Source organism: Colletes latitarsis, chromosome 11 (genome assembly GCF_051014445.1).
Source record: "Colletes latitarsis isolate SP2378_abdomen chromosome 11, iyColLati1, whole genome shotgun sequence".
Taxonomy (NCBI): Eukaryota; Metazoa; Arthropoda; class Insecta; order Hymenoptera; family Colletidae; genus Colletes; species Colletes latitarsis.
This window is the reverse complement of record NC_135144.1, coordinates 27,589,941-27,734,119: the sequence shown is the minus strand read 5'-3', so window position 1 is coordinate 27,734,119 and position 144,179 is coordinate 27,589,941. Positions and strand designations below refer to the sequence as shown.

The following is a 144,179-nucleotide window of genomic DNA, read 5'->3' as shown; positions in this document are numbered from 1 at the left end:
ATTTTACAATGCAGTTTTATTCGGTTCTTCGAGAAATGTTCAGACCTTCTGACGACACGCTATGATTGCGAATTTTTCGTTCAAGATGGTGGCCGTAAATGTTTTATGACAGTGGTCGTCAACCCGTCGCTCGCTCTCAGCAATGAACTTAGTCGCCTGTGTTAATTCAAAGCGACGGAAAGAGAATCCAACCGTATTATATGTTTCATTTCTTTTCATAGACTTCGATATTAAATATCTATCCAGTGAAAGATGGTCCATTTTCAGAAAACTCTTCGGCCCCTTACGTTGAGAATTGATGCACTTCTTCCTAAAAATATGTTCCACCTATCCAAGTCGTTATTTACTACTATGAAAATAGAGGAAAAAACAAATGAAGAGTCAAGCTCACAGAATATAACAAAATTCGCTGATAGTTGAGTCCTCCTCACATCTAAGAATATGATCTATGCTTTTGTATCAGTATAATGTTCATATTTTCTATCTAAATCCCTCCAAAGTCTGGGCGTTTGCCAGCTCTCCATCTTTCACTCAGTATCTCGGTCGATTCACTTCTTTTTATCGTGAAAATTCATTTTTCAAAAATAAAAATTGATCCATCTTGGATGTTTTGATCTCCCGCGTTGCCGTGCTCTGCCATTTTACGATTTTCTTGTTTACGGTGTTTCGTATTCACCTCGTCCTGGCATTTTCATCCCCCTCTAAACGCATACCTTCTCGATTCTCGGTTCTTTTCTCGATCATCGTGACGTGGTTTACGATTCCTGTCGTTCTTTTCGACCAGTTTACTTTGTCCCCGCAAATCCAAAACTCGTGTCCTCATTATCCTGAATGTTCCCGTAAATTCGACCACCATTACTCCGCGTTCTGGCTGGCTGAATACGCGACAGAGTTTCCTCGTCTTCGCCGCCTTGTTTACAGGGATCTCCCAACAAAATCTCCCGGTTTAACCGTTCAATTTATTCCCCTAGGATCTATCTACGCGTACCAATGATGCTTTTATTAGGTTCTAAATCGTTCCATACTCTCCCATTGCGATATTAAATTTCAAGATTCCGTTTACCAGGCGTCTGTCTACCGTTTTAACTATCTCCCAATCGATATACGTATAAGATAATAGTGTGATTTGTTTTATGTTTAGAATCGTGCTGTTTAATTCCATTCGTATCGGATTTTAATCCATTTTGCAGTAGTTTTCGAGTAGTGGTGGCAAGGTTCGTGTCTTTCGCGGATCGAAGCCCTCGCTGCAGCTGAATTTGCGTCAAAGCTGCTGCCGCTTTCTGTTTCATCGTCTCAGCGGATTCGAAACACGTCCCCTTGAGCAAAGATTTCACTTTGGAGAACAGACAGGTCTCGAAGGTAGCTAAATTTTGCACTGTTGCGCGATAGTCGGCCAAGAACTGCTTCACCGTGAACGCACTTTGAGCTGGTGCATTGTCTAAATTGCGAAACAAACCGATTCTATCCCAATTTCGACTTCGTTCCTCCTTTATTTTGCTATATTTTTCACCTGCTTCGATTTCCTTGCAAAAAGAATTCTACGATTCTATTATCCAGAATTATAGAATTTAGTGTACCTTAAGAAATCATTCTATTAAGACCAAGGTGTGCATCAATTTCCACAGAAAAAGATTCAGGAGTCTTTGTTTCATCTTATAAGAAATTCTAGATAAATTCTACGATTCTATTATCTAGTATTATAGAATTTAGTGTACCTTAAGAAATCATTCTATTAAGACCAAGGTGTGCATCAATTTCCACAGAAAAAGATTCAGGAGTCTTTGTTTCATCTTATAAGAAATTCTAGATAAATTCTACGATTCTATTATCCAGAATTGTAGAATTTAGTGTACCTTAAGAAATCATTCTATTAAGGCCAAGGTGTGCTACAATTTCCACATAAAAAGATTTAGGAGTCTTTGCTTCATCTTACGAGAAATTCTAGATAAATTCTACGATTCTATTATCTAGTATTATACAATTTAGTGTACCTTAAGAAATCATTCTATTAAGACCAAGGTGTGCATCAATTTCCACAGAAAAAGATTCAGGAGTCTTTGCTTCATCTTACGAGAAATTCTAGATAAATTCTACGATTCTATTATCTAGTATTATACAATTTAGTGTACCTTAAGAAATCATTCTATTAAGACCAAGGTGTGCATCAATTTCCACAGAAAAAGATTCAGGAGTCTTTGTTTCATCTTACGAGAAATTCTAGATAAATTCTACGATTCTATTATCCAGAATTGTAGAATTTAGTGTACCTTAAGAAATCATTCTATTAAGACCAAGGTGTGAGACAATTTTCACGTAAAAAGATTTAGGAGTCTTTGTTTCATCTTATAAGAAATTCTAGATAAATTCTACGATTCTATTATCTAGTATTATACAATTTAGTGTACCTTAACAAATTATTCTATTAAGACCAAGATGTGCTTCAATTTCCACAGAAAAAGATTCAGGAGTCTTTGTTTCATCTTATAAGAAATTCTAGATAAATTCTACGATTCTATTATCCAGAATTGTAGAATTTAGTGTACCTTAAGAAATCATTCTATTAAGACCAAGGTGTGCATCAATTTCCACAGAAAAAGATTCAGGAGTCTTTGTTTCATCTTATAAGAAATTCTAGATAAATTCTACGATTCTATTATCTAGTATTATACAATTTAATGTACCTTAAGAAATCATTCTATTAAGACCAAGGTGTGCTTCAATTTCCACAGAAAAAGATTTAGGAGTCTTTGTTTCATCTTATAAGAAATTCTAGATAAATTCTACGATTCTATTATCCAGAATTATACAATTTAGTGTACTTTAAGAAATCATTCTATTAAGACCAAGGTGTGCATCAATTTCCACGTAAAAAGATTTAGGAGTCTTTGTTTCATCTTACAAGAAATTCTAGATAAATTCTACGATTCTATTATCTAGTATTATACAATTTAGTGTACCTTAAGAAATCATACTATTAAGACCAAGATGTGCATCAATTTCCACAGAAAAAGATTCAGGAGTCTTTGTTTCATCTTATAAGAAATTCTAGATAAATTCTACGATTCTATTATCCAGAATTATAGAATTTAGTGTACCTTAAGAAATCATTCTATTAAGACCAAGATGTGCATCAATTTCCACGTAAAAAGATTTAGGAGTCTTTGTTTCATCTTATAAGAAATTCTAGATAAATTCTACGATTCTATTATCTAGTATTATACAATTTAGTGTACTTTAACAAATTATTCTATTAAGACCAAGATGACATTCGTCGTCAATGAATATTTTTAAATAAACATGTAGGAACAAAGAGCTTGGGATCAAGGATCTATGCAATGGGACAATCTTCTAAATTTTAAATAAATTCGTACAAGTTCTTAATATTATCCGCATTATTTTCCAATCATCGTTTCCAAGTTTTAAATTATACAAAACAATAAATTCCTTCATACAGACTATCATTTAACTTGTGTGAAATTTCAATGATACTAAATTTTAACAGTAATAAACTGTTTCACAGTTGTAGAAAAATTAAATCTACGGTAAAACTGTCTACAAGATCTCAATCAATAACAATAATATATGCATATGGATCATACAAAGTATTACAATGTGTTCCATGGTAAAATAAACCTGGTTAGTAAAAAAATTTGATGTTTTTAAATGGAATGGTAAATAAAGAATGATTGTTTGAAATCCAACGAATCAAAGTTACGTTTAAAAGTCGAACTATCTTACGTAAGTTACTGTTTAAAAAAATATTCTTTCGACATTTTGTGCCTTTGTAACGTTTATTACACCCTTAATGGATTATCTAAATTATCTATGGCTAACGTGTATCGAGTTGCAGAGCCTTTATTCGTTATATACAAACATTCTGTTTCCATAAAGGCAAATTTGAATAGAATTTTTTAATTCCTATTTATCGAACCTTGAATCGACTCTGGATTCTCTGGCATAGCTATGCAAGCGGAAGGAAGGTCTTTGCAACTTTCCACGAACGAATTCCCGTTTTCGTTGGTGTCCCTTTCGAATGCATTGTCGGCGATCCCATCGACTGCTTTGCCATTTTTCACTGGATTATTGGTGGCGAGGCGAGTAGCGTCCGTTCTGTCGGAATTTATGGTTCCCGCCACGGCTGACTCTCGTGGTAAATTTACAACGATATTAGGCTGTTGCAAAAAATACGAAAATAAAAAAAAATTCTAAACGATTCGCCAGCATTCGATCAGCGGATTCGTAATTTCGCGATAGAGAAACTACGAATTCCGTAAATAAAAGGGAACGCGTGTGTTATAATTTAATAGCTAGCAGCTGTGAATCACGCGAGAGTACTATAAATCATGCATATTTTAATCGATACCGGTTATCATTAGCAACATTAATCCTGCAGCGCCCTGTTGCACCGAATTCTATAATACATATAAATCTATTATGAGAATTTACGAAAGTGTGTCCAATTTGCATTTCGAGATTCTCAATATTCGAATACGTTTCTTATTTATTGATAATTCAATTATATTTGGAAAAATAAAAAATTCAATGTTAATTCAAAATTTTAAAAAATCGATGTCAATTATATTTGATGAAATGCAGAATATTTCATTGTTCAAAACTTTAATTTATCTTTCTTTTTATCGATGACTACGAATTACATCCGAAAACTTGTATTCAATAATCATAGATCACACTTTATAATTCTGAGGTTCAATAAGTCTGAATTAACCCTTAAGTGGATTATTGGGACCTCAAGTTTAAACTAATAATTATTTGATATATAACAATGCAATTATTTGAAATCTCACGTAATCTTCTATTAGTTCATTATTTTTTTATTTCCATTCACCAAAATCACCATTAAGTGAAATAATTCAGTTGAGATTGAGAGTCCACTTGGGGATTAAACAGATCATTTTTGTAACTACAGTGAATTAGAACGAAATTTCCAATTGTACCTGTAATTGTAGGACATTTTCGAATCCTATGGTGGCTGGCCTCGGTGTCAGCTGTCTGGTTGAATTATTGGTAACGAGTTGACGCTGAATGTCGCTTTGAATCTGATAGATCGACCTCGATCGTTTTGGGACTTCCGCCGGAAGCACCCTCCGTCTTTGCTTCGGCAGTTTGCTACGGGCCTGCAATTTTTTTCGGGTTACCCTGAGATCGTCGACCACTCAGTTCATCGACACGATTTGACCGACATTAACCTCTTCCCGTACTTTAACGAGTCTGGCTCGTGACGAAGATTTTGACCCAAACATAAATATCACGAGCCAGGCTCGCGAACAACCAATCGCAATCGCGATCGAGTTTTAGTTCCTATCGGTACGCCGCAAGAGTTGGTCACGGTTCTTATAATCTCCGTTACGAAGCAGTTTAGCATCAGTCTGGGCCCGGATTTCGTCGAGCTAAATAGCACGGGAAGTCGTCAACAAATATTTCCATCGACTGTCCGTATTTACCAACGGGTTTGAGCTCATTCGTTTCCACGAACAGATAGCTACGTAAGAAATAGTTATTATACTTCCCAATTTGTGTCAGACTGACACTGTCAGTACGTTTTCTGCTTTGGTAATTCAGACCTATTCTAATCATATTCTAGATCTAGATAATGGCCTAAAAAGTATACAAAAATATGACATCCCCTTTTCCATGGCAGACCACCGAGCATAGACAGTAGTTTTCAAGTTGAACACTTATTTTCCCGGTAGTGGAGGGGCGTCATCCCCCAAGCTCACACCCTGCTTGAGAATTTGAAGTTAAACATTTTTTAAACCACGACTTATGTCATTTGAAATGCATCAAATGAACTTAACCCTATCGCTAAATATGGACAATCGATGAAAACAGTGTCGGTGAAAACAGTGTTGGTGAAATGGGCTGTCGACGATCTCAAGGTAACCTATTTTTTAAAAATTCTACATTTATTTTCGATTGCACAGAATCGTTTAGAAACGTCGATGAAAGATTAAAACGATCCACTTTTCTCAGTGTCGCATTAATTATCCTTTTCTCGAGGCTCGAACGCAATATCAAAGTATCGAGGGAGGATCCGAACGCGGCACACGCATTCCAGTCTTTAATTTCCACGTTGTTTTCCAAAGAACTTTCCAGAAGTGCTCTCAGGGAACTTCTAAACTGCTTGGGAGCTCGCGAGCACCGAATTCCGTTTCAAAGTGACTCTTGGTCAAGGTTCTCGCGTTAGCGATGCGAAGGTAAAGCAAAACAAACAGAAAATTCCCAACGAACGTTTCCCAAACTTTCGACGATCTTCTTCGGAGCTCGAATAAAAATTCTACCGAGTTGAAATTATAGAGAATTACTGATAAAATCAAATAAATTCAGAAATACAAAACTCAAAACTATCTTAAATTCAGAGCAATAAATTTCTCAAGGAATAAGAAAACAAATATTAATCAAATATTGTTGGCGTTAATATAATTGGATGAAAATGAACAATTGTAGCAGTAAAGAACAATTGTACAGGAAAGTGGAATCGTTTTTAGAAAATGGCAGAAATACAAAAATCAAAATTATCTTAAATTTAGAGAAATCTCGAGGAACAAGAAAACAGTTCTTTATTAATGAAATATTGTTAGAGTTAATATAATTGCACGAAAATGAACAGTTATTGCAGCAGTAAAGAGTTACAGGAAAGTGGAATCGATTTAGAAAATGGCAGAAATACAGAAATCAAAATTACCTTAAATTCAGTTTTTAGAAAATGGCAGAAATACAAAAATCAAAATTATCTTAAATTTAGAGAAATCTCGAGGAACAAGAAAACAGTTCTTTATTAATGAAATATTGTTAGAGTTAATATAATTGCACGAAAATGAACAATTATTGCAGCAGTAAAGAGTTACAGGAAAGTGGAATCGTTTTTAGAAAATGACAGAAATACAGAAATCAAAATTACCTTAAATTCAGAGAAATCTCGAGGAACAAGAAAACAGTTCTCTATTAATTAAATATTGTTAGAGTTAATACAATTGCATGAAAATGAACAATTATTGTAGCAGTAAATAATTACAGTCGTTTTTAGAAAATGGTGGTAGCAACAGTAGTGTGAAATCTCGAACAGTTAAATTTTATTTATGTTATTTACGTATACGATAAGAGGACGTGGAATGTTCTGTGTCGATTAATTGGATATCAACGCGGAACTATAATAGTTTCGAATGCGCGGCCGGCCATTTCGAAGTTCGTATATAAAATTGTCACGGGCGAAACTTCTTCCCGGGCAAAGTTTCAAATTGGTTACTGAAGAGAGGAAAGTTTACATGTTGCGTCGGAATGAACTTCCGCTTCCGTATCCTCGGTGGGCACATATTCATTGTATACAATCCCGGGGAGTCCTAACAACTTAATCCGATAAAAAAAAGAAAATCTTAACGCCGTGGGAAACTTTTTCAACGTGATAAAACTTCAACAGCCACCGTACAATGGCGACGCCATTTACGGAATATTAAAAATAGCCGAGGAATCGACGCTCGATAATTGCGCGGGAAAAATCGTTATTTTCAAACGCGTATCACAAAAGTGCCAAATATATTTATTATATTATTAGTTCTTTAAATCGATGACACGAGTGAATTTTAGAAATAATATTCTTGTAATAAATATTAATTACATTTATATAAAATCTTTGGAAATACAAACAATGAGAGACAATATTACTATTTCTTGAAGTATACTTTCAGTAAATGATAATAGAAGTTTTTAATTAAAATTTTCATCGCGAGCCTCCACTTTGTGGACGTTTGCATTAAAATACCTGTGTTTTATTTCCAAAATTAAATTCCTTCGTGCTCGCGAGTATACTTGGATTTATTAAAATATTATACGTTTGCAAACGCGTCATGCTTGGTCGTAATCGTCCGACAACGCACGATATTCGAGACAGTAAATATTAACAGACAGTTTAGTCTTCTTGTACAGTCCGCGTGGGCGGAACAAAGTTACCGTGGCTATTTATTTCTGTTTGATCGAGTGGTTCTTGAGGCCATTTCGTTTGTGAGTGCTCGACGTGGCTGCTCTCACCGTGAGGGCTTTACAAACATTACTCCGGTACATTTCAGATACACCCAATCAACGCGTTCGCACACTGTTCAAACTACCAGTATGATATCCACGCTGGTCGAAACGTTTCTAAAACCGCGAGTCACGCGATGTGGGGCTAACTGACGCCATTATGGTCCCATCTTAGAAGTCGAATTAGAGGAAATTCGATCATCCAATAATTATGGGACTTGGGCAAATTGACACTGACGATGTCTTCGTTGTGTTTATGGAACTCTATTTTGGACGTAATACTTTTTACAAAAGGGCCATTTCTGGGACGTTATGTCATACAAAAATAATTCTAACAATAACTTGATTACTAGTTGAATCGTGTCTTTAAATGGGGGCTTGAAAATCGTTATAATATAGGTTTTAGGTTTTCGAAAGAGTTACGAAGAATTTGTACGTTTTTCTCGTTCAAAATGTAAAAATTTTGTAGCATCTGTCTCCGGCAAAATTTCCTAAGCTTCCCAAAGAGACTTCTAAATGACTGTTAATTAGTTTCTTTTCTACGTAACGAAGGAATTATGGAACTGTCTGAAAAATGAGAATGGGGGATCTGAGTTAAAACAGAAAGTCCATTGCCCGAACGATGTCTTCTAATGGGAAATTAACATTTTGAAATCTGTGAGATTACGTTTTATAGAAACGATTTTACATTTCTAAAAAAACTTGTTTGACGATATACAAACCTGAGTGTGGGAGTAAAACATGGAGAAGTTACTGACAATGACGGGGACCGGAAGTGCGATGGCCAGGACCCCCGTGATGGCGCAGAGCCCTCCGATGAACATTCCCGGGAAAGTTTTTGGCGTCATATCTCCGTAGCCAACAGTCGTCATGGTAACCAACGCCCACCAGAGACCACGCGGTATACTGTCGAAGTCATTATGCGGGTTATCCTATAGCCAAAGACAAGATAACACAGTGTGGATAACAAAAGTGAACGATATCGGTGAATAAGGGTTGAAAGCAACGAGGCACCCCCTCCTATCCGATTAATAATCATCAGCCACTCATTCGAGGTATCGAGATTGGAACAAAATTGGAAAAAATTGTTTTGCTCTGTTCTTAATCATTAGTTAATTAATCATTATGTAATTAATTCTCTCTGAAGTTTAGACACGTATACAGGGTGTTCAGCCACTCCTGGGAAAAATTTTAATGGGGGATTCTAGAGGCCACAATAAGACGAAAATCAAGAATATCAATCTGTTGACGGAGGCTTTGTTAAAAAGTTATTAACAATTAAATACAAAAACTTCAAATCGTTCTGGAAAAATTATTTTTAGTTGCAGGGGTCAATTACAATCATTTTTGGTGAATACACATACCCCCGAAATCCTATCCACTTTCGAGAAAAAAAATCGGGAAGGTGCAAAAATTTTTCGGCGAAAAAAAATTTGTCAAATCGTTATGAAAAAATTATTTTTAGTTGTGGGGGTTAATTACAATCAATTTTGGTCAATACACATATCCCCGAATTCCTACGCACTTTCGAGAAAAAAATTCCTTAGTGAAAATCTAATATGAGGCCAGAAATGGTTCTGCGAAATTTCACGCGTATCTTTAAAACGTCATAATTTCTGAACGGATTAGAGGATTTTAATGTTTCAAACGGCAAACAACGCGTATTTTGGTGAAGAATATGTAAAAATTCTAACAACATTGAAAAAGTTGTTCCTTGACTCCGTAAAATGAGAAATCCCCCATAAAAATGTTCCAAATTTGAAAGTACCGTAACTCCTATAATAGTGAATATATTTCAATGAAACTTTTTTCTGAAGTAGAGCTCATGGGTACCTACGTATAGCGCCAAACAAAATGACTAAAAATGAGAATCGATTTTTTAAGAAAAATCGACAGGGGGTAGGTGCTTAAATTTTTCGACGAAAAAAAAAAATTTCAAATCGTTCTGAAAAAATTATTTCCGGTTGCGGAGGTCAATTGCAATTATTTTTGATGAATAGACATACCCCCGAAATCCTACCCAGTTTCGAGAAAAAAATTCGAGAACGTGTGAAATTTTTCGACAAAATTAAAAAATTTTAAATTGTTCTGGAAAAATTATTTTCGGTTGCAGGGGTCAATTACAATCATTTTTGGTGAATACACATAACCCCGAAATCCTATCCACTTTCGAGAAAAAAAATCGGGAAGGTGCTGAAATTTTTCGGCGAAAAAAAATTTGTCAAATCGTTATGAAAAAATTATTTTTAGTTGTGGGGGTCAATTACAATCATTTTTGGTGAATAGACATACCCCCAAAATCCTACGTACTTTTGAGAAAAAAATTCTTTACCAAAAACATAATGTCTGAAATGTTTCCCCGATCTTCCGATACAAACGCCATAGAGAAACTATGCAATCGTTTAGGTGAATGAGGTCTGGAAACATTTATGGAGACTCCTACAAACATCAGATCCTAAATTGTAGTTATTACATACTTTTCTTATTTTTAAATCTGTATTTTATTTGATATTTTATTGTATTACTTCGACGAACATCTTACGAGTGGAAAATGCTCTTCGAAAACCGCGTTAATTATTAATTCACCCAATCAGTCAACAACAGGTTTCGAAATTGGTCTTATTTCTAACGAAACGTCGGATCTAATTCCTAGTTATTACTTATTTTCCCGTTTGGGCGAATTAATTTGAAAGGATTCCGTCGCAAAGGCGAAACTAGCAAAAGCAGATCAAACTTCTGGATGCAGAAATCTCTTGCACGCGATTAAAGTACTGTGCCCTGCGTCAATTTAATACGGAAACGACGGACCGTAAAGCACCGAGTAACACGTATTTACAAAGTTACGTACACAGAAAGGAGCGAATAGCAATTACTTTAAATTGCAATTAAATTTAATGCTCGACGCGTTAAACAATACCTCGATCCCCCGAGGACCGTAAACGGCGAAGAAAATCGAGAACGCGAAACAAAAATTGCTCGTAGGAGACTTCGTTTTACGGAATAACGTCTGCAAATATTTGTCGAGTGTTCCTGTATTCTCGATGGAAAGTTTCTCGATTTTTATGCACGAGGTTGTACAGAGTCGGTTGTTTGTTCGGAAGATACCGGAAGTGTCGGGCAAATGGAGCAGGGAACCGTTTCACCGGTTGTAAAATAAAAATGTCGAAACGCTGACGATTCCTGTAAACATTACGCAAACAAAAAAAAAGAAACAGTTTCGAGCATGGAAAAAACGCGAAAAAAATGTTTTTCGAAACGGAATTTCTTTGATGCAGGATCGTAGACAGAGGTTGGGACATGTTTTTATTAAAATATTCAAATCTAGGGTTAAATACGAGTGTTGTATGACTCAATAAATACCGAAACCATTGGTAAGCTGATAATTTGCGTTTAATAGCTTTTGTTGAAAAATAATAAAGGAAGTAGTGTATAAAATTACGTTGCATCCAGTGCACAGTGTTTGCAAATCAAGTGGTTTGGTGACGCTGATCCAATTGGAAAATGAATGTCAACAGTTTTCTGTACATTCTGAATTATCTAATTTCACTATTTATCAAATCCTCGGATACCACTGGGGGAAAAAGGGTTGAAAGAACGAGGGAACAACGTTATTGCAACGACGTGGAAAATATTAGAAGCCTGATTATTCTGGAGATCAGCACGTCCGTTCATAAATATTTGGACACTTAATGGAACCTGATCCAGAACCTTTTATCATCATTATGATGTAAATATCTTCAGATAGAATTAACGTCCATCGCTGTTATTGACCCCAAGGAAGAACTAAGGTGCATTACACGTTATCCTCCCGGAGCACGAATTATTTTCCAAAGGAAAATCAATTTTTTCAAGATGGCGTTGAAAGGCTATTGAAAAGCCACGGAGAAATAAAATAAATGACCGCTCTGAGCGCGATAAAATCGATGCATAAAGCAACGTGTGGCCTCCGGGTACGAGTATCCAAACATTTACCAGACCGTCCATCTATTTTACAACTAGTTTCCTCCAAAAATAAACTTACTTGAAGCCGTTCGGCGTAGAAGATGAGACTGGCGAAGACAACGATGCCCAGCACGAGGAAGAAAACCAGCAACGCGAGCTCCTTGGCGGATGCTTTGAAGGTGTGAATCAGTATCCTAAGCCCCGGAGAGTGCCTCGTCAGCTTGAACAGCCGCAGGACTCTGGCTATCGACAGGACCTCCAGGTAGAGGCTAGACTCCGTCAAGAACTCGGTGTAGAAGCTCAGAGTCGCTGTTAAGTCGATCGCGTTCACGGGTGACACCGCGAATCTCTTCAGACTTGGACTCACCTGCAATCGACATCCCTCAGATGGTTAAAAGACGTCGAAAAAAATATAAAAAACATCCGTGCAGGGTGGCAATGGCGAACCAAAGGCGGAACGAAATTATTTTTGGGAGTAGCAATCGAGTTGACAAAATCATTTACCTAATTGGGAGAAATATCCCCTATGTTTGGGTGCTTAAAAAATAAAAAAGAAAATGACAATTTTTTAAAAGTTTTGGCTAATAAGAAGAATGTGCAAAATTGCAGCAGCTACCTCCTGTCGATTTTTCTTGAAGTTCGTTTCTGATTATTAATAAATTTGATTGACGTTGTACGGAAATGTTGTCTAATACATTTTTGTAGATATCCACGAGCTCTACTATCAAAATAAATTTCAATTAAATACATTCACTATTGTAGAAGTTATGGGCGTTTGAAAATTGGACCACTCGTTTCTCTGGCGTCTGAGTCTCCCAAAAGGAAAATAGTAGCAATCGAGTTAACAAAAACATTTACCTAATTGTGAGAAATGTTCCCTCTGCTTTCTATTTTGTATTGACTGTGACAGAGAATAAATTCCCCGGACCTTGACTCGGTTAATTGAGATTCGTTTCGTCGACGTCCGTTAATTTCTAACGCGACGAACCGACCAACCTCGACACAGTGAAGTGCCTTTATAATCATCATCGATTGGTGATTGTCGAAAGTGGGCACACATACGGATTTGCGCTGTGAATTATTCGTTACGCTGCATTTGCAAGTGGCTGTTATCCGATATACATTATACACAGTCCGCGAGTTCATTAAACAGCTTCGATGCGTTTCGCTTTCGATATTCATGATCAAGATATTTGGTAACTGGTTAATTCGAAACCTATCGCTAAAAGGTGATTACGATTAGCACTGCTCACGATCGATAAACATTAAAATTTCCACCTTCATTTCACGTTTCGTGCAGACGCAAAGAGCAGTTTCGCGTTTCGTCGATGTACTTTGAATTTTTTGCGCCATTCCAGGCGAAAAATCAATACACGAAATCAGCACGACCCCCGAAACTGCCACGCGAAATATAAATTACGCGATCTTGCAGAAATCGCGTGCAATGTCAGTGTACTTTATTTTAAATAATGGTGCACCGCAGAAAAAGAAAACCAACCTGATGCATTTTTTAACACCAGAAATGGTACGTAATTCCTAATAAAAATCGTAGAAAATTTACTCGTCCGGATTTTAAAAAATTTATCAGTCTTCTGACGAGAGAACGAGTAAACTTTTATACATTTTATTGTTTAATATCGGTTTAATTTCTTTGGTGCAAATAAATACACCATGAGTGTTGGTAGTTCCACTGTTAAATCAATGTTAAAATTGATTAAAATTTCTATACTACTATAGCGTGCGAGACTTTCTACCGTGAGACGTTTGAACGACTATTCCAGCATTGTAGTTTCATTAGAATATTAGACGACACAGTTCCATTGTTATATGTCTTGCAATTATCATCTACATATTTAAGCTACAGTTGGAATCTCCAGAGAACTGTCCTTAGAGGTTCCATAAGCGATATTACATATGGAATTCGTCTGTGGATTACCAAATCAGAGATCAGAGATCAAATTTTGATCAAAATTTGTACAATAGACGCACAACGATCAAATCGGTATTTTAATTCGAACAGTTTTCGATTTACTCGTTTCGAAATATTTCTAAAATTGTAACCGTTATCGTTTTAAATATTAAAATTTTGAAATATTGCAAATGCTTCGTAACACAGACTTCGTCGACGTTGTAACGTGGTTTGATGGAATAAAATTATCCTTCAAAGAGAACGTAGACTTCTCTTGCTCGCTGAATATCTGCAAAATAATGACAGACATTGTAAGCTCGTGAAGCTTCGACAAAAGCTTTTATTTTCGTATATATAAAATTGCAAACCTGCAGGCACCAAGATATCCGTGCTTTGCAAGTTGTTATCGTTTTAGAGATATTCTACAGAACGGAAAAATATTTTCCTTCCCGGTTGTTATCGAATACAGGAAACTTGTTATTGGTTAAAATCTGCGTCCTCGGTTTTTCTCGGTGTTTTGATGTGTCTTGAGTCAATAAATTTAAAAAATGGTTGCAAGATTCTATACACGCGTCTGTAGGGTGGTTAAATTGGGTCGCCCAAATAATCTCTGTTATTTATGGTCGTACGAAAACGCAAGGAAGTTGTAACTCCCACAATTTTTAATATTTTTTTATGAAAAGAATCTGCAAAATCTCTGTACAAAGAGATGGCCGAAAAAATGACAGTCTGGAGAGTAGTACTCCCTTAAATCGAATTTCTATGTGTCCATTGTGAAATATTTCACTCCACAATTCAACCATTTCATTTTTAATAATATGAAATTTATTAAATATCTTAATTAAAAAATTTCCTTTATTTTTTCTCTGACTCTAGTGAGTCGTTGTCATACGAGTAATTGTGAGGCACTAATTCCATAATTCAAACGATTATTTTTATTTTCTCTGACTCTATTGAGACTGTGAAATTTTTAAGAGTAATTTGAGGCACTAATTCCACAATTCAAACGATTATTTTTATTTCCTCTGACTCCGGTCTCCCGTTGAAATTTCTACGTGTAATTCGAGGCACTAATTCCATCGGTCGAACGCGTAATGTAAGCAGTACTAATGCGTTACCCGCTGTAGCCTACATTTAAATTAGCCTATTGAGAAATTGCCCTGGTCGCCACGGTGGGCCAATTTCCCTTTGTTAACAACTTGGCTCGAAACGAGTTATGCAGTTCGCTAACTCGACGTACGAGCAAAAACGTATTTTATCGCGATGTTATGGTATTACGTTCCTCGGTAGAACGACTCCCCATATTTGTGATATCGTTACTTGCTTCGTACGTACTGGTGAAACTTCTTAATCGAGTAAAATCTTGCATCGTGTATTTCTGGTACTGTTGCAATCGAAATAGAGATCACTTTATCGACTAAAATTTTTCCAGTCACGAACGACGATTACAAGCGACTCACTCGAGTTGTTTATGATAATTATTCTACGAGTTTGGTGTTTCGAATCAAAGGTACACCATCGAACTGCAACTGTAAAAGTTTGATTTATTTGCTAGCTTCGTTAAACTGGGAACTAACTTTTGGACATCCGTCAAAGTCGAGTTCGCTAGTGGGTTGGTCAGACTGGCCTGCAGGTATTGCAGTAAATGTAGTGTGCGAGGATAACTGGAATCGGAGATCTGACAGCAGAGATCCCAGCTAATCGAACCTAATCCCTGACCGTCTGTCATTTTTTGCAGGGGTTAGGGGTCTGCGAACCCTCTTCACCATTATGGGATAAGTACAATCCTCGTACTTTATCTAAATCTTATTCGTCATACGAATCAGAATACGAGATCTCTATCTATTCCAAAACTTGAGAGACCTTTGTTCTCTCAAACGCACTGTGATCAAAGATATCTTTCGAAACTTCCCATTTTTAATTTATATAATTCATCGAAAAATAACGTGTCCAATAAATGACAATTTCTAAACGTTTTGGTTAATAAGAAAAATATGGTAATTTTTTTTTTAATATTCTACGTTAAAATACGCGTTGTTTGCCTCTTCAAACATTAAAATCCACCAATCGGTTCAGAAGTTATGATTTTTTAAACATACGCATGAAATTTCAGTAGAATATTTCATATATGGTCAGACATATTTTCGGTGAAGAATTTTTTTTCTCGAAAACGCGTAGGATTCCGGGGGTATGTCTATTCACCGAAAATGATTGTAATTGACCCCCACAACCAAAAATAATTTTTCCAGAACGATTTAAAACTTTTTAATTTTGTCGAAAAATTTCACACGTTCTCGAATTTTTTTCTCGAAACTGGGTAGGATTTCGGGGGTATGTCTATTCATTAAAAATAATTGTAATTGACCTCCGCAACCGGAAATAATTTTTTCAGAACGATTTGAAATTTTTTTTTTTCGTCGAAAAATTTAGGCACCTACCCCCTGTCGATTTTTCTTAAAAAATCGATTTTCATTTTTAGTCATTTTGTTTGGCGCTATACGTAGGTACCCATGAGCTCTACTTCAGAAAAAAGTTTCATTTAAATATATTCACTATTATAGGAGTTACGGTACTTTCAAATTTGGAACATTTTTATGGGGGATTTCTCATTTTACGGAGTCAAGGAACAACTTTTTCAATGTTGTTAGAATTTTTACATATTCTTCACCAAAATACGCGTTGTTTGCCGTTTGAAACATTAAAATCCTCTAATCCGTTCAGAAGTTATGACGTTTTAAAGATACGCGTGAAATTTCGCAGAACCATTTCTGGCCTCATATTAGATTTTCACTAAGGAATTTTTTTCTCGAAAGTACGTAGGAATTTGGGGCTATGTGTATTGACCAAAATTGATTGTAATTATCCCCTACAACTAAAAATAATTTTTTCATAACGATTTGACAAATTTTTTTTCGCCGAAAAATTTTTGCACCTTCCCGATTTTTTTTCTCGAAAGTGGATAGGATTTCGGGGGTATGTGTATTCACCAAAAATGATTGTAATTGACCCCCATAACCGAAAATAATTTTTCCAGAACGATTTAAAACTTTTTAATTTTGTCGAAAAATTTCACACGTTCTCGAATTTTTTTCTCGAAACTGGGTAGGATTTCGGGGGTATGTCTATTCATTAAAAATAATTGTAATTGACCTCCGCAACCGGAAATAATTTTTTCAGAACGATTTGAAATTTTTTTTTTCGTCGAAAAATTTAGGCACCTACCCCCTGTCGATTTTTCTTAAAAAATCGATTTTCATTTTTAGTCATTTTGTTTGGCGTTATACGTAGGTACCCATGAGCTCTACTCCAGAAAAAAGTTTCATCGAAATATATTCACTATTATAGGAGTTATAGTACTTTCAAATTTGGAACATTTTTATGGGGGATTTCTCATTTTACGGAGTCAAGGAACAACTTTTTCAATGTTGTTAGAATTTTTACATATTCTTCATCAAAATACGCGTTGTTTGCCGTTTGCAACATTAAAATTCTCTAATCCGTTCAGAAGTTATGACGTTTTAAAGATACGCGTGAAATTTCGCAGAACCATTTCTGGCCTCATATTAGATTTTCACTAAGGAATTTTTTTCTCGAAAATGCGTAGGATTTCGAGGATATGTCTATTCACCAAAAATAATTGTAATTGACCCCCACAACCAAAAATAATTTTTCCAGAACGATCTGAAATTTTTTAATTTCGCCAAAAAAATTCAAACCTACCCCCTGTCGATTTTTCTTAAAAATTCGTTTTTGATTTCGGATAATCGGACCTCTACCGTATCTGAACGCGAATATAATTTTAAATAATACAAAAGAAATATCAAACAATAACAGTTTCAATGGCACTTTTGTCGACCCTTTCTTTCGAAGCAATTTATTTCTTCTTCCACGTGAATTTTCTAGTTACCTTTCCAGTTACGATTTAAACATATTTTTGCATCGTCGAGTTACGCAACCTCTACCGAAAAACAGTTTCACCGCGCGAAGTGGGACGTAAATTACTTGTGATAAGGTCTGGTGAAATAAGGAGCGCGTGCAACAGATTCTCGTTTGTAACTATTCTTGAAGCTTCCCGAGCGAAATTTCATCAGAAACTTTTGGAACCTCTGTTCAGGCTTCCTGAGCTCCCTCGGATAATTGATAAATAGGTAAGAGAACGATGAGACGGCGGGTCCGTGAATGAGAACTTTCGAAGCAGAAGCAGACTAACAAAACCACGAATAATCCTTCGAATAGAATTCGACCATCTCGTGGCAATTACTATATTGGTCTCTTAATTATACCGGCAACGCAGATTAATTCTTCAGGGTTTTGAAGTCGAGTACCAGGCAACTGTTTAACACTAGACCTACCAGAGCAGTCAAAATGATCCATTCCTAATCTATATAAAATGAAAGGCCTGGGGGGTGGAAAGGGGTTGCAACCTTTGTATGAGGAATACTTTATTTGTGGTCAGATTTGCTTAAAATTTGGTCTTAATGCTCTTTTATATAATTAATAAAACTCATATTTCGACATTTTAAAAAATTCAGCCTCTGAAGGGGTGAAAAGGGGTTGCAACGTTTATATGGGACATATTTTGTTCGTGGCCTAAATATCACAGTACAGGTGTCGTTAAGGAGATTTTTTGGAACGTTAATTATGAAAATGGTATCAATTTTGAAATCTAAGATGGCGACATGACATAAAATTGAAACTCCATAGAGGTAAATAGGGGCTTAAAAAGGGAAAAGCTAGTTTCCAATAAAAATTGTTACAGATTTAGGAAAGTATTCTATAAGAGAATGAATAAACGCTTATTTCGATTGCATCATACATTTTGTCACGTATCTATCGTTTTACTGTCTTTGGTACAAATAAATACACTACAACTGTCGGTAGTTCTAGTGTTAAAAAGTACCTAATGATAAATTCTGTTCTGCATGGTCTTGAGTATCCATTATTTATACAGTCTAGACATTTATTTAAATATTCCTGGGGATGGAACGAAGTGTGTATCTTACTTTAATTGCTACATCGTGAAACTTGTTGAAACAAACGTGACTCAACTTCGACGCGTTTTATCCCCAGATGCTTACGATGCTACTCTGTTGTGTAAACTGTGTATCGAACAAATATTGTTTCGGGCGATGGCGGAGCAAACGAACATGAACGAGGACCCAAGTGTCCTCGTGTATCATACCGTTAAAAAACTTCTGTATCATAAACAACGACGAAATTACTTAATAGATTAGTCTCCGAATTTTGCCTTCGTTCCAGTTTTAAAATATATTTGGGCGAATGTTAGAAGTTTGTAGCTTTTCCAAATGAACATTTTCAGGAATTAAATTCGTCGTTGTACGTGCGTCTTTTATGTTTCAACAGAATTTTGCGTCGCGTTACGTAGCCAAGAGTTCACGTTAGTGAAATAATTTATTTTTCAGCTAAACGTCGGATGAAACTTCCCAGAATATACATCAGCTCCAACCTCTTTGTGCGCGCGAGCTAGTTTTTTTAGTCGACCTCGGGATCCGCCCGCGCGAGCAAAAATATAAAATTAGAATTTGATATTCGCGTTTATTAAACATATGAAAAGCGACAATGCCGGTGCAAAAGTATTCGCGAATCGATTCGGAGCGAAACGTGCAACAGAACTTGTAATTTACATTTTGTAATACAATCTGGATAAAGTAAACGTTAAAATGGCGACGCACACTAATATACTTAATCAAAATACAGAAATAATTTGGAGCGTTCATACATAAAGTTAATCATTTCACAAATTTTTCAAGCATCTCAGTTATTACTTTACTGATTTTCTTCGATTCTCTTCTGGGTTGATACTACTTAATAAATAGAACAAATTTTCTGCAAACATAGCCTCTAAACTATAGATAACAGCAAGATGCAATCATTTAACAAATTTTTCAAGTGTCTTAGTTATTATTTTACTGATTTCCTTTGATTCTCTTCTGTATTATTACTTGGTAAATAGTCAAGCAAATTTTCTGTAAACGTAGAGAAAGATACAAGAAAATTCTCGAATCGATGTTAGAAATACCAACGAAACGTCAGCCATCTTGTTCCCCATCGAGGAATCCCAATAGACGCGTCAATAATCATTAAATATTAGTTATTAGACAATCATAGGAAGAGAAATGAAATATGATACGTACTACTTAATAAAAGATCAAGAAAATTTTCTGTAGACATAGAGAAAGATACAACAAAATCCTCGATTCAATGTTAGAAACGTCAGCCATCTTGTGCCCCATCGAGGAATCCCAATACACGCGTTAATAATCATTAAATATTAGTTATTAGACAATCATAGTTAGAGAAATGAAATATGATACGTACTACTTAATAAAAGATCAAGAAAATTTTCTGTAGACATAGAGAAAGATACAACAAAATCCTCGATTCGATGTTAGAAACGTCAGCCATGTTGTGCCCCATCGAGAAATCCCAATAGACGCGTCAATAATCATTAAATATTAGTTATTAGACAATCATAGGAAGAGAAATGAAATATGATACGTACTACTTAATAAAAGATCAAGAAAATTTTCTGTAGACATAGAGAAAGATACAACAAAATCCTCGAATCGATGTTAGAAACGTCAGCCATGTTGTGCCCCATCGAGGAATCCCAATAGACGCGTTAATAATCATTAAATATTAGTTATTAGACAATCATAGGAAGAGAAATGAAATATGATACGTACTACTTAATAAAAGATCAAGAAAATTTTCTGTAGACATAGAGAAAGATACAACAAAATCCTCGAATCGATGTTAGAAACGTCAGCCATGTTGTGCCCCATCGAGGAATCCCAATAGACGCGTTAATAATCATTAAATATTAGTTATTAGACAATCATAGGAAGAGAAATGAAATATGATACGTACTACTTAATAACAGATCAAGAAAATTTTCTGTAGACATAGAGAAAGATACAACAAAATCCTCGATTCGATGTTAGAAACGTCAGCCATGTTGTGCCCCATCGAGGAATCCCAATAGACGCGTTAATAATCATTAAATATTAGTTATTAGATTATCATAGGAAGAGAAATGAAATATGATACGTACTACTTAATAAATGATCAAGAAAATTTTCTGTAGACATAGAGAAAGATACAAGAAAATCCTCGATTCGATGTTAGAAACGTCAGCCATGTTGTGCCCCATGGAGGAATCCCAATAGACGCGTTAATAATCATTAAATATCAGTTATTAGACAATCATAGGAAGAGAAATGAAATATGATACGTACTACTTAATAAAAGATCAAGAAAATTTTCTGTAGACATAGAGAAAGATACAACAAAATCCTCGAATCGATGTTAGAAACGTCAACCATGTTGTGCCCCATCGAAGAATCCCAATAGACGCGTTAATAATCATTAAATATCAGTTATTAGACAATCATAGGAAGAGAAATGAAATATGATACGTACTACTTAATAAAAGATCAAGAAAATTTTCTGTAGACATAGAAAAAGATACAACAAAATCCTCGAATCGATGTTAGAAACGTCAGCCATGTTGTGCCCCATCGAGGAATCCCAATACACGCGTTAATAATCATTAAATGTTAGTTATTAGACAATCATAGGAAGAGAAATGAAATATGATACGTACTACTTAATAAAAGATCAAGAAAATTTTCTGTAGACATAGAGAAAGATACAACAAAATCCTCGATTCAATGTTAGAAACGTCAGCCATGTTGTGCCCCATCGAGGAATCCCAATACACGCGTTAATAATCATTAAATATTAGTTATTAGACAATCATATGAAGAGAAATGAAATATGATACGTACTACTTAATAAAAGATCAAGAAAATTTTCTGTAGACATATAGAAAGATACAACAAAATCCTCGATTCGATGTTAGAAACGTCAGCCATCTTGTGCCCCATCGAGAATTCCCAATACACGCGTTAATAATCATTAAATATCAGTTATTAGACAATCATAGTTAGAGAAATGAAGTACTACGATACGTACCAAGCAACGAAGAGTAATTTCCAGAGTGAACCACGCGTTGCACGCGTGTTCGAGGTAAAATAGCACCGGATAAGAGTGGTGGCAATCCGCTTCCGACTGCAACAGTTCCCTGAACTGTTGATCGTTCCGCGATCGTTTCAGCGTTGTGTGGCTCTTCAAGCAGAAGCAGAGGACCGAGAGGCAGATGAAGAGTATCGATACGCAGGCTATGCATTTCGCCGTGACGGAGGAATATGGCTCGTCGAACAGAGCCCAGATCCTCGGCCGTAGCTTCTGCCATTTTGACAAGATCCCTCTGTTGTACGCCTCCTCGAGGCCGTAGAGTCGCGCGATTTCCTCCTCGCTCAGCTTCTCCCCTTCCACGTCCAGCTTATCGAGGATTGCCAGCGTCGCCTGAGTGTCTCTGTGAATGCTATAAGTACTCCAACAGCACGGCTCCACCTGCAACCGTTCACGTTTTTATTGAAAATGTCAGCAAATATCGTAAGCAATCTCTCATCCTTTAGATAAACGCTCGGAATCGCGGCGATATTTCCCATTCAAACTTTCTTCCAACCCTTCAATGGTGCTTTCTATAGACTTTAAAGCAGATCGATATTTCTTTTATATCAATTAAAATATTTCATTCGACTCTTTGCACTGTAATTATTTTTTCAGCTACCTCTGAATTAATTTGCAAATTTTTATCAATATAAATTAGTGAAATGGGAGCTTCGTGGAGGTTTCAATCTCTAAATATCACAATTCTAGCAGGCTTTAACGCAGACACAGACTGTCGGTCGAGCGCTTGCGAGAGAGACGAGAGCGCGGCCCTCTGGTGGCCATGCTATTTCTCATATTTTCGCGTATTAAGTGCATTGTGTAGCTCTTTTCAGAATTAAAATTTCCCTTAAAAGCGCGACGTTGACAGCTTGATCCTCGAAGATGTCGCAAATATTAACAAGAATAATTCTCGGGTGTTTACGTAATCCTCGTAACGAAAATTCATGCTCCGCGGTGAACTAATAAACGTAGTCCTCTCCATTAAAATTCCGGAAGGTCTTGTATAATGAATTACGATTCGCAACGGATGAATCCGTGAATTTATCATCGGGGCTGTTTCATTATGCGAACATTCCCCGGGGATCTCGTTATTTTTGTCAACGTCGATACCTTTTCTGAACAAAAAAACACCCAGCCAAGCCGCGGTTCCCTGCAATCGTTAAGACGCCAATGCAATTTCATCGGTTATTAGCGAACGATTACCGACCATAACGCTACCGTAATTAGAACAAGAACACTTGGGATTTGCTATAAAATATAGAGGAAGAAAGGAGCTGGAAGACGCTGATTAATATTGATTAAAGTTAATTAATCGAGCACGAGAATTTAATGACGAAGGGTGGAAAATAAGTTTCAATTTTTCGTTCGATAAAGTCACTCGTGAAAAATTATGAAACACATATGTAAATATAAAAGTACGAGTATTTAATTTAAGGTAAAGTCTTTATTATTTTTATTTCGAGTAATAGTATTATTTTAATTAACATCGAAGCGTGGAAAATAAGTTTCAATGTTCCTCCGTGTCCGGAATTTTTTATTCGATAAAACGATGAAGCACGTATGTAAATATAAAAGTACGAGTATTTGTATTTAAGGTAAAGTCTTTGTTATTTTTATCTCGAGTAACGGTATTCTTTAAATACGAATTTCGACGCGCAGAAAATCCCAACGTACAATTAGTTAAACCGAAAATTAACGAAAGGGCCGAAGATGCGTAATTCCCTGCAACTGACGCCCGCTGGAAACATAAAGTCCATCCGAATTCGAAATCAAAGGCAACAATATGACTTTGTGTAACCGGACCTGTCGTCGAACAAACATTCCTAACCAGTTGGTTCAGCGGCGGTCGTATGGTTTGTGCATTCCAAATCAGACATTTTCCGCGGGATCAAAGCACAATCGCGCTCGCGATTCTAGTCAGAAAATTGACAAACAAACAACCGTTAGTTGGGCGATATTGTTAACGCCGTCGCGAAATAATTCAGTAACGTTCGAAATTGACGGAGAAACGATGTTTCGCGATAATTGTGATCGATGAAACGTACCGTGAATATATATATTTGATCGCGTAATAATATCTTGAAAAGACTCTGCTCATCGATCAGTGTTACACGCGCGATAACGAGGCTCGTGTTTTCTTCAATTTCTAGCGATCTTTACTTTAGCAACGTTTCATTTATAGTAGATTTATTTTAATACTCGATGTTGCCTCGATTCCTATTCTTATTTATTTTTAAAATTGTGTGTCGTGAAGAATCGAAAGATTAATGGAATAGAAATTCGATCGGAGCTTTTATTTGTTTCAAATTAAATTTAAACAAATTTTTAGCGTGTCAATGAAATTAAATCCCGAGGTTTCTACTCTGTGCTATTAATTTATCAACAATTTTCAATGTTTTTTTATTTTTAAAATCGTCTAAAACTTCTATTACAAATAATCGAAAAATTAATAAAATAAAAATTCGATCGAAGTTGTCCTTCTTTTCAAATAGAATTTTTAAAAATTGTTAGTATCAATGAAATTGAATCACACGGTTTTTGCCTATTTTATTAATTTACCAACGGTGTTATAAATTTGCAAAGGTAAGGATCGCTATAAGAGGTAAACATAAGGTTGTAAAAATGTAATTGCGAGACCTGATTGGAGTCCAAGCCCCAAAAGTCGAGCTCCTCCTCGAATAGGGGTCCGCAGACGTCCGTGGGATAGTGAAGCTTCCCCGTGCGATAGTAATTCAACACTTGGGCAAAGACACCTGGATGGCGGTCGTAAAAGTACTCGTTTAAAACTGGGTCGTAATTGACCAGGGCTTCCGTCAAACGCGACAGTCTCGTGGCTGGTATTTTCTTGAGGGTCGACTTGTACGTTTCATGGCGTACGCCGCCAACGTTTAGGATCACTCTGTCCTTCCATCTGCCATCATCCATTCTCCTCATCCTTCTGGATTCCTTTGGATCGCATGGTAGAGGGAAACGTTCGATGTGCAACAAAAATTTCCTGGTTTTTACGCGAGAAAACTGTAAAGTAAAAGAGAACGAGTTTTCTCTAAAAAAAAAGAAAGTCAAACACAGGAAAGATCGAGCGCTTGCGAGAGAAACGGCCCTCTGGTGGCAAGTACGGGAAGCGATGGACCCCAGAATATCAAAGAACACACTTTCCAATTTATATTTAAGAAATTATATAAGCGAAACGATCACCTGGGGAGTATTGTTTGTTTAAATTTGTAGAAAAGGAGAGTTTGGAAACTCGAACTCTCGTAAACTGTCGAGTATCCGTGCAAACGGGTCAAATATCGTTCGGTTTTTTATCCACCTGCAGGGCTTCGTTAAATTCTGTGCGTAATACACCGTGTGGTTGCCAGGTTGGTGCTTGGAAACTTTCGATCGTTGATAGTTTTTCGTCGGAAAGTAAGTTTATGCGCTATAATCTGACACGTAGGTGCATTGATAAAATTTGATACCTTCGCGAAGCTGTTTTTTTTATCGATGATTACGCGTAAATTTAGTTTTCATGGTCGACGTTACGCCTGAAGATACGGGCCGACCAGAACCGAGCTTTTTACGATGTTTTCGAACAACTCGCCTGGAGTTACGAGTTTGGTAACACGGAGACGTTCTGAACAACGGTGATTGGATAGAAATTAGTATCGTGAGCATTGTGAGGGCTTCAAAGTAACAATTTTTCTGTCCAAAATGCTTTTCTTTCTGTGCAGTGGCTGGTAAATAGCCTTTAAAAAATTAAATGGAGATATATGGATGCTCAAAAGTAAATCCACTTTGGATATTACAATATCATATTTTTTTCTTTTTTTTTAAATTCGTGGTAACGCGTGCAACTGATTACGAGTTACGGCTGAATGGATTTCGGATGTAGACCAGCGCTTTCGTTCGTTTTCATTTACGAACACGTGTAAGATCGTAAAATACATGTGTTCTCCATACGTTTATTTATAATATTTCGTATTTACACGCATTAGTTCTGCTCAATGGTCCGTTGGAAATGTTTTTTCCCAGCAGACACTATGGACCAAAATATTTTTTAAACAATCGTCCTCTAAATGTAGATGAAGTTTTTGAATCCAATTTCGAATATAAAAAAATATTCCAAAACAGCCATTTATAAGTTATACATACTGCAGAGGAAATCATTCGATTTAATCGTACGTAACGACCGGAATTTTAGGCAAGCCTAATTGATGGATCCAACGATCCGGAACGGAACGCCATGTTTAGGAAATGTAGTGTTTCCAGTATTAATAGAGTTAGGATTCTCAAGTTTACAGACGATCTAATATAGCTACGAAGGATATTAATACCAGCACTTGGTTAGTATTGAAGTAAGATGATCGTTTAAACGTGTCAGTGATGTTTACTACTCAGAAATCACCAATACGCGCAAAGTTCTATTCATTTTATCAGATCGAACGAGCCAACGTAACTGTACAGTCGCTCGAACGCCCACGCGATTATCTTTTTTTAACAACAATGGACCTACAGAATCGTACGCGTAAACCATTCTCTTAATGAACCCCTATAAATCACTGGAAATAGGTGTCTGTATCGATCCCTTTATTCGCTGTTCGAGGCGGCTTTTTAAAATTAGCCTTCTCGTGAGCCCGAATCAGTGAATTTTTAGATTTTTAGATCGACGAACCTTTTAAAAATTGCCTTTCTAAAAGGAAAAATTTACGAGGATGAGCTATGGGGAATGAATAAAACTGAAATTTGCATTAATGATAAAATTATACTCGGTTAATATTTGAATATTTTTCAAATATCAAATGCAAGAATTCGTAGAACAGTTAGACAGCTTCGATCAGGCTGAAACTCACGCGAGAATCGCCAGAGGCTGGCAACGATCTTTGATACGAAACATGCGGTCATCAAAGTGTTAAGACAGTGTTATCAGGATAAACTTATTCCAATATAGACATGGTAGATGCATATTCTAGTTGCTAAAATAATACGGACACTGACCAAAAGGGAAGCTTTCGTACTTCTTGCAGATTTTTTTATTCGAGGAACAGGTACTTAGTCGAAGAAAATCTCGAACTCGTAGCGCAGATTGCATTAGAAATGCAGAATGTTCCTCGCGAAGCCGCGGGAAGAATTTTACGCGAGAATCGTTGTGACCCTTGTCACGTACAGAGCAAGAACTTCTGCCCAGCGGATGGTCAAAGAAAAGCAATCGTTACAATTATCGAACCACATTTTCCAATTATTTTCACGATCATCCTGTCGCTAAATCCCTCTAATCTCTATGTAAAATGAAAAAAAATAGTTTCCGTATTCGTGTTTCGAATAATAAAAGAATTTCTACACCCTTCGTTCTATAAAAATGCACATTTCCATCCGAATATCCGCAATCTAGATAGGACTCACCAACTGTGCATTGAACTCGTCAACAACGTCCCCCTCGATTTCGATCAATTTCACTATCGTAACAGTTTCCACGAAACCTGGCGTGGAGGAAACGATTCGAACGTTCACTTCGCGCCCGGGAATCCACGAGGGGATTCACTATCGAAGAGAAAATGGTTCCTCGCGGTTGCTCGAAGACGATAGCTCTGCCTCGAGGGGGAATGAGACCGTTACGCGTACGGCGGTTTCCAGTTCTATAAATTCGACGATGTTTATTTGCGCGGCGCGCCGCGAACGTTCAAGTTAACACAGAGTCGCGGAAAGACGCGCTAAAGCGTTTTCATTTGGGAAACGAGCTCGGAAATATTTGCTTTTTCGCCGTGAGTCGTTCACCGGCTGCGTTAAAATTAGTCGAGCCTTAATGAGATCCTCCGCGCGCCACGATTTCATCGATAACGATTCGTTAGGGGAGCCCCGGAGTACATAAAGGGGCCTGCCTGATTTAGAAAGTAAGAAAATTGCTTTTTTTTAAACGATCTTTTAAGTTCCAAGTCTTGAAAGTTTTGCAGCGGTGTAGAATCTTTTAGTTTAGACCTTCCACCCACGAGATCAATTTCTGGATGGAAACGTAGGAGTAAAGGAGCATTTAAAAAGCAATGATTCAGTGGAGAAAAACCTGGCAATAGTTTAATGTTTTTTGACTTTGTGTATTTCACTGTTTCTGAGAACTGGGGAACGTAAATTTCAGCGATTTTGCTACGAAAACGTTTTCACTCGCGAATTGTACTAATAATCTAGTGAATTTATTGGACTATCTCTTCCTATCGATATTTAACAGTGCAATTCTCGATCGAGGCTATTAATTCATTATCATTGCTTTTCGCAAGTTACGATTTAATGTCTGGTTGTTTTCTACGATTCAAATTTGCCGCCTTCGTGACGCGTCTTATGACTTCGCAGATGGCGCCGCAGTCGTTCTGTTTGAAACACGCGCCACGCCGTAAATAAGCGTGCATAACTACGTTTACGTTTTAAAAGCCAACTTTTCCAAGAATTTACGTTTCCCTGTTCGAGAAATAGCAAAGAGGACTCTGATACTAACTTTTCTGATGATTCTCTTTCTTTCATACTGTAAATAATTGTATATATTGCACGAAAAACTTCGCAAAAACTTGTACTAGTTTATAGGCGTGATTGCTTTACGATGATCTTCGTTAGAAAAAGCAATTTGGTTAGAAAGTAGATAAAAAGTTCTTTAACAAAATGTAGATAGAGACCTTCTTTGTAAATAGGTTTAAAAATACCGCTGAAATATACCGTGGACCTCGGTGGTGCACTTTAAAATCTCCTACTTGAAAAAAGTCGTCGATAATAACATCACCCTAAGTCGGTACACCAGAACCATACTCGGAGTCGCAGAGTGACTGACCTCTGTGCAGGAAATTCCGTACTACGAACGTTATCGATAGAAATTTAAAAATGGAACGATCGTTAGAGTCGTGCCTCTGTTCGAAGAAAAACAATAAATTCTCCAAACCATAAAAGAAACCTTAGGAGTCTAAGAAACTAATTTACCTAAATTTTGCGCGAAAACTGAAAGCCACAACAAATAAAAAATGTACGATCGAATATACACCACTGGGTAATACAGAGCTAACAAAATGGAGTCATTGTCTGATAAGTCGCTTAAAAAAAACACACACACATAGAATCCACGATGCTACAAATTTGCAGAAATCATAAGTTTGAGACGAAATAACTTTCTCGTGAAATTGGGTACCGAATTGCAATCAGCTGGTAATTGAATCGGATGATAAATGGCTACTCCAGGCTCCAAGTATCAATACTATTGGACACCCATTACAATTTACTTCGAACAAAAATCTATAATATTAAATTTTTTTTTATTAAACGTCCTACCACGCTATTAATAGTAACCCTAACTTAAAAAAACGCGGTGCTCGATCTCTCTTGACTCTCTTTTCCACTATTTACTTTCAACGCCAAGACATTTTAGTTTCTTTTCAAGACATAGTTAATTTCACGAGTGTTGCAAGATGGATCGAATGTCAGATTATAGAAGCTTCTCGAATCGCCCTATTCATCAGAATAAACCAAAAATCGATATCTCTTTTTTACTGATCTTCTTGTTCCCGGGTTTCATAACAATTAAGCTATTAATAGATTGGTAAAAAGGAGTAGAACGATCGTGTTCGTCGGTGGTAATCTTTCGTTGCGCCAATTAGGGCAGTTTGAGTTGGCGTCTGGTTCAGATATATCACGCGACGTTTTTCCTCGGTAGGCGTGCACGTCTGGTTCTCGTGTAGGCGTCGATGCTTCAACAGCCACCGCTGGTTGATGACGTAGAACACGGTCTTTTCTACCCTATAGCGATATCCCAGCGACCAATACTCTCTTTTTAGATTGTCGGACCACCAGCTCGTTTGTAGGCGGCGTGTAATGCTTTCTGTACCTTTTGTTAAGCGCGGTGACGTCCATTGATTGCTGGCGGTGCAAATGTCTTTCTTTCGCGAAGGTTGGATCAATTACGCCGCGGTAAGCCCGCACTGTTCTTGTCGCGAGTTTTTCTAGTCGTCATCGATGAAAATCGAGGCTATTTCTGAGCGTGTACTATCGCGAGATATTAATCGTTTCGCCAAAAACGAATAATTGAATGTGTCGATCGGGGGCGACTACGAATTCTTCTGCGGTTATCGATGAAAATCCGGGGGTAGTTTATAGCGTCACTGGTATCGAAAGTGTCGATTTTAATCGCTCTGTCGAGAGCACACGTATAATTCGATACGAGCAATGAAAAATTTGTCGGATTGAAGTTTCGACTTTGCCAAAATACGGAGTTTCTTCGATCTTCGATATATTTTCTATTTACTGAAATAGAAGGGTAAACGAAGAATCGCTGAGAAAATTTAGTTTTCGCATGAATTTTGGTGGGGTATTAGAACCGTGTGGTCGTTGAAAAAGTTCGCTGGAATCGTTAACGAGTGCGGTATAAACAAAGGGGGAAAATGTTTTGACGATTGTTGAACAATTGAAGAATAAAGGGGACCGTCTGAAATTCAGTTAACAGGATTTTCTTTTTCGGTGCAGGAGGCTTAAGCTCCGCGAGTCCTCCCTCCCTTGCATCCCTTTTAGCGCAGCCATAGTTTAGACTTTGTCCCGTTTGACTATCACGTTTTTCGATCAATGGCGCGTTCCTTGAGCGCGGGGATCGTTTAACAATGACGGCGACATCAAACGCGAGCGCAGTTCTTCTCGATCGAACGCAAACAGTGCCAAAAGATCGTGTTTGACGTTATTTTTAGGCACGGTTGCTTAATAAATTAAAGATTCGAAATGCACACTATTTTGCTGTGACATTCTAATATCATAAGTAATAGAAATAGATAAAAGAGGGAAACCTAAATAGAAGTTTGTTTCATCGCTAGAGGTCTATTTCAGTCTACTAATTTTTAATATTCTAGTTATGGTTGGGGGGGGCGGAGACGTTCTGAGTGGCCATTAAATTTTCCGTGAGTGTAATACGTACCATGAATGTACCTTCTCGTGTATAATAGCTAAAATAATGATCGTGGATAATGGAAGACGTGAAAAAAATGAAGACTTTCATTCTTACGATTACTCCGTCGAATTCAACCGTAAAAAATCAAATCTTGCTACTGTATTAGGTCCTCGAAGTTATACGGCATTTTTAAGCAACAGCTTTCCTCATTATTTAAAACAGCCGAGATATTAACGTAGTCTGTTACCAAAGTCACGGAATTTCCTCAGAAATCAGCGCACAGAAAATGCTCGGAGTTGAGGGCGTAACGTGTTGACGTTTCTGGAGAATCATCCCTGTCGATATTCAAGAATTACTTCATCGTTAATAATTATAGCACGTTAGAGACAGGCCAGGGTATCGATGGGAACGACCGTAATCATATTTCGTAGCATAACATCGTTCCTCGTGGTTCCCATCCCCTCCCGCCACCACCCCCCGGCGCAGCTACGTCGTCGATGGAACGCAAATACTTTTAGACAGCGAATCGAATTCCCCCGGACAACGTGTGTTGCTTAAAAGACTACCGAAATATTGGCAAACGATCCAGGAGCGCAAACAGAGACTGTCTGGCCCCCTTCATCTTTCACCCCTCATGATTCCCTTGGTGGTAACGGCCGCTACGATCGCTTGTCTCAATTTCCTCCACGCATCCACCATCGCCACCATCAATTCATCCCTTCCCTAATCCGAAAATCTCTCCGACGTACGGCGTTTCACCCTCGTTGCAGCGATCAGCCTTCGAGCACCTTTCGTCCCCTTTTTCCACCCTTCGACCTTCCACGAGAACACTTGGAACGGCCAGTCGCGTCGCTACCCCGGGGCTTGGAGACGATACACATTGAAATTTTTCTAAGGGGGAGTCGCCACAGTTGAGACTGTGCTCGACGCTTGGAGATAGTTTGACAGTCATTTTGGAAACTATCGTGGAATCGATTTGTTTCATACGTTGGGACACCAGGTGTCGCATATTTTAGGATATAATGTAAGAACTGTTCGAATAATATACTCAGGTGGTCTGCTAAATATGTTTTATTTGCAGGATAGTATCCACACGTTGGATATGTTCGTATTTAACCCCCTGACGTACGATTTAATGTAATTTTATTTAAATTTGTTCGTACAAGGAATGTAAAACCTTTCATAACCTCGTGAATGTAAAAATGTGTTGATTTTAATAGTAGACTTGATGACCAGTGGGTAGCCTCATGATTCTGTAAACTTACCATCAGGAACTTGTAACGAGTCAGACTCGTAATTGTATGTCAAAGGGTTAAGTAATATATTCAGTTGGTTTGTTGAACATTTTCAATTTGTAGATAGTTGCAAGCATACACTGTATTCGAGAATTTTTTAACCGAGCGATTGTAGAAAACATGTTAACACTTTAACCACGGAACTAAAACAATTAATTCTGAAGTTGAAATGTAAACAAAAATAAATTTGAATGAATGAGCTTTGTAAATTTTAGTTACGGAAGTAAGTACTACGACAGGTTTTAAGTTATATAGTTTACAATTGTCCAAAATCGAAGTTTTGGTCTCGTAAACAATTTTAGGATTTTAGGTTGGCAGTCAACGTGTTAATCAGTATCGTACTTCAGGGTTTCGTCGTCACATCCCCTGAAACTTATTTGGCGTTGAAATTCGACGAACGCCTCCTCGTAAACACGAGAACGTCCGATACTGGCGTTTACAATCAATGGGCACACGTCCTCAGAGTATTAAACCGTAATTCAGGAAACGAGTGTTATCGACTGTTTATTAAAATTAGATCCGAGGCGACCTGAATATTATACGCCATAGATTCGTCCGTGCAGAAACTGAAACCCCAGTTAACGAAAAATGTTCCATTAGGAATGGTACACTAGCCACCCAACATTCTCCCACGTTAACCAACCTTTGGCTTACGATTTAATTTCACATAATTTTTACAACGTATGCTATTTAATTTTGTTTAAATCGCAAGAAGTGGCTACTTTAACCTCGCATTTTTATTTATACAGCGTGTTCAGTCACACCAGGGAAAAATTTTAATGGGGGATTCTAGAGGCCAAAATAAGACGAAAATTAAGAGTATCAATTTGTTGATGGAGGCTTCGTTAAAAAGTTATTAACAATTAAATTCATAAATTTCAAATCGTTCTGGAAAAATTATTTTCGATTGCGGGGGTTAAGTATAATCATTTTTGGTGAATACACATACCCTCGAAATCCTATCCACTTTCGAGAAAAAAAATCGGGAAGGTGCTGAAATTTTTCGGCGAAAAAAAATTTGTCAAATCGTTATGAAAAAATTATTTTTAGTTGTGGGTGTTAATTACAATCAATTTTGGTCAATACACATAGCCCCGAATTCCTACGCACTTTCGAGAAAAAAATTCCTTAGTGAAAATCTAATATGAGGCCAGAAATGGTTCTGCGAAATTTCACGCGTATCTTTAAAACGTCATAACTTCTGAACGGATTAGAGGATTTTAATGTTTCAAACGGCAAACAACGCGTATTTTGGTGAAGAATATGTAAAAATTCTAACAACATTGAAGAAGTTGTTCCTTGACTCCGTAAAATGAGAAATCCCCCATAAAAATGTTCCAAATTTGAAAGTACCGTAACTCCTATAATATTGAATACATTTCAATGAAACTTTTTTCTGAAGTAGAGCTCATGGGTACCTACGTATAGCGCCAAACAAAATGACTAAAAATGAAAATCGATTTTTTAAGAAAAATCGACAGGGGGTAGGTGCCTAAATTTTTCGACGAAAAAAAAAAATTTCAAATCGTTCTGAAAAAATTATTTCCGGTTGCGGAGGTCAATTACAATTATTTTTGATGAATAGACATACCCCCGAAATCCTACCCAGTTTCGAGAAAAAAATTCGAGAACGTGTGAAATTTTTCGTCAAAATTAAAAAGTTTTAAATTGTTCTGGAAAAATTATTTTCGGTTGCGGGGGTCAATTACAATCATTTTTGGTGAATACACATACCCTCGAAATCCTATCCACTTTCGAGAAAAAAAATCGGGAAGGTGTTGAAATTTTTCGGTGAAAAAAAATTTGTCAAATCGTTATGAAAAAATTATTTTTAGTTTTGATGGTTAATTACAATCAATTTTGGTCAATACACATAGCCCCGAATTCCTACGCACTTTCGAGAAAAAAATTCCTTAGTGAAAATCTAATATGAGGCCAGAAATGGTTCTGCGAAATTTCACGCGTATCTTTAAAACGTCATAACTTCTGAACAGATTAGAGGATTTTAATGTTTCAAACGGCAAACAACGCGTATTTTGGTGAAGAATATGTAAAAATTCTAACAACATTGAAAAAGTTGTTCCTTGACTCCGTAAAATGAGAAATCCCCCATAAAAATGTTCCAAATTTGAAAGTACCGTAACTCCTATAATAGTGAATACATTTCAATGAAACTTTTTTCTGAAGTAGAGCTCATGGGTACCTACGTATAGCGCCAAACAAAATGACTAAAAATGAAAATCGATTTTTTAAGAAAAATCGACAGGGGGTAGGTGCCTAAATTTTTCGACGAAAAAAAAAAATTTCAAATCGTTCTGGAAAAATTATTTTCGTTTGCGGGGGTCAATTACAATCATTTTTGGTCATTAGACATACCCCCGAAATCCTAACCACTTTCGAGAAAAAAATTCAGTACAGTCGGAACTTTAAACGTTAATAACTTTTTAACAAAGGCTCCACCAACAAATTGGTATTCTTGATTTTCGTCTTATTTTGGCCTCCAGAATCCCCCATTAAAATTTTTCCCAGGGGTGGTCGAACACCCTGTATAATTCGTCGAAAAGTAACGTGTCTAGAAAATGACAGTTTTTAAAAATTTTAAGAAAAGAAAATTCAGTAATACAAATATTCCCAGCAAACTCTTTTAAAAAAATTAGTGCTCTTGTCACGCCAAATCAGGAGCGCAACAACCCAACGGAACAACGAAGAACAAGGAAACGAGTAGAGGGGAATGGTTTATTAAATTTCTCGCTCGAGCAGCGAAATTACTCGCGTAACCTTTCGTTTACGCACCCGGGTGCCCCGTTCCCCCTCCTCTGTCCACGAGGGGGGGGGGGACGGGATTAATGAAAACATTCACGCATCGTACATTAGCGGGATGAGATTGTCCCCGGGGTGGCGTGCAGCCTCGTGATCGCCGCGACTTCGGCCGAAGTTCTGGTCGGCGAGACCTCTCTCTCCTCGCGAGTGAATCTCGCGTCGTTGGTAGCCGTTCGATCCGTCGGCGGCGCTACGGTCGGCCGTCCAACGAGGGTCGGGGGTGGGTCGAGGGAACGAGACGACGTACGTTCGTGGGAGGGAACGGAGCGTGGAGATAGTCGACGAGGACGCAGGGTGGTGAGTGGCCACCTTTGTCGTAGGTCCTCTAAGGTCCTGCCGTGTAGGACCAGGACCAGTTTTTGTTACCTCCGTTTCTCGCGTTCCTCGAGGGAGAACGAGAGAAGGACAGATCGATAGACCGGCGGCCAGTGTGCTCGCTCGGCTGCTGCGTAAGGGTGCGTGAACGGTGCGTGTTTAGCGTGCCAAAAGGACGCGGGACGCGGGGATCGTGACGGGGTGCGGCCGAGGATGGTCAAGGCCCCGATCATGGGACCCCCAGCTGGCAGCCAGGGGAACAGGAAGATCCACCCGGGGCCCGAGATCGCGATGAATCCGCGTAATCTGCCGACGGCGAACGCTCCTACACCCCCGGGCATCAGAACAGATGGCAATTCCTTTGGCAAGGCCACCTCGATCTTCAGTCCCCAGGTACATATACAGGAACTAGAAGACACGGGCTGCTCCACACAGTAGCGACCGTTTCGACCCCGTTCGCGAGCGTTCCCCTAATTTATTCGGGTCCGTTGACCCCTTTGTCCGCGTACTTTGTTTTGGTAGTCGACGTTTTTCGATCCACACGCCGCCAATTACTTAGACACCCCCGCCACGGGGTCCTGAAAGTTTCTCACACGGGGACACACCGGTTCTGGGGACCAAAGAATCTCCATTGGCGGACTCCGTTGTTGTTTATACGCGGTGATTTCGAGGTATCGTTACGCGACCTCTGCCACTCGTTAGGGAAATATTGCGACAGTCGTTGATGGTAAATTCAATTTTTACGTTTCGAATCGTGACACGTTGGTTCGTTCGGTAGCTTTTTCTCATTATCGTTTGCCGGATTTCGTTGTTTCGATAAACATCGCGATCCTTTTTAAAGTTTGGCGCTACGGTGTTACCAGCAATCTGCTCTTTTATCGTAGCGCGAAATCCAAGAGTTTATCGTCGACTGTTTCTCACGGTATTATTCGATAAACATCGAAGGGGCTTTGGGATCTTTCATTTTTATTATTTAATCCTGCATCCTTTTGTGAAACTTCACCGCTAACATACTCGTTTCTCTTACTTTCATTTACGAATCTAATTTGGCGATAGTCGAAGATACGTTGAACTTGTTTTCTTTTGGACTCGTTTCGTGCGTGCAAAGTACAATCGAGTGAAAGCAAAGGGTAACTATTTCAGTAATATCGAGCAGTACGATTGAGTAATTACTTAATTAATCGACGTTTCTGTTACAAGGTTGCATGACCCTCTTCAGCAATATATATACGTAACCTTGAATAACACAGATGCGTGTCGAAACGAGGGATGACTTACAATGGAATGAATTATATAGGAACATTAACAATTTATATATAGGTATTCTATTTTATTACTATTTGCATTTTGTGTCACGAAATTGACTGATAATTCACTACTTTCTACATTTTCTAACTTTAGTATCAATCGAGAATACATTACATTCATTATTAGATTGTGAGTGTTTATGCATTTATGGGAAATTTTAATTTTCAAGAAACCACGTACTGCACTTAATATGCAAATATATGAGAAATACTTCAAATAAGATACGAATTATTATATTTAGGGACAACCCTTGAGGCAACCCCCTAGAAAGCTCCCATTTCATTAATTCTGATAATAAAAATATGAATTTGCATAAAGATCCGCTATCTACTTGTTATATTTTAGTTGTTTCAACATTGTCATTGCGTTTTTATCACGAAGTTGAATGAAAATTTACTAATTTCTAATATCACTATTTTCTAAATTATCTAACTTGATACCTTATCAAGAAAACATTGAACTTATTATATTTATTTCACCATTATCATTGCTTTCTAATATCACTATTTTCGAAATTTTCTAACTGGTACCTTATCGAGAAAATATTGAATTTATTATATTTATTCCACAGTTATCATAGCTTTTTATCACAAAATTGAATGAAATGTCACTTCTATCTAACATCTCCATTTTCCAAATTTTCTACCTTGAAACCCAATCTAGAAAGCATTGAGCTCATTACATCTACATTGTTCCTCCGTAATCAGTGCTCGTTACGATTAAAATAAAAACGTTTCTTTATCGTCCATATTCCCAAAGTCTCCCCTTTTTCCCCCATTACGTTTTAACCTTTCGAATTTCGTTTTAGCGTTTCCTCGTTAGCGCTAATTAACGGGAGTCGTTTCCGATCAAACATTTTCCATAACTGCACAATTATCGGGGGCCCCCTCCGTAGTTCGAAGCTCTAACGATCCTCGGCGCGATTCCGGAAGTCCCGCGATTTATTTTTCTTTTTCCATCGATCCCATTGTTTGCGTTACAGTGCCCCGTAAGAAATTACTCGCTAAACCGGGAGATAAAATTCGAAAGTCGCTCCAATTTGTCGAATCGTCTATGTTCGTTTGGTCTCCCCGTCGTTCCTTCTGATATCTCGTTTCCTGGCGGTCTGCATCGTTTCAAAATTATCTGATCCACGGCTACTTCCCCGGGATCCTTCCTTCCTCATTTCTTGGACGAGCTTCCTTTGATCGTTACGCGACAGTTTTTGCTCGTTGCTCTTCGTCCCGCCTTTGTCGCCATACGTTTGCAATTCAATGATTACGGGGCTCTCGCAGTCGCAAATAAATTATCGGTAAACTCGAACCAGCACAGGCCAACGGTTCGAAAAACGTGGGAGGGGGGGATTCATGAATGAATGGATACACCGATCCTTTCTAAGGAACTCGTAATCTTTTAAATCCCCATTGATTTATTCCGGGCTCCCCTTCCTTTCGGGCGAATATTATTGCAAAAAGGCACGGCGAACGAATTGATCTAGATTCCTAATCCTGCAACGTCTGCTTCGTAATCGGCTCCGTCAGGTACCGCTCGTTGTATTAAAATCCTTCCTTCCGCGTCTTGGCTCGAGTGGTCGCGAGAAAAAAAGAACCACCAAGGATCCCAGGAAACGTTACGCACGAAGGAGGAACTAAATCGCTTCTTTTAGCGCAACCTTTACGCGATGGGAGCGGAAGATGCCGATCAAAGAGCGTTTCTACGCTGTGGAAATTTATGATATCCCTTTGTGGAACGATCGCGAATTAAATTTACTTTCAGACGTGTCTAAAATTGCGTTCGAAATGCGTACGATTCTCGATCTGATCAAATTTTTGTGATTAATGTTGCTTATTGTGAAGAGTTACCGATCCATGGGTCGAGAAAGACACGTCGATTCGAGTTCTATTACTCGATTTTAACTGTTAAGTAGACTCTCAATTTTTACTAAATTGATAAATCAACTTTCCTTTGATATATTAAATAATTGTTAGTTTAACACGTTCACTGTCGGATCAAGACTGTATAACCTTGTTAAAATTCGTAAATTCTATCCAAATTTATTTTTTTCAACGTCTTAATTTGAGAATTCATTTTTCTGGTATCATAATGGTAAAATGCGAAGTGAAAGAGTGAAACTTGCAGAGGGCTGCAATGACCCCAATCCACTTAGGGGTTAAATTTAATTGCACATTTTTTACACTGCTTTGTAAATGATCAATGATATAACAATACTAACTATTACGAAGCTTATTTTAAGCGACAATTTTTTTTATTTTGTTTTGTATTGACCCTCAAGTTGTCACAGTCTTTGTCTTTCAAGTTGTCTCAAAGCCCCCAACGCTTGAACCCGTATTTGGCTTTCATAGCGTTTCCTTTGCGCCCCTGATCTACGGGGGAGTGAAAAATGCATACCAGAGCACTCAGTGTCTGGAAGATTTATCTGTTCTTCAAGTTGTCGCGGTTGGTTTCCCAGCCACCACCGTGACAACTACCAATTTATTAACACACACACAGGTTACAGCGCATAGTTTAAAGACTTAAACGAACGAGCAGTTAGACGGTACAAACCTGTTATTATTTATAACAGCGTCTAGCTGGATAGGAAACAACGCTTAAACGCACAGTGCGCAGTTTACTGCGCATACGAGACACAACTTGCATTTTCTAGTGAATTACCTGAGGCACATCCCTAGCTGTTCCGCAATCTTTTCTTATAAACAAAAGTGTACCGTAACTTTGGAAACACTGAGGGAATAAAGAACTAAAGCGCAGAATCGACGATGGAGCGTTTCTGCAAATTTAAACGAGACCCTCGAAACACGAAATTAAAAAGACAAGAGCATCGAATGAACAAATGGAAAAATTCACTTGTAAGGAAATTTAAAGGTACGAAACTGTATTAGAGAATTCTTAGGTGGGAAGAGTTGCTATGGAATAAGTCGTGAAGTAAATGTTAAGCTGTATTCCCATAACTTAATGGTTTTACCGCTTAATGGAATCTATGTTTAAGCAGAGTGTTATGGGAAGAACAAGATACGAAGAAAGTTTTAATTTCCAGCAGCAGAAACCAAGGAATAAAGTTTACTAAGTTATAGGGACGTTGGTTCGACTTCTTTTTCTTTTAATCTTCAGAGTGTAGAGGAATTTCTTTCTTGTTATTATATCGCAAATTCTTTTCGAATTTTTATTGTTACATATCAATTCTGTTGACTTGGTCTTCTAGAGTGTAATAATTCCAGTATTTTCCAGTTTTTTCTTTTAGTCTTCAGAGTGCAATTTAATGAACTTTTTTATTATCATATTGTAAATTTTTTTAAAATTTGTATTGTTAAAAATTAATTCTGTTAACTTGGTCTTCTATAGTGTAATAATTCCAGTATTTTCCAGTTTTTTCTTTTAGTCTTCAGAGTGCAATTTAATGAACTTCTTTATTATCATATTGTAAATTTTTTTAAAATTTAGTATTGTTAAAAATTAATTCTGTTAACTTGGTCTTCTATAGTGTAATAATTCCAGTATTTTCCAGTTTTTTCTTTTAGTCTTCAGAGTGCAATTTAATGAACTTCTTTATTATCATATTGTAAATTTTTTTTAAATTTAGTATTGTTAAAAATTAATTCTGTTAACTTAGTCTTCTATAGTGTAATAATTCCAGTATTTTCCAGTTTTTTCTTTTAGTCTTCAGAGTGTAGTTTAATGAACTTCTTTATTATCATATTGTAAATTTTTTAAAATTTGTATTGTTAAAAATTAATTCTGTTAACTTGGTCTTCTATAGTGTAATAATTCCAGTATTTTCCAGTTTTTTCTATTAGTCTTCAGAGTGTAGTTTAATGAACTTCTTTATTATCATATTGTAAATTTTTTTTAAATTTAGTATTGTTGAAAATTAATTCTGTTAACTTGGTCTTCTATAGTGTAATAATTCCAGTATTTTCCAGTTTTTTCTTTTAGCTTCAGAGTGTAGTTTAATGAACTTCTTTATTATCATATTGTAAATTTTTTTAAAATTTGTATTGTTAAAAATTAATTCTGTTAACTTGGTCTTCTATAGTGTAATAATTCCAGTATTTTCCAGTTTTTTCTTTTAGTCTTCAGAGTGTAGTTTAATGAACTTCTTTATTATCATATTATAAATTTTTTTTAAATTTAGTATTGTTGAAAATTAATTCTGTTGACTCGATCTTGTACATAGTAATGATTCCAGTATTTTTCAGTTTTTTCTATTAGTCTTCAGAGTGCAATTTAATGAACTTCTTTATTATCATATTGTAAATTTTTTTTAAATTTAGTATTGTTAAAAATTAATTCTGTTGACTCGATCTTGTACATAGTAATAATTCCAGTATTTTCCAGTTTTTTCTTTTAGTCTTCAGAGTGTAGTTTAATGAACTTCTTTATTATCATATTGTAAATTTTTTTAAAATTTGTATTGTTAAAAATTAATTCTGTTAACTTGGTCTTCTAAAGTGTAATAATTCCAGTATTTTCCAGTTTTTTCTTTTAGTCTTCAGAGTGTAGTTTAATGAACTTCTTTATTATCATATTGTAAATTTTTTTTAAATTTAGTATTGTTGAAAATTAATTCTGTTGACTGGATCTTGTACATAGTAATGATTGCAGTATTTTCCAGTTTTGCTTTTAATTTGTAATAAATTGTGAAAGGGAATTCGCAAAATGTTAACGTTTCCATTTACTGTGAATTATAATGGACTTATTAAACGAAGCATTCGCTTCTGCCTCGTTGCAAATGTTAATGTTCTTAGCCGTAAATTCATTTTGTACGGATAGGAAATGGTTTTAATCCAGACTACTAGGAAACGGTATCTATGATTTTTCGCCAAGCTTCCTGCGGTCCGGGAGCTTTTATTGCTTAAAAGCTCAGTGTCATCTCTCCGCTTTAATGCCGCGAATACACCATTTTTTAGAAACCCTCAATTTTCTCGCAATCTGTCCAATTAAGTGTCTTTCACCGTGAAACATAATAACATAAATTCGCTTTCCCAAAATAAATGTCACTGAATTTCGTCACTTTTAGTATATACCGAGGCCACAATATCACCCTATCTCTTGTTAACTAATTTTTAACACACTTATTTCCTGTATTAGAAAATCTTCAAATTTTTAATCAATCGCGATATAAATTTTAATTAAGTTACTATTATCGACGAAACATGTATCGTGGAAATATTTCGTCGTTCAAAGGTCTTTCAATTTTGCAAGGTTTCTAATTGCAATGGCGATATTTTTTATTCGTTTCGAAGCTGGGAATAAAATGCTTTGAAATATTTTTTTTGTTTTTTTTTTTCGTGAAACGGGTTTATATGCGAAAAAACAGAGCCGGGATTTCGTTTAACAAAAGCTTCGTTTGTTTCTTGAAAATTCGTTGGAATAATCCGCGGAGAATACGAAAGCGTTTGTTAATAGGATTCCATCGAGTTCCGAACATTGTCCAAATGTTTTCACTTCTGAAAAATGATTTTATAATGAAATATCGTTTATCAAATTTACACAATCGCGCGATAAGAATTTATTTTCTGTAATTTCTCGACCACGAACCGATTCGATAATTTATCTATATTATTACACAGTGACGAGAGAACCAGATAAACGACCGAATTTTCCCGTAGACTTAACAATTTAACTTGATAGGTCGTCAATATGGAAACATCGTGTGCTACGAAAGATAAAAGTAAAAAAATATATCTAAAAAAACAACTCTTATACGAAAAAAATGATAGTTAAAGTTTGGATGCACAGGAATCAGTAAAACTCGACTTCTTTTTGTGTCAAAAATTAAAAATAAAATTTGCGTATGTTTGTTAGTGAAAGAAATTCAAAATTCACGGAACACTGTAAATGTGTACGACATAGTAAATGTGTTTACATTGTACAGGGATAAGAAGTTTCTTGCCAGGTCTGATTGGCTGCAGTGCATTCTACTTCCTGCAAGCTCAGAAATGTAAATAATATCGCTAACCTACTTTTTATCTCTGTACACTGTTTACTATTTCTACTTGCGTTGGTATTCTCCGTTTTTCGTGAATATTGCCATCCCTCGAGTACATGGAACCCAATTAAAACAAATACACCGCACGCAAGTAGAAATATCTCATATTGGTCGGACGCTCGACGAATTTTTAAAATCGATTTTCTCGAAAACAAAGCCTCGTAGGAAACAATTTTATCCCTCGTTTTTTATTCATTATTATACAAGGAATTATATTATATTGATCAGAACCAATTAAAACGGATAAAATCCATCGTTAGCGCTCACAAAGGCGCGCGTAAGTAGAAATAACGAATATTGGTCGGACGAATTTTTAAAATCGAATTCCTCGTAAACGAAGCTTCCTACGAAAAAATTTTATCCCTAGTTTTCGATGTATTCTGATATAAGGAATTACGTTATACTGGGTAGAACCAATTAAAACGAATAAAATCCATCGTTAGCGTTCACAAAGCCACGCGTAAGTAAAAATAATTAATATTGGTCGGACGAATTTTTAAAATCGAATTCCTCGAAAACGAAGCTTCGTACGAAAAAATTTTATCCCTAGTTTTCGATGTATTATTATATAAGAAATTACGTTATACTGGTTAGAGCCAATTAAAACGGACAGAATCCATCGTTAGCGCTCACAAAGCCACGCGTAAGTAAAAATAACTAATATTGGTCGGAAAAATTTTTAAAATCGAATTCCTCGAAAACGAAGCTTCGTAGGAAAAAATTTTATCCTTAGTTTTCTATGTATTATTATATAAGGAATTATATTATACTGATTAAAAGTAATTAAGACAGATAAAATCCATCCTTAGCGCTCACAAAGCCACGCGTAAATAGAAATAACGCATATTGGTCGGACGAGTTTTTAAAATCGAATTCCTCGAAAACGAGGTCTCCTACGAAAAAATTTTATTCCTCATTTTCGGTGTATTATTACACAAGGAATTACACTGTACAGTGAATATTCTCTTTAGAATTGGAAAAAAACTGTAAAACGGGACTAGAAAATCGGTCGAACGAACAGGCAAATACGACAAATTGCGTAAAGCGTTCGCTTCGCGAAAACTGTGTTGGAAAACGCCCGCATGATCCGACCGGGAACCACATGGCAACTTTCGCAGCATAGAAAATCTCTACTAATTCGAGTTAACAGTAAATTGCAATTCGAATAGGAACGAGTTCGGATGAAAATTTCGAACGCGCGAGCGATCGTTCGTTAATAAGGCCTGTGCGCCGCGATCGATAATCATCGCGGAGGAAATTCGATAAACAACGATACCCATAATTCCCAAGAAATCCGCTGAAAGGCAGCCTTAAGGCGAACCGGCCATTGAAAGTGTCATAAAGGGTCTGGAAAACCGAAAGAACTCGAGTTAGTTTAAAGCCTTTAATTAATCGTGATTACCGCTCGAGGAGTTCTCGTTTCTTCTGTTGCCCCCCCCCCTCCTCCCACCCCTCCTTCTTTTTCGTTTTTTTTTCCTCCTTCTTTTTTTTTCTGCTGAATAGGAGTGCACGACCTGGAATCGAAGCTCGTAACTCAGCGTGTCATCCTCTCGTCTTTCGAATAAGTGCTCGGTGCGCCTCAATAATGCACTCGAAGACTCGTTTCCCGCGATTGAATGTGGGTCAGTTTTATCGAGAGAAGCCTGTTCCATTTTCCCCGTCGAGGAGTCCTTTTTGTTGATCTTTTCACGCTTGAATTCCAATAAATGGAATTACGCGGCGTGGAATTTTCAGCGTCGCTCGAACACCGGGGGGGGGAGGTTGGAGAATTTTTCGCGGCCGGATCGTACGCGTCGCGGCCGCGACTCGATATTTTTAGCGGGCCCGAGTTCCAATAAAACGACATCCCCAGAAAAGGATTTTCATCGCGGATGACGTTTGCTCGCGGAACATTCGCGCCTCCGTTCGTTTCTCATTATAGGATATTTCACGGAGGACGGTATCATCGAGATGAGACTCCCCAATGTCTTCCGTTAGGCGATTCTATCGCTAGAAATTGCGAACACCCGGGGGATCGTCGTAAATTCGAAACTTGCGAATTCTGCTTTACCGTCTCTACGATAGTTTGCCTATGGAGAACAAATATATAGAGGGAGAGTTGTAATATTTTACGTTGTTTCGTTTCTACGCGTTTGAAAGGGCGATTCTTGTAACTGGGGCAGCTCAGAGCTCCAGCTCTGATACAAACGAAGACGGAACTGAATCCTAGAGGAACATTTTTGGCTGGTTTGATCTATTATTGTTCTCACAGACGCGTCGAGAACGTGTATAAAATGATAGTCAACGTTTGGATGTACGGGAATTGGACTACACTCACTTTGGGGTGGAATCTTCGTGCAGAAATAAACTGGAAATTGTAAATGAAATTCGGTATAGTTTGTTGTAAGTTATTCACGATGCAATCATCTTGTATATATTTGATACTGGTTAATATTTAAACTATTATATTATTTATATCATTTCTTTGGAATGAGATACGTATTCTTTTACGTGAAAATATTTTTAGTAAATACGTGGTTGCACGATTTGTCCTCTCGTAAGAAGGAAAGATGACTCTTTTGTAGTTAAATCGTATTTATTTACATTTTCACGTTATCAATATTCATCCTATTAATTGCAATTGATAAAAATTTCAAAATTACCTTGATAATTTAAATAAGATGTCTAACATTAGGGTTGTTCTGTTCGAATAATTGGACTTTTTTGAATAGTACACAGGGTCTTCGTCCACCCCTGGGAAAAATTTTAACGGGGGATTCTGGAAGCCAAAATAAAACGAAAATCAAGAATACCAATTTGTTGGTGGAGACTTTGTTGAAAAGTTATTAACGTTTAAAGTTCCGCCGCGTTCTGAATTTTTTTCTCGAAAGTGGTTAGGATTTCGGGGGTATGTCTAATGACCAAAAATGATTGTAATTGACCCCTGTAACTAAATATAATTTTTTTAGTACGATTTGAAATTTTTTTTTTTCGCTGAAAAATTTCACATCTTCTCGAATTTTTTTCTCGAAAATACGTAAGATTTTGGGGGTATGTGTAATGACCATAAATGATTGTAATTGACCCCCGCAACTGAGAATAATTTTTCCAGAACGATTTGAAATTTTTGAATTTAATTGTTAATAACTTTTTAACGAAGCCTCAGTCAAGAAATTGATATTCTTGATTTTCGTCTTATTTTGGCCTCTAGAATCTCCCGTTATAATTTTTCCCAGAGTTGACCGAACCTGTATAACATGACACCCTGTATAACATTTAATTTCATAATAGCTTTAACTTCGTACATAATACAAACTTTAAAATGCAGTTAATCTTCGTGAAACTTTTATTTTAAACTTTCGAGTGCTTTTACTTACGAAAAGGAAAATATGATAGTGCATTTGGGTTTAATATAATCGATAATCCTAGAGGAAAATTTTTGACTGGTTTGATCTATCCCCCTAAGCGCGTCGAGAACTTATGCAGAATGATGGTGAAAGTTTGGATGTACAGAAGTTGGACTCGATTCTTTTTGGGGTGGAATCTTTGTGCAAAAATAATCTGAGAATTTTAAATGAAATTTGAAATGGTTTTTTTTATAAATTATCCATGATTTTGGTTTATCTGTATCGTTGTTGTTTCATTAACTGTCTCAGTTTTTGCTTGGTTAACCGTCGCGTTGTTATTCCCGTCATTTAATCCCACTCACGCTGTTTCCCCACTTGCCTTTACTATTAGCCATTCTCCTTCCGGAAGTACTCATTGTCAGAGTTGATCGAGCCGGAGATAGATAATAGCACTGATTTCTTGGGTCACCTATCTCTCTCGCTGCACTGCAATGGAACCCCGATAATCGGTATCAATTAGCAAATATGTTTGGATAACTTATTCCTTAAACTAATCGAACGATTCTATTTTTATCAGAACGTAAAAGATGTGTTTTTCGTTCTTTGATTAGTTCGAGAAAGTAATGAACATCCATATGTATCGCTTGGTGTTCAGGAAATGTCTCTTCAATTACGTTACAAAAACAATAAATTCGAGTAACAGTACAGGCACTGTAGTAATATTTGCTAAACGTAAACGAAAATGGAATCACTCACTCGACGAATATTCCGAAATGAAGTTTCCGTACGAAAAAATCTCGCTCTTTTTCCATTTATTTTTTCATATAAACTCGTCCCTCTTTCGTACCGTTCGTATAACATTTATACAGAAAAACTGTAGAAAATTTCCCCACGAGTGTCTTTAGTCTCGTGGATAAAATAACATATATTTTTATATTGCTCGTTTGTCGTCGATATTTAAGACAGAACAGATTTTCCCCACCGTAGGATAGATAATTTAAGGTGCATTTGTAAATGTGTCCGTAACACGTGTGACCTCGATCGATCACGGGAGTCAAAAGTGTCGTTAGAATAATTTATCTTTCGCCAAATTTGTTATTCTCCCCAAATTTATATACCTAACCATTTATCGTAATCATTATTGCATAATTATGTATTACTGTATATATTAGTATCGTATAAATGTATTATTAATACCCTTTATATACCTATTTATGTATCAAATTCATATTCTAGTAATCTGGTTTGAACTATATTTAAAATCGATCGGTGGGGTATTGTTTCGTCGCACACGGATTGGTTGCGTTTAGGTTAGTCGTCCCGTTCCATCTCACGGTCAAGTGTCGAATGATTCTGCGCATCCGTGTCGCGCAGTCGAGCTCTCGAGCGCGCGAGATCGAGATCTGTGCTTGTAAGGAGAGGGGGTAGTGTGAACTAAGCTATTTGTTCCTCAGTTGGCAAGAATCCGTGCCACCCGGCGCACGGTAAACGATCCAATCATCGACGTGTTCTGCACCAATCGGAACACTGTATTTCAGACCCGATCTACGAAGATATCGCTTCTTTATTGCACACATGTTGTACGTCTGCTTTCTCTGTTTACGAGAGAAACGGACTCTAAAATTCGATTTTACAATCGAATACATTTTCTTCTTATTATACGATACACACAGGACGATTCTTCGTGAAAAAAATGAGCCAAAAATACAAAATAAAATTCGAAGAAGTGTTCAATTATTAAATTATTGCACATTTTAACATTCGAATAAATTTTCTTTTTATTATGCGATACACAAGGGGTGATTCTTCGTGAAAAAAATGAGCCAAAAATACAAAATAAAATTCGAAGAAGTGTTCAATTATTAAATTATTGCACATTTTAACATTCGAATAAATTTTCTTTTTATTATGCGATACACAAGGGGTGATTCTTCGTAAAAAAATGGGGCAAAAATACTAAATAAAATTCGAAGAAGTGTTCAATTATTAAATGGGATTTTGCACATTTTAACATTCGAATAAATTTTCTTTTTATTATGCGATACACAAGGGGTGATTCTTCGTAAAAAAATGAGCCAAAAATACAAAATAAAATTCGAAGAAGTGTTCAATTATTAAATGGGATTTTGCACATTTTAACATTCGAATAAATTTTCTTTTTATTATATGATACACAAGGGGTGATTCTTCGTGAAAGAATGGGGCAAAAATACTAAATAAAATTCGAAGAAGTGTTTAATTATTAAATGGAATTTTGCACATTTTAACATTCGAATAAATTTTCTTTTTATTATATTATACACAAGGGGTGATTCTTCATGAAAAAATGGGGCAAAAATACTAAATAAAATTCGAAGAAGTGTTTAATTTTTTAAATGGGATTTTGCACATTTTAATATTTGTAAAATAATTATTCCTGCCTCGTTGTGGTCCAATATAGCGGGCACGTATCGAAATTAATTCTGAGTATATTTGGTAAATAATAGTTTAATTCTTGAATTAATAATCTGTCTTATACATTACATGTCACGAATCTATCGAACGAGCACGCGTCACTTCACAGCCACTCGACCTGTCACGACTGTACTATATACATTGCCACGCTCGACTATTTAGTGAAAAGACCAATAACACGATTAGAATAGAACTTAAATTTTAAATAATTCATCCGAATGTAGGTTCGTAGAATTCTTGACGAACGTTTTTAGAACAGCCAAGAATTTTAGTCGAAGGAAACAAAACTGATTATGTGAATAATGGTATTGGGGGTGAGATAATGCTTCGAAATTGTTACGTCGTTTTCTGGAATGGGAGATGTAGGGAAAGAGTTACTATCGTATTATCGCGATACGATTACAAGATGCTGCGTATTCTGGACGACCATAACCCAGAATAGTTGTATCTATTACATCGTCCATTCGTATAAACAGATCACTCTAAATTACAAGTTGTACAATTGCAGAACCTTAAACGCATATTTATGGCTCGCGTTGGATTTACAGGCTTTCTTTGGACCAGATATCGTTACAAACACCATCGTTTTTCCATAATTAATCCCAGAAAACGAACACGGAAAAGAAAGCTTCGAATTCGATCGATTTTATTTCGTGCAAAATGATTGTTTTCTTTTTTACACCCGGCTTTTATCGAACTATTCTCACGAAATATTTTACCATATCATGATTGGATTTTCTTGCCGTACGTAAGAACCTCGCATCGCATTATTGATCTTCGTTACGGAACATTTTTGTTCACCTTTTTGCAGTTTTACAACAGAGAGAATTATTGGAGTAGAAGCGTAGCGACAGCTTCCGATGAAAAAAAAATTTTTGAAAGGGAATAATAAGTCTGTTCACGGTTTCCAACAAATGGAAACGTCGGAAGTGATTACCATTCCCCTCGAATCGGATTCGTATTCTTTTCGCGAAAATATTTTTTACTAAATAGGTGGCCGCGCGATTTCTCTGCGACAATGATCAAATCTTTTTTTCTTTCTTTGTAGTCAATTCGTATTTATTCGCATTTTCACGTTGTCAAGATTAATCCTATAAATTGATTTATATAAATTACAAAATTACTCTGAGATTATGTATGACATTGGGGTCGTTTTATTCAAATAATTCGACATCTCTGAATAGTGTATTACATTTAATTTCAAAACAGTGAACAGTGAATTTAACATCATGCATAATGCAAACTTTAAATCGTAGTCTTCGTGAAACTTCTTCTTTTTTTTTAAAAAACTTTCGAGTGCTTTTACTTACGAAAAAATGCGGTGGCATTTCGCTTTAATATAACCGATAATCCCTTAATATCTTGTAGTGATCGCGTTCAGGTTCCATTCACGGGCGTTATCAGCGAATATCGGGGGATCTATTAATATTTCATACATTTAAAAGAGACTTCGTTCGAGGCAGTTTCTACGAAAGTGTCTCGAATCGTTATCGCCTGGCCGTTTGACCGGAATATCGCGTCATTATTTTATCCGATATCGCGCCCATAATGTTCAATTTTCACGCTGTCGAAAATAAAAAAAAAAAAAAATAAAACCCGCGAGAGGAGACGGTGTAATTGCAACGAGCCTAACGAACCCCTGGCCCTATCCAGTAACGCAGAAGTTCTTAATTAATCCCTAACAATCAATTATCGGTTTCCAGTGTCATTTGCGAAATGGAAATGTCAGGTATGCACGTACCATAACGAACGAATGCAACTGAAATTTATATTTCTACAACGCGTTTCACGTAAAACGACGAAAATATAAATCTTAATACTCATGGGTCAACAATGGACGTGTTTAGAATTTTTAAATTCTTCGAGAAATTTTCCATATATTAAAAAATAATTCCTCTAATTTTTTAAGTCAAACCTTGTAATTTTCCACGTTCATCCAATATTTTTAAAAAACAGCGCTTTCACATAAAACGACTCAAATATTAATCTTAATACTCGTGGGTCAACAATGGACATGTTTAGAATTTTTAAATTGTCCGAGAAATTTTCCATATATTAAAAAATAATTCCTCTAATTTTTTAATTTGAACCTTGCAATTTTCCACGTTCATCCAATATTTTTAAAAAACAGTGCTTTCACATAAAACGACTCAAATATTAATCTTAATACTCGTGGGCCAACAATGGACGTGTTTAGAATTTTTAAATTCTTCGAGAAATTTTCCATATATTAAAAAATAATTCCCCTAATTTTTTAAGTCGAATCTTGCAATTTTCCACGTTCATTCAATTGTCGAATATTTTTAAAAAACAGCGCTTTCACATAAAACGACTCAAATATTAATCTTAATACTCGTGGGCCAACAATGGACGTGTTAAGAATTTTTAAATTGTTCGAGAAATTTTCCATATATTAAAAAATAAATCAGCACGTTGAATGATCGATGAAAATATTTAACAAATTTTTCTCTTGATTTCCCCTAATTTTTTAAGTCGAGTCTTGCAACTATCGTTGAATATATGTAAAAAAATATGTTTCTGTTCCCGTTTTTGGAGCACCGTACGTTTTCTCGCGTTCTTTTATCCCCAAATTCGAATACAGGTCGCTTTTGATACGGTCCTTTGTCCGTGAATTCCTATATCTCGACAGGATTTGATCCCTTTTGTAATTTCTCTCCCCTCCTTTTCGCCTCGATCCCCCTGAAATTCACTAACGCGCGCGATGATCCACGATGCATGAATATTTGATAGATATAGCCCTTTCCTTGATCCGATGTCATAAAAGTTCCACAATTGCCGATTGATGGGAATTCGATATACGATACTTACGCGTGTGTGCATGCACGAACGCGTACACGTACGACTGTAAATGTAACCAACTTCCAACCATTCCACAATAATGGAACCTTTATGATATTTGAACAAAGAGACTTTCGAGACATTCGTACCGAGGCGAATTTTCTTCGATCGTTCGCGAGCGGATATCGACAACGATGAAGAAAACCCATTTTATCGCCGACTAAAACCTTTTCCCCTTGCCGTACCCCCGCCATTTTCTGTTTGGCGATTTCTACTCGGACGTTTCACGGAAAAAAGTAAACCGAGACTCGGATTTCCTCCATAAACGTTAATTAACTTATTAAACGACTGCTCTCTTTCCTTTTGTGAATTTTCGATCACAATTCTTGGTATTTCAAATTGTATTAATCATTTGAATGCTTAAAAATTCTGTCAAAATCAATTTTTATGTAATCTTAAATTTTTCAAAAAGACTATGGAGAAACTGAGACTAGGATTTGTCCCCTAAACGTTAATTAACTTATTAAACTACAGCTCTTTTGACTCTGGATTTTCAATAAAAATTCTTGGTATTTCAAACTATCTTAATTATTTGAAACGTTAAAAATTCTGTCAAAATCATTTTTTATGTAATGTTAAATTTGTCAAAAAGACTATGGAGAAACTGAGACTAGGATTTGCCCCCTAAACGTTAATTAATTTATTAAACGACAGTTCTCTTGACTTTTGTGAATTTTCGATCACAATTCTTGGTATTTCAAACTATCTTAATTATTTGAAACGTTAAAAATTCTGTCAAAATCATTTTTTATGTAATGTTAAATTTGTCAAAAAGACTATGGAGAAACTGAGACTAGGATTTGCCCCCTAAACGTTAATTAATTTATTAAACGACAGTTCTCTTGACTTTTGTGAATTTTCGATCACAATTCTTGGTATTTCAAACTATCTTAATTATTTGAAAGGTTAAAAATTCTGTCAAAGTCACTTTTCATTAAATGTTAAATTTTTGAAAAAAAATAGCAAAATATAATAATATATACACAGTGGGGGGTTGAACGTACTTTATTTATGAAGTCAGAAATTTGTTATATGAAAGTTACACATCCCCTGACACGGATATGCAACGTGCACACAGAATATTGAATTCAGTGACAGAGAGTAAACAGAAATATTTTATTTACACAGTCCTTGAAAGTATGATACATGTACCGGAGCATAAAGAAACGAGAGTTTACAGTACACAAAAATGTAAAAATTAAATTCTATTCTTTGTTGTAATATTTTTTAGTAAATGAATCGAGGATACTATTAGGTTTTTGAAGTCATTTCTTGGAATGGCTTGCGAGATGTATCGGAGCACCAGGAAAGAGAGAATCTTTCGGGAAATAGCGGATAATAGGAAAAACCTGCCAATGTACCATGGAGGTAGTAAAAAGAGAAATCGAAAAAAGAAAAATCGCCAAATGTCTCCTCGTCTAACCATTTATAAAGCAGAGATTGCCAGGTAGCCTTACAGACGAGTCCACTAAATAACAAGCCCAGGTCGAGACTCATCCTTCTCCTTCATTTTCTTCTTCTATCATCAAAACTCTGAAGAATTTCTATTATCATCGAGAAACAAAACTGATTAATTTTAGTAATTTCGTTCTAATTTCTTTCCCAGGGATTGAATCCTAAATTAAATCATTCTAAAATATCCGTCTCCAATATCTAAATATAGAAACTTCGATATCTTTATTTTTAAAGCTCGGTTCGAACGAACGAGATTTCTTAAAAATGGCTCTCTAATAAATTGCAGGCAGCGCCATTTATGACACACATGTTTCCATATACAACCAGAAACGTAACCTTATTTTTTGAGACGCGAATAAATATTCTGTGAAAAGAAAAGTCGGAACTTTCCTTGCAATTTCCAAGACTTTATTTTCGACTGACCACTCGTCTTAATTATGGAAAATAATTTGCTACGCGGTGCAGGAAAAATTGCATGTTCCGATGAATTCTTGAATTATTCAAGGAACTGTTCAACGCAAAAGTTCTACAGATTCGTCTCTGCAATTTTATATGTAAGTATCTTGTTTAGGATTAGGAGTTGTGTACGATTTGGGGAACCTTTCGAGGAGTCATCGTCGGAATTATCGCGGCCATATTGGAAACATCGACTTGAAACGGAATAGTGATTGGAAAAGATACATCGGCAGGGACGTTGGTCTAGAAACGAGCACAGCGGTTGAATATCGATATAGAAATGTATTCCTGGTGCATTAGAGTTTCAATGACACTGTTATGCATGTCGTTTGGGTTTCGAAGAAGTTCAGAGTAGGCGTTACAATGGGACAGAACAAAGTTTAGAACACGGTGTTTCGGAGCATGAAATTAGGATTTGGCGATGGAGAGTTTTAATGACGCTAGAAAAAGTTTCGTTGCAATAAACAGCTGGAAGTTTTGGTGCATTATAATTAACAGTTTCGTTGAATTTTTAGCCAACTTTCCGTTGTAACCAGTCCCGGTGTAGTGGAGTATTTCACGAGATGCGTCGGGGGGTAATTATACGCTGTATTGTGTGCATATATTATTATAAGTACTTTGAAAAACAAAATCAAATCGTGTAAATTGACTGGAAATATTGGAACGTTGCTCGAGTGCATCGGTGTATAACTAATTTACTGTCTTCTCTCCAAGACTACTGAGAAAATCAAATTTGTAAACAGCCCTGCACTAGGTAGAATTTCGAACTATACATATGTGAATCGGTATTTTCTGATGCAGAATTTAAAATATCTCCCGTACTCGCCACCAGAGGGCTACGCTCCTGTCTCTCTCGCAAGCGCTCGACCGACTTTTCATAACTCCTAGTATCTTACTATCGTTAGAAAAATTGGCATTTGGGGATTGCAAGATTATTGAAAATGATTTAAGACTTGCTCGTTGCTAGTGTTTTCCTCCTGGAAAGTCGCTATTTAGCGAACTCTGGATTCCCTTGCATCGTGTCGCGTAATTCGAGATAATTCGATGTGTCCCGAGCCTATCATTGGTAATTTAGTTTGTATCATCGCAAGCTGCGCTACGACGCTTGAGCGAAGTAGATAAGTCAGGTTATCTAACGAGAGAATCGCACGGACAAAAATAGCGCTTCCCTCGCTTCAAATAATTGTTCCATTTCGAACATCGATACCATCAAAGTCGATTAACTTTCTCGTAACACGTCCATTTCATAACTCGATTAACCGGACAGGAATAGATGCGAACAGAGAGCGGTCTCCGAATCGGTTTCCTAATAATCTAAATATTCTACTCGTGACAGACTAGCACGAAACGGATTGACGCGTGGAACGATCGATGCACCAAACGCATTCTTGGCCTTTTATTCCCCTCCCCAGCAATTAAAAAATATCCATCGCAATTATTTTTCATCCTCACTTACGTTTTCTAAATTCTGAACTAAAAAATTCTGTCTTTCCTCTTCGAAATTAAGCTTCTCAAAATTTGATCCAGGGGGATTTTTTTTTTTTTAATAATTTTTAAAACCAAGCTTTTCGAAAGCGTAAAATTTTATCCGGTGGATTTCGATTTCTTTTTTCTAACAATTTCTCCGTCGCATTCACGCGTATATTTATAAAAGAAAGAAATCAATTTGTTTCCCGTCAGAAATTTCGACCGTTGTGAAAGTTTGAAACGCGCAAGAATAATACCTGGAAAAATTCAGCAACGATTTTCCCGGGTTTTTTTCGGGTCGCCGTATATCAATAATTCGAAGTAGATTCGCAATTTCCAATTGGACGTGTGCGTGTCGATGTATTTGGACGATCGACGGCTCGTTTCGGTTACCCGAACCGGAACGAGCGTTAATAGAAGATAAAAGAATGTTTGCCTCTTTTTTTTCGAGCAATTACGAATTGACAGGTATTAACAGATGAATCGTTACGCGCGTAGTTACGGAACGCTCGAGCCAACGGAGTTATAAATTTCATCGAAACCGCGGAATATAAATTTCACAGGGGGAAAAAAACAAAAAAAAAGAGGCGTTTGGAGCGATTGGAATTCGCGGCGCTCGCGTATCGCTGGTACTTTTGCCTTGAAATGTTGTTTTTCTATTCGCGTACGAGAAATGATTGCCAAAAACGAACGGTTTCAAGTTTTTCGTTTTTAATCGGGGACAATACTTATTTCTATGAAACGATAGTATTGCAAACGTATCAATTAACTCGTTAGCCGTGAATTTTAACCTTTATCTCCAAAATTGATTTCGCGATTGAAATTCATTTTTCGCGTTTATTTCTTATTTTCTTTTCGTTGCGCTAGAATCCCCTCTTCGTTACACGCGCGTGTAGAAGAGCAATATTTTCAGAAGGCGTTGACCTTTTCGTCACCCGGTTAATTGAAAGAAAATATTCTCGCCAGACTCTGAAAAGTTTTCGCAACCGTTTCCACGTTTTCGCTGGCGACCTCCGTTTCATTTGGGAGAGGAAAAGATGTTTAACCACTTCGTTTAAATTATTTTCAATATTTAACAGTTTCATTCTGGTGGAATAACTCTCGACGATCGAGAAATAATCGAAGATGATTAAACTGTTTCATTTTTACACGCTTCGAATCGTTTTAAAAATGTGAAAAGGCAGTTTGTAAACGTGTTTTCGATTATTTTGATCGTCAACGGTTGAAATGGAATTTTAAAAAAAGAAAACGGTACGAGACAGATGAAATTATTGTTCCCCAGTGGTTGTAACGTCAAAATAGGTTTTCGCCATTTTGAATGGTGTAATATATTTCTTCCTTATAATTTCATTTGGGAGAGTAAAAGATGTTTAAATTATTTTTAATATTTAACAGTTTAATTCTGTTGCAATGACTCTCGACGATCGAGAAATAATCGAAGATGATTAAACTGTTTTATTTTTACACGCTTCGAATCGTTTTAAAAATACTACCTTAATTATTTGAATGGTTAAAAATTCTGTCAAAATCATTTTTGATGTAATGTTAAATTTTTCAAAAAGACTATGGAGAATCTGAGACTAAGATTTGTCCCCTAAACGATAATTTATTTATTAAACTACTGCTCACTTGACTTTTGTGAATTTTCAATCAAAATTCTTGTTATTTCAAATTACATTAATTATTTGAATGGTTAAAAATTCTGTCAAAATCATTTTTTACGTAATGTTAAATGTTTGAAAAAGACTAAATTTAACAATATTTGCATACTACTGAAACTGTGTGACGTTTCGAATCGTTTTAAAAATGTAAAAAGGCAGTTTGTAAATGTGTTTTCGATTATTTTGATCATCAACGGTTGAAATGGAATTTTAAAAAAAGAAAACGGTACGAGACAGATGAAATTATTGTTCCCCAGTGGTTGTAACGTAAAAATATGTTTTCGCCATTTTGAATGGTACAATAGTTTCCTTCCTTATAAGTCTGAGGGCAACATTGTAATGCGTAGCTAGGTTGAGTGTTTCACACTTGACACAGTAATGTGTTCCGTACGCGCGATTCGCGGCGGTGTCGAGTGGCATAAAAGGTACTCAGAAATTTTTTAACTTGCAACGGTGCACATGCGTCGCAACAATGCTCACATTGTCGTTCTATAATTAAACACAGCTCCTACGACAGATATTTCTCATCGCGTAAACCCTGATACCTCCGTCCGGTTGTTAACGATTGCAATTTCTTCTCCTGCTTACGACAGAAACTTTTAAATTATAATCGCCGGAAAAGGGAGTTCTTCCTTCGAAGCAAAATTTAATCAGAATCGACACGTGTCACTCAGCGAACTTTCCTCGCGAGAACTTCCACTGCTCGATGACATCGATAATCCGATATCTCTTTCGTGCGCGATCAGGGATTGTTATAAATTAAATTAGTTCACCTGGCACGTCAGGAGTGATGTATTAGTTTTCAAAATTTAACTGGGAGTTGTTAATAATATACGCGAACACTGCGGCGAACGAACGAAAAGAGCTTGAAAAACATCGAGTTGCAAATTAAACTGTTGGTCGACGTGACCTTGAGATCCAAGGCCACAGCAATGGCAAAGAAAGAAGTAAATGGGGAAACATATTTCACTAATTTTCAACATTCCAAATAGCAAAACGAGCAAATTTTATGTTAAAAAAATAACTGACTTGTGGAATAATCTATTTTACTAATTTTCGAAATTCCAAGTAGCAAAAGAATACCAAATTTGATAAAAAAAAATAGCTGGCTATTGGAGAAATCTATTTTACTAATTACAGAAATTCCAAGTAGAAAAAGAATACCAAATTTTATATTAAAAAGTAACTGGCTTGTGAAATAATCTATTTTACTAATTTTCGAAATTCCAAGTAGCAAGAGTACCTGATAAATAAAAAAAATAGCTGACTATTGGAGAAATCTATTCTACTAAATTTCGAAATTCTAAGTAGCAAAAGAATACCAAATTTGATAAAAAAAAAATAGCTGGCTATTGGAGAAACCTATTTTACTAATTATAGAAATTCCAAGTAGCAAAAGAATACCAAATTTTATATTAAAAAGTAACTGGCTTGTGAGATAATCTATTTTACTAATTTTCGAAATTCCAAGTAGCAAGAGTACCTGATATATAAAAAAAATAGCTGACTATTGGAGAAATCTATTCTACTAAATTTCGAAATTCCAAGTAGCAAAAGAATACCAAATTTGATAAAAAAAAATAGCTGGCTATTGGAGAAATCTATTTTACTAATTACAGAAATTCCAAATAGCAAAAGAATACCAAATTTTATATTAAAAAGTAACTGGCTTGTGAGATAATCTATTTTACTAATTTTCGAAATTCCAAGTAACAAAAGAATACCAAATTTGATAAAAAAAAATAGCTGGCTATTGGAGAAATCTATTTTACTAATTACAGAAATTCCAAGTAGCAAAAGAATACCAAATTTTATATTAAAAAGTAACTGGCTTGTGAGATAATCTATTTTACTAATTTTCGAAATTCCAAGTAGCAAAAGAATACCAAATTTTATATTAAAAAGTAACTGGCTTGTGAGATAATCTATTTTACTAATTTTCGAAATTCCAAGTAGCAAGAGTACCTGATATATAAAAAAAATAGCTGACTATTGGAGAAATCTATTCTACTAAATTTCGAAATTCCAAGTAGCAAAAGAATACCAAATTTGATAAAAAAAAAAAATAGCTAGCTATTGGAAAAATCTATTTTACTAAATTTCGAAATTCCAAGTAGCAAAAGAATACCAAATTTGATAAAAAAAAATAGCTGGCTATTGGAGAAATCTATTTTACTAATTACAGAAATTCCAAGTAGAAAAAGAATACCAAATTTGATAAAAAAAAATAGCTGGCTATTGGAGAAATCTATTTTACTAATTACTGAAATTCCAAGTAGAAAAAGAATACCAAATTTTATATTAAAAAGTAACTGGCTTGTGAGATAATCTATTTTACTAATTTTCGAAATTCCAAGTAACAAAAGAATACCAAATTTGATAAAAAAAAATAGCTGGCTATTGGAGAAATCTATTTTACTAAATTTCGAAATTCCAAGTAGCAAAAGAATACCAAATTTGATAAAAAAAAATAGCTGGCTATTGGAGAAATCTATTTTACTAATTACAGAAATTCCAAGTAGAAAAAGAATACCAAATTTTATATTAAAAAGTAACTGGCTTGTGAGATAATCTATTTTACTAAATTTCGAAATTCCAAGTAACAAAAGAATACCAAATTTGTTAAAAAAAAATAGCTGGCTATTGGAGAAATCTATTTTACTAATTATAGAAATTCCAAGTAGAAAAAGAATACCAAATTTTATATTAAAAAGTAACTGTCTTGTGAGATAATCTATTTTACTAATTTTCGAAATTCCAAGTAGCAAAAGAATACCAAATTTGATAAAAAAAATAGCTGACTATTGGAGAAATCTATTCTACTAAATTTCGAAATTCCAAGTAACAAAAGAATACCAAATTTGATAAAAAAAAAAAATAGCTAGCTATTGGAAAAATGTATTTTACTAAATTTCGAAATTCCAAGTAGCAAGATTACCTTTTATACATAAAAAAGACTACCAAATTTTTGTATAAAAAATGTTAGCTCCCCAGAGAGACCAGAAAAATTGATTTGAGTGGCAATATATAATGTTTGTGCTCCTAGACACAGATTCGAAACAAAACTTGAGTCCTGAGCCCCTCCGCAGCGAAATCAGTTTTACGTGGGCCGCTATCAATCAAACAGCGACGCGTCCTCCATCGATTTTCCACTAATTAGACTAAACCTTGTGTGCATGACAGGTGGACGTCTCAACCCAGGTGGATCTGCATGGCGGTTTCGGCGCATCCGGCGGTAACATTAGCATCGACTGGGATCGCAGAGCGACCCCGCTCTACTCCCGCGAGGACATCAAAGAGCAGTATTGCATAACCAGCCGGCAATTGGACGCTGTCGAGAAATCCGAGGGCGGATTCTTCGGTTGCCTGTCGACGCGGGGACCATCGCCGTGCAGCAACGCGCGGACCTCGATCCTTTCCGCTTGCGTAAGAAGCGCCCCCAGCGACGAAAACCTCTGCGACGCGCCCTATCCCAGACGACCCCTGCAGATCATGTACCGTCAACCTCACCCGACCTATCCGAGGGGCTTGTACCGTTACGACTTCGAGGACGAAGCCGACTGGATCGAGAGTTCCTACTTCCGGCGACGACCCAGATCCTTCTGCACCGTCTCCGATCCGAAGAGGTAAGCTCTAATTTTATTTCAGGAATCCCCCAACATCCGAGGGAGACTCGATTCCTGCAGTCGTCGACGAGGAAAAGGGAAACGCGAACCCTTGAAACTGGCATCAGGGGCTGTTTTGATTTTCCAAACGCGATCGACACCCTAACACAGGTGTAACTTTGATTTCTTGTCCACTGGGGTGTTGTTATACTATTAGATTGCGGATGTTTATTAGTATGAATTAATAGCTTTGTAAAGAGTTGCCAGTAAGTCTCTGAATGCAATAATTCGTATCGGTAAGACAATTCTAGGAGGTTCTGACGCTAGGATATTGGATGGGGTGGTCAAGGAGCGTATAATAGTTCGGCTATCCCTGGGAAAAATTTTAATGGGAGGTTGTAGAGGCTTCGTTAAAAAGTTATTAAAAAATTGGTTTAAAAAATTTCAAATCGTTCTGGAAAAATTATTTCTAGGTGCGGGGGGCAATTACAATCACTTTTGGTGAACACACACAGTCCCGAAATCCTATGCACTTTCGAGAAAAAAATTCCTTAGTGAAAATCTAATATGAGGCCAGAAATGGTTCTGCGAAATTTCACGCGTATCTTTAAAACGTCATAACTTCTGAACGGATTAGAGGATTTTAATGTTTCAAACGGCAAACAACGCGTATTTTGGTGAAGAATATGTAAAAATTTTAACAACATTGAAAAAGTTGTTCCTTGACTCCGTAAAATGAGAAATCCCCCATAAAAATGTTCCAAATTTGAAAGTACCGTAACTCCTATAATAGTGAATATATTTCGATAAAACTTTTTTCTGAAGTAGAGCTCATGGGTACCTACGTATAGCGCCAAACAAAATGACTAAAAATGAAAATCGATTTTTTAAGAAAAATCGACAGGGGGTAGGTGCCTAAATTTTTGGACGAAAAAAAAAAATTTCAAATCGTTCTGAAAAAATTATTTCCGGTTGCGGAGGTCAATTACAATTATTTTTAATGAATAGACATACCCCCGAAATCCTACCCAGTTTCGAGAAAAAAATTCGAGAACGTATGAAATTTTTCGACAAAATTAAAAAGTTTTAAATTGTTCTGGAAAAATTATTTTCGGTTGCGGGGGTCAATTACAATCATTTCTGGTGAATACACATACCCTCGAAATCCTATCCACTTTCGAGAAAAAAAATCAGGAAGGTGCTGAAATTTTTCGGCGAAAAAAAATTTGTCAAATCGTTATGAAAAAATTATTTTTAGTTGTGGGGGTTAATTACAATCAATTTTGGTCAATACACATAGCCCCGAATTCCTACGCACTTTCGAGAAAAAAATTCCTTAGTGAAAATCTAATATGAGGCCAGAAATGGTTCTGCGAAATTTCACGCGTATCTTTAAAACGTCATAACTTCTGAACGGATTAGAGGATTTTAATGTTTCAAACGGCAAACAACGCGTATTTTGGTGAAGAATATGTAAAAATTCTAACAACATTGAAAAAGTTGTTCCTTGACTCCGTAAAATGAGAAATCCCCCATAAAAATGTTCCAAATTTGAAAGTACCGTAACTCCTATAATAGTGAATATATTTCAATGAAACTTTTTTCTGAAGTAGAGCTCATGGGTACCTACGTATAGCGCCAAACAAAATGACTAAAAATGAAAATCGATTTTTTAAGAAAAATCGACAGGGGGTAGGTGCCTAAATTTTTCGACGAAAAAAAAAAATTTCAAATCGTTCTGAAAAAATTATTTCCGGTTGCGGAGGTCAATTACAATTATTTTGGGTGAATAGACATACCCCCGAAATCCTACCTAGTTTCGAGAAAAAAATTCGAGAACGTGTGAAATTTTTCGACAGAATTAAAAAGTTTTAAATCGTTCTGGAAAAATTATTTTCAGTTGCAGGGGTAGATTACAATCATTTTCGGTCAATAGACATACACCCGAATTCCTATGCACTTTCGAGAAAAAAATTCGAGTAGGTGGGCAAATTTTCCGCCAAAAAAAATAATTTCAAATCGTTATAAAAAAATTATTTTCAGTTGCGAGGGTGAATAACAATCATTTTTTGTCAATAGACATACCCCCGAATTCCTACGTACTTTCGAGAAAAAAATTCCTTACCGAAAATACGATGTCTGACCAATGTCTGACCAATTCCCCTTAAATTTCGTACGTACGTTTAAAATATCATAACTTCTGAACGGATTGGAGGATTTTAATATTTCAGAAGGCAAACGAAGCGTATTTTGGTGAAGAATATGTAGAAATTCCAAGAATGTTCGAAAAGTTGTTCCTTAATCCCGTAAAGTGAGAAAACCCCCATAAAAATGGTCCAATTTTCAAACAGCCATAACTCCTACAATAGTGAATATATTTCAATGAAATTTTGAGGGGAAGTAGAGCTCGTAGGTACCTACAAGAAAGTATTAGACAACTTTTCTATAGGTCGTGAAATAAAATTACGAAAAATGAATTCTTCGTAAATCCCAGACGTTGGCCTTATTTTTGGCCTTTGAAATAATGGTTCCTCTTAACACGTTGACTACCGTGTCACCCAGATATGGGTGACACGTAGAATTCACAGGGGACGCGTCGCTCGAATACAGGCGACGTTCATATTTTATCGTGTCGCCAGCGATATTACTTAGTGTTTCCAATAGCTTGTGGTTGTTGTATTTTCACAGAAATCATGTGGGAATAAGCTACTGTATGGACAAACCAAATCAACAATTTCAATAATCATCGACACAAAAAGTAATAAGAAAACAATCCCTATTTTATTCTGAGCTTCAGACTCGACGATCATCGATAAGAATTCTGCTTGTTTCTTTAAAATAATTATCTTTTTCTTTCGCGTAATTCACTCTACATCGATCTCGTAGCGCGAGCTAAAACGGGTATCCTCCGTCTCGTGACGCGTTAATCATCAGTAGCACAGTGCATTTGCTACTGGTCTCGCTATAACGACGACAACGTTCATGGAGTGTAAAGAGATTTACTGCCCCGCAGAAAATATCTGGTCTTTCACGGTGCTGTGATTCGACGGCATAAATATCCCCAAGTGGCAGAAAGGAAAATTAACCACTTAAACGAAGACATAAAGCGCACAGCCATGATAAAATCTTAAAACGGAGCTTACGGGGCTCGTAATATGTTTGTTATATGCGACGTTGTTTAAAGGTTTCCATGGAAAGCTCGAAAAGAAGCAGATTACAGGTTCGATGGCGCGTTGAATGATTCAGTTCGTTCCTGGCAACCTGTTACCTCCGATTTCGCCTTCGAATTTTTTGGTAGATTTTTTAAATTCAATCTCGACGCGTGTCTGAAAATTTTCCATGGATTGGTGGTCTGGGTTATGGTTCGTTAAAATAGTGGGCTGGCGACTCGTCGTTATAAAGTTGCAGTTTTATTTATATAGATCGTCGAGAATAGTGTTGAGAAAGCTTTAATGACGACGTAGTTTCAAGGTTGCGTATAAACGATCGATGAAAAATTATGTTCCCGGGGTAAATTGATGTATTTATACGTTATCGGCGCATCGACGCGAGAACTGCAGGTATAAATGCGGTATAAGGCGTGCCAAGATGCCGCGATAGAAAACAAATATCAGCCACTACTACTGCACGTACCATGAACGAGGATAATCCAGCACAATTGCAAAAAAAATCTTACACAAGTAAAATTAATATCACGAAACAAATACGAAAGGTCTACGTTCGAGGACAGTTGCCTTATTTCAAGTATTTCAACGTTTTTATTTTTATTTAAAAAAAATTTCATTATTCGCGGACGAGAAACGGTCATAATAAGCTGCAAGGAGACTTTGCAACGCGTAGCGGGAGACGCATAAAAGTAGAAAGAGGATTTGCTTTATTAAAATTAGAAGGGAATCGCGGCAGCAAAGATGGAATAATAACGCATCCTCGAAGACGAGCTGAAATCTAAATGCAATTTATTTAGGTCGTTGTTTCAGCGTCACAGAAGCAACGCGTCACGCCGTCACCCACTTTTCTCCAGATAATACCTGTCACACGTGAGATCGGCTTGTGGTCGACACAATGGGAATGAGAATGTAGCCATCGTGTGTAGCAACCTCTCTCTCTCTCTCTCGCTCTTTCTCCCTCCCACTCTCGTTTCTGTCGTTTGTTATTAAAAAGTGAGTGTCGTCGTACGAAAATAAATTTTTGTCGGCTAATTAGCTCGCACAGTCGAGCGACAGAGAAACTCGAGCATCGATTATTAAATACAAAATAAAGTCTGTGTGTTTGTGATTCCTCTATAACTACTGTCATCGTTGTCCAATTCGAATAATATTTCACTGAGTCGTTTTTCACATTTCGACGGAAAGTATAAGCTACTGTTGGGTACAATTCTTAATAAAATACTAAATCTGTGTGTTTTTGTGATTTCCCTGTAACTACTATCGTCGTTGTCCAATCTCTACATCACCTACAATCCTCGTTCTTCCAATATAAAAGCAATAACCTCTGTTAAGATCCTACACATCCTTCCATAAAATTAATATTTCCATGCAACAAAATACAGTTTCTCGAGCTACGTGCAAACAAGTATGCAAATTTCGAAAAACCCTGACGCCACTAGTGCCCGAAAGGGGTAAAAAAATTCACAAAGAAGGGTCTCCGTTAGTGCCCCCTCCATTTAAATTTGCAATAAACGGTGTCTCGCGTATGGCGCGAATAAATTAGCAAGAATGAATAATCTCCGCCCCCTAGCCCCGGTATGAACACGAAACCCCTCGAATTTTGAAACGCGACAAAGTTCCAGCGGAAGTTAAACCACCCCCGGGTGTGCTTACGGGTTCGCGATTCGATTGACCCGGAAGTGGACGAAGGGAAGAGTTTTCCAATGTTTTTTTCTCTTCTCGAAGGTACACTTGGCTTCCGGAGGACGAGGAATCGACGAAACTGGAGGGTCCCCGGCCGGTGCTGCCCCCTGCACCCCCGCCACCGTCGTCCCAAGCCCCGAAAACTAAACACGTCAGCTTCGCGAGGTCGCACACGCTCACGTCCTTCGACGTGCCCAGGAGCAGGAGTCCTCCGAGGCCGCAGAACCAGGAACGGCTTATAGATTCGCAGCCAACGATGCAGAATACAATGCTACCTTCGACCTTACCCTTGATGCACCCTTACGCCGCCGCCGAGCCGCGCGTTCTCGTCCTCGGTGAGTTTCTTTTCTTACGTAAGTTCAGCGACGCGCTCGATTTACTACGCGTCACACGGATCACGGGAACGACGAGAAACACCAAGGTACGGAAGTCCCTCGAAGATAATTATACAGGGCGTTCCAGGTCTCATCGACCCTCGTTGCTGCATCCTCCGATGGATTGGGAAAATCGAAATTTTTTGGATCTCTTTGCAATGCTTGGGGGGTGTTAAGAATGATGAAACATTAAAGAAAAATTCGCGAATGTTAGTAAATATATCGATAACTGCATGGTCACGGCAGCGACATCTGCTGGGGTAACTGAAGCTACTGTCTTATAATTTCTAAGAAATTTTTGGAGGCCTTCTAAATGCCTAGAACAATTAATATTTTAATTTTTACAAAAAATAGTCCAGGAAATGTACTTTTGAAAACAGTAAACATTTATGAGAAGTTTTATAGTTGCGGCCAAAAAATTCTTGAAAATTGCCTTTATTTTCAGGCATCGCAGTAGTTTACCCCTTTAAGAGTGATGCAAAATACGAGTTTATGGACCTATGAAATACATACTATCGCGGTTGCGACGAATCGTGTCGTAAAGGTTAGTTTGCGGTCCGATGATATGGAGATAAATGCGAATAAGACGCGATGGCGTCCCAACTAGAGATCCATAATCCGTTAATGGTTCAACTAAAGACTCATGACCTCATTGTAGACCAATTAGAGATCCGTGGACCTCGCGTTTAATGGCAATCCAACGAGAGAGTGACTGAAATTGTTTAATAACTACCTGTTCTACGAGTGTAAAAATAATTTTGCAAATTCTATATACAAGGAAAGGGCAAGGCCTTCTGGTTATCGATTTTGTTAAAACTTTGATTACAGATACTCGATAATTTTTGAAATATTAATGATTAAAGTTTCATTACTAGCTACAAATATAATTTTAATTTATTAAGTCTGAATTACCACTATGGGGTGTGATGGTAAAGTAAGAGACTCCTACCCTTGGAAGGTCCAAGTTCAATTCTCCCAAACTACATAAGTGTTTTTCTCTTAATATAGATAAATACAAATAGTCAAATTCACACAAAAAAAACATTAATTATCTATTAAACAAAATATCTTTATTTGTAACATAAATTTTTCTTTATTTTAGAAATAATTCATTTGCAAATTTTGTTATTTTTATATACATACGTTATAAATTTCAATAAACATAAAGACACTTTATTTAAATGTTAATTACCATTTTTATGTATGAATTCTATTAATCAAAATCTATATTAAGAGAAAAAAAACTTATGGTAGTTATCGAGAATCGAACTTAGACCTTCCTTTTACTTTGCTATACGCCCCATTGAGACTCAGTAGATTAAAATTACATTTCCAGATAATAATAAAACTTTAATCAATATTCCAAAAATTATTGAGTACCTGCCCCTATAATATTATACAGGGTGTTCGGCCACCCCTGGGAAAAATTTTAATGGGGGATTCTAGAGGCCAAAATAAGACGAAAATCAAGAATACCTTGTTGATGGAGGCTTCGTCAAAAAGTTATTAACAATTAAATTCAAAAATTTCAAATCGTTCTAAAAAAATTATTTTCAGTTGCGGGGGTCAATTATAATCATTTTTGGTGAATACACATACCATCGAATTCCTATCCACTTTCTAGAAAAAAATTCGAGAAGGTGTGAAATTTTTCGACGAAATTAAAATTTTTCAAATCGTTCTAAAAAAATTATTTTCAATTACAGGGGTCGATTACAATCATTTTCGGTCATTACACGTACCCCCGAACTCTTACGCATTTTCGAGAAAAAAATTCCTTACCAAAAATATAATTTCAGGCCAAAAATGCTTCCCGTAAATTTCATGCGAATCTTTAAAACACCATAACTTCTGAACGGGTTGAACGATTTTAATGTTCAAAAAGCCAAACGACGCGTATTTTAGTATAGAATGTGTAGAAATTCTAAAAATATTCGAAAAGTTGTTCCTTGACCCCAAAAAATGAGAAAAATCCCATAAAAGTGGTCCAATTTTCAAACAGCCATAATTCCTATAATAATCCCCCGTTAAATTTGTTCCCAGGAGTGGCCGATCACCCTGTATATTCCTAAACCGAATAATTAAATCGACATGGGTGCAAAGTCCCAACAAAATTTCACCATTTTCGTTGAAAATTGCCTTACAACGCGAATGCGTGCTTTTCGTTTAACTTAATCGCGTATCCTCGAAACCGGGGATCTGCATATTAACTGCACCCGTCCAGTTAATTGTTTTATATTCCAAAGCGCGTTCCCCGCGAAGCTTCAAGCCTCTTGCTTCGCACGCTTTCGATTGGATTCGCGTTTGGCGACTCCCGGGATGGCGGATCCAATACTTTAATGCCATTTTCTGCTTTCCATTGTCTGCAGAGGCGACTCTTGTTTGGGATCATTATCCTCTTGTAACAACCAATTTGCACTCTTTTTCTTTCGAGCCACTTTCGCGTCGATGTCAAAAGAGCTTCGTAAAATTTTATCGTTCTCTCTGCGCTCGATTCACCTGCGTTCCGGGATGCAACCCCAAACATCCACCTTTATCGAATATGCAAGAGAGTATCCTATTTTAATTACCGTCAATGATTTTTTTATCGCCAGTTTTGTGAATTTGAAAAATTGTAAATTTCTTGGACGAAAGATAACGGTACTCTGCGTCTGCATTAGCGCGTCACTCGCGGGAAAGGCACTTTTACAGGAAGTTAAGCATTCAAATTCTTGCTCCGTCAATTTCTTCTGCGTTAAGCGAAGAAAAGGATACGAATAAAGTAATTGCAGCGGAGTATCCTCGCGATCGAGCTCTCCTTTGTAGGATAACTCCGAGCTCAAGTTTAATAATGGCACTTCAGCCGCATCTCGTCTTTCACGCATTTATACATCCCCTCCTTGCGTTTGCCCGTTAAATTATGTACCGGTGTCTGCGCGTTTTTCGTAATAAAGACGTTTAATAAACGACCGAGGGAAGCACAAAGAAAGTAATATTTAAGTTTCCAACGAAAGTTTCCAGCTCCACTTTTCGATCCTCGAGAATATTTGAGGTCAGACGACCGCGTGTATAATTTTTTAAATGAAATCGAAAAAAAACCTTTCAACGCGGAGATTAAGATTAATTATCTTCCCTCGAGGACGCGGATACTTCGTAAAATAAATAAAGATACAATATGGCGTCTCGGGGTGTCGCAAAACTTTTTAATCGTTTGAATATTTAAGAGACTATGGCTACCGAAAATCTGCAATTTCTACGAAACCGACAATTTATTCTTAATCTCCGTGGAGAAAGTTTTCTTCCCAACAGTTTGATTAAAACAAGTATCAACGAGGTTTTCTAACCTCAAAGCGTTCGAGAGGACCTAAAAATAGAGGTCTTAGGAGAAACATTTTACAAACTATGCCTTCCAAAGAGAACTTATACGTTGTTTATGAAAAAAGGAAAGGAAAGATGCGCTCTGTTTTTGATAACTGGATGGCGCCACGCGGGAATAATAAGGATAAGAAATCTTTTTTTGATTCCGCGAATCTCACCACTGCACTTTACGGGTCAATTTTCACGTATTCACACTCTTTCATAGCCGACTCTCGACTGACTTTTTCACGAAACGCGTAGCTCCACTCGTTCCTCAAAAGCACATACACGCCTTCTCGTGTAACTAAATAGATCCTCACTGGACTAAGGACACTCTTTAAAAAAGTGTTTCTATAGAATGGCACGCTTAAAAGTCTTTCCCCTTAAAGTTACGCTTTTGGATCCCGGAGCGAAAACTTTTATGAGATTTAAGGTCTGCGCGGCGAACATTTCCAGCCTCTCGCGACCAATATTTGAATAAATAGCAACGCCAAGATGGCGCTGGGCTCTAGGATTCCTAAACGGGAATTAATAATCCACTTGTTACGGAACTACAAAATTTTAATTCTGGTAATTGCTTCCCCGAAAGATTTCGAATCGAGACGAGAAGAATGAAAGTCGATTCATCATTTTTCAGACACGTACGTTTAACCCTTGGACCCGCGCCAACTAGGCTGCTGGGGGGAACTAAATTTAAATTCAGAAATATATTATTCCGAACCGAAAGAACACTTTTCCAATCGAGTGTAAAATATTATCGAAACTGTAAAATATGAAACGAAGATCGCGTTGTAATTATTGTTCGGATGTTCTTAAAATTTAGGTGTGGTCGATAGGCGGCCTTTGGCTTCCGGAGGTGGGAGGCTCGATTAAAAATATTAAAATTGACCAGCGTGCACTTTGTATAATCGAGGCTCCACTGCATCGCGTTGGGAGGGACCCTGTGGCTCGTTTCCATTTCTACTCCACATGCTCTGCAGATTATCGGGCCTACTCAAGCATTAACTTCTCGCTCAGAGACCGGCTGTTAACTCAATATTAGCCGCCAAATTGCCAATATACGCGGTCCAATGGGACTTGATATTGAATTCGCGTAGGAAATGATAACGATTCCGAGTAGTTTCGCAGCATCGATAGCAGTCTCGATTCGCAAGTGGCGCCGAACCGAGTCGATGAAGGCATTAATTCTGCTTCCTCGATTAATTCCAAACGAACGTCGAATTACCCTGGCGGGATGAATTGCGTTACCCAGGGTAATTTCTGCGTCGAAGAAAATCCGTTTCCGATTCTACGTGGACCGATCCCTCGAAGATACACGGCCTGTTCGATCACAGTTGAATTTCGGTAAAGAAAGGAAAAATTCAACACTGGGATGGCTTCGTTATCGAAGCTGGTTTTTAAGGTACGCGGATACATTTTAACAAGTTAAACGGCGCGTTAAAAGCTAGTTTTCCGGCTGTAAATCCCGTGGACGTCGCGACTTCTAGTTATACACCGTGCCAGTTTGCCTTTCTGCACGACACGTAAAGTGTCTGCAAGTTTACGCGAAGACACGAGAGATAAAGCAGGAAGTAACTAAACGGAACGGCGGGAGCGACTTCTAAACGGTCTCGTGCGGCCAATTGACTTTTATGCGACTGTGGATAAGAATCCTAACGTCCGCAAACTAAGCATTTCCAGGGTCTAAGAGGTTACCTGTGGCTAGCAAAAATCTACGAAATTATGGTTTCGTTAAATTATAGTTTAGAATTTTGAAAATGGTGGAGTAGCTACCGTGGAAGTTTAAACGAAATGGCGCCCAGTTGACTTTTATTCGATCGCTGATAGGAACCTTGACACGTTCACTGTCCATGATTCGTATGTGGGTCATGTCACCGTGCTATTGGATATACCGCTGAGAAACCGGACAGTGAACCCGTTAACCTCCACAAACTGAGCATTCATAAATTCTAAGGGGTTTAGCTGACAAAATTCAACAAAATTATAGTTTCTTAAAATGATATAAAATGGCCTCCTACGTCCAATAGACTTTTATTCGAAATTCCAAGCGATCACAAAAATAAAAATGATCCCAAACATCATCTGCCCCCTTTCATCCCCCAAAAATTTGGAACACAGCGATCTTTCCTCTTAAGAACCGTTTTCTCGTGTCACCGACAGTTCCCAAACGCTCTTCCCTCGCGAATCAGCTCGACCGTTGGTAATCCTATCCTGCGTTTGTTCCCGCCGTTCTCATTCCGGGTCCAATCAGCTACGAAACGCGTTCGTCAATTTTAGCCGATTTAGCGTGAATTTCGTTTCAGAAAAGCCACCGAAACGCGGCGCGATGAAAACTCAGGCGACCCAGACGGAAATCCCGGCCGTGTTTCGCGGTCGAATACCCGTCAGCCTCAGCCCGAGGACGATACACCGGGTGAAAATGGTGTCCCAGGGGGCGCAGACCAACGGCCTCTTCAACGGACGAAAACTGACGAAAAGTTACTCGGAGGCTGGCCAGCTGGGCACGCCGTTGGGCGGCGGTCAGGTTGGCGCCACTGGCAAGGAGGAAACGGAACACGAGCCCCTGCACAGGACGCAGAGCGAGGAACCACCGAGGTCCCCGTTCCTCGTCGACACGCCGCCCCCTCACGCCGCCAGCGCCCCCCTCGCCCTCGAAGAAGTTCTGACCAACGGGGACATCGAGCACATGGCGAACCTCGTAAGTCTTTAAATTAATACGGGGAACTAACTTTGATTATAGTCGGGGGCTTGGAATCGAGTCGAGAAATTGGGACGTTGCCTTTAGAAACGAATACACGAAAGATTCGCGAAGGAAAAGTTTGATGACCGGGCAATACTCGTAATAAACGCGATTAATTTTACACGTTAATTTGCAATATTAAATACTACACATCGAGAGTATAAATTATTTATTCATTCGATGGTTTTGGTGGGTCGCGGGTGTTGTTATCGTTGAATAATTTACACTATTCGAATCGATCTGTAAATTTAATTGTTCGTCTATTGTAGGAGGAGTCGTAAGTTGCCAATTGATACTTTGCTTCAACGTGAATTCGATATAATTATCGATACTGAAAAAATTTGATATTTGCTTGGTCGGTAAAACAGACCATTTTTTTTGGATTTTGGAACGTTTTCGTAATAATTCGGGACAGAGGATTTGGGACGGTCGTAAAGTTCGACGGCGTTGCTGTTCTTTCGTATTACAAAACCATGCACGGAATATTCGATTGTCTCGTGCATCGAGCGGTGTTTGCTAGCCAAAGTTTAGAACTGTAAACTTACAATGGCCGTATAGTAAAATCGCGGTGAAACTGTTCCGGGTAAATTCGCGTTAAATTATTGCCGCGACAGTGCTATTCGAGTCGAATCACATTGATTCTGTTACTTCGAGCAGCAGAGTCGGTTGGAAACGGTCCCTCGTCGTTGCAGGCATCTCTGTAGTTGATATCGCTTTTGATCGAGAGCAGGATATTACAGATTTCAATTTCGCCGCCGGTGAAGGATCGATCTAAAACATCCCGAATTATTAGATTGCGCATTTCGCATTGGATTAAACGTTCTCGTCGCTTCCGTTCGGTTCAATTTTACAAGTAAAATGTCAGCATTGTCATAATGGGTATATCGATTAGGCGTTCGACGATTAAGCATCTACGTTCAATTTCAATCCGGTCGACGGCCATTCAATGCGGAGTCGAAAGTTTGTTCCCACGATGGCCAACTCGAGTTCCAAACATTAACATGCAATGCGAAATTTAACTACTCGACATTTTCTCAAGTTTTACGAAAAACAGAAATGTTCGAATTTTGGTCATTTTATTATGTAACTTTTAGTGAAAATTTTAAGCTCCCTGATAATCAGTTATAAGAACGATTTGAGAAGGTCTGGTGGAGCACTCACAGAAGAGAAAAGAGATAATTTACTAGGTTCCTCAAAAAAATCGTATCGAAAGTTGATCTACCGGAATTTTTAAATGAAAATTATACGATTTCTTAAAATTCAAGAAAAAAGAAAAGAGAGTTATAATCTGCTAAGTTTCTCAGAAAAATCGTATAAAAAATATAATCTACCATGATCTTTAAATAACAATTATACAATTTTTTTTAAATTCGACCCTCTTAAACATAGCCTTTTATACCAATATCACGAATTATAGATTCGCATTACAGTTGATCCATAAGGTAGGAATAATTCTACGTTTAATTGCAGTCGTAGAATCGTCGAGCACTCGAGTTGAACGTAGACTTTGACAGAACGTCTGTGACTGTGTCAAAATTGTTCGCGACGCCGTTGTCAAAGCGCCGTACCAAATTGAATGGGATTAATTAATTTATTTTGAGGGCGTGTTCTACATAAATCAACGAAGCCCCGTAGCCATAGACAGTCGATTCCACTCTGTTAACAAGGATGGCCGAACAAGAATCAAATTTCGAACCCATTTATGGCAGATTGTAATGGTAGCGTGATCGAATTACTGTCTGGTAACAAAATAGACGTGGTGGAGAGCAAAAGCTTGTTAGTGTACTGTAATTAAAGGACACACGTCGTTGCGGATATTAACATATTGATCGATGCTTCCCGTTTCGTCATCTTTTCATCTTTGTCCAGTTTTGCGAATGGCGACGTGCGTTGCTCCCCAAACGATTTCAATTATACCGCAATATCGATTAAAGAAAACGGAGAACGTAATAAATTTCGACGACTAACGCTTTAAATAAAATTCTCGGCCCGGTGATAAATTCAAACGAGAAGTAATTACCAGGGAGAGGAATAAATTAGAAACGTAACCTTGCCCGGTGTGTCGTTAAAAATTCGCTTTTGCCCGTTACCTCGCGAAGTAGAGCACGAAAGGTAATTGTTCAGAAGCTCGTGCTCGCCACTCTGCGTTTCAACTTCTCTTGTTCAGCTTGAAGATCAACGAAGGTCCGTCGACTTGGAGGACCAAGAGATCCTCATAGACTTTAAGCCAGCGCCAGTGTCGCCGGATGCTCGTGCCCTCCTCAACCGGATATCTCAGTCGACGATGAGGTTTCTGCCGTTGCAGAAGACCCTATCCGATGGCGAGATTCGCGTGGAGAGACGCGAGCTCGTAGGCGAGGCTGGCGAGCCTAGCTATCCTCACACCTGCAGAAGGAACCACCAGGACCCCTGGGGCAGGACCGTCAGAGCACCCGTCCAATTCTCCTCGACGCCAGAGGAACTGTCCTTGCTCAGGGTAGTTTCGCCCCATGACGATCCCCCCGAAGAGGCAAGTAATTTTTCCAACCATCGAAACATTAAACGATCGAATCGTTCGAAAAAATTGCCGATCATTAAAACTATAAAAGTCAGGAGAAAAGGTTGTTATGTAGGTGACAAGGCATGATCTCGTGATTCTGAAGAAATAATCATTTTTAAGGAGGACCCCTTTAGGTAGAGCTATTTCCCTCCCTATTTTGATCGATGCTTTCTTCTTCTAACCTCCTATGATGGTCATGAGTCATTCCACCTCCCTTTTTAGAGCTAGTTCTCATATTATGATCAACTTTGAGTATGTTGTAGTCCTTAGGGATGTATTAAACGTATCTCAAAGAATTTTTTAATATTCTGTAAATTGTTGAATGCTACCTATAAATTCCTAATTCCCACAATCTTTATTCGTAATTTCATGTACTTGCTTATGTAATCTTTCTCCCCCCTTATGCGTACATATGTTTATTTACCTCTGTGCAAACTTGCGTTAATAATTGGAGCATAATAAATGAATAAATAAGACGGATATTGTACTCGTTAGTTCGTGAACAAAATTTGCACAATTCTGATTTCAATAGGACCGATAGATTTGTTTGCAAAAGGGAGTACTTTGAATGGAAATCCTATCCAGATAGCCCTTCGTGCACCCCCCGTATCTCCGTAAACGGGAGGGTCCCTAACCCAAACCACCTTCATTGTGATCCTCGAAGCATAAGCCTTCGAACAGGATACGACACACTCCCCCTGGTCATTGTCCCAATAACCAAAGCGGTGTCTATATATCAATATTGACAACCCCCAGGAATGTAGTTGTCATGGAAGTCACCGCGAAACTAGCTTCCATTAAACAAACTATCAGACCTAAACAAAAATACATGCTTCTTAGTTGACTGTGGATGTTTATGCATTTATAGGAAATTTTTAACGAAATAGTGGAGGTTCAAAATGATCCTAGATAAGATTCCCAACCCCCAAAACTGAGCATTTACAGATTCTAACAGGTTACCTTTGGCTGACAAAAATCAACAAAATTATAGTTTCTTAAAATGATATTATAAAATGGCCTCTTACGTGCAATTGACTTTTACGAAATCTTCAAAATATCTCAAGAAACAACAGAATACACTTAACGTGTAAAAATATAAGAAAAGCTCCCATTTCGTGAATCCTATCAACGAAAGTATGAATATGCATAAAGGTCCCCAGTCTACAAAAATTTTCCAGCCGTCTTTTAACCACGATAGCCCCAGAGTTCGACGGCGTTCCGTGTCCTGATATTTACGAGCACTATAATGCACGCGAGATCCGAAAAGGTTAAATGGTGGCTCCGGTGTTCGGTAGGGTTAATGACTTTTTCGATGTTGTTCCCGATTGATGGATCAGTTGTTATGGGAATCGCGGGTCGCTGGTTCGTGGATCGTGGGTCACCTGGCATTTATGTAACCTTTCCCGATACATTGTCCCACCTCACCCCCTCCCGAGAAGCTGTCGCCGCCATGTTTCTCGATATCGTTGCAGGAGTTTCACGAGAATCTCATCCGGCGAGGACTTTTCCGCAAGAGAAGCGTATCACTCGAGGATGGCGTGCAAGGTTTAACATCGGATGACTTTATGCTGCCCAGATCTCTCCCCACGTCCCCCACGTCGCCGACCGCAGTACCAAGTATGAAAAATTATTTCCTCACCGTTAGTTTCGCAGCCCCGTCGACGTTTTCGAGAAGTTTCTCGATAAATCTCGAACCGTTCGCCGCGAAACGGGGACTCCTTTCGAACGGAACTTTTTATTATGATCGTAACACGACAATTTCAAACGGGGGGAGGGGGGAGGAAAAAATGACGGCTATTTATCTTTGTTTCGCGGTTGGTTCTTATTTCGTCGTTCGAACTCCGCTCGGTTCCCTTTGGAACGAATACAATTTAAAATTGTTAGAAAATAAGCGGAACGTTTGTAACGATCGCGTCTGTATTAAATTAAGCTTTCGATTCGTTTATTGCTAACGAAATTTCACCCTCGCGCAAAGCGTATTCGATCATCGGGGACAGTCGACGCGATTTTAATTCGTTGTTAGCAAATTTATCGCATTAATCGATAGGATGGTTTTCCCGTCGAGTTGACTAATTCCGTTCGACGCGTTCGTCATTTTGGTTTTGTAAAATTATCGACTTTATGGAATTTTCGGACGATACGAATTGAAACTCGGTACAAGAACGCAAACTCGCGTCCCTCGAAACGAATGCTCCATCTAAAGATAATCTTTCCTGCACTTGACTAATTGGAAATCTTGATTTGACAAATTTTTTGGCGTGATATCCTCTTTGAAAAGTCGAACGTTATTTCCTTGGTAAGCGTCGAGCCAGCGAAACGATTCTTTTTTCATCGTTAGATTAAAGAGGAACCTTCGTTCCCGGATAAACATCGTTCGAACCGCGATATTTCAAGTTTGTTTACGACATTCGCCAACATTGACCGCGTTAATAGACGTAATTTACATTATTGGTCCCCTGAAAATCCTCATTAAATGCGTTCGATGGCGTATCCGGTATCGATGGGCTCTAAACTTCGGCGCGGCATCGTCGATAACGTAATTATTGGATCACATATCATCGATGGTTTCTCAATAACTATTGCAGCTGTTTAGAGAACGTTCTATCAGCTGGAAAATGCATCCCTCGAGGAAAGAACGATAATTGATTTCAAGAAAATTACGCACCCTGCCTTACTCAAAATTCAATGACTATCTGTTGCAAGACCTACTCCTGTCCTCGTTTTATTTCTATTTTCAATCTGGCGAATAACCTTGGTAAATAAATAAAAATGCAGCGATATTGAAACGCGGATCGATAAAAATATTCGAAGGTGAATGGAAAACATTAAGGACACTCAGTACGGATTAATTAAATCTGAAGTGTACTTGTAGAAATCGATCAAAACGTTTCGATCAGCAACGTCAGCAAAAAGTTCTACGAGCATGCAAGAAAATATTTCTTTCCCATGGTAATAAAAGTCTATTATTAAAAATCGAAACGTCGTTTCTGATGTTCCAGCGACGCGAAGGATTTTGGAGAGTCCGCGAGATTACTTGTCGCCGTCGCATCTATTGCGTCAACCGGGGCAAGTCTGTCCGTTACTTTTCAGTCCTGGGACCATCATTTCCGGTCTGATCACGTCTCCGTTCGCTTCGAGCGATTCGTTAACCAACGACGTCACCAGGGACCACAGCGATGGAATTTGGAACGAATCACAGGCGACGGTCCTCCAGGCCGACTCGTTGGCCCTTCTGACACCGTCCTCGAGGAGGAGGCACCTCCTGCTCCTCCAGCACCAGCAACGTTCCTCGATGGACACAGAGGCGCTGGATGCCGAGGAAATGATGGAGTCGCGACCATCGAGTCCCAGAATACGCATGGAACCAGCTACGCCCGTCCCGCCATTAACCTCGAGGTAAGTCATCGAGAGCATTTTTCATTAACTTCGTGGTTTTCATCGAAATTCCTTTCATGGAAATTGAATTATATGGTAGCTTACTTAACGTTTGATTAGGTGAACAGGAAATGGTCGATATATACTTTTTAAAGCGTGTGTGAGAAGGAACGAAGAGAAATTGAAATATCATTTTGTATCTTTTAGTAGACTGTGGATTCTTTTATGCAAATTCATATTTTTATTAATAGAATTATTGAAATGACTGTCGTAATTCTGACTGTCGGTCGAGTGCTTGCGAGAAAGACGAGAGCGTAGCCCTCTGGTGGCGACTACGGGAGGTGACGCCACACGTTTTAAATTTAAATCTAATCTTTAGCTTTAAATACGAATTCGGAACGATTTTATAATTATCAATTCTTCGCTTTGACTTTATACGTTAAATTTAGACTATTATTTTATTTTCCAAAAAGTTATCGACCGTAAAATTTATGAATGGAAGGCCATATTTATTAAATACTACCGCCGTAACTGTTTAGCCACGAAATTCAATGGCTTCACAGCTTCTAAAATGCCTCGATATTGGAATATCCATTATCGAAATATGTACAATAATTAAATCAACAACGGTTCCTAAATTACACATTTAATTATCGCTGTCGGACGAACAAATTTGCAAACAAATTAATTGCCTCGGTACACCAAACATGCAAAGCGGTCCACCAGGGACGGGTCTAAATAATTTCTATCGCCACGGGTTGTTTTTTCCGCGGGACAATTTTCTTCGAAATAAAAATTATTTCGTTTGAATCTGGTGTGAAATCGTTACATGGAAAACACGAATTATCGTATTAAAATTTGAGTATCCAAACCTCCAGACGGTGGAAGGTGGAATAGGTCCCTCGACGGGGCAAATGGTCCAAAGTTTCTCGTTCTTCGTTGATTCTTTCGTTGACTCGACTTTACAATAAGAGTCTACAATTCTGACAACTAGTTCTTGAACGAACCCATTTTTTAAACAGCTTTAAACTTCAAAATACCAGGAACTAATTTTCCACTATTCTACCTCGTTTCAACTTGGTTCTATTTAAAAAACTACTGGTTTTAACCGTAGACTGGTCAAGTCAAATTTTATTTCACAGAAGCACCAAAATACAGAGTGCTTAAGATGAACGTTTCCACGGGAGCAACGTTTCTAAAAAATTGATGACGCCATATACGCCATTAAGGAACGTATTTCATTTTTAAAGAGCCTTTGCTTGTTCGCTATCGTCGCGAAGAAATTCTTGGAATATTCTCCGGCTGGTCCCCGGGTGCCCCGAGGCAATTTCTTTCAGTATTGTTGCAATCATATTTGTAATTTTCCGTCGGAGATCTTGCGCCTCGTGTGACGGCGATGGATCGGAAGAAGAGCCATGCAATTTCAGGCTGCTAAAGATGACGAAAGAACGTGTTTATGATACGAGGCGACACACTGTGCAAGATCTCTGGCGGAAAATTGAAAATATAATTGCAATGCTACTGTGGGAGACGCACCTTGGGGCTCTCGAGACTAGCTGGTGAACATTTTGAAAATGGTGGAAAGATGAGACTCTGGGGAGAAAATACACTATTTATAAAGTGTAAAATTTTCATCAAGCTAAACTGATGCTCGAGTCTACTCTAATTAATGAAACTCAACATTAGAATTTGACCCTTCGTTAATCCAGGTTTTATAATAATCGACAAATCTTGGCATTCACACCTAACAATCACCGCATCGTTCGACCGAGTCATTGAATACGTTTGCACGGTTCGAATTTACGCCGAAATTATAATATCGACGAAAGCTAGAGCTATGATATCGTCATGGTCGACGATTTTTCGAAACGAAAGTTATAATTTAATCAATTCAATTTTCAAATTGTTTTCATACAGATGATCAATTTAATCTACTATTCGAATTTTTTGCAATATTAATATTTTAATATTAGATCACAGGTACTCTGGTAATTTCTTTTATTTAGAGTTCGATTCTTCCTCGAACAGTTCGTTCCATTTAATACATCGAAGATAACGCGTAAAAAAGTAAGGTAGCGAAAAAGCGAACCATACATCACGTGCCCCCTTGATAGGAGGAAATGCAACTTCTGTATGAAAACATTTTATATGCAACAGTTGATTTAAGGGCCATTTGAAGTGGAAAAGTTGGACGTTTCATCCTGTACGTAAATCTAGCGGAGATGACGTAACGCGAAGGGAAAATTATGATACGCGAAGAATCGACGGAACTTTGTGAGTTCAAAGCTTCTTTCGTCCCTTCGTTAACTTTCTAGAAATACTCAAGAAAGCTCCAAACATTGTGTGTTGTGCTTGTTATAAAACAAATTGATCGAACTATACAAATTCGAGAAACTTCAGTTTTGCACAGAATCATGCAATTTTTTTTGATTCTTGATTATGTTATCTTTTCAGTGTTCGATATTATGATTGTATTATAAATTTGGACCGTGTAAATCAGCGATTCTTAATCTTTTCGAGACTTTCTTACTCTTGGGTCTTCTCTGTAGGATTTCCTAATATGAGTCTTTTAATTCAAAATTTCTATTTTATTCGAGCAACGTTTCGTGCAGTGTAAGTTCACTGGAAAAATTCCAAGGGAATATTGCTACCTTAAAGGGAACTGTCTATAACCAGCATGATCAAAAGATCACACGGCCATAACCCAGAACTATCAGCCCTCTTGCTTTCCATATCACCAAGAAAGGGTACTTGTTTCACCCAATATTGCAAATAAAGACATTTTCTCTTGGGTCTTCTTCCCGGCTGAGTCCATAATATTCCAGTAACGCAACTCTACCTGGGAATAAAAAGATACAGAAACCCAATCTTGACTTCAAATTGCAAACAGAGACATTTTCTCGTGAGATCTTCCTAGTCGAGTCTATGATATTCGTAACACAGAAACTCGTGTTAACCAGTCAGCTGCAGCGACCTCTTTCCCCAGCTCTTGTCTGTTCTACTTCGTTTTAACCCCCAAAGATTCTAAACACATTGAAATTTACTATATTTTAGTTTTCGCTAAAATTACAATTTAAATAGCAAATGGCAAATTCTATTTAACACGTTGACTGCCAGTCTAAAATCCTACAATCGTAGTAGTTACTTTTGTAACCACATTAAAATTTATTTTCTTTAACATTTCAACTTGAGAATTAATTGTTTTAGTTCAGTTTAAATCGACTGGTCAACATGTTCACCACTAAACGAAAACTGCAATTTTCTGCAAGACTAAAATCTTGATTTTAGACCATTGTTATCTGCATAACCTAAAATTTGCTAAAATTCACAGAATCCTATCCAAATTTATTTTCCTCGACGTCTCCACTTGCGAATTAATTTATCTAGTTTCACGGTGGAAAATCCGATCACCCGTATATGGGTGACGTGTTAAAGAAAAAGTTTCATGCGGGTCACAAATGACCCGGCATTAGCTCAACGTTCATGGGTCTCGAGGAGGTTAAGAATCGCTGGTGTTAACGTAGTCGTTCATTGACTGTCAGCCCCGTGGTAGAGACACCCCGTGTAAAACCTGAAGGCGATTTTTAAAGGCAATTACTCCTCAGCGTCGAATCATCCATCACGTCGAGCAACGGTAGATCGAGAAGCGGATTCCGTCGCCCGAGTCCTGGCCCGCCATTGTCGCAGCCGCAGTCGCAATCGTCCAGCGAGTTCGGCATGAGCCTCGCGCGAACGGATTCCGGAGGTCGAACGAACACCGACCTGTCCGAGACCTCGACCACAGAGGACTACGTCACTGCCAACACGTCCACAGAGGCTGGGACCACTACCGGGACTTCCGCCACGACCAGTTCCTGGTCCAGGCCCCCGCAGACGTCGAGCGCCGCGGCGTCCGCCTCGGCCACCGCCACTGCCGCTGACGGAAGCTCGTTCGAAAGCGCCAGTTCGATATACAGCCTGGCTCGAAGCGAGGTGAGTTTTTTTAATTATTTTCTAATGTATCAGAGAACATATTAAGGCCCAATAATAATAAGTTTGTGCCGTAGTTCCGATGTTTTGTAATTTAATTTGGAGAGAAAGTCAAGGGGGGGTTTTTGCAATTTTGTATTCTTTGGGGCCTGCTAGTGGGGACTCATCAACGAGGTGTCGATAGCAGATATTAAGGCCCTGAATTAGACGCTATTAGATAGTCGAGAAGCGTATATATAGGAAAGTGGGACGAACGCTTGCGAGAAAGACAAGAGCGTGGCCCTCTGGTGGCGGGTACGGGAGAATCGAACAATTTTAGTAACTTCGAAACGATAGTGTAATATATAAATGAAATAAACACGTCTCGAATGATTATTTTGCAACATGTACGAAATTAAATCTAGGAATTATTCATTTTTACTGATGCACATAGTGAAAGTGTATGTTTGGAAATTATTTTATTATTGCAGCTTTGGTTTTTCTGGACCGATTATGAATTTGCCTGCATATTAGTTTGGATAATCGACGTTCTAGCGTATTGACAATATATCACTTCTTTTTTTATCTACGACTCTTGAATATGATTGATACGCTCAATAGCGAAACTACAACTGTTATACGTCATAGTTCATTCTTCAACGAGTGATCGGTTTTTTTTTTTTATTATTTACCATGCGGCAAGTAGAGTCAATGAAAACATCGAGCAAGGAAAACGGAACAATAACAAGCACATTTTATTATGCGCGTTGCAACGATTTTTAGTTGGTGACAAATTCGAAAAAATCGAGGTATTGAGAAATACTATTGAATAATATTTTAATAGAGAATTCATGAAGTTGCAAATAACTGAATCGGGGATTACGATTTTTGATAAAATTTCATGGCAGGTTTGAGACATTAAATTCTAATAAAAATAAATATCAAATCAGAAATTTTTCGGCGAAAAAAAAAATTTCAAATCGTTCTAAAAAAATTATTTTCAGTTGCGGGGGTGAGTTACAATCATTTTTGGTGAATAGACATACCCCCGAAATCCTACGCATTTTCGAGAAAAAAATTCGAGTATGTGGACAAATTTTCCGCCAAAAAAAAAAATTTCAAATCGTTCTAAAAAAATTATTTTCAGTTGTGAGGGTGGATTACAATCATTTTTGGTCAATAGACATACCCCCGAAATCCTATGCACTTTCGAGAAAAAAATTCGAGTATGTGGACAAATTTTCCGCCAAAAAAAAAAATTTCAAATCGTTCTAAAAAAATTATATTCAGTTGTGGGGGTGGATTACAATCATTTTTGGTGAATAGACATACCCCCGAAATCCTACACACTTTCGAGAAAAAAATTCTTTACCGAAAATACAATGTCTGACTAATGTCTGACCAATTCCCCTTAAATTTCATGCGTATGTTTAAAACATCATAACTTCTGAATAAATAGAAGGATTTTAATGTTTCGTAATGCAAATGACGCATATTTTAGCGAAGAATATTTAGTAATTCTAAGAATATTCGAAAAGTTGTTCCTTAACCCTGTAAAAATGGCCCAATTCCTCGTTTTTATCACTTCATATGTAGCTATGATCCAATTATCCGGCATATTTGATTTGCCGGCATTGCTCCGGTATGCTAATCGGAATTTGACTGTAAATTGAATAGGATTTGATGAAACGTACGTAAATATGTATCGTCTTTAAACGGTTTTAAAGCGTATTTAAAGAGGGAGAATTTAATTCTGCTCCAGTAGAGGTTAAAGTTTTCCTTCATAAAGTGTGTCCGTGGGAAGGCAAAGTTTGAGAAACACTGGTTTAATGAATGGTAACGCCGAGTATGTAGATCCACGTGCAACGGAATGTGCCAGGACGAACTCTTGTACGTCCGTTTTATTACATTTAGGTTACATACACCGCATCGTTCATGTCGGAATCCTTTTGATCTTCTGCCTCTCATTTTTCCCCGACTAACGTGACCGTACGTTGTCTGATAACCTTCGCTACCTCAAGTACAATTAATAAACTCCCTTAAACAAAAGTTTATCGTTGTTTCACATGAGGGCAAAAAAGTAAACGAATCCTGATTCTTCGCTGGTGGCGTTATCTCAAATTTTTGGAAAATAACATTCACATTTCATAACCCTGCAATTTAACATGAATGGATATCTTAAACCTCCACTCCACTTGGACTCAAATACGTATTTCGATAATAATAAGAATTCGACTATATCGTTCAATGAACAATGCATCTTCGAAAACCTTTATTACAGTAAACGTATAAACGATTTCTATAGGGCCATTTTATTGATAACACGATGCCTCCGAAATCCTTGTCAAGAATTCCGAGAACAAATGCCTCCATTACGTTAATTGATTCCTCCTGGGGTTTGAAATATCAAACGAAAAGGTTACAAAAATAGAATTGACATTTCGTCTTTGCTAGAGAACTCGTCAATAAGGTTAAAAGTAACCACTGAAGAAAAAAACACGAATGAACAACGCAATCAGAAATAAATATTCAAGTAATTCAAAAAATTTACGAAACTATTATTTCTGGAAATATATTTTATGAAATAATGTTTCAATTTTATCCCAGTCCTGCATCTTACAGACCCCGGAATGTTCGGTGCTGGCCAAATTCCCTTTTGGCTATTTTAGCCTCTTTTGTGGCACTTTGTGCTCGGAATATCGCGGTGGAGACACGTGGCTCATCGATGTCACGAGCAACGTCAGCAACATTCGAACCAATAATTATACCCATCGCGTACACGATCCGCAGCAGATCGCTCAAGCCTCCATTGAAAATGCAGACGAGCAATGCACGACAATTTGGTCGCATTCGGTTAAATCTTACGAACTAGAACGTTAACACTAAACCCACCGGTCAAATGATCAATCTTTCTTTTTCTCTTTCACGAGGCAACATACTTCTAATTTTTACATTATATGTATAGAAACTTGTGTTTTGATGTTTATTCGTAAGATGTTCTTTTCTTTTATGTGAACAAATTTTTTAACATTCATCGAAAAGAAGATAAAACACCCTTGAAAACGAATTTTGTTCCAAGTCGATGCCGTAGTTAGTTCTAGAGAAAAGAATCATTTAAGAAAAAGTGCTGCCTAGTAATTACGCAAGACATCCTGCGTTTAAATTCATTTTCAATTAAATAAACAATTTATGGTCCAGTTTTATCGTACACTAGTCGTACGATCGGTAGAAATTGCTGAAACTTGTTTGGGTATGTAGCGTCAAAGTAAATATCAAAATAAACATAGAAGACAGCAAAAATTGTAGTAGGTGATATGATCATTAGGTAAAGGATGAAAAGCCCTTTAAAATGAGCGTTTGTACGAGTCGATAGCTTCATTAGTTCCGGAGATATAGCGATTTTAATTTCAAGTCGCTGCGGTGGCTAGTTTCGGAGATAGGGTTTGTTTACGTTTTTGTTGCGCTCGCGCGGGTTCATTCATCCCCCGCGCGCGTAGATAGTAGACAGTGCGTAGTAAATTCTTGGAAATACTACGGAACTGGGTCACGACAGTCACGTACGCAGGCTAGGTCAGTACCAAGCAAGTGCGACAAGGAGGTCCGACTGCTAGACGAAGACAGAGATAGTCGAATTAAGAAAAATTACCTTTTACATAAATTACGATATCTCGAAAACGGAAAGTCGGATCGACAAAAACCAAAAGCCATTTTAAAGGGGAGGCTTTGCCGCTTCTAACAATGCTTCGATAATTAATAAAACACTAATAGTTTCGGAACTGCACGCGTCTAAAGTTTTTAGTATTTTTAATGCGCGTGAATAGGCTTTCGTAAGGCGGAGAGTCAGACGTAGCGGAATTTTAAAAATTACGATTGTCTTTACACGATGATATCTCCGAAACGGAAAGTCGGATCGACAAAAACCAAAAGCCATTTTAAAGGGGAGGCTTTGCCGCTTCTAACAGTGGTTCAATTATTAATAAAACACTAGTAGTTTCGGAACTGCACGCGTCTAAAGTTTTTAGTATTTTTAATGCGCGTGAATAGGCTTTCGTAAGGCGGAGAGTCAGACGTAGCGGAATTTTAAAAATTACGATTGTCTTTACACGATGATATCTCCGAAACGGAAAGTCGGATCGACAAAAACCAAAAGCCATTTTAAAGGGGAGGCTTTGCCGCTTCTAACAGTGGTTCAATTATTAATAAAACACTAGTAGTTTCGGAACTGCACGCGTTTAAAGTTTTTAGTATTTTTAATGCGCGTTAATAGCCTTGTCTAAGGCCGAGAGCGGAATTTTAGAAATTACCTTTTACATAAATTACGATATCTCGAAAACGGAATGTCGGATCGACAAAAACCAAAAGCCATTTTAAAGGGGAGGCTTTGCCGCTTCTAATAATGCCTCAATAATTAATAAAATACTAATAGTTTCGAAACTAAACGCGTCTAAAGTTTAACTATTTTTAATACGCGTTGTTAGACTGTTCTAAGACAGTGGGAACTGTAAATTCTCTCCTTTCGTCTTTACTATACATATATTTCCTATTTACATCGGAAGCTAACCAGAATTTGGTACCAAATGTCCAGTTTTTTACAAAAAAACATAAATCGTTCAACCGGTCAGATGACCGGTCGTGGTAGGCAAGACAGACTACATATTTTTCTCAGAAAATAAACAATAAGATTGGAAGTGAATATTGTAAAATTCATTGTACGTATACTATTAGAAAAATCATGAAGTAAAATGGCGCTAAAATAATATTATGTGTTAGAAATTCTAAACGAAATTTTAAAAACGGTCATTCGACCGGTTGTGGTAAGTTTAGTGTTAATATTTCGAACATGTTTGCGCGAAGCTCCAGCAGATTATCGTTGTTTAAATTTTCATGTACGAATAGCTTCTTTGGTAAGATCCAAAGCTCGTGTCGATACTCTGCAAGTATGCCACTTGCTTCAGCTATTCTCCGCTCGTGCCAGTCAGAGTTTCTCTCGGAGGACGGTCCACGGTGCTTTGGCTGTTTATCACTCAAACATTTATGCAAATACGTTGGTCATATTGCCTGTATTCGTGTCAGCCGCTCGTGTACAATTATACCTAATTGCTAGTTCGCGAAAGACGTTAAGCTCACCGTTCAATTCGAAGCTCCCCTTTGGGCATCTCGGTCTTTTAATATTCGCATTCTTCGCGATATAACGACTCCATTTCCGTGGCAATAATCTTCCCTTTGGAATATCTAATTGGCGGTGCTTAATCCTGCAGCGATGGAAATCCTTTTTCCTGCGTGTGCCCCGCGGCGTGTTAGTTCTCGAGCAAACTCGGCTTTCAAACGGAATATTATCTGTTTAAATCGCTGATGTTAACTGTCTATTATTCTTGAAACTTCCATCATCTTATGGGAAAGAGTTGATAAATTCTTTTTAAATCTTGAAACAGTCGAGTTTCAGATTCGAGTCGTCTTAAATCCTAAATATTTCTATTAGTTACCGTATGTATCTTCGTACCAACGCTTACGTGAATTCGTGTTACATACCGTAGATGAAAATTAATATTGAAAGTGTCGTTTATTTATATTTGTCATCTCACACATACAGGGTGTGCAGCCACCCCTGGGAAAAATTTTAATGGGGGATTCTAGAGGGCAAAATAAGACGAAAATCAAGAATACCAATTTGTTGATGGAGGCTTCGTTAAAAAGTTATTAACGTTTAAAGTTCCGCCCGTACTGAATTTTTTTCTCGAAAATGCGCAAGATTTCGGGGGTATGTCTATTCACCAAAAATGATTATAATTGACCCCCGCAACCGAAAATAATTTTTCCAGAACAATTTAAAACTTTTTAATTTTGTCGAAAAATTTCACACGTTCTCGAATTTTTTTCTCGAAACTGGGTAGGATTTCGGGGGTATGTCGATTCACCAAAAATAATTGTAATTGACCCCCGCAACCGGAAATAATTTTTTCAGAACGATTTGAAATTTTTTTTTTTCGTCGAAAAATTTAGGCACCTACCCCCTGTCAATTTTTCTTAAAAAATCGATTTTCATTTTTAGTCATTTTGTTTGGCACTATACGTAGGTACCCATGAGCCCTACTTCAGAAAAAAGTTTCATTGAAATATATTCACTATTATAGTAGTTATGGTACTTTCAAATTTGGAACATTTTTATGGGGGATTTCTCATGTTACGAAGTCAAAGAACAACTTTTTCAATGTTGTTAGAATTTTTACATATTCTTCACCAAAATACGCGTTGTTTGCCGTTTGAAACATTAAAATCCTCTAATCCGTTCAGAAGTTATGACGTTTTAAAGATACGCGTGAAATTTCGCAGAACCATTTCTGGCCTCATATTAGATTTTCTGTAAGGAATTTTTTTCTCGAAAGTGCGTAGGAATTCGGGGCTATGTGTACTGACCAAAATTGATTGTAATTAACCCCCACAACTAAAAATAATTTTTTCATAACGATTTGACAAATTTTTTTTCGCCGAAAAATTTCAGCACCTTCCCGTTTTTTTTTCTCGAAAGTGGATAAGATTTCGGGGGTATGTGTATTCACCAAAAATGATTGTAATTGACCCCCGCAACCGGAAATAATTTTTTCAGAACGATTTAAAACTTTTTAATTTTGTCGAAAAATTTCACACGTTCTCGAATTTTTTTCTCAAAACTGGGTAGGATTTCGGGGGTATGTCTATTCACCAAAAATAATTGTAATGGACCCCCGCAACCGAAAATAATTTTTTCAGAACGATTTGAAATTTTTTTTTTTCGTCGAAAAATTTAGGCACCTACCCCCTGTCGATTTTTCTTAAAAAATCGATTTTCATTTTTAGTCATTTTGTTTGGCGCTATACGTAGGTACCCATGAGCCCTACTTCAGAAAAAAGTTTCATTGAAATATATTCACTATTATAGGAGTTATGGTACTTTCAAATTTGGAACATTTTTATGGGGGATTTCTCATTTTACGGAGTCAAGGAACAACTTTCTCAATATTGTTAGAATTTTTAATACGTAATACGTGAATTCGTGTTACATACCGTAGATGAAAATTAATATTGAAAGTGTCGTTTATTTATTTTTGTCACTTCGATCCATCAACTTATAGGAAATAGTCGATTGAAACAGGCTCTTATGTAAGGATTCATTGAAATGTTTCGAGACTTCTGTAATCCTAAATATTTCTATTAGTTATTGTATGTATCTTTATATCAACGCTTACGTGAATTCGTGTTACAGATCGTAGATGAAAATTAATATTGAGAGTGTTATTTTTTCTCTCATCATGAAACAGTAAGTTTGCAATTTCAGATGCATCTCGTGGACTGTTGCTTGCACAAGAGAAAGCAATCTGAGATATTTGCAGAGCGTATATCTGTTCCGAGAGCACGGTTGAATATCAAATACACGCGCGTAAATAAAGTAGTCGGAAGAATCAGGGCGGATAATAACATTTTTACCGACGTCGTAAGCATAATATTGGCGTGACACGGTTCCGTTTATCAGATCGCTTTTTATGATCAATAAGCGCCATTCGCAAGGAAACAGACTTACGGAAGATATTGCTTTGCAAAAATCACGTTTGCTCCGGTTTAACAATTTCCATACGAGAATTGCCTTAAGAATTCTTTAAATATCGCACTGGTGTCTTACATATAAAAAGATTCGATTTAAAATAAATGGTTTAACTTCTCGGAAAGGAAAACCCCCCGTTCGACGGCGAGAATGGAAATTTCTATACGCCAGAACGAATTCTTTGTCGAAAAATATTTCCCGGATGCTCGTATATCGAACAGGAGATTAAGCCAATCGTACTGAAAGATAAAATTCCGTGGTGTTCCGAGTTAGGCTGTCGTCGAGGAGCCGTGCAGTCCACCACCGATACTGGAGGAAACGGAAATTCCATTCGGATTGGAGGTGCCACCGTCGCCGGCTAGGTCCAGCAGCAGCAGCAGTTCAGGCAGTTACGACCTGAAAGATGCGATGACAGATCTGGGTCAGGAACTCGAGCAGACTGCGCCTCTGAGCGGACACACCTCAGAAACGGAGCTGGATCGTGACGTAAGACGATAATTAAACTAATTCCGATCGGCCCGAGTTTACTCGAGTTCCTCTCGAAATCAACATCTATTTACAAATCCCTAGAAAGGTGTCAATTACGCCGCGCCATTTTCTCGGCACCGCCGAATTCCAGCGACTGACCGTCAAGAATTAACTTCTGAAATTCCGCTGCATCTCCGCTAGACTGCAATAGTCATTAGGCATCCTGATCCTCACCATTCGCCCCTAAACACTCGCTGTTGACAGCTTTCGATATAGCAATTTCAAATTCTTTGAATATCGCCGAATTTCAAAGTGTAAGACCCTTTCGATCGATCGAATATCTTTCCAGGAAGGTCACCGTTCGTCGTCGGGGGGTTACGCGGAGTCTCCGCCGGATCTACGCACCTGGAGCGAGGAGGAGCGTCGCAGGCGACGACGAAACTTCACTCTGGACTTCCTGGGTAGCGCGACGGAGGCGGAACGCGGCGCTGAACTCTACACGGACTACGCGGAGGTCAGCCCTACGCCGAGTCATCGTCACAGATTGAGGGGGAAGTCGACGAGCGCCAGGAGCCCGCACAGGAACAACAGGAAACGCGAAACGACCAACCAACAGTCGACGCAGTCGCAACAGCAGCAGCAACAGATCACCAGGAGTCCCCAGAAGGAGGATTGGAGGGTGGAACCGGTCGAGGACGGCGGCCACGTTCCTACGTCGGACGATTCCAGCTGCAGTCATCATTACCACATGCACCATCACCATCATCATCATCTGCACAGGGAGGGAGCCGACGGAGGAAGGCACAGGAGAACCAGAGAGAGTCCACGGAAAAAGACCGGTGGCTACGTGTCCGCCAGAAGGAGGAGCAACGAGGTGAGCACACACAGGTCATTGAATTTGCATGATCGGAGAATTTTAATGTCGGGAAATACAAGTTTCAAGGATGGAAAATTAGTACTAGAGACCCGGGAGACTGGTATCTTGTTTGCTGGTAAATTATGAAATACACGGAAGTCGTTGGAGGATTCGATTTTTATTCGAGTTTCATTTGGACAGGATTGTATGATTTGGTAGTAGTAGGATCGAGTAAGTTTCAGAAATAGAGGAAAATAACTTACCAGAGTAATTCGTATTAAATAATTTATATTAGAGGAAGATCTTCAGGTATTCTACGAAATATCATCCTGTTTGATGGTAAATTATGAAATACACGGAAGTCGTTGGAGGATTCGATTTTTATTCGAGTTTCATTTGGACAGGATTGTATGGTTTGATAGTAGTAGGATCGAGTAAGTTTCAGAAATAGAGGAAAATAACTTACCAGAGTAATTCGTATTAAATAATTTATATTAGAGGAAGATCTTCAGGAATTCTACGAAATATCATCCTGTTTGATGGTAAATTATGAAATACACTGAAGTCGTTGGAGGATTCGATTTTTATTTGTGTTTCATTTGGACAGGATTGTATGGTTTGATAGTAGTAGGATCGAGTAAGTTTCAGAAATAGAGGAAAATAACTTACCAGAGTAATTCGTATTAAATAATTTATATTAGAGGAAGATCTTCAGGAATTCTACGAAATATCATCTTGTTTGATGGTAAATTATGAAATACACTGAAGTCGTTGGAGGATTCGATTTTTATTTGTGTTTCATTTGGACAGGATTGTATGGTTTGATAGTAGTAGGATCGAGTAAGTTTCAGAAATAGAGGAAAATAACTTACCAGAGTAATTCGTATTAAATAATTTATATTAGAGGAAGATCTTCAGGAATTCTACGAAATATCATCCTGTTTGCTGGTAAATAATAAACTACACGAGTCGTGGGAGCTTGGTCTGCACACATACTGCAAAATGGAGGTTTTGAAACCAGTTTTATTCGGTCAGGTCTGGTTCGAAAATACGAGGATTGAATAAATTTCAGAAATTTAATGGAGTAATTTGTATTAAATAATTTATATTAGAGGAAGAACTCTAGAAATTGTTCGAAATATGATCCTAATTGCTACTACATATTGAAATACACGAAAGTCGCTGGTGCTTGGTGTGTACACATACTACAAAATGGAGGCTTCGAAACCAGCTTTATTCGGTTCGAAAATACTAGGATCGAGTAGATTTCAGAAATTTATTAGAGTAATTTGTATTAAATAATTTATATTAGAGGAAGAACTCTAGAAATTGTACGAAATATCATCGTGTTTGCTGCTAAATAATGAAATATACGAAAGTCGCTGATGCTTGGTGTGTACACATACTACAAAATGGAGGCTTCGAAACCAGCTTTATTCGGTTCGAAAATACTAGGATCGAGTAGATTTCAGAAATTGACTAGAGTAATTTGTATTAAATAATTTATATTAGAGGAAGAACTCTAGAAATTGTACGAAATATCGTGTTTGCTGCTAAATAATGAAATATACGAAAGTCGCTGGTGCTTGGTGTGTACACATACTACAAAATGGAGGCTTCGAAACCAGCTGTATTCGGTTCGAAAATACTAGGATCGAGTAGATTTCAGAAATTTACTGAAGTAATTTGTATTAAATAATTTATATAAAAAGAAGAACTCTAGAAATTGTTCGAAATATCATCCTGATTGCTGCTACATATTGAAATACACGAAAGTCGCTGGTGCTTGGTGTGTACACATACTACAAAATGGAGGCTTCGAAACCAGCTTTATTCGGTTCGAAAATACTAAGATCGAGTAGATTTCAGAAATTTACTAGAGTAATTTGTATTAAATAATTTGCATTAGAGGAAAATCTTCAGAAAATGTAGGAAATTCCATCGGAGGTAAGCTTTTTGGGTAGTAAAATATATATCAACGAGATTGTGGTTAACTGGGGCTAACGAAGAATTCCAAAGTACTTGGGCTAGGAGTCTACTGAATATCTAATATGGCGTACTTTCAACACCTGCTGCAGTTAATGCAGCAATATCTCAAAAACGAAAGTATCGCCAAGCCGTGTTTATCGAAACCATTTTCACGCCTCCGGGCATAGATATTCTCGTGAATTTTTCAACGTCGCTCTTTAATTATTCCACTAGCAAAAAGCATTTAGCAATTTTGCATAGTTTGTTGCCTTTTCATCCAGATTTACTTTTACACATTTTGTAATTAGCTTTTCACCGTTTGTATTCAAAGTCTCGTTGATTTATTTAATTTTATTATTGTAAACGAAGGGTTCAAACTAAGGCCTTTCACCCTTGCTATTTAATCCCTTTGCACTTCGAAAAGTCTATTAAAAGTTTGTGACCATTACTTCTGAAAACAAAAAAACCTCTTTTCCACGATAAATGCCTATAATTTAAATTTTATTTATATATTTCCTAAATTCTATTTGCATTATAATAAATGAAGCTCGAATCGAGCTATGGTATTATATTAATATCTCAACGTATAAAAAGTCATTGTCTTGGTCAAAGTATTTATTAAAAATTCCCCAATGGAATTGATCGTAAATTCAGTTGTATAATAATAACAAAAAAAAAGAAGTAAGATACGCATGGATAGTGAATAGTATATTCACCAATATACTATTCAATGTAATTGTCTTGGTCAAAGTATTTATTAAAAATTCCCCAATGGAATTGATCGTAAATTCAGTGGTGTAATAATAACAAAAAAAAAGAAGTAAGATACGCATGGATAGTGAATAGTATATTCACCAATATACTATTCAATGTAATTGTCTTGGTCAAAGTATTTATTAAAAATTCCCCAATGGAAATGATCGTAAATTCAGTGGTGTAATAATAACAAAAAAAAAGAAGTAAGATACGCATGGATAGTGAATAGTGTATTCACCAATATACTATTCAATGTAATTGTCTTGGTCAAAGTATTTATTAAAAATTCCCCAATGGAATTGATCGTAAATTCAGTTGTGTAATAATAACAAAAAAAAGAAGGTAAGCATGGAGGACGACATTTAATATTTTAATCGATATTTGGTCCCACGGGGGAATGTTTAAAAAAATAAATGAGGTTCCCGGTGGGGCTCGTACGAGAGAGGATTAATCAGATTAATCAGATTAGTCGGATTATAATAAATTGTCGAAGAATCGTATCGTGTCGCGTGTACGTTTAATCCTGCGTATATTTTTCTGGAACGATCGAGGCGTAAGGGGTAGTATTGGCGCGATATGAGAGCACAGTGCCCCTGTTCCATATAGGACAAGAACGCAGCCATAACAGGCAGCCTGCCACGAAGAAGATCACGCGCGGCGGACGACATAATGTGTTCGAGGCTGAGTCCAGGCCGTTATCAACGCAGTCCAGGACACAACGGACAACGAGCCATGATTGTGGAAGCGCAGAGCCCAGAAGCGAGATTAAAAGCTCTTTCAGCGGAGTCTTTGAGGTCTGTCAGTCCGGGCAGCGACAGTGTCTTTTACAGCGAAGGCGCGGACCAATGTCTCACTGTCAGCGCCCTGGAGGCCCTGCAGTGCCATCACTGCGGCAGAGAGGTAAATTATTTATTGTTTACTAAAACCCCTTTACGCGCCAAGGAAACAAACGAGCGAAACGATCGGTGAAGCTATTTTTTTGGTAGAAATCGCATAGCCACAGACGAACGAAACGCTTTTAGTGTAGTTAGTTGTTGCTTGAGTCTCGAATCTCTTCCTTTCCTCCTACTTCTGTAATTTGTCGCGCCCTCTACCCTGGCTGGGAATTCAAGACAGATGATACCAAAGTATCGGGGAAGTAAAAAGCTGTAGAATATTCCTGAATTCTAAATTGAATCGAATTAAACGAAAGTCTCGATATGACGAACCTCTGCGAAGCCTCCCATTTCGCTAATTCTATTGACAAAAATATGAATTTCAATAGAGATCCGCGGTCTAATGGCGGCTTTAGACAGGTAGATGATATCGAAGTATTCGAAAGCGCGAAATTTAAATTCTAAACGGAATCCAAGTAGATGTTTAAAGAAAGAAACACCTGCAAGTTGTGATCGATCTGTCTCTCTATCTATCGGTCTATCTACCTCTTTTCTCTATCGTGCGTGCTGCCATGTTGCTCCACCCCGAGGTCTCGGAAGAGATCGTTCGACCGCCGGCAGGTTTCGCGGACTCCCCGGAAGGGCACAGGGCGTCCTCGAAGCACGTGGCCGGGCACAGGCTCTACAAAAAGTTCGACAAAAGGTACCGATCGGAGGATCGAGGGGACAGGAGGCATCGACGAAGCAGCGGCGGCAGATCGGACGTCAGGGCGAAATCCGAGGAGAGGGCTGCTCCGAGACGAGGGAGCAGAGGATCGATCGACGAGACGGCTGCGGGCAGGAAAAGGCTTCAAGCGAGGAGCACGGACATCAGTTTGGAAATTCTTACAGGTTAGATTAATGGATCCTCGCGAAATTTTTATCTGCTGCTCCGTCCAACCGGCAGAGCCACTAAATTTAACACTAAACCTAGAGATACTTCGTGTATTTACACTTTTACGAGGCAACGTACTTCTAATTTTTGCATTATTTGTGTAGAAAGTTGTGTTCTTCAGTTTAATCGCAAGATATCTTTCTCTTTTATGTGGCATATGTTTTCTTAAAGCATGCACTTTAAGAATCTAAACGTGTATACTTAGTACTTATGTGTCGTGCGGAAAATTAACAGACTACGTCGAGAATTTTTTCATTTTCATTCGATAGAAGATAAAACGAATTTTTTTTCTAGTCGACACCGTAGTTAACTCTGGAGAAAACAATTATTTACGAGAAAAATGGCATAGTAATTCTGAAAACGTCCTGCATGCTAATTTATATTCATTTTCGATTGAATAAGTAATTTGTAATCCAGAATTGCTGAAACTTCTTTGGGTATGTAGCGTCAAAGTAAATGTCAAAATAAACATAGAAGACAGTGTAAATTATAGTAGTTGGTATAGTCGTCTGATAGGGGATGAAATGCCCTTTAAAATGAGCGTTCGAACAAGTCGATGTGATGGCTAGTTTCTAATTTGGAGATATAAGGTTTTGAAGCTTTGTTTAAAAAATATCGTGAAATTAAATGACGCCAAAGCTATCATTCTGTATTAAAAATTTTTAAAAGAAAAAAACAGAGACGACGTCTGTCAGCCGATAAAATATCTCAAGTGTAACACATTTTGAAGTGTTAATAAATTTAGAAAATTTGGAAGATTTTTCATCGAGAATTCTTAGCCTTTCTTGAGAAATGTATTTTTTCGAGTTGTGAGAATTTTGTAATATGGAAGTTCTAAAGTTATCAAAATTTATCGAATGCATGATTCTGGAAAAACGTTTTCCTAATTTTTTGGCGTTGAATTAATGCTCATTCATGTTGTTTGTCTGCGAGAATGCATGAAAATCGCACGCAATGCGGTGGATGTTGCCACTGTTCCCGTTAAAATTTTTGGAATATCTCCTGCCTGACAGCAGTAGCACGCAGACGAGCATTATCGCGCGCAAGAATCACCTTCCTGCTCAATTTCCAGGGTCGTTTATTTTTTAGAGCCGTTCGTAATCGCTTTAATGCGTCGCAATAACCTGAAATGGCATAAGCAATCAAAACATTAATTGTTTTCCCTTTGAGCTTAAATTCCGCGCGAACGATTCCTTTTGGAATCGAAACTGATATTATATTTGCCTTCTTTCGAGTATTTTCAATAAACAATTTTTTTCTCGAAAGTGTGCAGGATTTCGGGGTATGTCTGTTCACCAAAAATGCTTATAATTCACCCCTGTAACTAAATATAATTTTTTTAGTATGATTTGAAATTTTTTTATTTCGTCTAAAAATTTCAATACCTACTCGAATTTTTTTCTCGAAAGTGGATAGGATTTCAGGGGTATGTCTATTCACCAAAAATGCTTATAATTGACCCTTGTAACTAAATATAATTTTTTTAGTATGATTTGAAATTTTTTAATTTCGTATAAAAATTTCAGTACTTTTAATCATTCAGTAATTTTTTTCTCGAAAGTGGATAGGATTTCAGAGGTATGTCTATTCACAAAAAATGCTTATAATTCACCCCTGTAACTAAATATAATTTTTTTAGTATGATTTGAAATTTTTTAATTTTGTATAAAAATTTCAGTACTTTTAATCATTCAGTAATTTTTTTCTCGAAAGTGTGCAGGATTTCGGGGTATGTCTGTTCACAAAAAATGCTTATAATTCACCCCTGTAACTAAATATAATTTTTTTAGTATGATTTCAAATTTTTTAATTTCGTCTAAAAATTTCAACACCTACTCGAATTTTTTTCTCGAAAATGGCTAGGATTTCAGGGGTATGTCTATTCACAAAAAATGCTTATAATTCACCCCTGTAACTAAATATAATTTTTTTAGTATGATTTGAAATTTTTTAATTTCGTATAAAAATTTCAGTACTTTTAATCATTCAGTAATTTTTTTCTCGAAAGTGGATAGGATTTCAGTGGTATGTCTATTCACCAAAAATACTTATAATTCACCCCTGTAACTAAATATAATTTTTTTAGAATGATTTGAAATTTTTTAATTTCGTATAAAAATTTCAGTACTTTTAATCATTCAGTAATTTTTTTCTCGAAAGTGGATAAGATTTCAGGGGTATGTCTATTCACAAAAAATGCTTATAATTCACCCCTGTAACTAAATATAATTTTTTTAGTATGATTTGAAATTTTTTAATTTCGTATAAAAATTTCAGTACTTTTAATCATTCAGTAATTTTTTTCTCGGAAGTGGATAGGATTTCAGGGGTATGTCTATTCACAAAAAATGCTTATAATTCACCCCTGTAACTAAATATAATTTTTTTAGTATGATTTGAAATTTTTTAATTTCGTATAAAAATTTCAGTACATACTCGAATTTTTTTCTCGTAAGTGAGTAGGATTTCAGGGATATGTCTATTCACCAAAAATGCTTATAATTCACCCCTGTAACTAAATATAATTTTTTTAGTATGATTTGAAATTTTTTAATTTCGTCCAAAAATTTCAGTACCTACGCAAATTTTTTTCTCGAAAGTGGGTAGGATTTAAGTGGTATATCTGTTCACCAAAAATGCTTATAATTGACCCTTGTAACTAAATATAATTTTTTCAGAATGATTTGAAATTTTTTAATAACTTTTTAATGAAGTCAAGAAATTGATATTTTTGATTTTCGTCTTATTTTGGCCTCTAGAATCTCCCATTAAAATTTTTCCCAAAGGTGACCGGACACCTTGTATATCTATAACTAAATTATATAGATAACCAGGATTTTAGTATTTTTCAAGGAATAAAAATTATATTTGTTATAACTGTCGCGTAATTGTATTCGAAAGCGTTATTCCGGTCTTTATTGCGTAGATTTTGTTAAAGTAGGGAACCGTATCTTGAATATTTCGGGACAAAACGTTACCTCGGTTTCCTGCAGCGTGCATAAAACGCTCTAACAAGAAGTTGTATGGCGCATCGTGAAAAGCACGTTTGAAAGTTCGGATGCGTAAACTTCATTAACAGTTTTCATATCTGGCAGGAAACGCATTTTACAGGCGAAACGGATGTACGGAGTATTGCGAAACGAGCGTAATAAAGGTGGGCAAGTATCGCCCTTGTAAAAAGTTACGCAATGAAACGCGATTGAAAAATTGAGTGGAGCCCCGGCGCAGTCACGTAGGGAAGTTTTACACGCTTTTCTCTTACTATTTATTTTCCTTTAAGAAGATTAGTTGCTTTTGTCCTCCTTATGATGCAATAAACTACGGTCTGGGGGAAAGATACGCTTATTTATTTCTCAACGTACATATTGCGCTCGATAAGAAACTTTTCCAAGACCCGGTAAATAGTGACTCGAGAAAGTAAACAATGCAACGTTGACTATTTGCGAAACAAAGAATTATCGTTAAATGAATATTAAAATAATTAAAAATCTTAAATTCGATCGAATCTTCGGGGAGAAGCGACAGTTTTGATAAATACATTTCGATAAAATATATCCTTTAACATTAGAACTACCGGAAGTGGTCAGAATGATTCCTAATTTCTAATAAAAATTGTAAAAAATTGATTTTTGAGACTTTTCTATAAGAGAATGAATAAACATTTATTTCCATTGTGTTATACATTTATTCGAGCGTCTATCGCTTTAATTTCTTCGATACAAATGGATGCACTATAATTCTCGATAGTTCTAGCGTTATAGACTCTTTTTTAACCGAAAAAAATAATTCACGTGTTATGTATACGCGCATACTTGGCAAAACTATGCGCCGATGTTTCCCAATTGATATATTTTACACCGTGCACACTTGCAGTTTGTCTAAAATTGTTTCAAAATAGTTTATCGGTTGGCGAAACCCGACCGAAAACCGCGTTTAAATTCCAGGTCTGAAAGTGTTAATATGGCCGTGCTATAACGTCAGAATGGAGAATGGTGTTATCAATACGAACGACATGATAAATTCATACTGAAAATTGCGTGGGTCGTTCGAATCGATCGTTTAGGCTTTTACAACAGCTTCCAGGTGCACCTTGCCTTGTTTATTTCTATTTATTTGCAATTCTAATTTATCGTACGTTTCTATTCTTCGTTACGTGATTTTATTTTTTCTCCGAGAGGTAACAAAATATTACTTTTAATTTTACACCGAGATTCTCTAAAAATCCTAGTTTACGATGTCTCGCGGGTAATGAACTTGCATCTAAGGCTCGAGAGCCTTCTTGTCGCTTGCCTGCTTAATTTGAAGCACAACAAGTAACATGGCGCCTTTTGAAGCGCTTCGAGAAATGCCATTTTAATGGTTCATAAGGCTCTTGGAGATGCCAAGGTATAAAAACGAAATTGAAGATTCGAAATCGTTCGCGAGACGCGTAAAAGACGACCCACGACTCGATGCTAGTTCCAGATACATTATTTAAAAATAGTTTTCGTATTCGTATAAGAATTTCTATTTCTGGTGTTACGAATCCCATCAATTTCTCAACCTTCTATAATACTACTTTTAAACTCGCGTAATCCACGGTCTGAGTAACTCCTTAGAAGCTCCTGGAATTCTTCGAAGATATGAAATATATTCTCCTGAACTTTCTCAGTTTTAACAAATTTTAAACGACTTTGTCAGGAAAACTCAGACTTACTCAAACTATCAAAATTTTTTCGAAGAAACGAGTCCATCGTCAAATCTTATACAGAGTGTTCTGCTACCCCTGGGAAAAATTTTAATGGAGAATCCTAGAGGCTAAAATAACACGAAAATCAAGAATACCAATTTGTCGATGGTGGCTTCGTTAAAAAGTTATTAACGTTTAAAGTTCCGCCAGTTCTGAATTTTTTTCTCGAAAGTGGGTAGGATTTCGGGGGTATGTCTGTTGACCGAAAATGCTTGCAATTGACTCCTGCAACTGAAAATAATTTTTCCGGAACGATTTGAAATTTTTTTTTTCGCCGAAAAATTTAGGCACCTGCCCCCTGTCGATTTTTCTTAAAAATTCAATTTTCGATTTTAATACTTTTTTGTTTAATACTTTTTTGTAGGTACCTATGGGCTCTACTTCAGAAAAAAGTTTCATCGAAATATATTCACAATTGTAGGAGTTATGGCTGTTTGAAGATTGGACCATTTTTATGGGGTTTTTCTCATTTTGCGGGGTCAAGGACCAACTTTTCGAATATTTTTGCGATTTGTACATATTCTCCACCAAAATACGCGTAGTCTGCTTTTTTAAACATTAAAATCGTCCAATCCGTTCAGAAGTTATGGGGTTTTAAAGATTCGCATGAAAACAGGAAGTATTTTTCTGGCCTGAAATTATATTTTCGCTAAGGAATTTTTTTCTCGAAAATGGTTAAGATTTCGAAGGTATGTCTGTTGACCAAAAATAATTATAATTGATCCCTGTAATCAAAAATAATTTTTTTAGAACAACTTGAAATTTTTTAATTTTGTCGAAAAATTTCACATCTTCTCGAATTTTTTTCTCGAAACTGGGTAGGATTTCGGGGGTATATCTATTCACCAAAAATGATTGTAATTGACCTCCGCAACCGGAAATAATTTTTTTAGAACGATTTGAAATTTTTTTTTTCGTCGAAAAATTTAGGCACCTACCCCCTGTCGATTTTTCTTAAAAAATCGATTTTCATTTTTAGTCATTTTGTTTGGCGCTATACGTAGGTACCCATGAGCTCTACTTCAGAAAAAAGTTTCATTGAAATATATTCACTATTATAAGAGTTATGGCTGTTTGAAGATTGGACCATTTTTATGGGATTTTTCTCAATTTACGGGGTCAAGGGACAACTTTTCGAATATTTTTATAATCGCTACATATTCTATACTAAAATACGCGGCGTTTGGCTTTTTGAACATTAAAATCGTCCAATCCGTTCAGAAGTTATGGGGTTTTAAAGATTCGCATGAAAACAGGAAGTATTTTTCTGGCCTGAAATTATATTTTCGCTAAGGAATTTTTTTCTCGAAAATGGTTAAGATTTCGAGGGTATGTCTGTTGACCAAAAATGATTATAATTGATCCCTGTAATCAAAAATAATTTTTTTAGAACGACTTGAAATTTTTTAATTTTGTCGAAAAATTTCACACCTTCTTGAATTTTTTTCTCGAAACTGGGTAGGATTTCGGGGGTATATCTATTCACCAAAAATGATTGTAATTGACCCCCGCAATCGAAAACAATTTTTTCAGAATGATTTGAAATTTTTTTTTTTCGCCGAAAAATTTCACACCTTCTCGAATTTTTTTCTCGAAACTGGGTAGGATTTCGGGGGTATATCTATTCATCAAAAATGATTATAATCGAGCCTTGCAAGCGAAAATAATTTTTTTAGAACGATTTAAAAAATTGTTTTTTCTCCGAAAAATTTCACCACCTACCCGAATTTTTTTCTCGAAGGAGGGTAGGATTTCGGGGGTATGTATAATGACCAAAAATGATTGTAATTGACCCCCGCAACCGAAAATAATTTTTCCAGAACGATTTGAAATTTTTGAATTTAATTGATAATAACTGTTTAACGAAGCCTCCATCAACAAATTGCTATTCTTGATTTTCGTCTTATTTTGGCCTCTAGAATCCCCCATTAAAATTTTTCCCAAGGGTGTGTTGTTGAAAATGTTTTGTATGTATAGCGAAACATGCGAACATGAGCGAATACGAGCGAACACGAGCGAATCCGAATAGACGAGAGATGACGCGCTTCAAGACCTGAGCTACCGTGTTTACGGTTTACATGCGTTCAGTTTGAATGTTGTCCTCTCGAGAATCGGTCGCGTTATACCGACGCAATACGTCTCATAAAGCCGTTACTACAGAGTACACTGTGATTTCATTCTTTCGTATCCACCTATCCACTGCAAATAAGCCTCAACGTGTTTATATTCTCTTGGTACTCATACTAACTGATCTATGTTTTCTTTGTGGTCATTCCTCGTACGAATTTAAACAAAATTAAATAGTACGCATTTAAAAAGTATTTTGAATTAAATCGACAGGCCGAGAGGACGAGGACAGCTACGTGGAGCCTTACACGAGCAGCGAGTGGATCTACATCGGCGACCTCGAGGAGAGCCACGTGTGGAGGAGGCCAGACAACAAGGATGGCGACGAGGTGGTGCCGGAAAGTATCGCGAAGGAAAGAAGAAGTTCCCAGGAGTCGACCGAAAGCGAGAGAAACTTTCGTGAGAAGTACCAGGCGGCGACGCGCAGGATGGTGCATCGAAAAAGCAGCGGCGAAATGTATAAAAGGATACAGACTAACAGTTTCGGTAAGTTGCACGACAACGTAACCCTTTTTCGTTCATCGTCCGACCGAATATTCTCTTAACTATGCGCGGGGTGGCTAACGCGCGACAAAACGCCTCGTTATTCCACCGGGGAATGTGTTAAACTCACGGAGTGGCACGCCTGCACGCGCCAAGTGCACTCTATAGGGAGTTTTACATCGCTCGCGGGCGCGTGCAAGGCGCGGAGCTGGAAAGAGTAGCCCTGGAAGGGAATTACCAGTCGCCATTGGGTCGGACACTTTTAATCAGACTGGGCTCGCGACTCAAACCCGGCAGAATCGAAATTTTTAACGAGAGGGAACAAAATTTCGCGAGATTCTTTACGCTGGAACTACCGACAATTATTGTGGGCTCCCACTGTGCTCGTGGGACCGTTTTATTTAGTAAATAGAAGGTTCGAGGCTATTTACAACACTTGAATTTATTTACAATATTTACATAGGTGTTAACAGTTTAATTTTCAATGTCCTCGGTTCGATCCTAATTTGTAACAGTTCTTGTGGTGTTCTTACTTGTTACTCTAAAAACTCATGCCCCGCGATTTTATACACATTCCAAATCCCTCGTGGGCTAGTCCTCAGACATTCGAAATCTCACCCACTGTGGATGGTGCAGGGGTAGTATGGTCCCGAAGTATGGTTCATTTACGGCGTTATGGTACGGAAATTTGCATTGTACCATAAGGTACAAAAGGTTGCCAAAGTGCTTAAGTAATTTAACTAATAAGGTGTACGCTAAATTGATATAATATTCACTAACTGAGGTCCGTTAATGAATGTTGGGAATTCCCAACAATTATGGTGTATTTGTTTGTACCAAAGAAATTAAAAAGATAGGCGCTTGAATAAATGTAGAATCGTTCTCTTGTAGAAAACTGACAGTAAAAATTCGGTCGAGTAAATTTTTTGCAATTTTTGGTAGAAATTACGAATCGTTTTGACCACTTCTGGTGGTTCTAGCGTCGAAGATGGCACGGAAGGGATTGCAAATAATGATAAATTGGCGAGATTAACGTTAACAAGGTTTGCTGGCTGGTTGTCGTACGGTATAAACGCAGTGAAATTAAACGCTGGGTTCTGATTATCTCGGTCCACGTACCGAGAAACGAGTAGAAAATTTATGGTCGTTCGAGGCGAATACAACACGCTGAACGCATCCATTTTCCCTCCTCGACAAGTTTCTAATTGTTTCGCGGGCGAAACGCTAGATGGCATCCTGCTGGCGGCTCAACGTACCGGAAATTAGTCTCAATGACGATACGCATGTAATAAATAATAGTTGAATCATTAATTTAAATTCTGTAAACACCGTGGAACTATTCAAAGTACTCAAATATATTTCAAACTATACTATAGACAAACTAGAATAGATTTATTCAAACTATTCAAATATATTTTAATATACGATCGAATTGAAATTAGTCTCAATGGCGACACATATATAATAAACAGTTGAATCGTTTATTTAAATTTTATAAATACCGTAGAACTATTCAAAATACTCAAATATGTTTCAACCCTCTATGAGCCCGTGTAATTTTCAGGTCATATGCTAATAAATCGATATTTTATCAAATAATTTTAATTTTTTCACAATATGACATATACGTCTTAATTATACAGGGTGTTCTGGATAAAATTTTAATGGGAGATTCTAGAGGCCAAAATAAGACGAAAATCAAGAATACCAATTTGTTGATGAAGGCTTCGTTAAACAGTTATTAACGTTTAAAGTTCCGCCAGTACTGAATTTTTTTCTCGAAAGTGGGTAGGATTTCAGGGATATGTCTGTTCACCAAAAATAATTGTAATTGACCCCCGCAACCGAAAATAATTTTTTCAGAACGATTTGAAATTTTTCTTTTTCGTCGAAAAATTTAGGCACCTACCCCCTGTCGATTTTTCTTAAAAATTCATTTTCATTTTTAGTATTTTTGTTTGACGCCCTACAGAGAAGTTGTCTAATACTTTTTTGTAGGTACCCATGAGCTCTACTTCAGAAAAAAGTTTCATCGAAATATGTTCAGAATTGTAGGAGTTATGGCTGTTTGAAAATTGGACCATTTTTATGGGGTTTTTTAAACCCGAAATATCAAAGTAAATACCTTGCAAGTTTATATTTAAGAAACGAATTCGGTCCATAGAGGGTTAATATACGAACGAACCAAAATTAGAAGTTTACGAGCGGGTGTAAAATTTGTATCGGGGAATGAAATTGGTGTTTGTTGGAGGGCATCGTAACTGGAGGAGTCGTTGCACTTTCCTGTCGCTGAATATTACGGGCTCGCGTTTCACGCTGCGAACAGATTTGAAGAAACGGGGTGGTGTGATTGATCACGCCACACACTGAAAGGCCGTCCACGTATAATACGAACGAAAAAAGCCATGCCCACTGTGCGCGTAAGGATCCAGCGCAATCCTTTACGTAAGCAAAAGATCCTGTCTCGCGAGATGGATGTTCCGAGCGGAGCCATTTCGCGTATCATCCGAAATGACTTTAAACTAGGTCCCTGCCAGAAGACGGGGTAGACGTTGGAGGCGTCGAAAGATATTAGAAATACTCGAAAAGATCTCGAAATATTTCGACGATTAAAATGTAATCGCGATTGCTTCGTCGAGGAGAGTTTTAATCCACTCGTTTGTAATTTTCGTGTTTCGACCGAGCTTGTCCTTCGATTTTAATTTATCGCAGGAAGGTGGATGTCACACGTTGCTATACGCGAAATATTATTAGGTCGTTCGTGGAGTGCCTTTTCTTTTGAATTTCTTTTTTTCTCGATTTGAACAACCACCTTCGGTGGAAGACTCCAGGGCGATAAAATCCTAAATTCTGACGGTTTGGATGCGACCCAATTTTTCGTTTGGTCGAATTTTCGGAATGCGTGCCCTCTGAGACAGTGTTCCATCGATCCGGAGCAGATGGTATTCGGTGGGAGCTGCATCTGGAGAATACGCTGGCTAACCGAGAGCCAACAAGGAAAGGATCCCGATTGCTCGACTTCGATTTTAACGAGTCTTTGAAAGGCGACAGTATATATCTTCCAAACTATATGTGTAAAATATTAAAAAAAAAAAAAAATGATTATAATCGTCCCCTGTACCTAAATATAATTTCTTTAGTATGATTTGAAATTTTTTGGTGGCTTCGTTAAAAAGTTATTAACGTTTAAAGTTCCGCCAGTTCTGAATTTTTTTCTCGAAAGTGGGTAGGATTTCGGGGGTATGTCTGTTGACCGAAAATGCTTGCAATTGACTCCTGCAACCGAAAATAATTTTTCCGGAACGATTTGAAATTTTTTTTTTCGCCGAAAAATTTAGGCACCTGCCCCCTGTCGATTTTTCTTAAAAATTCAATTTTCGATTTTAATACTTTTTTGTTTAATACTTTTTTGTAGGTACCTATGGGCTCTACTTCAGAAAAAAGTTTCATCGAAATATATTCACAATTGTAGGAGTTATGGCTGTTTGAAGATTGGACCATTTTTATGGGGTTTTTCTCATTTTGCGGGGTCAAGGACCAACTTCTCGAATATTTTTGCGATTTGTACATATTCTCCACCAAAATACGCGTAGTCTGCTTTTTTAAACATTAAAATCGTCCAATCCGTTCAGAAGTTATGGGGTTTTAAAGATTCGCATGAAAACAGGAAGTATTTTTCTGGCCTGAAATTATATTTTCGCTAAGGAATTTTTTTCTCGAAAATGGTTAAGATTTCGAGGGTATGTCTATTGACCAAAAATGATTGTAATTGATCCCTGTAATCAAAAATAATTTTTTTAGAACGACTTGAAATTTTTTAATTTTGTCGAAAAATTTCACACGTTGTCGAATTTTTTTCTCGAAACAGGGTAGGATTTCGGGGGTATATCTATTCACCAAAAATGATTGTAATTGACCCCCGCAACCGAAAATAATTTTTTCAGAATGATTTGAAATTTTTTTTTTTCGCCGAAAAATTTAGGCACCTACCCCCCGTCGATTTTTCTTAAAAATTCGATTTTCATTTTTAGTCATTTTGTTTGGCGCTATACGTAGGTACCCATGAGCTCTACTTCAGAAAAAAGTTTCATTGAAATATATTCACTATTATAAGAGTTATGGCTGTTTGAATATTGGACCATTTTTATGGGGTTTTTCTCAGTTTACGGGGTCAAGGGACAACTTTTCGAATATTTTTATAATCGCTACATATTCTGCACTAAAATACGCGGCGTTTGGCTTTTTGAACATTAAAATCGTCCAATCCGTTCAGAAGTTATGGGGTTTTAAAGATTCGCATGAAAACAGGAAGTATTTTTCTGGCCTGAAATTATATTTTCGGTAAGGAATTTTTTTCTCGAAAATGGTTAAGATTTCGAGGGTATGTCTATTAACCAAAAATGATTATAATTGATCCCTGTAATCAAAAATAATTTTTTTAGAACGACTTGAAATTTTTTAATTTTGTCGAAAAATTTCACACCTTCTCGAATTTTTTTCTCGAAACTGGCTAGGATTTCGGGGGTATATCTATTCACCAAAAATGATTGTAATTGACCCCCGCAACCGAAAATAATTTTTTCAGAATGATTTGAAATTTTTTTTTTTCGCCGAAAAATTTCACACCTTCTCGAATTTTTTTCTCGAAACTGGGTAGGATTTCGGGGGTATATCTATTCATCAAAAATGATTATAATCGAGCCTTGCAAGCGAAAATAATTTTTTTAGAACGATTTAAAAAATTTTTTTTTCGCCGAAAAATTTCACCACCTACCCGAATTTTTTTCTCGAAAGTAGGTAGGATTTCAGGGGTATGTCTGTTCACAAAAAATGCTTGTAATTGACCCTTGTAACTAAATATAATTTTTTCAGAATGATTTGAAATTTTTTAATAACTTCTTAATGAAGCTTCAGTCAAGAAATTGATATTCTTGATTTTCGTCTTATTTTGGCCTCTAGAATCTCCCATTAAAATTTTTCCCAGGGGTGGCCGAACACCTTTGTACATCGAAGGTCCATATCTCTAATTGTTTACATCTTTAAAGTTATTCAGTATCTACGCCCCCCCAATTTCATTAAGATCGAGGTCAAACAAACGAGATTCTTCCCTTGCAAGTATCGATTCAATCACGAGAAATAAAACACAATCGTCAGTTTACGAGCGACCCACGGAACTTAATAAACGACGCCATAACTCGATAATTTTCGAGACACGAGCAATTCAAATTATATACCTTGCGGAGCGAATATTAATTAATGCCCTCTTCCGCCATCGAAGCGGGCATAACGCGGACGATATTTATTTTACGATCGTTGGTATTGTACAATGATTGGGACCGTAAAATGTTCGACGCCCGTACTTTGTACTTTTCGTTGAAAAATATACACCAGGGTGGAATTAATTTTGCAGGGAACCGTGTTGTTGCAGTTATAAATAACCTCCATTGAAAAAGGAACGTGCACTCTGCGGGAGATTCGCATTCCCTCCCCAAGTTATCGAGAGTCTCTCGCCACGTTAATGAAAGAAAGTGACGAGGATCGATCTTACAAAGTGTACTATAATATTCATAGTGTGTCTTGAAATACGCGGTACGCGACGATGAAGTTTCAACGATCGAGCAAAGTTTCCGATTGTCGAGCTAAAAATATTTCACCGCCGTTTCCCTTCTCCTTTCGCTTGGAATATTATTTAACCGTGGCCGCGTGGAACGTGTACGATTTCGCGTAGTATTTGGAATATTTTTTCATTAAATTTCGCTCGACCCCGGTGTCCTCGAGCCCTTCGTTACGCCGCTTATTCATAAATTGTTCAATGGTAAGCCCTGGATCTTCCAGCGCGACTCGGCGCCCCCGACAAGACAAAAACAACCCTGACGTGGCTGGAAAACAATCTCCCAGGCTTCAACAGAGCTTTCGGATTGGTCGACCGGAAGCCCCATTCTTAACCCGCTTGACTATGATCTGTCGGGAGTTTTCGACGAAATGACACGAAAGAAACGTCTCTTACAATGTCGACAAATAGCTATTTTCGCCTCCCAGCCGGAAAGAAAAATCATAGATCGCGTACGTGGTTTTCCAAGCAACCGGAAATCGATAATTAATGGGAAGTTCCGTTTCCGAAGCAATTAATCGCTCGATTGGAAATTACTTAATTTTAAGAATTAATTTTGGGAAAATTACTGCTTCGAAGATTTGAATTTTTAACCCAAAGTTTAGCCTTAACAATTTTCTCGAAGTTTTCGCTTCCTCTGGCTACGGTGGACAAATTTATTTAAAAATAAAAATTGTTTGTATCGTCGCGTAAAAATACTTGTTATCAAGGTTGTCGCTGGGGGTTAGATAAATCGATTTATAGTTTTCCCATACGACGTATGGCTATTATCGCTAAGTTATTAATTAATGCTGGGAGTATGAAAATAACCAACCTTCGTAACAATGAACTAATGCGTGAATGACTTCGATAAATTTATAAATAACCACGGTCGAAAGCTTTTTCATCGTTTTTACTTACAAAGGAATACATATCGATAAATTGATGCATAAATATCGGTAATTTACGTTTTATCGAATTAATAGCGATTGGAACATTTTATTCGAACATTGCTCGGGCCTAGAAACAAGTAAATCTCGTTCGCGGAACGTGCAAGGTGTTTTGTTAATGAAAAGACATCAAAGAGAGGATTTCAAAAGCTTCTAGTAAAATATACCCGATGATGCTTAAACGTTGCATCGATCGTTTGAAACAAGAATCAACGTTTTAAATACATTCCACTTCATACACTATATTTAACAGTGACTGGTGCACTTGGAAATCGAGTGTAGTTCACACGAAATTGATTGCCCTTCCGTTGCGCCAACAATTAAATAAATTCAACAGCTCTTTTCGCAATCACCCGTCAAACGATAGCTGATTTTTTCGAAAACATTTGGCACCGTCCCGCGCGAGTAAATGAAATCGATGCGTCGAATTATAATTTATCTGAAAAATACATCATCCTCGTCGCGATATGTTAATAACCATTTCGAACGATATTAAATTTCTCGTAATAAATCAAAACAATTAATGGATATTACAAAAATTAATTCGAACCCTCGAGTTTAAAATAATCTGAAAAGTAGTAAATATTTTAATTTTTTAAGCTACACGCTCAATGATAACGATAGTAATTAATCCGTGACAACGGAACGTAAAATTACGTTTCGATTAAATTAATTCGTTACTGTTGAAGGATAGTTAAGGATATTGCGTGTTAAAATGATCGAACAACGTCAGCGAGTGTAGAATGTTTAGTTACGCTTTTGATATATCGTACAGAGAATGTATCTCTATGTTTGCATAAATATTCGCTAAATTCGTCTTGCGATATATACCGCCTTAAAGCTGCCACTAAATTTATGCTCTCAGACGTGGGGCTTCCGACGGGCATTTACAATCCTCCAAAGATGTTACATGTTACGTACTACGTGTTGCATGTAGACATGCCTTCCGCGGTAGTTGTGACAGAAAAGAGGAATAGCGCACAATACGTCACACCAATAAATCGAAATTTTTAGTGTAAGCTAAAACTAAAAGAGACACTTTAATGGAGTACGCGAGAAATTTAATTACGACGAATACTTTAGGACCCAGGCTTTTCTTCTTGTTCCAGAAATTACTGCCCCCCACGGTAAAAGCGTTTCAAACGTCGTACAATGTTATCGAATACCTTCATGCATACGAAGGAGTAGTTTCTTTCTTGATAAATCGGTCACTTTCCTTAGAAAGCATCCTCTGCCTAGCAGTGCATACATAACGCGTATACAGGGTGTTCGACCACCCCTGGGAAATAATGGGAGATTCTAGAGACCAAAATAAGACGAAAATCAAGAATATCAATTTCTTGACTGAAGCTTCGTTAAAAAGTTATTAACGTTTAAAGTTTCACCCGTACTGAATTTTTTTCTCGAAACTGTGTACGATTTCGGGGGTATGTCTGTTGACCAAAAATGATTATAATTGACCCCCGCAACCGAAAATAATTTTTCCAAAATGATTTGAAACTTTTTTTTTCCGGCGAAAAATTTCACATCTTCTCGAATTTTTTTCTCGAAACTGGGTAGGATTTCGGGGGTATGTCTATTCATCAAAAATAATTGTAATTGACCCCCGCAAGCGGAAATAATTTTTTCAGAACAATTTGAAATTTTTTTTTTCGTCGAAAAATTTAGGCACCTACCCCCTGTCGATTTTTCTTAAAAATTCGATTTTCATTTTTAGTCATTTTGTTTGGCGCTATACGTAGGTACCCATGAGCTCTACTTCAGAAAAAAGTTTCATTGAAATATATTCACTATTATAGGAGTTACGGTACTTTCAAATTTGGACCATTTTTATGGGGGATTTCTCATTTTACGGAGTCAAAGAACAACTTTTTCAATGTTGTTAGAATTTGTACATATTCTCCACCAAAATACGCGTAGTTTGCTTTTTTAAACATTAAAATTGTTCAATCCGTTCAGAAGTTATGACGTTTTGAAGATTCGCATAAAATTTCAGGGAAGCATTTCTGGCCTCACATTAGATTTTCGGTAAAGAATTTTTTTCTCGAAAATGCGTAGGATTTCGGGGTTATGTGTAATGACCAAAAATGATCGCAATCGACTCTTGCAACCGAAAATAATTTTTCTAAAACGATTTGAAAAATTTTTTTTTCTGCCAAAAAATTTCCACACCTACCCGATTTTTTTTCTCGAAAATGGGTAGGATTTCAGGGATATGTCTATTCACCAAAAATGCTTATAATTAACCCCTGCAATAAAAAATAATTTTTCCAGAACGATTTGAAATTTTTGAATTTAATTGTTAATAACTTTTTAACGGAGCCTTCATCGACAAATTGGTATTCTTGATTTTCGTCTCATTTTGGCCTCTAGAATCTCCCAGGGGTGGCCGAACACCCTATATAAGTATTCTCCGTATATGGAAAGTTTGGAATTATTTTTCCAACAAAAAACGTTTAAAAGTCAGATGTTTTTTTTCAGAAATATTTCCGATCTAATTTGTGCAAAATATCAAGGAAGTTCGTTTGTTCGGTTGATAGTCTCGTATTTCGAGAATGAAATAATCCTAAAATGAGGCAACTGTCCGAAATAGCGTGCTTTGAAATCGTATTTCAAATGAAATTATTTTAATAGTGTGTCCGGGTCTTACAAAGTCCTAAGAGATTACGAGGGAACATGAAAGCAAGTTAACTCCAACATTCGTGGACGTTTCGTATATTTTAACTTTAAACGCCTCGTCACGACAGTGAGAATCATAATAAATTATCCTCGTACTGTAACATTGTGCTTTTAAACTCTTCCTAAACAATGGTACTTTTCGAATGATTTTAAATATCGAGACGCAGAGAACATTAATAGATCTCGTAGGCCAGTGTCAGTTTGTATGCTTGCACTCTTAGAAGGAAATAATTTGTTTCTGAAAAAGAGTCTCGTAAAATGGAAAGCTGAAGACACCAAGAGCAAGTGCCAGTCAGTCTCTTGCAGTAGCTCGTCGGGGAAACACGCAATAAACTGTTATATTATTAACACACCCACGCTGGCTTGACCTGTTAGTGGGTCAGACTAGCAACTTAATTCATCACAGGTCAGATCGCAATTTGTTAAACATTTATACATTAGTGACAAGAAATAAATCCTGCTGCATTTACCGCAGCACTCGTAAATCATACATAACGACACCAAATCTGCTCAGATTCACGTACAAAATTCGAAATTTATCGAATCTTGTCAAAAATGAAACCACAAGTTCAAAATGTTGGCCTTTTAAAACACGTGTCGTAGACAGAACATCTGTATTTTTTAATATAATTTTTCCAAGTTAAATTCGATATAAAATCTTGAAAATTGGACTTAAAAATAAACATAAAATTCTATTATAGTTTCTATGTTTCCGTCCCTATGTGGGTAGTTTTTTTAGAGTCCTGTAATTATAGAAATCGAAAAATTCGACAAAATGAGACAAGAGCAGAGAATTAAAAAGGTGAGGTTGTAAGTGACGCTAATCTGTATCCTATAAGCGAGTTCACTGGTTTGGAGTGCGTTACGAGACGCGACAGTAACGAGCTTCCGCCTTTATTGTTCGCCGTTGCATCCATCTTGATGAATCTTTGGCGAAGCATTGTTTTCGACTCGTTTGGGTTGCAACGTTTGGAGCGATTAGGCGAGACCGCGCCACGGAAGCACATTTTAATCGAGGTCTAGCCACCGTATATACCCAGTGGTACTTAACCCTTTTAAGCTTACGGCACAGTTTAAAAGAAGATTCTTTGTGGGCGCGCGGCGCAATTTTACGAGAAAAAGATCTGGCACGGCTCCTAATCCTGAATAATTACAGTAACGGGAATTCAATAATAAATTTCTCTGCCGAGCATAAGCCCGATAAAGTAACAAATTTAGTGAGAGATAAACAACGATTTTATATATAAATGTACTTTGAATGTTTCGACTTCGTATCGTTTTCTCGTAACAAAGAACGAATATCCGAAAACGAAGAGTTTTAGATAAATGGTGGTGTTTAATCGCCTTTTATATTTTTCTTTGAATTTATGCTCGTTTCAGATTACAGTTTTCCGGTAGTAAATTCACGGAAGATCATAATTTTTAGCGGTGCATCCTGTAAATCATATCTGTTGTTTTTGTTTAGTAATTTCTGTCGACCCTTCTAATCTTAACACCAAGTTATTTATTTTTGTGGACGATCTATGATGGAGACGGTCGGAAATATCTATCACGCGTACGAAACAAGCTATTTTTATATTCGTTTTGATAACAATCGGTTTCCTAGGCTTCTATAAAAATGTTCTGAAGAATGTAGGGTTGGCGAGCCTCGTTCCGAGTATAGAACAGAAATAAACAGAAATTAAAGACTTGGTACTTGGCAGAAACGTGTAGGAACTAGTGATACTTGGGGTTCTATAAGTAGCTACACCAGTCCAATAATTAAGGTTGAATATTTAGTGCGGGCGTTGGTAAACTTCCTCTTCGAGCTGATAGTTTACCGTGTACCGTGTGGCCCGTGAAAAAAGAGAAACGTATCCGGTGTATCGAGTCGTGGGATCTCGGCCACAGCAGCGAGGATCGAAATCGCGAAAGTGCAAAGGGTAAGGTAAAAGTACCAGTAGTTGGCCATGTACCAGTAGTTGACACTTCCAGAAATAAAGGATAAAAATAAGAACCCCCCCTCCGGTGGCATTCGTAATAGAAAAGCATCATTGGACAGCCATCGGTGTTTGTATCTACTTGATACTATATTATTCATAGGATGCACAATACATTAGCGAAAGATACACGTGTCACTTTAAAGTTTAACATTTTTCTAGAGAAATCACATTTCTCTTGCACTTTTATTAACGAAAATTTTCATTTAGAATGCTTGGGGGTTTTATGTTGCTACATTATTATGGTACTTGTTACTATATTATTCATAGGATGCACAATACATTGGCGAAAGATACACGTGTCACTTTAAAGTTTAACATTTTTCTAGGGAAATCACATTTCTCTTGCACTTTTATTAACGAAAATTTTCATTTAAAATGCTTGGGGGTTTTATGTTGCTACATTATTATGGTACTTGTTACTATATTATTCATAGGATGCACAATACATTGGCGAAAGATACACGTGTCACTTTAAAGCTTAACATTTTTCTAGGGAAATCACATTTCTCTTGCACTTTTATTAACGAAAATTGTTATTTAGAATGCTTGGAGTTTTTATGTTTCTCGGTGAATATTATTTAATTTTTTTATTTCAAAAAAGAAATGGTTGGGGTTGTAGATTGTATCAATGGATTAGAAAATATTGATATTTGTTTTCTGTTTTTGGATTAAACATTCTATGAAGTTATATTTCTAAAGTACTAGGCAATGCAAATCAACCGATTCTAATATGTATTGTAAGGTTTTCAAATGGTCAACTGTCCGCCATCTTGTTTTAAACATTTGCTTATTCTTAATGCACGACTCGAAAGTCAGGCGTGCTCGGACGCTACCATAAGTCGAGCCAGCGACCGGCTGTGTTTACATTGCCCCTGTAACCGGACCCATAAGCACCAAATGGTACTTCCTCGCCTCTCATGGTACCCCACAAGTCTTTTTTCAATACAAGGAGGGAATAGAGGCCTCCATTGGCCAGAAAAATAAATTATCTAAATTTTAATCGAGACAATTGACTTCTGTATCTTTTAAACAAACAGAGGTCAAGTACTAAAATATTCGAGGCTCAAATACCGAAACACAATGATTTTCTCGGAGAATCGACAAGTTTAATCTTGCAAAATGACCAAGGAAAAATGTGGCGGTCGATGTTCTCCAAAATGGCCACCGACTGGCGCGTCTGCTCGACGACGGCGAGGCGCAGAAATTCCATCCCCCGACAGACAGGCTGGTATAACTAAAATTTACTGAACCGCGAGGCAACGCATCGACGAAGAATGCCACGGAGTCGAACGTCCCGACAAAGAAATCGTTCCCGATCGGCCCGGTACCCACAACAAAAAGAGAGAGCAACGAGAGATCGATCTCTGCGACGGAGGAGGAAAGTTGGCTCGCGGATAAAGCGGAAGAAAGACGAGCAACGGAGACGCGGAGAGGAAAAAAGAGGGAGTCCGTTCTTCCCGTTTCTTTAAATAAGCACCGCGTAATACTCCGGCTAAATATAATCGAAACGGCGCAGCTGAGAGAAAGACGCCGAGCGTCGGGCTGGTACCGACGCTTCTACGCCACCGGCGTCCACCGGGCACATGTGACGAATAGGTCGTTGCTTGATCAGAATAGGCGAATCGTTTCACCGGTTATTGTTGTCGATGAATTCGTCGGTATCCATATTTCGAGAAATATACGCTCGTTTATTTTCACGGTTTATTGACCTCAGAATTGAAATCTAGAATTTATGTAACTCAGTGAAAGTATATTAATTGTTGGTTTGTTGTGTTGTGTAGAAGAGGGGTGGTATATTTGGAGTATATATTTGGTACACAGAAGTACCTAAAACGCTGCTAGCGTTGTTTAATTTCTAACATACTGGCCTCTCGGCGGCTGACCAAAATGTCTGACCCAGTACGGTTGACGATCCCTGCCACTACTGATCTTTTTTCCTCGTTCGCTAGTTCCTGTATTTTTTTTAGAATAAATGAAAATATACCACATTCCGATTTGACCAATATTTCAAGGTAGAATTCAAATATTCGAACAAGCATTTACACACTGATCTTTTAATGTACAGGGGCCCCAAGATGAGTACCATTTAATATATCTATTAGATAGCGTAAAATAAAAAGGAGAAGAATTTTTTAGAACTTGATAGAGAATTCTTTCCCCCCCCCATTAATTTGTCAAGGTCTGTTTTCGAAGCACATAAAAATACGAGTCGAGACAGACAATCGACGTCTCCATTACTATGCACCGTGTTTATATAATACTCTCGAAATTTGCTCGTTCGTCTCGTAAATACCGCAACCCGCTGCGAAACGAATGATTGATCGCGCGAGCAACCGCTTCTTTTGTTGCACATACAACGACGATTCGTCTCCTCGTGTTTCCTTCGGTGGTTGCAGTTTGATGAACGATGCTTTTTACGCGTCCCTACAAAAAGTAGTCTAATGGTGTTTAGTCCGATGAACCCTACCGACCATTTCATCGGTCCATCGTCCATTCGTTCGGAAATTGTTCGCCATCTGTTCCTCTCCGACCTTGAATCTTCCGAAAGGTCGCTTCGTGACGCGCGATCGAACTCGTTTTTCGCCAACTTTCATCGGCGAAACAAAAATACAGATTCCAAAAATTCTTTCCACGATGAACGTCCTCGCGTTTATTTCCGTCCGTCAGAAAAAAATGAAGCTTGGCCAGACTGGGCACTGTTCCCCGAAACACCTAGTCCAAACTTAGTTTAGCCATTTCTTTAATTAAGGGGGTCTTCTACCGTGAAACGCGTCTTTTTATACTCTATTTGGTATTCTTTTCTAAAGAAACTATCCTACTTCTTATATGTATATTTATTACTCTTCCAGTAATATTCACAAATTTTTACAACGAGGAATAGTCAAAATTAATGGCAGTATAGAGCCTCGAGAAAGTGTTCTAATGGCTTCCATGATTCCAGCCGTTTGTCTAAGTCAAAAAAATGAAAAAGATTCTCAACTAGGATACATTTTTATATAGACGATATTAAAAGGACAGAAAAAGATTGATAATTAAAAAAAGTGGCAGCATCTTGATTCCATTGTAGAGCAAGCTATAGTGACATATGTGCTGAAAGCAATTGGTCAAATAGATCTGGAGATATCATAGTTTCGAAGGATCAGACCGTTCAAATAGGTACAGCTACACTTTCGTTAACTTTACGAGTTCGATGATATGCTTTAAGAAAATGCAAAAAAGAAATAATAAACGAATTTTGACGGTAGAAGATCCCCTTAAATTTAATTTAAGTCGAGATACGTTTGATATTTTTTCGCGTGGTATTCGGTCGCGGCGCCATGTTGGAAGGTCTGGAAGCCGCCATATTGGCGCGTAACGAGTGATTTCGAGATCGAGTCCCCAGCAGGGAGCCGGTGGTAATACTTTTTTCGCGCACTGTACCGGTGAACGCGATTCGCGGCCGTCCGAATATCTCGGCAGAAGTTGAACCGAAGTGGAGTGCCGTGGCGCGGTCGAGGGCGACGGTGGGGCGCGACGAGGACGGAGGGTGGCGAGTGGAAGAAGAAGCTTTTGGCTGGCAGTCAGTGGGTCAGGGCGCCGAGTCGCATTCCACGAGTCGGCCGAAGGCATCCTCTTCGGAATAATCGAGCTTCGCTCCGACTCCCCCACGTTCCGGTGACCGCGGATCCTCCGGCGAATCGACGTTCTCGAAGAAATCGCGACGATTTTTTTTACCGCCACGCGGACCGGAAGTCATCTTCTCGTCGAGCCAGGCGGACCGAGACGCGTTTAACTTTCACGTCGAGATCGTCGCGTCGGCCCTTGGCGCGATGGTGTGCGATTCCGCGGCCTCGGAGTGTTCCACGGAACTAGGAACAGATGTGTCCTTGAAGAGGGCCTTGGAGGAGCTGCTGAAGTGCATGCTCAGAGTTTGGTGCAAGGAGGGCCAGGCCCTTACGAGGCTCGGTTCGTCGACCCACGGTAAACCTTTTCATTATTATTAACAAATGCCAATGGAATTTTTGGTGCCTCCTTTTGCTTACAAACTCGCGAGGAAGGGTAGATTCTTTTCGTGGGCAAAATGTGTTTTGGGACCCCTCGATCGCGTTCTGATTATCAAAATTTTTTGTTCGCACGATGTGTGTACCGTGAACGAAATCTGCTGGAAGCTATTATTGGCAATTTTCTGTTTTGTTTTAATAATGTGTAGCTCTGAGTAGTATTATTCATAGTTTAGACAGTGATATTCACCTCTTCTAGTCTTGGAATGGAATTTTTGATAGCTCATTGCTTTCCAATTCGTGAGGAATAATATTGCGATATGGACGAATTTCGAAAAAATTCTTTTTATAGGAAAATACGTTTTAGAACCCTTTGATCTCTAATTAGATTTTTGGCAAAATAATAATAATAAACCATCTTCATTGCTACATTTAAGTTCCAGATATTATTCACAATTTTCTATTCTAAATAGTGTATAGCTTTAAATAATATTATAACCAAACCTAACCTAACCTCTTCTACACTTCCGGTCACATACACGTCATTTGTAAACATTCCAAGAAATTACAAAAACACCGTAAATGTTTTTAATATATCCTAGAATACTGTTTCGTCTATATAATTACTATTTTCAATTGAAATAATACGAAAGTGATGTGTTCTCTAGTTTTCTGTCGTTAAAACGAATTACTGCGAGTAATGGTTGCTTTCCCAATATTAAACCACTATTACTATCTAAATGGAATACTCCTCTTCCCGCTGAAATATTCTTCTACGACGGTCGAGACTAATTCTGCTCAGCGCAGTTTAGCATGAAACTGACAGTGTATGCGTTTACACCTACTAATGGCATCAAAGCAGAACCGTGTACGGCTGGTAATAGAAACAAGACGCGAAATAGTTCATAAACTGGAAAATACCATGTTATCAAAACTGTACGAGATCTGGGGGAGTTGAAGTTACTGATATTAAAAACTTTTTACTGGCCTTTTTATGGTTCTTTTACTTTTCTAGTCAGCGTTAAACTCTAATGAATCGTACATTTCCTCGGTATTAGAATACACTTCTCCAGAAACAATGTATATTTTATTCGAATTTAGAAATGCCTGTGCAATGGAAAACCATGTTGAATACGAAAAATTAATTGATCAAGATGGTATAAAAATGTTGAAACTACGCTGTTGCGTCTTTTTTTAGAAGATCATAATAAACGATCTCTTCCGTTTCGCCAGACGCGCGCAGCTTGCGACTTTCTTTCGATGCAGCTCGGACGCTGGCGTTGTTGATGTCAATGCTCCTAGTTTAAAATACACGCTTCTGATATACCTAACGCACAGTAATAAGCTGTATAGAAGCAAAGAGCAGTTGGCGTTGATTTTCATCCCCCGATATTTCGTAAACTCTCGAGCGAGGATGATTGCAGCTACAGAAAATCGTAAAGACTTTAAAGATCCTCGGCAATCGAGTATTATATTTTCCATTAATATTCGAAATATTTTTAAAATCTGCCTCCGAGGTTCAGAAATAAGCAAAATTATATTCGATTAGAATTTAATGAAATATTTTAACCGGTTCCATTTGAATAAGAATTTCTCCCCCATCTCTGGAACAGATACAAATAATCAAGATTCGATGTTACAGACACGTTTAAACTTTCGCCAATTATTTTTCGAAGATACAATCAACGCAGAGTTTAAATACACACCGCTGTAAATATTGAACCGCTTACGAGCCGCTATGAAATCACGCGAGAGAGGGTTGCGTAAGTGAAAAATTAAATTACTACCACGAATGTTTGCCGGGTCAGAAAGAAGTCCCTCGCGGCGCCAAAGTTTGTTGTATGAAATACACACACCCACGTATATATCCCCAAAGCGGTTGACTTTTATACTGTTTGCCTTTGGAATTCATAGAAACAATGCAATCAAAAACTTTCTCGTTTTCGACGTACAACGACGGAACCAACGGTGCGTAAATTTGTTGCTCGTACGTCCCGTTAATCGTAAAAATTATCCCAATAATTACGAAGATTGTACCGCGACCGAAGAGAATTTTATCACCGACGTCACCGCTCTCCGTTTTAATGTTATTTCGATGTACTGGTCGTAATTTCCCAGATTTCAATATGAGAAATATATTATAATTGCACAATGTCCTGCGATCGTTGTTCCACAGAAGTCCAACTAGGTTACATTACTAAATTATTATTCAAAGCTTGATACACAGTAATATTGTAATTCCCTTCCATAAATTGTTAACGTTATTAATTTATGTTTACTCCTTTCGTTATTTATTTTAATTGGTCGAACTAAATGCAATTATAATAATAGAGAAATGTACTTTATTATTTTTGTACTTTAATTTTTGCAAAACACAACTTTTTTTTTAAAGACAACAGGCAAGATAAAAATGTAACTGAGACTTTCTCGCGTCGAATGGTATCATGGTCAACATCGATAATTACTCTCCGCGTAACCCTGAAGAAATTGTACCGAAAATATCTTCGTTCGGAGCTGAAATACGGCGTCGTCTTGTAGTCGATTTATACAAATCGCCACGACATTGAATAAGACGTACGCAAATGCGGTTATTTCGTCCAAATTTGTCCGTGGCGTGTACTAATTTAATGGCAACAAAATTAGATTCCCTCGACCAGCGGTAGCTGCAGTTTACCAGCAATTAATTCGATACACTCAACGTTTCGAACAAGCAATAACCGATCGATCGAAACCCGAATTTCTTAAATTCCATAAAGCATACGCGTTTCGTAATTTCCATAAAAAATACATTTTCCGTAATACGAGAGCAAACAAGGAATAATTGTCGCGGATATTCGGGAACAAGACGCTGTAAATTGCCATTTCGTTGAGAAATAAAGTAATCGACGCTAAATGCCCGAACCGCGCCAATTCCAAAATACAGAAATTTATCGATGAACGTAAGTTTCGTCTAGACGGTGAAATCGGAAATGTGCCAAGACGATCTGCGGGCACGGTTTTGTTACCATTAGTTGAACAATTCGTACCAATCGAGTTTTCGTCACGATCAGGGCCACGAGGTTAAAGACGATTATAAAAAGACTTCTTCGAATCGCGACATGGTTCATACCTCGAGGGTTCGTCAGAGAATTACGATATTCGTAGCGACGATTTACATTTAATTTGAAAATTAAACTAAATATCTCTTCCAAAAATCGAAGGACACTTTCTAAACCAGCGTCGCGAAAGTTTTGCAACGACGCTGGCATCTTTAATACCTGAAGATCGCTCCGAGGAAGAGAGTCGCAACGTCGCCTGAATAAATCATACACTAAATGTTTCCACAGTTTCTATTTGCTCTTGTATATCAATAAGGAACAGAGTTTACCTTCCTACGTTACTACCGTATCTTACATTTTATTTATACCAAGGTACGATACGAAAACGAGTATTTTTACCAATTTCGTACTCCCGTATCGACGATAATTCGCATCAGGCATAATTTCGTTCCGTATATCCGGAGATATTTTAAGCACGAATCGTAATACTCATTCCCACAGCGATAATGGTACGAATAATAAATATTTATCCTCCCCCGGCAACAACCTGATGACAATTAAATTATGCTCAATTCTAATTACGAATTGCATCGCGTCAAATCTCGTTACGAGTAAACAGAATGTATTAATTCGAACTTGTCGAATGCTTCCTACGTGTGTTATTTATTAAATCTGCCCTGATTAAGCCCCCTCCCCCCACGCCTCTCGTGGAAGCCATGATGGTTTTCCTCGACGGAACGCGCGGACCTTGGAATTCTCGCGTCGCGCGTGCAAGAATTTCCCGCCACCAGGAAAAAGGCGATAAAGTAACTCTCGCTATTTCTGACATCGGCCACGCGAAAGGGGGTTGACAGGAATGAGCGTGCATTCTTTGCCGCAGGAATAAAAGGAGCCCTCTGTGGGGCAACGATAATGAGTCAAAACGCGAAGCGTGCACACAGTCGATTACGTTCGAAGCCGGGTGACGCAAGGACTCGCTTATTTTTATGGCATGATGCGTTTCTGAATAACTTCGGCTCGACCTGCTTTTATTTTGCCTGCATTTCGACCCCGTTTCGATACATTTCGATCATCTTCCCCTTCCACCTACCCCCGTGTGCCTATTAATATTATTCGATATACAGGGTGTCCGGCCACCCCAGGGAAAAATTTTAATGGGAGATTCTAGAGGCCAAAATAAGACGAAAATCAAGAATACTAATTTGTCGATGGAAGCTTCGTTAAATAGTTATTAACGTTTAAAGTTCCGACAGTACTGAATTTTTTTCTCGAAAATACGCACGATTTCGGGGGTATGTCTATTCACCAAAAATGATTGTAACTGACCCCCGTAACCGAAAATAATTTTTCCAGAATGATTTGAAATTTTTTTTTTCCCCGTCGAAAAATTTCACATCTCGAATTTTTTTCTCGAAAGTGGGTAGGATTTCGGGGGTATGTCTGATGATAAAAAATGATTGTAATTGACTCCCGCAACGGAAAATAATTTTTCCAGAACGATTTGAAAATTTTCAATTTTCAGGGTAACAGACAGTTATGGTCAGACAGTATATTTTCAGTTATGAATTTTTTTCTCGAAAATGGTTAGGATTTCGGGGGTATGCGTAATGACCAAAAGGTTAATATACGAGGACCTAAATCAAAGCAATCGAAACGTACAATTTTTAAAAATTTGCATCATTGTGTTACGAGCTCCGTGAAGTTTAATATCTCTGTGGAAAAATCATAATTCTTTCGCGAAAGTCTTTGGAGAAAATGGTACGTTACAATTCATATTCCATAATTCTGTAATAAACGTAGTATTTCAGTGATAAAATACTTGATCGATTAGTTTAAGCTTGACTAAGATCCTTTGTAATGGATACTCCTTGGAATAGCTTTTTCAGACGCCATCAGAGGATAGAAGCTTTTAAAAAGCAAAGAACATTTAATCGATGCATTCTTTTATATTTTATCTGATGAGAAATAATGTAACCGTACCTCTAAGCATCGTTTTAATAATATCGATTTTAGAAAGAACCGTCTGAAACTGTAGAAAACGTGGCGGCGAACCAAACGAACTAAAATCCGTAACTGATACCGAAAAATAACCTCGAACGCGTTATATGGCTCGTTCTCTGTATTTCGTGCACATATTTTATAAATGGAGATTAAAATAAATACACGCTGATATTGGATTTCATATTCCGGGAAATTACATTCGTTTCGATTTCGTCAAATAAAATTCTTCCGTATCCGAAATAAAATCCCAGAGCCTTTTCGACGATCGAAAGCGTAAAATAGCAAAATTAAATTGGATCCTTTGCGAACGTCGTAATTGGTTCTTTCGTTGGCCCTATATTTAACCAGTCGACTGTGTTTGACGACTGTATCCGTCAGAGAAATGGCAGTATTTTGTGTCACGACGACTATATCCGTCGTGAGTAAAATTAGTTACCATTTGCTATTTAAACTGTAATTTTAGCGAAAATTAAAATATAATCGTAATATGTTTAGAATGTTTGGAACCTTTGGAGAGCTAGTTGAACAACAAACTTTCCTTACGGTTCAAAGACTTGCTGTTTTCAAATTTAAATGCTAACGAATTGTTTTTAATCGAAGCGAATTCCAAACGTGAGTCGAGTTCTTGGAGCTTTGGTAATTCGATCGTCGCTATCTTTGTGACTGTTAAAAGCAATTTACGTCGAGCGTCGAATATTCGATGATAAGATCGTTAACAAGGAAACTCGACGTACAAATCGGTAATCGATCCCGTGGAAATCAATTCCTCGCTGTTTAGGAACAACTTTAATTACAAGGCGAATACAAGTGCGCTCGGCTCGAAATTAATCAATGGTAATGTCCCGAGGTTCGAGTTGGAATTAGTAAAAATCAAGCGAGATTTGGTCTCTCGAAAATCTATGTACAAGTTCGTACAACAAAATAGAAAATAATTAATAACAAGAGAAATGTTTGTATAATCCTTGAATAACATACTGTATACAGTAATACGTTGATTAAGACATACTACACAATGGCAATATTATGTGGAAATTCGTTTAGTATCGACAGAGATTTAAAATAAACAAATTACTCAGAAATTCGTTTCATGGTACCCGACTGATATTAATTTAATTCTTCCATTTCGGTTCTCCAAACAAACCCGGTGGTAAAAACACGAAATATCTCTGAAAACCATTGCGTTACATCTTTCGTTCGCGGATATCAGAGAAATTCCGTGAAAAAAATGAAAGCAAACTGTACAAAATTTCCCTGTACAATTTTAGCTATATAAAATATTATTGCAAACTCGATCCTTTCATCTCGACTCCGCTCGTTGCTAAACGACCATTCCCCTCTACTCGCCAACGAGCGTCAAACGAGGTTTCCGCGCAATCATCGAGGTCCCATTGTCGCGGTTCCACAGTCGGGCAAATTTTATTCCTCGAATAACGGATACAAATATTCGTTCGAAAACTTGACTTAACCCGTGACGTAGCTTTTCAAGAAATTATTAACATTCTCGAGAGCGAGGGGTAAGTGAAAGTTGCCGTTTATTTTGAAAGTGGCGTGAGTCCATCTTCCAAAAAAATCCAGTTAGCTACCTTAATAGTTACATTTTTACATGTTTCATTCTGAAGCAACTAATATATTTAAAATCATTAAGATTTCGTAACACGAAAACTTGCTGGTTAATGCAGCGATGAAAAAGTTTATTTTGAAAGTGGCGTAAGCCCCATTGTGAGAGTTTCAAATGGAAAAATGGAACAATTATGCTAATTGGGATAATAAATTTGACACCCTTAGAAACCCAAAAACCATTATTCTACTATGTCATCTGTTACCTATATTTTTAAATTTAATCCAACGCGAACATAAATGGACTTACGCCGTTTTCGAAATAAACGGCTCGCTTATTGTTAGGAGTCGTCGTTTAGCAAACATGTCACGGTATGTTTGGAACGCGGTGACGCAACTAATTATTTTCGCGATGCGTCGCCCACTCGTGGGCGATAACATAGTTTCTGTCTTATTTTACCATCGCCCCAGGTTCGATCTGAATCGATTCGCGCGCGCGTAACAAGTAGTCGCGTGTAAACAGAAACGCGTGCACGGTGTTGCAACGTGTGCCACATTTCAAAGTAGTAATTGAAACGAAATTGGAAATCATTATTACGGTTGAATAGTAATTTCCTATTACGCAGTTATGCAATTAATCCACCGAGGGGAGGGTCGTTCCTACGAATCGCTATCGTTCGCTGGAACGTCGATCAAAATAACTGCAAACCCACGTGGTCTACGCTCCTGCGCAACGACGATTAAAAATATTACGCCTATTTAATTCTTACACGTTCACAGGATCGTTCATTCATTTCGAGCAACTTGTTTTAATAACGATCTTCATTACGAACTTTTTACTTTATTTTTTATCACGTTTCTACTCGACTTTAAATTAAGGGGCCTTTCTACTTTGTAGGATTTAAAAAATCGAATTTTTTTTTGCATTACCTTTTAGTATGTAGACTCGAAAATATACCTACCAAATATTAAATTGAAATTCGAAAAACTAATGAAGTTGTAGGTATAACAATTGGACGTGAAACTTTAAAGCTGTTTTTCTTGAAACTACATTTTCCGGCACTATAACGTGAAAACTATTCAAGATATCAACGTCAAATTTATACAGTATCTTTAGAACTAATCTCCCTGTAGCATGAACTAGGATAATTGCGATATATGTAATACTTTTTCTTTTATTAACAAAAAAGTAACCGAATATATGAAAATATTCAGTATTCTTTCGTAAAATAGCTGCCATTTTGCCATTTTTCGTTTTTTTTTTTAAAAGATCCTAGTTCATGCTATAGCCAAACTTATCTATATTAAGAATATCTCTGATTTTTGGATTTCGGATAATTTGTTTGCAAGATCGCAGTCGGGCGCTAAAAACTGTTGTTCGTTGAAAAAACAGCGTAATCAATAGATATTATGCGTTGCAAAAATTCGTAAATATAGTTAAATATATAGTAAATGTATCCACAAACCCCGGAATTAATCGCTCTTTAATGGCCCGCAAAAAAAAATCATAAAGAAACATGTATTTTTCGTGCCTGCAAATGGTGTACGATCGAATGAAATTTCTTTGTTTGTATTACTCCAGAATCGTGTTTATTCTCGTATCTGATTTCTTTAAATAATTTTTCGCTGGTATTGCCAGTCGTATACGTTGCAAAAAGTACAAGAAATAATGATCTAGAAGTGCATTTATTTATGTAGCGGCAGCGACGTGCACTGTCCCGCTTTCATTTTATTTTTACCCAGTATACCTTTCTATTTGTGCACTTGCTTTGGGGCGTGAATAGTACTCTCCCTCCCTCCTCAAATCTGCACGACAAACGTGCCGAATTACAGAAATTTCTCGTTTGTCGAACACGCGATTGATACCGATCGTTTGTTTCCGTATTTTTCGTAGAAACATTTCGGCCGCTTCTTTCGTGGAATTTCTATAAAACGCACCCATTGCTAAGCTGGTTTCGGATAATCGAATTGCAATATTATTTGAACAGACATACATAAAAAATTTATCTTTGTTTCACAGACGGGTTTACGATTTGCAAAACTGAAATTCCCCTCTTTGAAATGTAGAACAGGAGTGTGTATAAATAAAAATATAATGTTCGTAATGCTTAAATTCGGTAAAACACGACGCTGTTTAAAATTCAAATTACGTATTATATTCGTAGTCTTTCTCCGCGAACATAATGCATTTTGCAGAATTCTCTGTTACCAGAGACGAATTGCATACTAACATGTTTTCGTTGCTGGAATAATAACGTAGCTGCTGTTTGCGCTTCTCGAGGCAGTATAAATATTCCCGACAGCGGATGATTTGTTATGGAAGGATTGTTATTGCAACAGGGACGTAAGAAAAGTATTACAATTACGAAAAGGAAACTTTAAATTATTCCTGACCTCTGTTCAGAATGCCTGAACAAATATATTTTTATGAATTTTTTCTCATCGCGTAGAATTGTAATTTTGCGAGACTTGCGGGCCGGTGCTCGATCGTCAGAAACAACAAAATATTAAAATGCAATGTTATTCGAGACCCAAGATGTACGTAGAAAATTCGCAAGAGGTAAATAAACGTAATCAACTTATAATATCCTCAAGAGCGCTCAATATTTACGATTAACGGTGAGATTAAAATTCACGAATATACCCAATTATTTGAAACTTAATTTAGCGTATCTCTCGCACGAAACCCCGACAGCAATTAAGCGGAAAATGAAACCGAAGTGAATTTAATTTTACCAACCAACAATTTCAAGCGCATTGACGAGGCGGATCCGTTCGCTTTTTATGTTGTTTGTGTATCCGGAAATTAACTGAAAAGTTTTTCTTTGCATTTATCATTTACAGAAAATTCTTAGTACAACATTGGATTTATAAATCATAATTAATTTCATTCATCGGAATAATTACGAAATATATTGAGAAGCAAGAAATATAGAAACATTTCCCCTTGTTATTGAAAACTACTGTCTGTGTAAAATGAATATTGCAAGTATCGGTTGAAGTTAAAGCCTATGTCTACCAAAATAGCAATGGTTCGAACATTTTGCATCGGTATTCGGTGCATTATACACGTTGCTATGACGCCCAACAATTTTTGGCTAGTGTCCTATGAGTGCAATGATCCGAACTACAAACTTAAAAAGACATCGTCCGCTTGACTGGCGTTCGTAGAAATTTCTCGAAGTGAATCAGATCGTTTGGTACTAAACGTGCCACCGTGTAGTTACGTAAGAAAGCTAAACGGTGGAGAAATCACCGAAAAAACCTTCGAAATCATTTATTTGCAATATTAATATCACGGCATCAAGAAAATTTATTTTCAGAGTCAAACAATAATAACGAAGTTATCTATAAAAGAAAATTTTTCTGTGTACGCTCGACTAATTTTTGATTATTATATCATTAACTATACTTGTCTTTTGGTGGCATAATTTGCTTCTAATCGGTCCTTCTACGTAGTTCCCTACAATCTCAGTTCCCTCAGATTCTCGATGGCACAGTAAAATTGAATATTAAAGAGAACATCCATAATTTCTCGATCGTCGTCGTTAGTAGTAAAGCACTTAGCGGATGTTAATCGACGGGGAAGCGTGCATCCAACATATAATACAAACTCTTTACGATCGAATGTAATTTAAAATTGAAAATCGAAAACGAAATTCTATACGCCCGCAAACGAGGAAACACGTCCAGAAGCCTCGTACGGTAATACGTTCGAAAATAACTTGCCAGCGAATAAATAAACTATAGAACGTACAGTATTGTTTTCATTCGCTGTCAATTTTTCCAAACAAGAACTACTAGAACCATCGAGTTACAGCGGTACGCATTCACAAAAACGCAGTTAAATGCACATCCTATTGTCGAGTTTGAACATTGAAATTCGATTTTCTCGAAAACAAAGCCCCCCCCCTTTTTCCCCTTTCTATCCACGCGTGGAAACTTTACAAAAGCATTTTCCCTTTGATACGATCGCGTCGCGTATTATTCCCGCGTCGGTTTCGCGTAACGTAAATATTAAAATGTGAAATATTTAATCGTTCGCGTTCCATTCTACACTGCGCGCGTCGGTTTCGCGCCCCCCCACTTGGTATTGCATTAATTTAATTAGACTTTGCTCAAAGAGCATAGCGAAATTCCGCGAACGGCGCAAGAAAATAAAGACAAAAACGATCCGTGGCTGGGTGCAGGGTCTATTTGCCGCGGTTCGCGAGCCCGGAAGACTGCTTTTACGGACGCGTAATAACGTGATATGAAACAGAAAACAAACCCCGCCGGGTCTGGAAATAAGTTTGAAGAATCGAGACGAACCTTAACCGGCCGGAAAACTCTCCCTATAAATTTTCCCCGTGTGCGGGGGATGATTTATTGCGTGGCTGCGCGTACGGAAAACATCGTGTGCAGCGGAAACTTCGACGATCCGCGGCTCGTCCCGCGTGAGAGAATAATTGCGAATTAAAATAAGGATGGTGTAAATATGGAAAACTTGGAGTCGAGAAATATTTATATCGCGTTAGATCAAATTTCAAAGCTACATTTTCGCGTCTATTATCTCCTCATCGATAGACCACCGCCATCTTCGCGATATCGGTACGCAACGATGCTGGCGCGAAGTTCGAATTCGCAAGAGGAATAAGAACAAAAGAAATTTTAATTAAGGTCCTTTGATTCTCTGATCGTCGGGAGCCTGCCACCAGATTACCCAGCTTAATAACTCGACTATTAACGCGTCGGGCACGAGTCAATTAACGATAAAGTATCGGTAAAGTTACTATTTTTAATATAGATATCGTCTGGGGGGTGAAATCAATGAATGGAAGATAGACGAAGGATTTTTATTTGGATGATCGTGTTAATTGCAGAGAGCGACAAGAGGGTAATAGTGAAACGAGAGGCTGGAGGGGAGTTTGGGTTTCGCATACACGGCTCGAAACCGGCGGTGGTGTCCGCCATCGAACCGGATACCCCGGCGGAGAGCTCGGGCCTCGAAATCGGTGACATCGTGATGTCGGTGAACGGGAAAAGTGTCATGGACGCGACGCACTCGGAAGTCGTCAGGCTTGCGCACTCTGGCACCGACGTCCTTGAACTCGAAGTAGCGAGAACCTGCAACGTATTGGCACCGAAAGTCGCCAGGCCAGGGGCGAAGGAAGACCCTCAGGAGGCGCCCCTCTGTTCCGGTTACCTTTGGAGAAAATCCACCACCTCCACCAACACGGACAAGTGGGTTCGAAGATGGTTTGCTCTGCGTCGCGACAACTGCTTCTACTATTACAAGACTGACGCGGTGAGTCTAAATACCATTTACACCTTCGTTCGCGTAGAAACGTACAGTCCCCGGTTAAGTGAAATGATATATAGGGGGGGTTTTTACTTCGTGTAACAGCCAGTTTTATTTGAAATTTTGTTAACTGACGCTTGGGAAGATCCTGTTCTTTTGTGATTTTCATTTACTTTTGCACAATGGCGGAAACATAGAGCCTCCGGTTAAGTGAAATGAAATGTAGGGGGCTTCTACTTCGTGGAACAATCAGTTTTATTTAATATTTTGTTAATAGACACTTGGGAAGATCCTGTTCCCTTGCGATTTTCATTTCTTAATTAAACAAAATATACATACGTGTTTAGAGAAGCTTGATTCGTATGAAGATCGAAGAATAAATGTATTAAGTGGTAGCGTAAATATATAAGTTTTCAAAGGCAATTTCGTTGTTTTAGATGAACTTTTTGAGAAATATTCGACTGATTGCTATTTGATTTTGTCGTTAGCGAGCATGGCTATCTAAAGGTAATCTAAGGCACGTGACCGGAGGCAAGTAACGCGAAAGATTGTAACTTAGAAGTCGGGATCGTTTGTCAAAAGGAAAGTCGTCCGACCACGCCTCGTTGAGAGCGAAACCCATTTCACTTCTATACTTGTCCCGCGAATTACATCCATCGAAATGACAAGTGTTTACACACGATCGTTTATTCGATAAATGGTTCACGAGGGTGCGATCTCGTCCGCAGGATTCACAGCCGGTAGGGGCGGTAATGCTGATAAAGTACGACGTAGAGCAAACGCCTGAGCTGAGGTTACACAGTTTCGCGATAAAGAAACAGGGTGCACCGACGCTTCGACTCGCGGCTGACACCGAGGAGGCTGCCATCCGATGGACGACTGTCATTAAGGAAGCCATCGAGAGGAACAACCAGGTGCGTACCGACCGCTCGAAACTCGGCCAACGATTCGTAATTAATGCATGGAATAACTGGTTAATCGATACGAGCTATTACAATAACGATTCATGGCGGAATAATTAAAGTTAGTCGAAGATAGAAGAACGCGAAATAACAAAAATAATTCGATTCCTAAAGAACGATCGAATAAACTCTGATTTTATCGATCTTAACGTCCTGATAGTGGAGCAACGGAGTATCAAATAATAGAATGGAGTAAGCCGAGTCAAAAATCGGGATCGCGATAAATTTCCAAGCATTCTGGATGCGCCGTTTCTCGCTGAATCCGCGGATTTAATAATATGCGGAAACTTCGAGGTCCTTCGGCGAGTTTAAGAAAATAGGATTCGTTTGAAATTTCTGGACTTTGGCGATATAGTTACGAGAGTTGTTTCACCGAGCCAACTTTGGCTGGGAAAATTGAAGCGTTTCGGGGCGGGAGGGTGGAATTGCATTGTTCAATCGGTGAAATTTTATGACGGGATCGATCCGAACTAATTAGACTTAGCTCGTGAAACGGAACTCTCAAAATTAAAATTTTCAGCAGCTCGAGTTTCACTCGATCCGGAACGTTCGCGTTAAAATAATATTAATGCCTCGTTCGAATACTTTCCACTATTTCCACTGTTGGGTAAACATAATAAATTTGTAGATAGGTAGTTCTCTGTTATTTGATTTTTGAAATTTTCGTTCGAATTCGCGAACCGTAACACGTAAATAATTGTAATTTAAAACGTTGATTAAATTCGTATTCGCTTCGGCGAATTACTTTCCGACAACGTAGACTTTTCATTCAAAGTTTTTAAAGATGCAATTTCTTATAATGAGATTTATGGCTTCGCGAGTTAATAGGTTCCATGCTGCGCCAATTTCACGTGGCTTTTCATTCGCGCGGCGTGGGTCATCGATGAGCCACGCTGTCAATCTCCTTTTTAATGCGTTTAACGCGTGACACTTATCACGCTGCGAATATTAGCGTTTTGTAAAATAAATTTTTTATATATTTGATAACCGTACGAATCCGAAACATTTATCGAACTAAAATAATCTTCGAAGAAGTTCAATTTAGGGGTGCCAAAGCAAAGTTCAGCCTTTAAAATTCTTTTCGCGAAGTTACAAAAGTTCGAAGATCGACATCATTTTATTTAACTGTCCCAATATTTATGGCCGACGGTGAACGATGAAAAAGGAATAATTTATCGATAATACGAACTTTTGCACGATCACTTTTCCCCGCGCGGTAAAAATGTCCGTCCGACAAAGTGGACAGTTTATTGCGAATCGCAGTACGGAAAGCGTGAAATCGTCGCGTGTCCGTTTCAATTTGTACGAATTCCTCGGTTTCATTCGGCATTCCTGGCATCTTTTGCAGGTCGACACCTGGCTCGAAGCGTCGTTGAGAATGCGTGAAATGGCAGCGTGCGCCATTCAGAGACCAGATTGCTTCGGATACCTGAGCAAGCAGCAAGAGTACGCCAGAAAAACGTCCTCGCCGACCGGCTGGTCCAGACGATATTGCGTGCTGAAAGACGCCGCGTTGTATTTCTACGACGACGCGAACGCGGAGAAGGCGTTCGGTGTCGCCTGCCTTCACGGCTTCAGTGTGCACGGCAGCGCGACCACTTCCGGTGGCAGGAAGCACGCGTTCGAGCTACAGCCACCGGATCCCACGCAGAGGAATTACACCTTCGCCACAGAATCCGAAATGGACAAGAAACGGTAAGGAATGTTTCGAGCTTTAAACAGATTACAGAGCGGTTTTCGACCATGGTCGGGACTTGTTCGATGTACAGTAGAGTTACGATTATTATTCCGATTATTATATTAGGAATTGTTCGAATATCCGGCATGTTTACTACGATTATTCTTCGGTAAATGCTACGGATTATAATTCACAGAAACAAAGTCACAGCCGCATAAATCCAGTGACGTCGACACTGAACAGTTGACGAATAAAGCGTACGAATTTTAATTATTTTATTTTTTATTAGAGAGGAGATTCTAGAGGGCAAAATAAGACGAAAATAAAGAATATCGATTTCTTGACTGAGATTTCGTTAAATAGTTATTGACAATTGCATTAAAAAATTTCAAATCGTTCTGGAAAAATTATTTTCGGCTGCGGGGGTCAATTACAATCATTTTTGGTAAATACATATACCCTCGAAATCCTACCCATTTTCGAGAAAAAAATTCCTCACCAAAAATTTACTTAGGTGCCTTTTTACGATGAAAAAAAAAAATTCGAATCATTCTGGAAAAATTATTTTTGGCCGCGGGGATCAATTACAATCATTTTTGGTGAATACATATACCTCCGAATTCTTACCCATTTTCGAGAAAAAAATTCGAGTATGTAGGTAAATTTTCCGCCAAAAAAAAAAATTTCAAATCGTTTTAAAAAAAATATTTTTGACTGTAGGGGTCAATTACAATCATTTTTGGTGAAGAGTCATATCGTCGAAATCCTACTCATTTACTAGAAAAAAATTCGAGAAGGTGTGAAATTTTTCGACAAAATTAAAAAATTTCAAATCGTTCTGGAAAAATTATTTTCGGTTGCGGGGGTCAATTACAATCATTTTTGGTGAATAGACATACCCTCGAAATCCTACCCATTTTCGAGAAAAAAATTCCTTACCGAAAATTTACTTAGGTGGCTTTTTTCGATGAAAAAAGAAATTCAAATCATTCTGGAAAAATTATTTTCGGCCGCGGGGGTCAATTACAATCATTTTTGGTGAATACATATACCTCCGAATTCTTACCCATTTTCGAGAAAAAAATTCGAGTATGTAGGTAAATTTTCCGCCAAAAAAAAAAATTTCAAATCGTTTTAAAAAAAATATTTTTGACTGTAGGGGTCAATTACAATCATTTTTGGTGAAGAGTCATATCGCCGAAATCCTACTCATTTCCTAGAAAAAAATTCGAGAAGGTGTGAAATTTTTCGACAAAATTAAAAAATTTCAAATCGTTCTGGAAAAATTATTTTCGGCTGCGGGGGTCAATTACAATCATTTTTGGTGAATAGACATACCCTCGAAATCCTACCCATTTTCGAGAAAAAAATTCCTTACCGAAAATTTACTTAGGTGCCTTTTTACGATGAAAAAAAAAAATTCGAATCGTTCTGGAAAAATTATTTTTGGCCGCGGGGGTCAATTACAATCATTTTTGGTGAATACATATACCTCCGAATTCCTACCCATTTTCGAGAAAAAAATTCGAGTAGGTGGGCAAATTTTCCGCCGAAAAAAAAAATTTCAAATCGTTCTAAAAAAAATATTTTTGGCTGTAGGGGTCAATTACAATTATTTTTGGTGAAGAGTCATATCGCCGAAATCCTACTCATTTCCTAAAAAAAAATTCGAGAACGTGTGAAATTTTTCGACAAAATTAAAAAATTTCAAATCGTTCTGAAAAAATTATTTTCGGCTGCGAGGTTCAATTACAATCATTTTTGGTCGATACACATACCCCCGAAATCCTTCACATTTTCGAGAAAAAAATTCTTTAGCGAAAACATAATGCCTGACCATGTCTGACTAATGTCTGATTCCCTTGAAATTTCATGAGTATGTTTAAGCAATCGTAACTCCTGAACAGATTGGACGATTTCAATTTTTCAAAACGCAAACATCACGTATTGTGGTGAAGAACACGTAGAAATTCTAAAAATATTCGGAAAGTTGTTCCTTAACCCCATAAAAATGGCCCATTGTCACGTTTGTATCATTTCGTATGTAGATACAGTTCAACTATCTGGCATATTTGATTTTCCCAGCCCCAGAATTTTACTGTGCTCAAAAATATTCGTCGAACAAAATATCTATACCGTTTGAATATTTACATATTTTAATATTACTTGAATTCTTAACTCTAGAATACCAAACACGGTGTATCTTTGAATTTTGAAATTTTGTACATTGGTGGCTATAAATATTTAGATACTTTGAAATTAAAAATGTCACGAATTAAAAACATGGTATACTGTGCTTCGTGGAACGAGGACCTTTAATTGTTATGGTGTTGAAGATTTGGAACAATGGAATTTCAAATACTGACGGAAATACACGTCAAAGGAAGCATCTAGTACATAGGATGTTCTTACAATGGGTGACACGGATTTCTTGACCCTTGTTGACCTAATATGGTTATCGATTGTTTACTTGGAACAATTGTTACCAATGACTCCCCCCGCGCAGGATGGTTCCGCCCGAAACATTTTTTGTGGATCGCGAATTCTCAATTTTAACGTCATCGGGATAAAAGCAATTGTCAAAAGAGTTCTGTAGTGTTTCTAAATTTCTATCTACGTATATTATTTTATATTTACGTTTCAAACAGAATTTTCAATTTCTCGTTCGCGCTGATCGAACGGTTATACTATAAAACAAAGATACACCGGAATACTCTTGTAAAACAATAGAATTCACGAGTGGATAATGGAATATTCTATAAGATTACGATGGTCTTACCCAGGAATAAGTTTCACGAAAAATTGTGTTTGCTTTTCAGGTGGCTCGCTGCCCTCGAATATTCTATCGATCGGTGGATAAAGATTGGTTGACATAGGCCCATCTACCGCACGAAGAGGCAAAGAAGTCGAAGCAGCGAAGATCCATTAAGGTGTCCTTCGCCTCTTCCTGTTTCCGGTTCCTAACGAACATTGTCGCAGATCACAAGCTCACCAACCATTGTCATCGTCGTTTCGATTGTCGCGCGCAAATTCATCACGTGGATCATGTCGCAAATACTCTTCAGATTCGCGATTCTTCGAAAGTCTTGACACTTTTAACGTTAACCATGTTTATTCTTGAACAAAAGAAGGAAAAAGTCTCGCGTGAATTATCACCAGGTACGTTAATTTTTCGTCACTCTCTCTTACGAATAAGTTGCTGATAACCGATAGCTTCTACCGCTTTGTATATTACCGTATGTGTTTGCACGAATTTTCAAACTCGCCCTCCCCGACGATCGACACAGAATCTTAAAGAACTGATCGAACTCATCTTGTCCTAGAGAACGAACCATCCTCGATTACTCAACTTTTGTACAGATTCCGCGATTCCCCTCTCTCTCTGTGGTCGTCGAGTTTTCTCAAATTTTCTCTTCTAGCTGTCAGATATTTCAGATTCTCACGAACTTCGTCTCGTTGTTGCAAATGATCCTAATCGACGGGTTCATGCGTTTTATCGGACTCGATGTCGCCAACACACCTTTATTATAATTGCTAGTTATCAGTGGCGTTCTATTTATTACGGATTAAACGCTGGAAATGCGATCGATACTCGAAGCAACGTTTCTCGAACACGGTACGCGGATTTATTTATAAACGTTAATGCTATAGTTTTAAGAAGATTTCGAGTAGCAATCGACTATTGAAATTATTTTTCACCGCTACGTAAAATTACCGTTACATCGAAACGTTTAACGCGCTTTAAAAAAATTAGGTAATCGGTGGAAACGCTTCCATGCCAAACCCTCGGTGCACGTTTCGTCCCTGTTTCGTTTGATGTTTCAAAAACATGACCCATTTTTCACGAAGGGTGTGCGTACAGGGTAATCTAGAAAAAAGGATTCGGGAAAAAATAGGAGCACACAGTACCAAAAAAAGTACACGAAAAAATTTCCGTGTTCGGTTGATGTGTACGTAAAACTTATGACGTGCAATTTTTTGTTACTGTTAATTTACATGAAACAATCAAGAGTATTGTTTTAACGAACAAATTGGACCCAGTTTCTCGACCTTTGAATTCAGGTCTTCCGTGAAAATTGGAATTTATACAATTCCTCTTCTAAGACTATATTCTTTGTTAATTTGTTCACCTAGTGATTGTCGTAAGCAAATGACTTCAGAAAATGAAACGCACAATATTCGTCAGTATTTTACTAAAATAATATTATTATTAAATCAGCTTGTTATCGTGGAGTCGTTCACTGGAAAATAGAAATTCGAATGATAGTTGAAAATTGAGAAACGATGCTTTAAATAGATAGTTCCAGTAACAGGTCAGGCACAAACGTTAACAATTGTGAACTCGTGCTCGCCATTTAGTAACGATTGATATCAAACACGACTTTTGGATTCCGTTTTTATACACGTATTACGACATTTGCATACTTTATTGATACGCAGGAATTGAAATCTTATTCATATTTAACGAGCGTCGAACATCAAAAGCGAGAATGAGGATTGTTTATTCACCGATTGTGTCTTGTATTAATTAGAAAGATTCCCACGTTCACTTACGGATATAGGACTCGATTTAGCTTTTAAGAAGGTGAAAAATCGTCCACTGCGTTTTCACGAATTTCCATGTGAGTGTTTACCGAAGCGAACAGCAAAGCTACAGTCGGGACGAAATCGACTGGCCCGTTCGACGCGACTTCCCCCACCATAGTCAGCGTGTCAGTTATCCGGGAGCTGGAGGAAAGAACAGTGCTCGAAACAGCTAATAGGATTTAAGTCACTATAAGTATATAATGGTATTAGAAATATTTTGAAAATAGCGATGGGATTGTTTATTGTTTTAATCGGTGCTCCAGTATTTAAATATAAATTACGAAACATTATTACGTATATTAAAACGATTATGTAGAATCGCTAGTACTAAAAATAGCATCGTTATTAAAAAACTGGAAAAAAGTCGAAATTAAAAAACAAAATTTTGAAGGCCAAACACTGGATGAGATTATGAAAGAAACCTCTTCTAGAAAGTTGTTTTTAAAGGTCTGAATTTTATTTAGAAACAATCTGTTCGATTTGATCAAGGCGAAGGAATAAAAATATGGCGGGAACAGTTCCTCAGCGTCCTCGAACGGCCAATCGATTTCGTTCGGGCCGTGATCATTCTCGTTATACTATTTCCTAGAAGCGATGCGTTGTTTGTACTTTATCGTTTGTAAAACCGTTGCCCGGTATCGATAAGCGAATACCTTAGTATCGTTGCAAGCGTTTATTAATTGAATCGCGAAGCACAAAGTGCCATCACGTACAGTCGCGGCAAAAAGCGTCGAAGGAGACTTGGGTCGAGTGAAAGGTGTTAGTATAAGAATCGTGAATTGCGACATTGTCGAATCGGCTGAAAATTTCGCGAAACAAACCGTTACGGGCAAACGTTTCGCTCGCGACGAACCAGCGAAACGTTTCACCGAACGTGTTAATTCATCGTCCGTGTGACCGAAGGTTCATTCGAATAATTATTGTTTCATTGGTCGTGATTAAGTGTTAATTTGCTAGTCGCGCGAATCGTGAAAGTGAACAGTACAACGTAAAATTTTTGCGATTAAGGTATCGTAAACTGTAGATAGTTAAGCGTAGGGCGAATTGTTTGGAACGGACCGCGAGAGAACGATGCAAAGATTAGTTTCTACCGATCGCTCATGTTGTCGGCGAAACTGTTCTTGTAAATAAACAATTGTGAATAAGATTACGCCAAATGCAAATCAACGAACTTTTACTATATCATTGTTCGTAACGATTCTACGAGCCTCTGGTTTCGATCAACTTATTTTCCGCAGTGTTTCATTCCCTAAGCAGTTGTTCCGTCGGGTCTTTTAACCCTTTCAGTCTGTACGTATTTTTATTTGAATATTTAAAATATGAAATTTGAACGAGTGTCGTTAATAATATTGAGACTTAATTTTCTTGAACATAGTAGGCGAAATATTTTTTATTTTAATTATAGTCTGTGTTTTGATGAAAGTATTTTCCAAACAAGTTAAGAAATCAGAATAATATATTCTGAATCTGAAAGGCTTGAACGCGTTAACTGCCACGCCAGTTTTCAGAAACAGAAATATTCTACAATTCAATGGTGAACTTGTTGTTTCACAATATTCCAAATTAAAGTTAAAAGTATAAAGTGTCGGTCACCGGTGACCACCGTGGCAATCAACGCGCTAAAGAACCGAGCGAACGTTTCGTAATCCCTTCTGTATTTACCGAACTCCGCAACTGAAAGGGTTAAACGAGGTCCGAGAAATTTATGTTGAAACTGAAACGCTCATCGAAACAAAGTACCTTCAGGAACGTCGTGTTCCGCCATGATAGAACGAAATAAAACGAAGTACCCGAGTATACCAGCCGCGAGGATTCGAAATAGGATAGAGCGGTGAACGCAAGGGGGGAGGGGATTGACCAAAAAAAAAAAAAGTATCCAATCCGAATTTTAATCCCTCGAAGCGATTTCATCGACGAACGTCGAGAGATATTCCTATTTATATGTTTTCGTTGGCCCCTCCTCCCTTCGAGCAATTTCAGATCCGCCATTGGATCGAAGGACTTAATTATTCGAGTATTCTTCGCGTGTAATAAACGTCAGGAGACGAGAGAGAACCCCCGGAAGAAAAAATCCTCCGTGCGATTGAACCTTCTTTCGCGTGTTTTGTTGCGTGATTTCGATGCATCCGGCGTGGACGCATAAGTGCACGTGCGCGTAAGGAATTGCCGTAATTATATCGCTGCTCGTACCGCCAATATTTGTATCGGGATCGAGGGGACCGTGCTCACGAACTCCCGAACGAACGAAAAGGGAAAAAAAATTAAAAGAAAGTACGAAGGACGGGAACAGCGAATGGGAGAAGAGTCCCGACGAATTGATGGCGAGTTGTCAAAGTTGATTGCGACAAGAATCGATCGAGACCGCTCCTCTCGAAAGGACGAGGAACGCGGGGCAACGAATGGACGAGACGGGGACACGCGATCGAAACGAGGCGCGTCGATCGTCGCCGGACGAACACGACGCGATAAACGCGCGAAATTCAAACGACAGACCGCTCAAAAGCACACAGATAATAAAATAGGAGGTTTAATACAATTGTAGATTGAATTGCGTCAATTATTTACCTGTCACCCTTCGAGCTGGTTTGAAGGATGTTGGTTTTATCGCTGTTTAGATTAACGCAGTGTTTAATCATAGGTGGTTTTTCGTCTCGTTGCCGAGAAAACCGGATTACCGGTCGCTTTTCGCGACCGGTTGCATTTCTGTTCGTACCAGAGCGTTTTTTTTCAGGCGACTTTGTAAAATTCGAGTTCGTTTTTTGTTTCGTCTCTCTGTGGTATTTGTTAACTTTCGAATAGTTACTTTAACCGGAAGGAGTCCTTCCTTGAAATTAGGACCACCCCCCTCCCCAACTGCCCCCGAAACGGTGGTCGTTTTCGAACTCGAAAGATATAGTGTCTACAATGATAACATACATTTGTAATTATGTCAGATAATGATAATAAATATATTAATTATTATATTTTTATCAGTGATAAAACGACGATATGATACAGTGTTTTATCCTTCGGTTTAGTTTACGTTACCTTTGACGTAGTAAGTAGAAATTTTATAAATATTTCCTGTTGGAAGATACTCGTAAAGGTTCGGTTAAATGAATCGTCTATATTCCCTTGTAATCTACATTTCCACTATTATTTTCGACAAATGAAATTATTTAAAACCTATTCGATATAATTTTCCTAAAATGTTTCCAAAATTTGTATTTGGGCGATGGAATATTACTGAGAAAATCAAATAGATTTTGACACTGAAAATTGTAAACAAGAGAAAATGCATTAAAAAATCGAACAAAATCATAATTATATTACGCGACGAGTTACTTCAAACGCCATGTCGTGGCAGAACTCGTAAGCTACGAGCACTTTCTACCTAGAACAGTCGCTAATTTAAATCGCTAGGCGTAATTTAATACCATTAGAAAGTAAATTAAAAAGTGCTGTTACAGGTCGTAAAAACATATCGAACAATGAAGTCGCAAATTCGTTATTTACTCAAAAACTGATGATAAATTAATTTTCAATTAGAATAGTCTACTTCAGCGCAAGTTGTAAATTCAAATAATTCATCAGATCTTTTACAGACTTCAGTGTCATTGATACGCTATTTATCTTGATTATTTGCTTAATATTATGATCACAATTTAATTATACTGCAAGCTCAATCTCTTTTCGATTCCCCGTAAACACTATTCTCAACTGTAAGTAAACATCTTAGTTTTAGTTCTTCTTAATTTCTCTTGGAAAAATTTACTTCTACGTATTATATTTGTTAAATTAATACCGGTGTAGTGGGAATTGAAACCCCAGATCGTTCGACGAGTGTTTTTAAGCCAGGCATGTTGGGGTCACTATCGTCGCCCTATCGATCGCCAATATTCCAAGCAATTTGGATGATAATATTCTCGATGTAAAACGAATCCGAGTTTGCTTGGGGCCCGGTACACGGTTTATCCGAGGTTGAACCGGTGGTATCCGTTTGATAGCAGATAGCAGGCCGAACGACGCTGGTATGTTCTCATTACGCGTCGTGTAAGGTATGCGGCGGCGAGACCACGTTTCTTCTTCTTTTCCTTCTCCTCTCCTCGTTCTTTTCCTGCGGTCTCCCTTCATCTTTTTCTTCCTGACTTCTTTGTCCTTCTCCTCGAAGCTCCTTGGAACAGAATTGAAGCTCCGTTCACACTGACCGCGCGTACCGTTCATCCTGCGAGCCAAACTTTCCCAACTTTCGTGTGTCCTTTTTTTCTCCCACCCCCTGAACCCTTTCTTCCCATCACCGTCCGCCAATTATACTGAGATTAGTCCGTTCCTCCGATTCCTACGCGGTCGTGGCCGTAGATCCGCTCCTCCGGATCCTTCTCCATCGTCGAACCATCTACTTCGCCTCTTCAGAATTTCTTCTGCGTTTGCTCGAGCTCGATTTCAAAATCTCGATTCGAAACACCCGTGCTCCTTTTCCCTGGTAATTTTCCTCCCGTCTCGAGCTTCGGAAATACCCTTAAACGACGCAATATTCCCTTTTTAATCTCCTTGCTTCCTTTTAGTCCCGCGAGGCCCTCCGTTTCTTGTTCTGGTTCTGCGTCACGTTTTTTCTCTTTTTCTCGAGCCTCCATTGAGAGAAGCTGAAGACCCGCAAAACGTGTATCTCATTTCTTTTATCCAACGAAGATTTACAGTTGCCAAAATTTTCAGCTCCCACTTTTGCAATCGCTTCGTTGACTTTAAAAATCCTCTTCGGTTTTATCCCCGTTTATTTTCTGCGCGAAGTACTCCCGAATTCCTTCTACAGTCGTTACGTATAATTTGTCTTCTTTCCACGAAATTTGCCGAAATTCTTGTCCGCGAACAGTCCGCCTCGTACGCTTTAATCGAACTTGAAGGGACTCGTGCATGCTTCTTTTTCATACTCTTCCTTAATTCCCTCTTCGACGGTTATATGCATAATCTTCCCTGCTTTCCACTCTCCGAAATTCATTTAAAGAAAAAAATAAATACGCTGGAACTAATCATTACGACACTGCTTAAATTTTACGACGCTACTTTCTTAATTACGTTTCTTATACTCTCCTTGCGCTCTTGCGTACTTAAACTTCGTTTTTTCTTTTTTCGTTTACTTCGTCTTCTTCTTAAATTCTGCTCAAAGAGAATTAATCTTCGCTTGAATATTTTATAGGCATAACTTTTTCGTCTCTTAGGATGTAATAAGACGTGACCGCTAGTCTCGTGACTAGAATCAAAATCACTTTGAGAATTCTTTTCAAAACATTCACTATCAGTATCGAAATTTATAAAATTTTCTTCATTCACTTTTCAGCTCGATATATTAAAAATTGAGTATAAAAGGCAGTGATATATCACTGGAGATGTCAGTTGCTCAGAAAGCAATCGTGCATATCACTTTGAACGAGTTTCGACAAGTTTCGTCTTGTACTGTTGTCACGTGAGAGGTGACTTACGACCGATAAGGGTTAATAACGCATAAAGCGAGCATATCTTCGGGAGGGGAGGCCGGGGGATAATTTTTCTTTTCCCTTTGCATGCTTCTCTCTTGCTTCTTTCTTTTCTCTTCTTTCCGGCAACCGTCACGCTTCTTTCGCGTGTTTTTCTTCAACTTCTGTTCAACTCGAATAAAAGTTCATTCATAATGGTGCAGCATAATACAACAATTGTATTATGAGAAAAATTTTAATGGGAGATTCTAGAGGCCAAAATAAGACGAAAATCAAGAATACTAATTTGCTGATGGACCCTTCGTTAAAAAGTTATTAATGTTTTAAGTTCCGACGGTACTGAATTTTTTTCTCGAAAATGCGCAAGATTTCGGGGGTAGGTCTATTCACCAAAAATAATTGTAATTGACCCCCGCAATCGAAAATAATTTTTCCAGAACGATTTGAAATTTTTTAATTTTGTCGAAAAATTTCACACCTTCTCGAATTTTTTTCTTGAAACTGGGTAGGATTTCGGGGGTATGTCTATTCACCAAAAATGATTGTATTTGGCCCCTGTAACTAAATATAATTTTTTTAGTATGATTTTGAACTTTTTAATTTTATCTAAAAATTTCAGTACCTACTCGAATTTTTTTCTCGAAACTGGGTAGGATTTCGGGGGTATGTCTATTCACCAAAAATGATTGTATTTGGCCCCTGTAACTAAATATAATTTTTTTAGTATGATTTTGAACTTTTTAATTTTATCTAAAAATTTCAGTACCTACTCGAATTTTTTTCTCGAAACTGGGTAGGATTTCGAAGGTATGTCTATTCACCAAAAATGCTTGTAATTGACCCCTGTAACTAACTGTAATTTTTTTAGTATGATTTTGAAATTTTTTAATTTTGTCGAAAAATTTCACACCTTCTCGAATTTTTTTCTCGAAACTGGGTAGGATTTCGGGGGTATGTCTATTCACCAAAAATGATTGTAATTGATCCCTGTAACTAACTGTAATTTTTTTAGTATGATTTTGAAATTTTTTAATTTTGTCGAAAAATTTCACACCTTCTCGAATTTTTTTCTCGAAACTGGGTAGGATTTCGAGGGTATGTCTATTCACCAAAAATGATTGTATTTGGCCCCTGTAACTAAATATAATTTTTTTAGTATGATTTTGAACTTTTTAATTTCATCTAAAAATTTCAGTACCTACTCGAATTTTTTTCTCGAAACTGGGTAGGATTTCAGGGGTATGTGTATTCACCAAAAATGCTTGCAATTGACCCCTGTAACTAACTGTAATTTTTTTAGTATGGTTTTGAACTTTTTAATTTTATCTAAAAATTTCAGTACCTACTCGAATTTTTTTCTCGAAACTGGGTAGGATTTCGAGGGTATGTCAATTCACCAAAAATGCTTGTAATTGACCCCTGTAACTAACTGTAATTTTTTTAGTATGATTTTGAAATTTTTTAATTTCGTCTAAAAATTTCAGTACGTATTCGAATTTTTTCTCGAAACTGGGTAGGATTTCGAGGGTATGTCTATTCACCAAAAATGCTTGTAATTGACCCCTGTAACTAACTGTAATTTTTTTAGTATGATTTTGAAATTTTTTAATTTTGTCGAAAAATTTCACACCTTCTCGAATTTTTTTCTCGAAACTGGATAGGATTTCAGGGGTATGTGTATTCACCGAAAATAATTGTAATTGACTCCTGCACCCGAAAACAATTTTTCCAGAATGATTTGAAATTTTTTAATTTAATTTTTTAATAACTTTTTAACCAAGCCTCAATCAAGAAATTGATATTCTTGATTTTCGTCTTATTTTGGTCTCTAGAATCTCCCATTAAAATTTTTCCCAGGGGTGGCCGAACACCCTGTATAAAATGAATCCTTTTAGAAAAAAAATAAGAAATTCATAAAATTGAAAATATATCGCGAAAGAACGCGCTGAAGTTTCACAAGACAATTCGGTAGTTTATATCCCGCGATTTTAGAACTTTGAAAGGGTTATGAAATTGAAACGCGAAGTCGAAAAACGCGTTTGATGTTCCTTATAGCGTCTTGCATTAACACCGACCGGTATTCGGGCAGAAAAAAATGGCTGAAATTTATTCAGAAGTAGCGGCTCTTAAACGGTTAATCATGGGTTCGTCATAAAACTAGATAGGTCGGTTTATATCCTCGTAATAAAATTTCAAGCGGTAGCTTTGCTCGAAACGCTAATGAAACCAATAGTCCGACATAGATTGCTTTTGTTTTTATAGATATTGTTTCGTTTCGCAATTCGTCTCGGGTTCCCCTAACGAAATTATAACAGTAGATCGTTTGGTGAACGTCGTAAAGTCCCCTAACACGTAATATAATTTTCTGAAAGGTCTGAACTCGTGACTTCCTCCTCGTTATTCCCCAAGTTTTCTTCGATCGAAACGAATCGTGACGTGCATTTCCCTCTGCTCCCTTTAATAGAAATATATTCATTCTGCTTTCAGGCAAACGTGTCTCTTTTATGTAAATAATGCTTCCGAATTCTTTATCCTGGAATTAATTCGTGCAATAATTTTCTCAGGAATCCCGTTTTACCGCGAAAGGTCGAAAACGTTCGATACTCGTAACAAATGGTACCTCAAGTCGCATCCAATCATTGGTAGAATAAGTTGCAACTCGTAAAAGATGCCGTTCCAATTCAGCGACTCAGTTTCATT

The 144,179-nt window shown here is 37.5% G+C and overlaps 2 protein-coding genes across 5 annotated transcripts; one reads left to right on the top strand and one right to left on the bottom strand.

The window, feature by feature from the left end:
* Positions 1-1,082: 1,082 nt before the first annotated feature.
* Positions 1,083-24,859, bottom strand: LOC143348443 (potassium voltage-gated channel protein Shaw). The gene is made up of 7 exons (XM_076778642.1): positions 24,563-24,859; positions 21,884-22,324; positions 12,056-12,343; positions 8,757-8,966; positions 4,956-5,135; positions 3,932-4,172; positions 1,083-1,438 (listed from the first exon to the last, which is right to left on the bottom strand). The coding sequence occupies exons 1-7, from the start codon at positions 24,857-24,859 to the stop codon at positions 1,083-1,085; spliced, it is 2,013 nt and encodes a 670-aa protein (XP_076634757.1).
* Positions 24,860-35,196: 10,337 nt separating this feature from the next.
* On the top strand, positions 35,197-137,176 carry LOC143348526 (uncharacterized). 4 transcript variants are annotated; one of them, XM_076778822.1, is made up of 17 exons: positions 35,197-35,626; positions 59,389-59,831; positions 64,703-64,995; positions 70,674-71,068; positions 73,278-73,619; positions 75,122-75,194; positions 76,649-77,045; positions 80,615-80,996; positions 88,822-89,034; positions 89,366-89,890; positions 93,203-93,496; positions 94,062-94,362; positions 101,475-101,747; positions 128,384-128,808; positions 129,531-129,716; positions 131,113-131,459; positions 134,262-137,176. In XM_076778822.1, exons 1-17 carry the CDS (start codon positions 35,447-35,449, stop codon positions 134,311-134,313), a joined length of 5,121 nt encoding a protein of 1,706 aa, XP_076634937.1. In that variant the 5' UTR covers positions 35,197-35,446; the 3' UTR covers positions 134,314-137,176. The 4 variants fall into 4 exon arrangements, with proteins under 4 accessions (XP_076634937.1, XP_076634936.1, XP_076634935.1 ...); XM_076778821.1 differs by having other exon boundaries at positions 75,122-75,266; positions 80,630-80,996; XM_076778820.1 differs by having other exon boundaries at positions 75,122-75,266.
* Positions 137,177-144,179: the final 7,003 nt, after the last annotated feature.

What these genes read in the sequence shown, in the direction of transcription:
- LOC143348443 (XM_076778642.1), bottom strand. Translation starts at nt 24,859, where the DNA reads ATGAGGAGAATGGATGATGGCAGATGGAAGGACAGAGTGATCCTAAAC. An exon ending in TGTTTTACTCCCACACTCAG is followed by an intron (nt 5,136 to 8,756) that starts GTTTGTATATCG and finishes AAAAAATTGCAG; the next exon opens with GCCCGTAGCAAACTGCCGAA. An exon ending in AAAATGTCCTACAATTACAG is followed by an intron (nt 4,173 to 4,955) that starts GTACAATTGGAA and finishes TTTTTGCAACAG; the next exon opens with CCTAATATCGTTGTAAATTT.
- LOC143348526 (XM_076778820.1), top strand. Translation starts at nt 35,447, where the DNA reads ATGGTCAAGGCCCCGATCATGGGACCCCCAGCTGGCAGCCAGGGGAAC. An exon ending in ACCGTCTCCGATCCGAAGAG is followed by an intron (nt 59,832 to 64,702) that starts GTAAGCTCTAAT and finishes CTCTTCTCGAAG; the next exon opens with GTACACTTGGCTTCCGGAGG. An exon ending in CAGTTTGGAAATTCTTACAG is followed by an intron (nt 94,363 to 101,474) that starts GTTAGATTAATG and finishes TTAAATCGACAG; the next exon opens with GCCGAGAGGACGAGGACAGC.